Source organism: Phoenix dactylifera, chromosome 2 (genome assembly GCF_009389715.1).
Source record: "Phoenix dactylifera cultivar Barhee BC4 chromosome 2, palm_55x_up_171113_PBpolish2nd_filt_p, whole genome shotgun sequence".
Classification (NCBI taxonomy): Eukaryota; Viridiplantae; Streptophyta; class Magnoliopsida; order Arecales; family Arecaceae; genus Phoenix; species Phoenix dactylifera.
Genome location: NC_052393.1, coordinates 18,549,679 through 18,682,272, shown reverse-complemented (window position 1 = coordinate 18,682,272; position 132,594 = coordinate 18,549,679). Strand labels below are relative to the sequence as shown.

Below are 132,594 nucleotides of genomic sequence, written 5' to 3'. Positions count from 1 at the left end.
ATATGTTGCTGGAAATTGGACCCGGAGGGGACCGGTCAGCCGAGAAGGAAGAGCTCCGGCGAACACTGGCGGGCGGCGATCCGTCGGCGGGCAGCGTCCTCTAGAAAACCTGCAAAAAGCCGGTGACCGGAGTTTCCAGCGCCGACCATCCGATGCCTAAGTTAGAGGGGGGCAGACGTATATGAGGAGAAATAATGTGTGTCCAGAGTTCTTGCCTTCCAGCCCCCTCTAAGGTGGAGGGGTTCTCCTTTTATAGAGGGGCGCTGGGTTACCTGTGATGTGATGGGGCGAGGTTGCCGTACGACTGAGCACGTCACATAAATTGGTGCACGATCAAATGAATTAATGCCTTGTCGTAGGGGATGAGGTCGGAATCAGGGAGTTGTCACGGCCGACTGGATGCAGCTGAGCTGATTTGCCGTGGAGGACTGGAGATCCGTAGATAACAGGCGCCACACGCATTAATTGTTGAGTAAGCCGGAGATACGCATTGATTGTGGAGTAAGCCGGAGGTACGCATTAATTGTGGAGTAAGCCGGAGATCTGCAGAGGCCATGCACATTAAATGCTAGGGGTGGTGGCAGGGTATAGTCTCTGATCGGGCTACAGAAGGATGTGACCGCGATAGGTGAGTGGCGAGGTCGGACTTCCGAGGTGGCGAGCTCTAAGGTCGGGCACCTGGTCGGGCGCCAGGTCGAGCGCCCCTAATCACATGTCTCGTGATGTGCTCACGTGCTGTGGGGTGACATGTATTACCCCAACACTACCCCCCGACTTTCGAGTTCGAGCTGCTTGCAAACTCGGACGCGGGAAGTAGTTGTCTTTATTGCTGTGGTGGGGGCCAGGGGGACTTTAAATTATTCCGACGCTTCGTGTGTTTCAGGGCGCTTTTAATGAGAGGAGATGGGGCGACGCCTTTTCGTCCTCTGAGATCGCTTCGTGAGGCGGGCTCAGATGGGGCCCCGAAATCCGACGGGGCACTGCCTCGATTGCTTATTCGAGGCTTCAACCTAAAATAAATATGCTGTTTCGGTTTTCGGGGCCGACACGTGGCGCAATCCGAACGGGAGGCGGGGTCCGACCCTGCCTATCCGGGCCGTCGAAAGGTCTATATAAACCCCTTGACCTGGCCCTAAAAAGGTCTTGCTTGGCTGCTTCCCTTTCTTCCTCCGCTTCTATCCTCCTGTTCGTCTTTCTCAGTCGTAACCGAGCCTTCCGGCGGCGCCTTAAGGCGATTTCCCCCCGTAGGTCATCTCCCTTCTTTAGTTAGGGGTGTCATCCTTTCTTTTTTCTTTGTTTCCCTTTGTCCTTTGCTTCTCCTTCTCTTTTTCCTGCAAATGGGTTCTGGTCCGAATGAAGTCGGATCTAGTCTGTCAGAGGAGGAACTGGAGCTGGTTCACTCCCGGTTTTTTTTTCCGGCCCGGATTTCATCTCGAACCCGCGGGGCTGGAGGACCGGGTAACGCGACCGCTTCCAGGTCGGATCGGGGTGTATGTCAAGATACTCTGGGCCGGCCTGCGGTTCCCCCTTCACGAGTTTGTGAACGACTTGCTGGTGGAGTATCAACTCGTCCCAGTACAGCTCGCTCCGAACTCGTGGAGGACCATAGTCGGATTTTTGTCTCTTTGCCTTGTGCATGGGATCCCGGCTTTGGTAAGCATTTTCCGCTGGTGTTTTTTATTGAAAACCAATCCGGCGGATGGAGAGTGGTTATACTTTGCCTTCCGCGGCGGTATGTCCCTCTTCCGAGGTGCCTCTTCCTCTATTCATGAATGGAAGGGGAGATTTTTCTTTCTTGCATCCGAGGTGTCGTGGGGATTTGACCCGAGGTGGGGGCATTTCCGACTGAAAGCCCTTAACAGGCTCTCCGAGCTCACGGCGGACGAGCAGAGGGTTGTCGACGCCCTGCGGGGTCTCGGGAAGGATATCAACTTGGCCGACCTTCTAAGCGAGGAGGCCTTGGTGAACGTCGGCCTGAGCTCGGCGCACCCCGAGGGTAAGAATGGTCATATTGCTTCGTTTTTTGTTTTATTTGTTTCTTTCTCCTCTTACTTAGAGTTTTTCTCTTTTTCTTGTTTCAAATATCCCACACATGTCGACCAGCAACGCATCTCTTTTCTTTCGGCTGAAGCGGAGGTCAGCCGAGGTCGGCGGGGCTCTTCCCGAGCCCCGAAAGAGAGTGAAGACGGCCTCCATTTCCGCCCCTGCCGGGATGAGGGGTTCCGGGGCCGGAACGTCGTCGGCCGCCCGGGAGAAGGCCCCAACGGCCGAGCGTGCGAGCTCAGCTTCTGGAGGGGCATCCGAATCGGCACCTTCGGCCTGCCCCGCTTCCGTTGCTCAACGGGCAGGCCGGACTGTTGTCCGTTTACGGAGATCGGGGCCCGAGCCGAGTAGGGGTCCCGGGGTTCCGAGTGCATCTCGGCCTACCACCGTGAGTTCGGACGGGCCCAGTTCGTCGGGGGCCAGGGGACGTCCCGGGAAAGGACCTGCCGACCTGAAATCCCCGATTCGCGAGGGCAGCTTGGCCCTTGAAGACGCTGATGTTGCGCGCGCGGTTTTTCGCCGCGCAATGCTCCCGACCGACCGGGCCAAGGCCAAGTTCGAGGCCCTCGGGCTTGAGGAGATCATCGACCAAACATACCGTAATGCCGTTCAAGTAGGTTACTTTTTCGCTTTGCTTTCGACCATCAGCATTTCCTTTATCCTTACTTATCGTCGTTTTCCTTGCAGCATTTTCATGAAATCGATACTCTGGTGTTCATCGCCTCGGGATACCAGAATGAATCTCGACGATTCCAGAAACAGCTGGAGTCGGCCGAGAAGAGGCTCGCGGAGTCGGAGGCCATGTTGGTCGAGGCCCTCGCGCGGAGGGAGGCCGCCGAGGCCGGGCGGCTTGCAATCGTCAGCGAGCTCGAGGAAGAGAGAGCCGCCCACTCCTTGACGAGGTCCAAGCTTCGCGCCGCCGAGGCGCGACTCGCGGAGTCCCGCTCCGAAGCCGCGGGATACAAGTACGAAGGCGGAGTTCTCCGCCTGAAGATCGAGCAGCTCGAGGCTCGAAAAAAGAGGGCGCTCGAGCAAGTCCAAAATGCCGTGGAGCTCTTCAAGGGGTCGGAGGAGTTCCGCGACATGCTGGAGGAGGAGACCGTGGATGGGTTCCTTCGGGGCTTTGAAAACTTTCGGTGGCAGATAGCGCGGTTCTGCCCTCAGCTTGATATTTCGGGGATTCGGCCAAGATCGAAGCTCGGCGATGAGGGGGAGTCCGATCTGCCCTCGCCGCTCGAGGAGGAAGAGGAGGTCGAGGTCGAGGCCGCCGACGCAGAGGTCGGGGGAGAAGCCGTCGGGGCGAGCAAGTGGTTCGGGCGACTCCCGCAGAGGGGACTTCCGAAGTTGCCGACGGAGCTGTACCTGCTCCTGCAGAGGAAGGTCCCGAGCCAATCCCTGCCGAGGTCTCCCAGGTGATCATCGCGGATGATCTCGGCGCTGGCGAGGCCGGAGCTCCCTAGGAGTTGTTTTTCTTTCTCCCTTTTGTTGTGAGCGAGGTCGGTTCCCAAATTTGTTGTACGGCCGACCTCAATTTTTTACTTCGGCCTTCGGGCTTTTGTTAATGAAAAAACGTCTTTTGCAAATTTGTGCTTGCTTTTCTTTCTTTCTTTCGCGCAATAAGTGAACTTTTACTTTGATCGCTCGAGTTGAACTCTTCCCGGTGAATTTTTCTAAGCGTCGAGCTCAGCTGAGCTCTCAGACTTAGGCTTCATAGGCTTAGGTGTAGAGCACACTCGCTAAGGTATCAAGCTTAGCTCTGATAAGGACGACGTTTTAGGCGCCGGGCTCAAATCCTAGAAAAATTCACTAAGTCCTTGAGCTCGGCTGGGTTCGTAGGCTTAAGTTCCGTGGACTTAAGTTTCAACCGCGCTAGCCAAGTCAAATTCCCGTCGGCAATTTTCTCTAAGTCTTCGAACTCGGCTAAGTGCGTAGGCTTTGGTTGCATAGGCCTAGACCTAAATCGCGTTCGCTAAGTGAGGCTCCAAGCTCCGACTTTAGAGAAATCCTCTGAGTTTTCAAGCTTGGATTTGAATCTTGCCAAGCCCTCGAGCTTGGCCGAGGCATTGTTTCCGGTCCTCGGATCCTAAAGAGGTTTCGTCGGGCCTTTAAATTTATCTCCTGGACAATTTAGCCAAGTCTTCGAGTTCGGCTCCCCAGATGTTGGCTCACAAAAGGTTTTGGGGTCGCTCTCCGGGGAGATCATAGACCGAAATTGCGTTGCCGGTGAGACCTTCGCGGTAGTTGGCCTCGGGCTCGGCCGAAGTACCAACGAGTAGAGTCGGAATTTTATGGTGAGTGCCTCGGCACTTTCGAGCTCGACCAAAGTATCAAGGGCCGAGGTCGTCACCGCCGATTAGCGATGGAAAAGGCATGCCCGGGGCAGAGGAGACCCTGGCTCATGGTTGATTCGGAGAAACATCCCGACCTTGGTCGGGGGAAATCCTCCTGCACCGTTGGGGTTGGGCGCCCCATGCCGAGGTGGGCGGCTTTGCTCTTTGGCCAGCTTTTGAGGGCGCTCTTTTGCTTGGGGTCCGCTTCAGGGACGCCGGCATATTGGAAGACATAGCTGTCGTTGGAGATCTGTGTAGATGCTGCACTGCTGTCGCTCTCGAACGTTTCGGAGGGCCGCAAAGGTACTATCCCATCTTTCCGCGGTTGAGGGAGCTTGAGCTCACTGTCGACTTATCGGGGCATCTCGACCTTAGTCGAGGAGGCGCTACGGGGGGCCGTGAAGGTACTATTCCGTTGTCGATATCGAGCGCCACGGAGGGCCGTGAAGGTACTACCCCATCTTTTCGAGGTCGAGGGGTCTGGGTACGCACTATCGACACTCGGGGCATCCCGAACTTAGTCGGAAAGGCGCTATGGGGGACCGCGAAGGTACTACCCCGTTGTCGATGTCGAGCGCCACGAAGGGCCGCAAAGGTACTACCCCGTCTTTTCGAGATCGAGGGAGCTTGGGCTCACCGTCAACTTATCGGGGCATCTCGACCTTAGTCGAGGAATCGTGCGCAAGGTCGAGGGGTCTGGGAATGCACTGTCGACCTGCGACGCTTTCCGAGGTCGAGGGGTCTGGGTACGCACTATCGACACTCGGGACATCCCGAACTTAGTCGGAAAGGCGCTATGGGGGGCGCGAAGGTACTACCCCATTGTCGATGTCGAGCTCCACGGAGGGCCTCGAAGGTACTATCCCATCTTTTCGAGGTCGAGGGAGCTTGGGCTCACTGTCGACTTATCGGGGCATCTCGACCTTAGTCAAGGAATCGTGCACAAGGTCGAGGGGTCTGGGAACGCACTGTCGACCTGCGACGCTTTTCGAGGTCGAGGGGTCTGGGTACGCACTATCGACACTCGGGGCATCCCGAACTTAGTCGGGAAGGCGCTATGGGGGGCCGCGAAGGTACTACCCCATTGTCGATGTCGAGCGCCACGAAGGGCCGCGAAGGTACTACCCCATCTTTTCGAGATCGAGGGAGCTTGGGCTCACCGTCGACTTATCGGGGCATCTCGACCTTAGTCGAGGAATCGTGCGCAAGGTCGAGGGGTCTGAGAACGCACTGTCGACCTGCGACGCTTTCCGAGGTCGAGGGGTCTGGGTACGCACTATCGACACTCGGGACATCCCGAACTTAGTCGGAAAGGCGCTATAGGGGGCGCGAAGGTACTACCCCGTTGTCGATGTCGAGCTCCACGGAGGGCCGCGAAGGTACTATCCCGTCTTCCCGAGGTCGAGAGAGCTTGGGCTCACTGTCGACTTATCGGGGCATCTCGACCTTAGTCGAGGAATCGTGCGCAAGGTCGAGAAGTCTGGGAACGCACTGTCGACCTGCGACGCTTTTCGAGGTCGAGGGGTCTGGGTATGCACTATCGACACGGAGCATTTCGAACTTAGTCGGGGAGGCGCTACGGGGGGCCGCAAAGGTACTACCCGTTGTCGATGTCGAGCGCCACGGAGGGCCGTGAAGGTTCTACCCCGTCTTTCTGAGGTCGAGGGAGCTTGGGCTCACTGTCGATTTATCGGGGCATCTCGACCTTAGTCGAGGAATCGTGTGCAAGGTCGAGGGGTCTGAAAACGCACTGTCGACCTGCGACGCTTTCCGAGGTCGAGGGGTCTGGGTACACACTATCGACACTCAGGGCATCCCGAACTTAGTCGGGGTCTTTGAGGAAGATCGAGACCGAGCTCGATGTCGGTGTGGCGGGGCGTTCCAGGTTTGATTGGGGCATCTGAACTTGGTCGGGCATCCGAGCTAAGTCGGGCATCCGAGCTTGGCCGGGTAGTCTGAAGATCACAAATATTCTGACATCAGGAGAAACATAACATGATTAAGAGGGAACTGTAGATGAGTTATTATAAGGAGAAGACGAGACTCGTGTTTCCGATCACCAAGGACCCCTTAGGGTTTCACTGGTAATACATCCAGAGATTTTCGGAATTTCAGCTTCGTGGGATAAGGATCCCTTCAAGGGACTCCAGCTTGTATGCTCCGGGTCGCTGGACTCGTGCAATCCGGTAAGGTCCTTCCCAAATTGGAGCTAGCTTCCCTTGCTCGGCTGGCTGAGAAGCTTCAGCTCTTCTAAGGACAAGATCCCCTACTTTGAAAAGATTGGCCTTAACTCTGGAGTTGTAGTAGCGAGCCGTCTTTTGCTGGTATCTCGCCATACGGACTCGGGCGATTTTTCTTGCCTCTTCGACGAGGTCCAAGTTGTTTCTAAGCCAAGAAGAGTTGGAGTCAGCATTGTAATGCTCCACCCTCAGGGAGGGGAGGCCGATCTCTAAAGGGATAACGGCCTCTGTCCCATACGCCAGGTTGAAGGGGGTTCCGCCAGTGGGTAGTCGAAATGTAGTTCGGCAGGCCCAAAGAATATTATATAAGTCCTCGACCCATTGCCCCCTGGATTGGTCGAGCCTGGCCTTGAGTTCCTGCAAGATAGTACGGTTCGTTACCTTGGTTTTTCCATTTGTTTGTGGATGGGCGACCGAGTAAAGCGGTGGTCGATGCCGAGCTCGGAGCAAAATTTTCTGAACCGGACATTGTCGAATTGACGGCCATTGTCAGATATGAGAATGCAGGGGAGTCCAAATCTACAGATTATTGACTTTCAGACAAAATTCCGCATCTTTTGCTCGGTGATCCGGGCCACCAGCTCGGCCTCGACCCATTTGGTGAAATAGTCAATGGAGACAACCAGAAACTTCCTCTGCCCGGTTGCAAGGGGAAATGGCCCCAGAATATCAATTTCCCACTGGGCAAATTGCCAGGAGGCACTAATCGAAGTTAGCGGGGCCGAGGGTCGGCGTTGAACGTTGGCGTTCCGCTGGCACCGGTCGCATCTCCGGACGAAGTCCGTTGCGTCCTTCTGAAGTGTGGGCCAGTAGTATCCCTGGAGAAGAATTTTGTGGGCTAGTGCTCGGCCTCCCAAATGATTTCCACAGATTTCTTTGTGAACCTCTTGCATGGCATAATCTGCCTCTAATGGGCGAAGACATCTGAGAAGGGAAGAGGTAAAGAACCTGCGGTAGAGTTTGCCTTCGTACAATACGTACCGAGAGGCGAGACGCCTGATTCGGCGAGACTTGAGTTCATCGTCGGGGAGGACTTCATTTTGCAGATAACCGACGAGCCCGTCCATCCAGCTCGGCTCGATTTCGACGCAGAGAGTCGGCTCGGGCTCCTCCGTACTAGGCATTTGGAGATACTCGAGCATTGTTGCTTTGGGGGGTTCGCTCATGCGGGAGGTCGCCAGTTTTGACAGTTGGTCGGCCCTCAGGTTCTCCGACCTTGAAATATGTTGAATGTTGAAGGAGCTCAAAGTGGAAGTGAGATCTCGCACTTTCTGGAGATATTTCTGCATGTGGGCTCTCTGGCTTCAAAGTCTCCCAGGATCTGGCTCACAACTAGTTGGGAGTCGCTAAAGACCTTTAGGTCCTTCACCTTTAGCTCCTTTGCCAGTTTGAGCCCGACGATGAGTACCTCATATTCCACCATATTGTTAAAGGCGGGAAATTCGAGGCGCAAAGCTTGTTCCTCAACTACTTCGTCTGGGCTGGTAAGGATGAGGCCTGCTCCACTACTCCTCGAGTTCGAGGAGCCATCAACATGTAGAGTCCATGACTGCCCCGGGATCTCCTCCGCTGGTGCAGATGTGGGCTCAGGCTTGTCCGGTATAGTGCACTCGATAATGAAGTCTGCGAGTGCCTGGGCCTTAATCGCTGGCCTCGGTCGGTACTCGAGGTCAAACTCCCCGAGCTCGACTGCCCACTTCGTGATTCTTCCAGCACGATCCGACCTTTGCAAGATTTGCTTCATAGGCTGGTCGGTCAGTATGACCACTGTGTGGGCTTGAAAATAGGGTCGGAGTCTCCGAGCTGAGATGACCAAGACGAAAATGGTTTTCTCCAGTTTTGAGTATTGGGTCTCAGCATCCCACAGGACCCGGTTGGTGTAGTACACTGGTCTTTGAAGCTTGTCCTCTTCTCGGACCAGGACCGAGCTCACTGCAACCGGAAAGACGGCCAAATACAAGTAGAGGAGCTCACCCTGCTGGGATTTTGTAAGAAGTAGAGGGGAAGCGAGGAGATGCCTGAGGTCTTCGAAAGCCTGCTCGCATTCCTCCGTCCACAAGAAATTCTTCGGCCACTTGAGGACTGCGAAGAAGGGGAGGCATCTCTCGGTGGACCTAGAAACGAATCTCCCCAGGGCTGCAACCCGGCTAGTGAGCCGCTGTACCTCCTTGACCGTTCTTGGCGGCGCCATCTCTTGTAGTGCTCGGATCTTCTCGGGATTCGCTTCGATTCCGCATTGGGTGACTATGAAGCCAAGGAACTTTTTCGAGGTGACTCTGAATGCACACTTAGCAGAGTTGAGCTTCATCCGATATTTTCTCAGTTTGGAGAATGTTTCATTGAAGTCGGCCACATGGTCCTCCGCCATCCGGCTCTTCACCAGCATGTCGTCCACATAGACCTCCATATTTTGGCCTATTTGATTTTTAAAGATTTGGCTGACTAGCCTTTGATAAATCACCCCAGCATTTTTCAAGCCAAAAGCCATCACTTTGTAGCAATAGGTGCCCCCGTCGGTGATGAAAGCTGTCTTCTCCTCATCTTCAGGCGCCATCCGGATTTGGTTATACCCCGAGAAGGCATCCATGAATGTCAGCAGCTGATATCCCGAGGTGGAGTCTACGAGCTGGTCGATGCTGGAAAGTGAAAAGCTGTCTTTTGGACAGGCTTTGTTCAGGTCAGTGTAGTCCATGCACATACGCCATTTTCCGTCGGCTTTCTTGACGAGGACCACATTGGCGAGCCAGTCTGGGTAGGATATCTTCCGGATGAAGCCGGCCTTGAGGAGCTTGTCTACTTTTTCGGCCGCTGCTCGCTGTCGCTCTGGGGCAGAGCCTCGCTTCTTCTGCCGCACGGGCTTACAGGTTGGTTTCACTTGGAGCCGGTGAACCATGATCTTGGGATCTATTCCCGGCATGTTGGCGGACGACCAGGCGAAGACGTCCATGTTGGCTCGCAGGAACTCGATTAGGCGTCCTCTTTCGTGGGCACCCAGGCCGGATCCGACCTGCACGGTTAACTCAGGGCAATTTTCCTGTAAGGAAATCTGGGTAAGAAGCTCATCAGGCTCTACCCGCTTTTTTCGTGGGCCATCCCGTGCTTCCAAAGTTTCGATGGAGAGCGTCTGGTCTGTTGTCGAAGTTGACGCCTCGGCTGGTCGCTCCTCTTGGTTTGGCGCCTTGGTCGGTCGCCTCATTTTGTGGGTAGCCATGTAGCACCGCTTTGCTACCGATTGGTCCCCACGAACTTCACCTACTCCTCGGTTGGTGGGGAATCGCATGAGCAGGTGGCAAGTCGAGACCACGGCTCGGAGAGTGTTGAGCTCTGGTCGTCCAAGGATGGCATTGTAGGCCGAGGGCAGACGGACCATGAGAAAATCCATCCTTACGGTGCTTTCTCGAGGGGGGGAGGCCGACTGTGACTAGGAGACCGATCTCGCCATCGATCGGGACTGAGTCTCCGGTAAATCCAACCAGGGGAGCATTCATTCTCTGGAGTTGGCCTTCTGTCATCCCCATCTTTTGATAGGCGTCATAATACAAAACATTCGTCAAACTTCCATTATCTACCAAAACACGCTTTACATCAAATTTATTTACAATCATGGAGATGACCACAGCGTCATCATGAGGAGTCTCAACTCCTTTCAAGTCCTCGTCCGAGAACGAGATGGCTCCAGAGGTGCGCAGGCGCTTTGGGGGAATCCTTTCCTCGGCAGGTCCTCCGGCCGAGGTTCCACCTCCAATGGTGTTGATGGTGCCGGCAATGGGTCTATTGGCATTTGGACCTTCGGATTGCGCGGCGTTCTCTGCTGGCCTCCTTTCCTCGCGCCGATTCCGCACAAATCGGTTGAGTACTCCGCGGCGGATGAGCGCCTCGATCTCATCCTAGAGCTGGAAGCAATTCTCCGTGTCATGGCCGTGGTCTTGGTGGAAGCGACAGTACTTCCTAGGATTGCGCCAAGCTCCGGGGTCCCTCATCGGGGGTGGAGGCCGAAAATAATCCCGGCCCTGAATCTCCATCAGTATCTCTGTCCGGAGAGCATTGAGGGGAGTGTGATTCTCATACCTCCCCGAGAGTACTCGTGGCTGAGTCGGAGATCTCGGTCTGGGCAGGGACCTTGGTCGGGGCTGCCCCCGGGGCCGAGGTGGACTCCTCAGCCGGGGCAGGTTCTTGTTCCGGTGAAGAGATTGGCTTTTAGGATGACTGCGCTCCTCGCGGCGTCTCTTCTGCTTCTTGGAGGTCTGCTCGATCGCACTCCGCCTGGAAGCAATGGCCTCTTCGGCCTTCGCATACTTCCAAGCTCGGACAAGCATCTCCGTGAAGTTGGCGGCAAAGCTCTTCTTGATGGAGAAGAGGAACCTATAGGACCGAGCCCCAGTCTTTAGTGCCGATATGGCTACTGACTGGTCGAGCTCACGGACCTCCCAGGTTGCGACGGTGAAACGGTCGAGATAGTCTTTGAGAGACTCTCCCTCCCTTTGTTTGATGTCGAGGAGGGAGTCTGAAGTCCGCCGCTGACGTCGGCTGGCAGCAAAGTTGGTGGTGAACTGCCTGCTGAGCTGCTCGAAAGAAGATACTGTACTGGGCTTTAGCCCGAAAAACTAGAGTCGAGCCGCTCCCCGAAGCATTGCTGGGAAGGCCTTGCAGAGCATAGCCTCCGAGGACTCTTGCAATGCCATGAGGGCTCCGTAACTCTCCAGATGGTCGAAGGGGTCGATCGTGTCATTATAGGGCTCCACCTGGGGCATTTTAAACCTTGATGGGACCGGCTCATCCTCGATCTGGTGGGAGAAGGGGGACTTAGTCGTAAATTCGAAGTCACCCTCACATCTCGCCTTCATGCTGTGGAGCGCCTCAATCTGGCGCTCGAGTCTCTCGACCTTCTTGTCGAGCTCTCCGCTCCGGGGGTCCACCACGGTAGTTTGCTCTGGCGCAAGTCATCCCGGGACTGACTCGGCTTCCGATGGCTGTGGGCCGTTACCCAGGCCTCTCGCTAAGGGTTCCCTCCGGGGGGACGCTTGGGCTGAACCCTAGCAGCAGCATCGCTCCTCATTATTGGCCTGTGAAGAGCCATAGAGGTTTTGGCCCTGAGGTGCCGATCCGTTTGGAGGAGGCACTGGCAGGGCCTGGGCCTGTAGAAGCGGCGCCGGTGGGGCTCCCTCACGTTGCAAACCTTGGACGGCCGTGGCCAAGGCTTGGATTTACTGCACTAGGATGTCAAACTGTTCCGGCTGAACTTGGAGGGCTGGACCAGCCGAAGGTGGCGAATTCTAGACGGAGTGTCTCGGACTTGGTGGGAGATGCTGGGAGGCGTTACAGGCCCCCTTGCTTCTCAACTTCATGGTCGCGACTCGGTCCCCTCCTTCTAGCGCCAACTGTTGCTGAAAATTGGATCCGGGGGCGGCCGGTCATCCGAGAAGGAGGAGCTCCGGCGAACACTGGCGGGCGGCGATCCGTCGGCGGGTGGCATCCTCTGGGGAACCTGCAAAAAGCCGGTGGTCGGGGTTTCCGGTGCCGGCCCTCCGATGCCTAAGTCAGAGGGGGGGCAGACGTATATGAGGAGAAATAATGTGTGTCCAGAGTTCTTGCCTTCTAGCCCCCTCTAAGGTGGAGGGGTTCTCCTTTTATAGAGGGGCGCTGGGTTACCTGTGATGTGATAGGGCGAGGTTGCCGTACGACTGAGTACATCGCATGAATTGGTGCACAATCAAGTGAATTAATGCCTTGCCGTAGGGGATGAGGTTGGAATCAGGGAGTTGCCACGGCCGACTGGATGCAGCTGAGCTGGTTTGCCGTGGAGGACTGGAGATCCGTAGATAACAGGCGCCACACGCGTTAATTGTTGAGCAAGCCGGAGATACACATTGATTGTGGAGTAAGCCGGAGGTACGCATTAATTGTGGAGTAAGCCGGAGATCTGCAGAGGCCACGCACATTAAATGCTAGGGGCGGTGGCAGGGTATGGTCTCTGATCGGGCTACAGAAGGATGTGACCGCGGTAGGTGAGTGGCGAGGTCGGACTCCCGAGGTGGCGAGCTCTGAGGTCGGGCACCTAGTCAGGCGCCAGGTCGGGCGCATCCGAGGTCGAGAGTTCCGAAGTCGGGCGCCCCTAATCACATGTCTCGTGATGTGCTCACGTGCTGTGGGGCAACCTGTATTACCTCAACAATTTATATATATATATATATATATATGACAGGTAGATTGGGCAACCTAAACTGCATCTTGACCTATTTCATTTTTTTTGTTAATATATAATAGACTTAATTTGCCAAATTAACAATTCAATACTTTCAAGAATAAAATAATAGTGATTATAGAGGTCACCTTTAGTCATTATAATGGTAACTCTTAAAAATGGCACAAGATTACAGTGGTACTAGCTCAAGTTGTTTTCATCAAGATATAATTTCGGCATTTTGCGAGATAACATTATTATTTTCATTAGTGCACATGTATTATGAACTTAAAAATTATTTTAACCTAATAAATAGTAAAAATTATGATGAAGGATTTTCTATTAGGATGACAGGCTGGACGATTTTTGTGACAAAAACGGATGATTGTCTGTGTCTATGATTTCAGCAAGTTTATGATAGGTGGCAATTAGAGATAGACAAGAATATTGCTAAAACAAAGAACCATGTCATGATAGCCTATGCTTGTTGCTTGATTTAAGTACTTCGAGCTTTCAACCTATACCTTCTTTAATCGAGAAGGTATTTAATTAGTAGTTACGGATAATTATAAAGAAACTCCCATGCCTGAGAAAGGTAATGAATCGAATGAAGGCTTGAGATCTAATTCAATGCTTGATGGGGGGGCAAAATAGATCGTCCTGCTTAGGATAAGGGATCATCCCATTCCAGCCGGGTAGACTTCAGAATCGACCAGGTGAGACCTCAATCCTGCTAAGAGCCAGTCCGATCTCGGACTTCGCCGAAGGCTCAGCCGATCTCGGCCGATTCTCTCCGCTGCTACTGATGAGAGCACAAAAGTGCGACCCACATGTCACCTAAATTAGTATTATTGCTAACCGATAATGATAAATTCACTGGATTAATATTATATTTGGGTTTGGCACATATCTTCATAAATTAGAAATAAAATGCACATTGAGTTCAAATTTGACTAAAGAAGGATCCCTTCCCAGATCCGACCCGGTTGAAGATCGAGTCGGGTCCGAGTCAGGTTCAGGTCCGAATCGGGTCCATTTTATTTGTGCTTTTGGAAAAGAATTTTTGGGCAAATCTAATTTGGTCATATCATAACTATGAGGTCGGGTGACCCATGACTTGAAACTTGCAATTGACCTCCAGTCAGAACAGGTGACCCGTGATCCAAATCCCAGCAGCCCAAGAGTCCACTGGCGTCCATTTTCAGCATCCCATCTCCCATCCGTATCCATCTTCCACGGCGCATCCAAGCCATGAATGCCTCTCCCGTGATCCAAGCCGCCCGCGTCCGCATCTTCAACGCCATCATCTCCGCGTTCCCACCGCGTGCCAGCCACCGTGCCAGCAGTGCCCAAATCCCAGCTCGCTCGTCTCCCTCCTTCCGTGTCCAAGATCCCGCGATGCATCAAGACGTGCGCCCATTCCGGATTCCCAGCGAGCCCGTGATCCTTCCTTCCGCATCAGGCCGCCATCTTCAAGCATCCCACGGCACCCTCCAAAGATCCCGCGTCCGTGAAGGAAGATCCCAGCGCCTCCTTCCTTCCGCATCATCCTTCCTCTTCCGCGTGCAATCCCGGGCGATTCACCTCCCAGCAAGGAAGATCCCAGCATCAGCAGCACCCGAAGAAGGAAGCCAAGTCCCCACCTTCCGCTTCAGCTCCCAGCTCTTCCGTGATCCCGTCGATCCCGCTCCAATCCGGCACCCAAAGAAGGGAAGATCAGCGATCCAACGCGTCTCCTTCCTTCCGTTTTTTCTTCCTCTTCCGCGTGCAATCCCGTGATCGGCTCCTCCCAGCAGCCCCTCATGCCATTTCTTCCACTCGTCTGCGTTCATCAAGGAAGACGGCATCCTCCCTGCAGTCCGTGATCAACGTACGCCGAGATCCCAAGCGCCCATTCCATGTGGCTGATCTCTAGTGGGGACCTATAAAAAGGAGGGGAAGAGGAGAAGGAAGAGAGCTCGGTGGGAGGTGGAGGCCAAGAGAGGAGTCGGCTGGGTGTTGAGAAGAAGAAACAGAGCAAGTGCTCTGTTCTTGGGAAGAAGAAGAACATAAAAAAATTATTTTATGTTGGAAGTCCACCGTGGGAGTGGGAGAGAAAGAGAAGTGATTTTTTTTCTTTGTTTTCTTTTCTTTATTTTATTTGCAAAATAGGGGAGTATTAGGCCTCTAATCTCCACTTTTATTTGTAATCAGTTTTCTTTTTATGAAATCCATCAATTTTCTTTTATGCAATCTATGTTCTAAGTTTCAGTTTAATTCCTGCAATTTATTTTATTTGTACTGAAAATCTTATTTAAATATTTTTCTTTGCTGCTTGACCGCTACTCTGCATTACATTCTCAATTACAAAGTTTTCTTTCTTTTCTTTGTTTATTTTTCGAATAGAAAATATATTCTCTAATAGACTAGAGAATCATTCCACATCCCCGAAGTAATATTTTTCTTTTATTATTCAAAAATCGATTTCAAAACCGAGTGAACGTTCTAATTTTTATGCAACTCCAATCGCCTCCCTGTGGATCGATCTCTTACAACCGCTATTTTTCGAGTAGGAAAGGTAAGAGTAAAATTAAATTTAAACTTTGTTTGTCGGTTCTAACAACGATCTGTTTAGCATATTTTTAGTTAGACAGGAAAGGACGAACAAAATTTTGATCACCCCCCAACTAGCTTATTGCTAGTCTCTAGCAATTTAGTGCGAAAATGATAAAATAAGAGTGCAAAAGTGTAATTTATTATATAAATATCCTAAGATAAATACTCACTTTCGTAGAGCATTACGATTGCACTTAGCACGTGCAACAAGCCTTTAAACCCCTAGGTTACCCTAGTGGACGAGTGTTGTCTCGTGAGGGTTTGCAGTGAAGTTACCCACAAACTTCAATCCCAAAATAAAATTTGATTTGTGAAATGAAAGTCTTATTTCAAGTACATAACTGATAAGAATTTCAAAAGCACACAAGGTTTTAATTACTAAGTAGCCCAATTTCTAGGTTAGTATGCAATTTAAGTTGAAGTTATTAAGTTTTCCGTTAGGAAGTTGTAAGACTTATTTATACTTGAGTGCTCAGTGAAGTTTGGACCATGCACAAGCTAAGGTTTTGGATCTCCAAAATATCGCTAATTAGTAGTTTCCAAGAATTGGTCGGACAAGACCTATTTGCTGATTCAAAATCATCTTTTCTGCAGGATTTCGAGAGCTGTGGATGTTTACTTTAATACCTCATGGGCTTTATCTGTAATATTCTAGTTTACTCGAATTTTTACAACGACGGCTTTCACACTATTGTCTTTCTTAAGGTCAGTATACATTTTTTTTTTCATTTTTTTTTGTTTTGTTTTTTTTTTTTGCATTAAAGAGAAATGATAATGTATATATTGTGCACTTTTACTCCTGTGATGATTCTTCCATGTAGCGAGCAATTAGTCGACAATTCTCACACCAGTTGGCATGAGGTGTCGGGCATCAAGACTCCCCTACGGACCTATGCTCGGGTTCCTCATCACAAGCCCGCTGACCTTTGACAATAGGTAGCCCTTTTCGATGTACCTGACTAAATCCACCATTTTTTTTTTTGGATCAGAAAAAGATGGTTCATCAGGATTCGAGGTTGCTACCATATTCTCAACACAATGTCGAACCTATACCTTAGAAAATGCAGGCCAGATGTGTTGTGAAATTCAAAGCACTAATTAGCTTACAACTCACTAAAAGGAACTTAATAAAAAGAACTCACTTTGCACTACTTCCAACGAGTCATTGGGCTCTTAGATTTTATATACCTTGTGTGTTGTATATTTTTTTTTTTCAAAAATTTTAACTAAAACTTTTTTTTATATAAAATTTCAAATGCGTAAAAATACCCCCAAACCTAAATCTAACATTGTCCTCAATGTTAAAGAAAATTTAAAGCAGTAAGAGGACAGAGGAGAGGTTACCTGATATGGGTGGGTAAATTGAAAATTGGGGCAAAATCCCCCAAACCTGCATGTTAGTAATATATTGATGATGATTTTTTTTTTATATATATATAAAAGAAACTTACATGTTGGGTTGCCTCCCAAATAGCGCTAAGTTTTATGTCTTCAGCCAGACAATTCCGATTTACTCATAATAGATAGGGTCGGTCAGAAGTGTCTCCTCGACTTCTGGACTCAGATACTCAAGGTATGGTTTTAAACGATGTCCATTGACTTGAAAGGACCTACCATCCTTGGTATTGCATATTACTACTGCACCATGTGGGTGCACTTTCTCTACTGTGTATGGGCCAGTCCAGCGAGATTTAAGTTTTCCAGGGAATAGATGTAATCGAGAATCATATAGAAGGACTTTTTGTCCTTGGTGAAATTCCTTACGAATGATCATTTTATCATGCATGATCTTCATGCGATCTTTGTACTTTTTGGCACACTCGTAAGCATCGTTTCTAATTTCTTCAAACTCATCGAGTTGAAGCTTCCTATGTTCTCCTGCTTTGTAAAGATCGAAATTTAAATGTTTAATTGCCCAATAGGCCTTGTGTTCTAACTCGACAGGTAAATGGCAAGCCTTGCCATAGACAGTTCTATATGGAGACATTCCAATTGGTGTTTTGTAAGCCGTCCGATATGCCCACAGTGCATCTGTTAGCCTAAGAGACCAATCCTTTCGAGATGTATGAACAGTTTTTTCAAGGATGGTCTTGATCTCCCGATTGGAAATTTCGACTTGTCCACTTGTTTGTGGATGATATGGTGTACTGACCTTGTGATTAATGTTGTACTTTCTCATAAGGGCTTTAAAGATTTTATTACAAAAATGTTTCCCCCCATCACTAATGATAGCACGAGGGGTGCCAAAACGAGCAAAGATAGATTTTTTAAGGAACTTGATCACCACTTTGTGATCATTGGTCTTACACGCGATAGCCTCAATCTATTTTGATACATAGTCAACTGCCACAAGAATGTACTGATGCCCAAACGACAAAGGAAAAGGACCCATAAAATCAATACCCCAAACATCGAAAATTTCTATAATTAAGATAGGGTTCAGGGGCATCTCATTCTTTCTCGAAAGTTTTCCTAATCGTTGACATCGATCGCAAGATTTACAATAGTCATGCGCATCTCGAAAAAGTGTGGGCCAATAAAATCCGCACTGCAAAACTTTTGCAGCAGTTTTCTTCCCACTAAAATGACCACCACAAGCATGGTCATGACAAAAGAAAAGGACATTCCTTTGATCGTGTTCAGGGATGCATCGTCTGATGATTTGATCAGGACAGTATTTGAACAAGTATGGTTCATCCCAAAAATACCATTTTACACGAGCTAGGAAGCGGAATTTCTCTTGTTTGGTCCATGAACAGGGCATTCGTTCAGTAACTAGATAGTTGACTACATCAGCACACCATGGAACATTGGTATGGGAAATCATCATTAGTTGTTCATCAGGGAAGGTCTCAGACACAGGCATGGATTCTCCGGATGATTCGACAATTAATCTGGACAAGTGGTCAGCTACAACATTTTCAGATCCCTTTTTATCTCGTATTTCAAGATCAAATTCTTGAAGCAATAGGATCCAACGAATGAGTCTTGCCTTGGCATCCTTTTTTGTGAGAAGGTACTTAAGGGCGGCATGATCAGAATAAATAAGGACCTTGGATCCTATCAGATAGGGACGAAATTTGTCAAGAGCAAAGACAACAGCCAACAACTCTTTTTCAGTTGTAGAATAGTTAAGTTGGGCATCATTCAGAGTTTTGCTCGCATAATGAATCACGTGGGGAAGCTTCCCCACTCGCTGACCTAGGACGGCACCTATTGCATAATCAGATGCATCACACATGATTTCAAATGGCAGATTCCAATCAGGGGACCTTATGATGGGTGCTGAGGTTAGTTCAGACTTTAATCTTTCGAAAGCAGTTATACAAATTGGCGAAAAATTAAAAATAGCATCTTTCGCCAACAGATCGCATAAGGGTTTTGACAATTTACTGAAATCCTTAATAAAGCAGCGGTAAAAACCCGCATGCCCTAGAAAGGATCTGACTTCCCTAACAGTTTTGGAAGGTGGTAACTTGGCAATTAATTCTACTTTGGCTTTATCCACCTCGATTCCCCTTTGTGACACAATGTGTCCCAAAACAATACCTGATTGGACCATAAAATAACATTTTTCCCAGTTAAGAACTAAATTTTTCTCTTTACATCGTTCTACAACAAGGGTCAAGTGATGGAGACATTCATTAAAATTAGATCCGAATACAGAAAAGTCATCCATAAAAACTTCTAAAAATTTCTCCACCATGTCGGAGAAAATGCTCATCATACACCGTTGGAATGTAGCCGGTGCATTGCATAACCCAAAAGGCATGCGACGATAGGCAAAAGTGCCATAAGGATAGGTGAATGTGGTTTTCTCTTGATCCTCACGTGCAATTGGAACTTGGTTATATCCAGAATAACCATCAAGAAAACAGTAATGAGAGTGGCCAGCTAGACGTTCTAACATTTGGTCAATGAAGGGTAGTGGGAAGTGGTCTTTCCTAGTCATGGCTTTCAGCTTTCTGTAGTCGATGCACACTCGCCATCCAGTTTGGATTCGAGTTGGGACTAACTCATTTTGGTCATTCTTGATCACAGTAATTCCAGATTTCTTGGGTACAACTTGAACTGGGCTCACCCACTAGCTATCAGAAATAGGGTATATAATCCCTGCATCTAAGAGTTTAATGATTTCAGCTAGAACTACATCTTTCATGACTGGGTTAAGTCGCCTTTGTGGTTCTCTAGAGGTTTTTGCATCCTCTTCTAGATGAATTTTATGTTGGACCACAGAAGGGCTAATCTCCTTAATATCAGCTATAGACCAGCCGATCGCTTCTTGATTTTTCTGAAGGATATTTAACAACTTCTCTTCCTGTTCTTCAGTTAAATTTGATGCAATAATAACAGGTAAGGTGTTGTTGTCCCCTAGAAATGCATATTTTAGGTTTTCAGGCAGATCTTTAAGTTCAAGCTGGGGAGGTTTGACACTTGAAGGTACTAGCTGGGATTCAAGTATAGGTAATGATTCAAATTTAGTCGCCCATCTGCTAGTATCCATTACAGGAATGGAATCTAGTAATGCATTAACCTCCTGATTCGACTCTCCTTCCTCACAATCTTGACTGAATTGGGCCAAACATCTTTCTAGTGGATCAGAATAACTTGACTCCTCGAAGGACTTGCTAATTATGTTTTCAATCATGTGAATTTCTTCTAAATCGTCCATCTCAGATGGTTGATTACTACTGTGAAAGACATTGAGTTGGACGGTCAAGTTTCCAAATGCTAAGGTCATTATCCCATTTCGACAACTGATCACAGCATTTGAAGTGGCCAAAAATGGTCTACCAAGGATTACCGGGATGTGACTTCCTGGGTTTTTCACTGGTTCAGTTTCGAGGACTACAAAATCCACAGGGTAGTAAAACTCATTTACCTTTACAATTACATCCTCTACAATTTCCTTAGGATACTTCACAGTCCTATCTGCTAATGACAAAGTGATGTTTGTGGGTTTTAATTCCCCCAAACCTAGTTCGGTGTAGACAGAATAGGGTAATAGGTTCACACTTGCTCCTAAGTCTAATAGGGCTCTCCGAATGATGGTTTCTCCTATTTTAATTTCAACAGTGGGGCAACCAGGGTCCTTGTATTTTGGGGCAATCTGCTGTTGAATAAGAGATGAGGCTTGTGCAACCATCACAGCTTGCCTAGGAATACTGGTTCTTCTTTTCACCGTGGTTAAGTCTTTTAAGAATTTTGTATAGGAGGGGATTTGTCTGATGGCATCTAGGAAGGGTAAATTTATTTGAACATTTTTAAAGACTTCCATGATTTCATCGTACTGAGATTTTTTCTTTAAGTCTTGTAGTCTACTAGGAAAGGGAGCCTTAGGTGTGTAAGTCTCTATTGGTTTCTCCTCTATTCCTTGTGTTCCCTGTTCTTGTGCCTTTTTTTGGGTGGGGTTTGGTTCATGTTTTTCTTCTTTTTCTTGCACAGGAAGTTGGACTTTGTTATCCACTTGTTTGCCAGATTGTAAAGTGGTAATTGCCTGGACTTCATGGTTAGGGTTTCCATTAGAATCAATATGAAATTGGCCTCTCGGCCCTTGATTCTGTTGCCTACTAGGGTTAGGCACTGGCTGACTGGGCAATTCACCTTTCTTCCTATCCCCTAGAGAGTTGGCTATTTGGCTCAGACTAACCTCAAGTTTTGCAATCGCTTGCGCATGGAATTGGTTAGTATGGGTTTGAGCCATGTTGGTCTGTTGTTGTTGTTGGATGAAGTCTTGTTGCTGCTTCATCATGTTAGCCATCATGGCTTCCAATGATGTAGTTTGCTGAGGGATAGGGGCACTATAAGTAGGGATAGGTGGAGCCAATGATTGGTTTATTTGTGATGGACCTATCTTGGAAAAATTCTTCTGAAAATCTGGTGGACCACCTTGATGCTGAATAGGTTCATTTTGCTTGTATGAGAAATTTGGATGGAACCTATTATCAGGGTGGTAGACTGGGCTGAATGAATTGGGAGTGGGCTTCTTGAAGGCACTATATGAGTTTAGAGCATTTGCCTGCTCAGCCTTAATGTTGGATAAACTAGGACAGCACTCCACTAGATGCTCAGAACTATTACACAAGATACATAAACTATGTGACTCGTGATCCACTTTCATGATGGGATTTAACTCTTTATATGAACTCGAGCTAGTGGAAACAGTGAAAGCATCAAACTTTTTGCTTAAGTTGTTCATTCCAGTCACCAGATTGGACATGACATTTTTGAGTTCTGGGTCTGCTTTCATTTCATAATTACCTGGTTTTCTAGATCCGAACTCATCTCTATTTACTTCCTCACCATAGCTACTCCAATTTTGGGCGTTCTCGGCTAAGTCAACAAGAAATTCATAGGCTTGATCTGGGGTTTGGTCCATGAACCTACCCTTGTGCATGGACTCAATCATGTTTCTATGTGCCGGAGGTAGTCCTTTGTAAAAGAAATGTACTAGGTCAGCCTTGTCAAGCCCATGGTGGGGGCACTTGACCAAAAGATCATGGAATCTTTCCCATAGTTGGGAAAATTCCTCCTCAGATTTTCCTCTAAAAGTTCTGATTGCATCCTTAATTTTTTCAGTTTTTACCATGGGATAGAACTTAGCCATGAACTTCTTAGATAGTTGTTCCCATGATGTGATGGAATTTGAAGCTAGGGAATACAGCCATGCAGCAGCACGATCCTCTAAAGTCATGGAAAATAACCTTAATTTAATACCCTCTTCATCTAAATTTTGATTTCTAAACGTTTGACAGATTGTCAAAAATTTGTTTAGATGAATGTAGGGTTGTTCACTCTCGAACCCATGAAACTTGGGTAACATGTTTATTGTTGCAGCCCGAATCTCGAATTGGGCTGCATTATTAATTGGTAATACTATGCAAGTAGGCGGGCTAGCGGATGCGGGTGCAAACAATTCATTTAGGGTTCTAATATGTTCACCCATTGTAGAGATCGACGGTTGGTTTACAGTTCGCAGGTTGTGATGAAAAGTTCTTTCAATCTCAGGATCAAATGGGGTTAACTTATCCCTTAATGACCTTCTACCATGCATACATTTTCCACAACTTAATTAGATTCGACTCCTACAATGAACAAAATCCTAAAAGAAGAGAAGGGCTAGACACAGATGACCACAACCAACACCACACAATAAATTGACCCTATTAGTCTTAGAACTAAGTGAGGTTTAGTAGCTTCTTAAATCTAGTTGCACAGAGATGTATCAGGTTAAAAAGTTCCTGAAATTCTCTCCTAGATTAGACAGCTCCTAATCTCCCTTTCAGATTGAGCTTACCAGTTAAGCAATCCAGTAATCAGTGACCAGGAAAGTCCCGGGGTGTGTGGTGGTGCCAGAAGGGATACACCGATACCACAATACCCGTAACAGTTCTCACTGTTGTAAAACTTTCCTAGACATCACCAATTACTAAATTCTCACTGGAGTGGCTTTCAGCCGCTTCTTTCCAAGAGCCTAATTGAGCTCGAAAACCCTAAGGCCAACGTCTAATTTGATTTTAATTTAATTTGGCTTAGGATAAGTATGCAAGGTGGTGATTTTTGGGCTAAGGACAGGTAATGACTTCCCGACCTTATCTTTTTAGTGGGTTTTGCCCTTAATTACTTTATGCAAATGCTTAATACTAAATGCAGCAAATAATCAATATATTTTTTAAAGTTTATGCAATGTCATTAGGTTGTATTGATTAAATGAGCAAGCAATTTTTTTATTTTTCTTATTTTTTTTTTAAATTTTATGTTGTTTTTTTTTAATATAGGAATAACTTGAATGTAAACTAAAACTAATCCTTATGCGTCAGTCAATCTCCGAATACCCGTTGAATAAGCTCTGGAGATTACTCCGTGAGGAGCCCCAATAGAGGTATGATCACCTCGGGGGATTGCACCCTATCAATTACTAGCAAAAATAATATTTTTTAAATTTAATTAATTTTTTATTTTTATTTTTTTATTTAAATTTCAAATTTCGAATCACAGAATTCGAATTTTGAATTTAAATTTTTGAATTCTTGAAATTTTTTTTAAAAATTTTTTTTTTAATTTTTTTTTACTTTCTTTTTTTAGAAAACTTTAATTACGAATTTCAAATTTCAGAATTTAATAACTACGAAATTACTAACTAAAATAATCAAAATAAGAAAAATTAATAAAAATAAAAACTTACTACCGGAGTGCGTTCACTCCGGGCATCCAAAATCCAATTTGATCTTCGTGATCGTTCTTGCTTCTCGATTTGCCTCTCCGGCAACGGCGCCAAAATTTTGTTCGTCCTTTTCTGTCTAACTAAAAATATGCTAAACAGATCATTGTTAGAACCGACAAACAAAGTTTAAATTTAATTTTACTCTTACCTTTCCTACTCGAAAAATAGTGGTTGTAAGAGATCGATCCACAGGGAGGCGATTGGAGTTGCATAAAAATTAGAACGTTCACTCGGTTTTGAAATCGATTTTTGAATAATAAAAGAAAAACATTACTTCGGGGATGTGGAATGATTCTCTAGTCTATTAGAGAATATATTTTCTATTCAAAAAATAAACAAAGAAAAGAAAGAAAACTTTGTAATTGAGAATGTAATGCAGAGTAGCGGTCAAGCAGCAAAGAAAAATATTTAAATAAGATTTTCAGTACAAATAAAATAAATTGCAGGAATTAAACTGAAACTTAGAACATAGATTGCATAAAAGAAAATTGATGGATTTCATAAAAAGAAAACTGATTACAAATAAAAGTGGAGATTAGAGGCCTAATACTCCCCTATTTTGCAAATAAAATAAAGAAAAGAAAACAAAGAAAAAAAATCACTTCTCTTTCTCTCCCACTCCCACGGTGGACTTCCAACATAAAATAATTTTTTTATGTTCTTCTTCTTCCCAAGAACAGAGCACTTGCTCTGTTTCTTCTTCTCAACACCCAGCCGACTCCTCTCTTGGCCTCCACCTCCCACCGAGCTCTCTTCCTTCTCCTCTTCCCCTCTTTTTTATAGGTCCCCACTAGAGATCAGCCGCATGGAATGGGCGCTTGGGATCTCGGCGTACGTTGATCACGGACTGCAGGGAGGATGCCGTCTTCCTTGATGAACGCAGACGGGTGGAAGAAATGGCATGAGGGGCTGCTGGGAGGAGCCGATCACGGGATTGCACGCGGAAGAGGAAGAAAAAACGGAAGGAAGGAGACGCGTTGGATCGCTGATCTTCCCTTCTTTGGGTGCCGGATTGGAGCGGGATCGACGGGATCACGGAAGAGCTGGGAGCTGAAGCGGAAGGTGGGGACTTGGCTTCCTTCTTCGGGTGCTGCTGATGCTGGGATCTTCCTTGCTGGGAGGTGAATCGCCCGGGATTGCACGCGGAAGAGGAAGGATGATGCGGAAGGAAGGAGGCGCTGGGATCTTCCTTCACGGACGCGGGATCTTTGGAGGGTGCCGTGGGATGCTTGAAGATGGCGGCCTGATGCGGAAGGAAGGATCACGGGCTCGCTGGGAATCCGGAATGGGCGCACGTCTTGATGCATCGCGGGATCTTGGACACGGAAGGAGGGAGACGAGCGAGCTGGGATTTGGGCGCTGCTGGCACGCGGTGGGAACGCGGAGATGATGGCGTTGAAGATGCGGACGCGGGCGGCTTGGATCACGGGAGAGGCATTCATGGCTTGGATGCGTCGTGGAAGATGGATACGGACGGGAGATGGGATGCTGAAAATGGACGCCAGTGGACTCTTGGGCTGCTGGGATTTGGATCACGGGTCACCTGTTTTGACTGGAGGTCAATTGCAAGTTTCAAGTCATGGGTCACCCGACCTCATGGTTATGATATGACCAAATTAGATTTGCCCAAAAATTCTTTTCCAAAAGCACAAATAAAATGGACCCGATACGGACCTGAACCTGACTCGGACCCGACTCGATCTTCAACCGGGTCGGATCTGGGAAGGGATCCTTCTTTAGTCAAATTTGAACTCAATGTGCATTTTATTTCTAATTTATGAAGATAAACCCAAATATAATATTAATTCAGTGAATTTATCATTATCGGTTAGCAATAATACTAATTTAGGTGACATGTGGGTCGCACTTTTGTGCTCTCATCAGCTACGACCTACAGCAACCTCTTTTGATGCTTATAATGACGTTCCGGGCCCGAGTTCGGGGCACCCTGCTGCATCGACTGCGAGCCAAAGAGCTCCTTCGTCCGCAGGACTATACAACGACGCGAACCGGCCAAGCTCGGGGCACCTTTATATTCGCCGACGCGCTCCTGCCGAGCTCGGAGCGCCCTTAGATTCGTCGACGCGCCCCGGCTAAGTCCGAGGCACCTTATATTTGCAGACATGCCCCGACCCGAGCTTGGGGCGCCCTTATACTCGACAATGCGCCCCGACCAGGCTTGAGGCGCCCTTGATATTCAACGACGTGCCTCGGCTAAGTTCGGGGCGCCCTATCCAACAACGTGCCCCGACCCTCAAGCTCGAGGCACCCTACCGAACAAATCTCAGAATCGAGCGCGCCCCGGCCAAACTTGAGGCACCCTTATATTCGCTGACGCGCCCCGACCGAGCTTGGAGCGCCCTTACATTTGCCGACGTGCCTCGGCCGAGTCCGGGGCATCTTTATATTCACCGAGACGCCTTGACCCGAGCTTGGGACACCCTTATACTCGACAACTCGCCCCGGCCGGGCTCGGGGCTCCCTTGATATTCGACGATGTGCCCCGGCCAAGTTCGGGGCGCCCTATTCGACAACGTGCCCCGACCCTCGAGCTTGGGGCATCCTACCGAGCAAACCTCAGAATTGGGGAGGCTAAGTCAATCTCACTAAACATATGTTGCGGCCTCCGAGCGAGCTCGACCTCAACGCCCACTGGGCTGACCTCGCCGAGTATATGATGCGACCTCTCATCGAGGTCAACCTCGCTCACGACCACGTCCACGTGCGTGCCCACGTCCGCATACGTGGTTGTACATTACAATTTCACCACGTCATGCTTTGCTTACTGGTCAACGACAACTAAGGATGATGCCATGCTGCCCCAACCATATCCCGCCACATCTATCAACGCCTTACCGTTCACAAGAATGGCCTACGCTGTGTGCCTCAAGCAAGCTCTAGCTGCGCGTTATCTGGTTAAAAGCCATCTCCTCCCATGATGAGAACTAGCTATACCTCTGCCACATGGGCACCTCTACGGAGACTATAAATAGTCCCATCAGGTAACGCCTAAAAAACTTTTGGACTAACTAAGATCCACTCTAATTTGAGCATCGGTGGGCCCTCACCAGAACCATCGGTGAGACTTTGTGCATGTATGCTGTCGCACGAAAAGTGGCTCGCCTTTCTCCGCTCCGGCCGGCAGCTCTCTCGACTCCCCTGGCGTGGTCACCCTTGGGCCAACATTGAACCACAACAATGCTCAATTACCATATTTTCAGGTCAAAATTCGTGAAAATAGTTCATGCACCCCTTTGCACCGGTGACAGGAAACTAAAAAAAAAATCCATAATTTGATTGATATGTCAAGGAGGAAGGCAGGAAAATAAAAACAAGCAAATAGAAAAAAAAAATCTCGCGGCTGTTGAATAACTATTTATCTAATTTGGAGAAATTCTTGATAAATTGTCAGTGTGGAAGCTCGGAATGTCCATTTGCAAGAAATTCTCGTTCGTGTAGGTGGCTAAGTAAGGCCCATTTGACGGAGCTTTTGGTTGGCTAAAAAACACTTTCTAACCTTCAAAAAGTACTTTTGGATGAAATAGAGGTGTTTGGTAAAAAAAATTGGAAAGTTAAAATAGAAAGTACTTTGTCAGAGAGCTAAAACAACTTCTTGGAAGAGCTCCAAAATGAAACTTCTTCAAAAAAATACTTTTAGCATGCACCGAAAAGTTGTTTTGATTTATTATTTTTTTTCTTTTTTGACAAAATACATATGATAAAATATTATAATTACAGAAAATGTTCTTTTATATTATAGAAATCTACAGAAGTCCTAACTCCCAACAAAAAAATTCAAAAAATTAGTTCTTAAAAATATTATATTAATAAAATATTAATAAATAATGATAATAATTATAATATTTTATACCTTTATTATTGTATTATACTATAAATATAATATTATATTACATTATGATGACCCAAGGATTGATTTAAAGATTGATTTTGATGATCACAAAACCTTGAAGTATAATTACTAATGTTTGTGTTGCAAGAAGAAAGATATTTATTTTGCTAGAAACATAACAAGTTGGAAGAACACAAGAAGGCCTCCAAAGCTCTCAAGAAAAGTTGGAAGAAAGCTACAATTTATTGGCCCAAGTCTCAAGTTCAAAGGATTCAAATTGGAGGAGCAAATTCAAAGGAAAATTCAAAAGAATAGTCTTCGAGTCGACTCCTGAGGAATTCGAGTCGACTCCGATGCTTGTCGAGTCAGCTCCAGAGTAGAACGAGTCGACTCCAGGGAGTAACAGACAGAAAGACAGAAAAGATATTTTGGACCCTGAGAGGCGAGTCGACTCCTAAAGAACTCGAGTCGACTCCAATAGCTGGCAAGTCAACTCCTAAGGAAAACAAGGCAAAAGTCAGAGAGCGATTTTCGACCCTGAGATTCGAGTCGACTCCTGTGGAACGCGAGTCGACTCCAATGGTTGGCAGGTCGACTCCAAAGAAAGCGTGAGTCGACTCTCAGTGGAACACAAGGAAAAAGTCAGAGAGCAGTTTTCGGACTCTGAGATCCGAGTCTACTCCCAGACAACTCGAGTCGACTCCAAGGCAGTGCTACACCAAAATGGCAGAAGGCTGTGTTTCGGAAACTGAGAGCCGAGTCGACTCCGGAACAGTTTGAGTCGACTCCAAGACCAGACAAGCCAAAAATACAGAGGATCAGTTTTCGGGCTCTGAGAGCCGAGTCGACTCCAAGAGAATCCGAGTCGACTCGAGGAAGAAAATCAGAAAGTATGTCCTCTGAATTCATGGGATGAGCCGACTTCGAAGATGCCAAGTCAGCTCCAGATGTTGGCGAGTCGACTCCGGGTTAAGACGAGTCGACTCCCAGTCGAGGATGCACAATAATTCAAATTTGGAACAGTGGCCGAGTCGTCTCCAGTAAAGCACGAGTCGACTCCTGCAACAGACGAGTCGACTCCTGATCGCGCGAGTCGACTCCGATCCCAACGGTAATATTGTCAGGAAGTGCAGACTATGTCCAACGGCTCTATTTTTGTCTCTAACGGCTATATTCTTGTTTTCACGCCATCTAAAGCTATAAAAACAAGAAGAGAGCTAGGGGAGAACTTATGGAAGTGGGAAAGAACATTTAGAGAAGAGATCTCAAAGAGATTACAAGAAAAATCTCCCATAAGCACAAAAGGGCCATCCAAAGTGAAATAGAGAGAAGAAGAGCATCCAAGTGAATCCCAAAGCTTCCCCTTCATCCGTGTGCTGCCTCGGTGATCCTCTACTTCGTGCCAAATCAGAAGAGGGTCAAGTAAAGAAGAAGCCGAGCTCCTTCATCTTCAAAACTCGGTTGAGGGCTTCTCTTTACACTATTTTGTTTATATTGTTATATTTGCTTGTTTAAGAAGCTTTGATTTGTTTTAAACTTTGTTTTTAATATCTTGTAACTTGATTCAATCAAGGGATTGAATCAAGGGGTTAAGGTTTGTTGGTGAGCCAAAGGGAAAACCAACGGTGAGAGGTTTGTTGGTGAGTCTAGGTTGAAACCAACGGTGTAAGGGTTTGATTGTGATCCCGGAAAAACAATCGGGGTGGTTCTAGTCGGTGAGCCTGGGAAAACCGACCGAGTTCGTTGTGCGCTCGTAAAACAACAAGTTGGGTTGTGAGCTTGTAAAACAACTGGCTGTAATCTGTAGGATTATAGTGAAATTCCCAAGAGGTCTTGGGGAGTGGATGTAGGTGCTGGGGTGCACCGAACCACTATATGTTTGTTGTGTTTGTAATGCCTCTTGTCATTGTCTAACTAACACACTTACTTACTTAGATAGATTGCTTGCTTAACTGTTATCCGCGCATCCTTTAGTTGCAAGCATATTCAATCAAGTCACATTCTATACATCAAACTGTTGCTAAGTTTGACTTTCACTGTGCATCCATACAACTTAGCATAATTAATCAAAAACTTTCAGAAGTAGGTTAAAAGTTTTAAAAGACCCAATTCACCCCCCTCTTGGGTTGTATCTACTGGGCAACAAGTGGTATCAGAGCAGGTGCTCAAATATTATTTGTAGTCTTAACCGACTAGAGCCAAAGATCATGACAACTCAAATTGATAGTTTTCTAGGAGAAGGACAATCAATTGATACACCTCCACTATTTAATGGCATAAACTATACACATTGGAAAATACGCATGCGCATTTTTATTCAATCACAAAACTATTATTTATGGAAAATTATAATAAATGACCTTCACACACTCTCTCAAACTATTAATGAAAAGGACTTAGCACAATTGAATGCTAATGCTATGAACATATTATATTGTGCTATTCAAGAAACGAAGTTTAATGAAATTTCTGCATGCTTATCTGCTAAGGAGATCTGGGATACTTTAGAAAATATTTATGATAAATCTCAGATTAGCTCACATGTGCTTCAATTGCCTACTAACAATGAGATTGCAGAAAAAGGTGTTGAATCTCCCACCTCAGTCGAGTCGACTCCAAGTATTCCAGAGTCGACCCTCAAGTTAACCGAGTCGACTCCAATAAGGACCGAGTCGACTCCGAGGCAAATCAGCTTCCTAAAGATAAAGAAGAAGAGGAAGCAAGAAAGAAAGAAAGAGATAAAAAGGAAGAAAGTCTTGACCAAGGAAGAGTCAAGCAAGGAAATAAAAGCTAGGAGCAACAATAATGATATTAGCTCCAAGGAACTACAAGAAGTAACTAACTTGTGCTTTATGGCACAAGAAGACAAGGTAAAAACTGAATCTTCTCTTACATCAAATATTTTTCAAGAAGAATTCTCTAATGATGAATTATTAAATGCTTTTCATGATTTGTATGGTGAATGTAGAAAATTAGCTGTGAAGAATAAAAATCTTAAGAATCTAAATTTGAAAATTTCAAAAGAAAGAAATTCTAATGATGAAATACAAGATAAACTAAATTCTGAAAATGAAATCTTAAGGTCAAATTCAGAACAATTGATTCAGAAAAATCAGAATTTAATTAAAGAAAATCAAAACTTAAGTAAAGAAATCAATCAATTAAGATCTTTTATTAACAAATTCACTGTAAGTTCAGAAAGATTAAAAATGATGTTCGAAAGCCAACATGCTGATTTTGATAAATCAAAATTTAGCTTGACTCCTTCACTTAGTCATAAATCTCTAGGAAAAAAGGTTATCAATTCACCAAGCAAACCATTAAATAAGATAACTTATTTCAAAAATGAAAAGAATGGGCATAACAACTTTACCTATCGTTCTAACACAATTAAATCAAATGGTAAAGTTATTACTATCAAACAGATTTGGATTCCAAAAGGAACCATATGTCCTAACTCTCAAGGACCCAAGCAAGCTTGGGTACCCAAAATGAAAATATGAGGATGTAGACATAGATGTGCCAAGATACCCATGAAACAAATAGATTCATACAAATGGGTATTCTAGACACATTGAAACTTAAAATATACTTATGAAAAGTAATTTTAAATAATAATAATAATGAAATCAGTAATCCTTGCATCTCATCATTATTTTTGTTTTAGTATTTGATTAAAGTATGAATTGCATGTGTTGATCAATTTTGTGATATAGAAAATATTTTTGGAAATATAATCAAATCACTTCATTTTATAGGATACTTTACTCACCATTGGATAAAGTTGCTAAATGATTAATCATTATTAAGATTAATTCTATGAATTCTCTATATGCTTGATTGAGAGTTTTTATCCATGGCATTATTGTTTATTGATCATAGATATGATAATATGTACTTGGTATGCTTTTGAATATATGCACTATGAATACCAAGATTAAAGAAACCATCCTTGGCACATAGAATCAACTCATGCTAGTATGTACTTAATCTCAAAAGACCTTGCCATAGGCTTACTTAGATTATCTACTTAAAGGTCAAAGTTTTGCTATGCATGCTAACTAAGGAAACAAACAAAAATCATTTCTAAATCTAAAGATGTTGTTTCCATCTCTAAGTTTTCAAAAGCTTACATTGGATTTGTTCTTGGAAAATAAAACTGAAGTATTTTTCTGTATTTACTAAATCTTGTAAAAGCATTTCAAATGAAAAAGGTTTCCAAACTGTGAAGATCATGGCACAGTGTTGAAAACCAAAATCCTGATTAAGGTTATACAGAAAATAATATTAAATTCAATTATTTCAGCTCCAAGGACATCATAAGTAAAATAGGGTTAATAGAATTCTTGAAGAAATGAAAAAGACAATTATGTATGATAGTCATCTACTTAAATAATTTTTAAAAGACTATCATCACTGCTTGTCATACATATGATTTCTATTAGATCTATTTTTGATGAAAATTTTGATCTTCTGAAAAATGAAAAATGAACCATTGCATATCTTTCATATTTTTCAGTCGTACATGTTATGCTTGATATGCTCTTATGAAAATAATACCAAATCTGATAGAGATATGTCTATCCTTGGATATCATTCATCAAGCAATGCATATAGAATATTCAATGAAAAGTTTTTAGTTGCAAAAATATCAAGTCATTTTATTCTTTATGAGACTAATGATTTATTATCAAGATACTAAAATTAAATTATGTATGTATATGGTTAATATTTTACATATAACAATCTGAAAACTTGTTAATAATTATAACCAAATTAAGTTTTTCAGAAATGCACTTAATGAAGAAAAACTGATGACTACTAAAAGACTAAATCAAGAAAAGATGAAATAGATCTTGATAAGATTCTTGCATGACTAGAAGTAAAGATCACCATTATCATTCGTTTGCTTCATGAGCTTTATATTCTGTCAAATGAATGTGTAGAATTCACTCCTATGTGGTTATTTCATTAAAAAGGAGATCTATGTAAAATAACCACCATATTTTAAAAAAAAAATTACACATTACATATATGATAAGGCAATGTGTGATTTGGAACAAGCATCAAAAGCATGATACAAAAGCTTAAGTAACCTTTTTGATAGAGAGTAATAGTGATAAATCTATGCATCAAAAAGAAGAACTTGTGATATCTTATTTGCTCAAAGTATGCATTGATGACATCATTTTTGGTTCTACTAATGAAGAGTTATATGAAGATTTTACTAAGCTCATGTAAGGTGAGTTTGAAATATGTATGATGAATGAATTAACATCTTCTCTCAAACTCCAAATTAAGATAAACAAGAAAGGGGATCTTCATTGACCAACGTTAGTCCACAAGAAAACTCTTATAGAAGATTGGCATGAAGAAGGTATATCTATGACCCCATCTTGTAGAATTTGAAAAGGATGAGCAAAGTAGATCTATTGTTTTAAAGCTGTATTGAAGCATGATAGAATAATTATTTTAGCATACAGCTAGTAGACCAGATTGTATGCTCATTATGTGATCTTGTGCAAGACTTCAATCTAACTTTAATGAATCATATTTTATTGATAACAAATAAATCATAATCAGAATTTTGATAGAAACAACTGTTTAAGATAAAGTTGATTAAAACTTAGCTAACATGTCTTATTAATAATTATCTTAAGCAAATAGAATCTAAACTAAATTGATTTTGGAAATAAGAAATTAATTTGACCTTGATAAATCTTTCTATTGACTCACATGCTTATCCTTGAACTATCTTGGTTAATGAAACTATCTCTTTAGTTCAAGTGATATGTACTTACTTATATTTAGGCAATCTCTTGAGTATAGTGACTCAATAATCAACTATTGTCTTATCTTATATTGAGTCATCTAGTTAGAAATATGTTGGATGAATGGTTTGTATCTTAAAGAAACTAAAGACTTTCTTTCAAGAAAGAAAAGGAGTTTGTTAATAATGCAGAATTCTTGAGCAAGAAAATGAGTGATTTCAACTTGAAGGACACCTCCACATAAGATACAATAAACATTCACATGCAAACAACAGAGAGGATCTTCTTCAGCCAAAAGTTCACACATAAGAAATATAGTTTGGCTTGAAGAATATATATAATGAATAGGTAATTTTAGATACCTTTCTCACAAATTAATTGAGCAAAGTCAATAACTTAAATCTTATGATGGCATGATTAAATTCTTTAATTATTAATTTTTGATATCATGTCTATATGTGTATTGACTGACTTATACTTTTAGAAACTGTTTCATGGTTTGCCCAAACTAAATGATTTCTTAGCCTATATCATAACCATGAAATACACAAGTATATGCTTAAAATTTTGGATGTAAAATAACTTGTGAGAAGTTATGAATCCATGAGCATAATGAAAATGTTGTTTGCATGATATACATATATATGATACATAAGATTAATTCTTTATTCTGCTCTTTCATGTAAATTACTTGAGAATAACAAAAAGAGAGAGAGATAAAGAAAAGAAAATGGATATTATTCAAGAGAAGTAAAATCTAAGTAAAGGCAAATACTTCATCTTAAGGAAAAGCAAAACAAGCATAATATATTTGACTTGTGAAAGGGATAAAATCCATAATTAATTACACTTAAACAGGGAGAGTTTGAAGTAAATATTTTAACCTTTCTATATTGCTCATCATAGGGATGGTGCCAATGGGGAGGCTAGTGGTAGTACCCGGCACTATTTGACCCAACTATTCGGTGTAGGGCATATTAGGGACGGCACAAGAGGGAGGCTAGTGGTAGTACCTCGTGCCCCTTCCCAACTCCACCGGATAGGGAGCAAATAGAGTATAGAGCATAAGAAAGTTATAAATGAAAGACAAAGTAAATGAAAGTATATAAGAAGAATCAAGTCAAATTTTTTAATCACTTGAAAACACACTTTAAGGATGAAATTAGTGCAAAATTATATTTAAATAGGAGGAGTTTATTTGAAAAGAATTGATTTTGATCCTTAACATTCTTACTCTTAATATTCTAATGCATGACTTAACACATAATATATTTTGCATATGGCATGATGCTTTAAATTATGGATTCTCAATATTTTGTAATGCTTCATGCTTGGACAATTTGACTGATTGTTTGAAATACTACATAAAATTTTTGTTTGGTAAGAAAATTCAGATTTGTCATTCACAATCATCGTTAAAATGTGAAAGTTGAAATGAGAAGAGAAAGATATCTCTATTTAGGCAAAATGAATTGATCTTGATCTATCTTTCTACTTGCCTAACTTTGATACATAATATCCTAATACTTGTTAAAATATCCTCCATTTTGTATCGAAACTCAATACTAAATACAAAGATTCTGAAAGTGCTCTAATGTTATTGAAATATGTGTTTTCAATCTTAGTAATTTAAGATGAGCTACAAAGTAGAAGATACATATCTCAAATTTTGAGAGCCTTCTTGGAAATTCTTATAAAAATTCAGAATCTGATTTTGTATAAAAGCTTAAACTCAATATGATTTCTAAATAAAATCTTAATTTAAGAAAAACAGAATTAATTTTGATGCCTTGGTTGATTGCTCCGATACGCATCCGAAACATATCATTACTTATCTTTAGAGTGTACCAATATTGGTCCAAATGATGTGTCTTTCGATGATCTTAATTGTAAACAAATATTTTTAAATATATGATTTTATTTTGATATTAAAAAAAAAAATTTATTGGGCTTCATGTATACATTGCTGAAAAACTGTGATTAAGAAATTGAGTTCTATAAATATATATATTTCAATGATCATCTATATGTTTTTCTCTCCTACATTATTAAAGACAGAATAGAGTGAATGATCTTAAAGCAAGAAATATTTCAGCTCACTCGAATGATTCTAAAAGAAAGAAAATGTAAATGCCTTTGAAAGAAACTGAGCTTCAAATGAATCATTTTCTGATTAATATTTCTATACATTTTTCTCTAAGATTAGGAGAAAGCATAACTTGTTCTTAAAGGATTAGAAAGAGTGATTACTATAAATTTTGAATAATTCTAGATCACTCTACATTCTTGATATCATTACAGAGTGATTACTGAGTTTCAGGTTTATTCACGTTTAACATTAAAATCTGAAATTCAACAAAAGAAAAGAATGATTAAAGAAGTATGCATCTTTCGAGGGGGAGCTTTAGATATCTTATCCTAAAGTTACTTCAATTTGAAGCATACCTTGATTTTTATGGATTGATTTTGATGAACCTCCTTATATTGCAAGACATGCTTTAATTACCTTGAGATGAGTTCTATAAAGGTTATCTTATCTCAAACCTTGAGTCTTATGAAAATAAGCTGAAACTTATAGAAAATATATTTTTGAGATTGACAATTTTATTGAACATTATCTTCAAATTCTAAACTCTTAAATGGAATGATCAATTGAGGGGGAGAAAGAAAATTTCAGAAGGAGAGGTTTTATGGAACTTAATCGCATAAATCTATAACTAAAGGAGAGAGGAAGAATACTAAATGAAAAGTGATCTTAATGCTCTCCAATATTTATCATCTGAAATTTAAATCTGAAAATTTTTACGATACACCTTGAGGCTTGTTATTTGGTTAGTATATCCTATGCATCAATCATGAACCAAATTATAATTCAAATAGTTGATCTTAAGAGCCTCTAACTTAATAAAAAAGGGGGAGAATAATGTGTTGAATTTTCTTGAGTATCTCATAGAAAATCTATTTTGGAATTCACTAATGAGTCCTAATTGGCTTGCTCTTTAGAACTTCAATTTTGTGCCAATTCATATCTCTATATATATATCAAATTGTGCTTATTTTCTAAAAGAATAAAAGAAAGTTTGTAAAAGAGCTCTAAGATGTATCAAAAACTGCATATTTTGGTACTTGTGCCCCAATGCTCTTATGATCATAAAAGAACTTTGAAGTCATTAAAAATTAATGATCCAACATGATGATATGTCTTTCAAGTATATAAGTTTTGATCTTTTACTCTGAAAATTAATTAAATTGCTCTCATGTTGATAAAATACTTAATAGATTGGGCAAAAGATCTTAAATGAACAAGCTTTCATACTTATTATTGAAGAGAGGTTAGATTTCCGTTCGTGTTTTCCTTGAATATCATTTGTGGTACTTCTTGAATTAACTTAAGAAAGATTCCACCTACACTTAATTAGAAAACTATCTGTGGTATCAAATTAGAAAACTTCTTGAAATCACATTCGATGTGTTTTGCTCTGAAATTATCTTAATTGGCTCTGATCTATACTCATTAATCTGATTCTAATATTATTGCCTTGAGTTATATGATTCATATATGATTCATATATGATTAATCTTATTTGAGTATTCTGATCTTTGTGCTTAATGTTTCACTATCTTTTTGATGTTGTCAAAAAGGGGGAGAAATATCTAAGTATATGCTCATAATGCTTTGTATTTTGTATTGAATACAAATCAGCTTAAATTGAAATATGTTGATTGTGTTAAGCTGATTAAATCTAAAGCATTATCATGAAGTATGTTCTTAAATATATATGTTTTTACTTCATGCAACTTAGCTATGCATTACTTCTAGAACACAATATATCTTATATTGCATATACTCGAAGTTTTGTCATCATCAAAAAGGGGGAGACTGATGACCCAAGGATTGATTTAAAGATTGATTTTGATGATCACAAAACCTTGAAGTATAATTACTAATGTTTGTGTTGCAAGAAGAAAGATATTTATTTTGCTAGAAACATAACAAGTTGGAAGAACACAAGAAGGCCTCCAAAGCTCTCAAGAAAAGTTGGAAGAAAGCTACAATTTATTGGCCCAAGTCTCAAGTTCAAAGGATTCAAATTGGAGGAGCAAATTCAAAGGAAAATTCAAAAGAATAGTCTTCGAGTCGACTCCTGAGGAATTCGAGTCGACTCCGATGCTTGTCGAGTCAGCTCCAGAGTAGAACGAGTCGACTCCAGGGAGTAACAGACAGAAAGACAGAAAAGATATTTTGGACCCTGAGAGGCGAGTCGACTCCTAAAGAACTCGAGTCGACTCCAATAGCTGGCAAGTCAACTCCTAAGGAAAACAAGGCAAAAGTCAGAGAGCGATTTTCGACCCTGAGATTCGAGTCGACTCCTGTGGAACGCGAGTCGACTCCAATGGTTGGCAGGTCGACTCCAAAGAAAGCGTGAGTCGACTCTCAGTGGAACACAAGGAAAAAGTCAGAGAGCAGTTTTCGGACTCTGAGATCCGAGTCGACTCCCAGACAACTCGAGTCGACTCCAAGGCAGCGCTACACCAAAATGGCAGAAGGCTGTGTTTCGGAAACTGAGAGCCGAGTCGACTCCGGAACAGTTTGAGTCGACTCCAAGACCAGACAAGCCAAAAATACAGAGGATCAGTTTTCGGGCTCTGAGAGCCGAGTCGACTCCAAGAGAATCCGAGTCGACTCGAGGAAGAAAATCAGAAAGTATGTCCTCTGAATTCATGGGATGAGCCGACTTCGAAGATGCCAAGTCAGCTCCAGATGTTGGCGAGTCGACTCCGGGTTAAGACGAGTCGACTCTCAGTCGAGGATGCACAATAATTCAAATTTAGAACAGTGGCCGAGTCGTCTCCAGTAAAGCACGAGTCGACTCCTGCAACAGACGAGTCGACTCCTGATCGCGCGAGTCGACTCCGATCCCAACGGTAATATTGTCAGGAAGTGCAGACTATATCCAACGGCTCTATTTTTGTCTCTAACGGCTATATTCTTGTTTCCACGCCATCTAAAACTATAAAAACAAGAAGAGAGCTAGGGGAGAACTTATGGAAGTGGGAAAGAACATTTAGAGAAGAGATCTCAAAGAGATTACAAGGGAAATCTCCCATAAGCACAAAAGGGCCATCCAAAGTGAAATAGAGAGAAGAAGAGCATCCAAGTGAATTCCAAAGCTTCCTCTTCATCCGTGTGCTGCCTCGGTGATCCTCTACTTCGTGCCAAATCAGAAGAGGGTCAAGTAAAGAAGAAGCCGAGCTCCTTCATCTTCAAAACTCGGTTGAGGGCTTCTCTTTACACTATTTTGTTTATATTGTTATATTTGCTTGTTTAAGAAGCTTTGATTTGTTTTAAACTTTGTTTTTAATATCTTGTAACTTGATTCAATCAAGGAATTGAATCAAGGGGTTAAGGTTTGTTGGTGAGCCAAAGGGAAAACCAACGGTGAGAGGTTTGTTGGTGAGCCTAGGTTGAAACCAACGGTGTAAGGGTTTGATTGTGATCCCGGAAAAACAATCGGGGTGGTTCTAGTCGGTGAGCCTGGAAAAACCGACCGAGTTCGTTGTGCGCTCGTAAAACAACAAGTTGGGTTGTGAGCTTGTAAAACAACCGGCTGTAATCTGTAGGATTATAGTGAAATTTCCAAGAGGTCTTGGGGAGTGGATGTAGGTGCTGGGGTGCACCGAACCACTATATGTTTGTTGTGTTTGTAATGCCTCTTGTCATTGTCTAACTAACACACTTACTTACTTAGATAGATTGCTTGCTTAACTGTTATCCGCGCATCCTTTAGTTGCAAGCATATTCAATCAAGTCACATTCTATACATCAAACTGTTGCTAAGTTTGACTTTCACTGTGCATCCATACAACTTAGCATAATTAATCAAAAACTTTCAGAAGTAGGTTAAAAGTTTTAAAAGACCCAATTCACCCCCCCTCTTGGGTTGTATCTACTGGGCAACACATTATATCATAATACATTGATATGTTATTGTTGCTGGTGGTCCAAACCGAGAACGATTGGCACAGCGGTGTGAACGGGGTTCCCTTTGAGTTGCTTTGGTTGCGCTCCGCCCTCCGCCGTGAAACCTGCAAGCAAGCCTCGCACCACCACCGGGGTAGTGGGGGCCCTCCGACGATCAAGTCAGAGGAGATTGAAGGAGAAGGAGAAGGTAGCAGGTGAGATGATACTCTGGAAGATATATCTTACCCTCCCCCTTCCCCCCCAGCCTCATATATATCAGGCTGGGGGGTTTTTCCGGGGATTCGTCATCGTGTGGCACGATGGGGCTGCCACTGACATGGCCGTTACAGGGCGTCGTGGGGCAGCGCTGGGTACAGCCATGGCAGGGCATAGTGGAGCTCCGCTTTGTACGGCTGTTACAGGAGATCGTGGGGCAGCGCCGGATACGGCCGTTGCAGGGAGTAGTGGAGCAGGGGGCCGCGGCGTGCCTCAGAGGAACAGTCTGTTGTTGTCGAGAGATTGCCGACTCGGGGTCGGATTGCTGGATCAAGGGGCAGCCGACTCGGGGTCGGGCTGCGAAGCCGAAGATATCCGACCCGAGGTCGGATTGCTGGATCAAGGGGCAGCCGACTCGGGGTCTGGCTGCGGAGCTGAAGATATTCGACTCGAGGTCGGATTGCTGGATCAAGGGGCAGCCGTAGTCTTCCTGGGCGCGCGTGCCGGTCACGTGGGGCATGGTGGCTAAGTTCCCCCGTAACAGTAGCCCCCCACTCCCGAGCCTGGAACCAGGAGGGGAACGGGTGAAGGGAGTGATGCTTCGAGATTGCCGACATCCCTCGGAAAGGCGCGCGCGCTCCGAGCTTCCCGCCTTCTTTATGGCGTATGGCAGTTGTCGCTGATCTGGCGGTCTGCGGATTTCGGCGGACATCCTTCCTTAATGGCGTCGATTCGCCTTTGGGGCGCGAACAAACTTTCGGCAGCCAGGCGTCCTCTGGCGTCACCGAGGCGTCACCTGCCTTTCCGCCTATTTAACCGGGGGCCCTCCCCCGTCCGCCTTTCTCTTCACAGGCATCTTCAAGTTTCTCCCTTGTGCCGCTGCCGTTGCCGCCGAACTGTTCGTTCGCTCCTCCTTTGACGCTCTCGGAGCCGTTCTTCCTTCCTTTTCGGTGAGTTGCCCCACTCTTCAATTTAGGGCTCTCCGTACTTTCTCCTTTCGTGTTAGTGTACTCCAGTCGTTCCGGTGCCTTCCCCCCTCTTGACCCCGTCCTGACCGTAGGTTCACTGGCCATTAGGGATGGACGAAGTAAGGGCGGACCGCATTCGGTCGGAGCTGGTCCCTGAAGACCTAGATAGGTTCGTGGCCCGGTACCACCTTCCCGAAGCCTGCAACATTACGCTCCCGGGGCCTGAGGAGAGGATGTCCCATCCTCCTCCAGGGAAGGTCGCCATCAATGAGGACATCCTTCGGGCTGGGTTCCGCTTTCCCCCCTCGGACTTAGTCGTGCAGGTGCTTCGGGGTTTAAGAATGGCGCCGACGCAACTGGTGCCGAACTCATGGCGTACCCTGACGGCCTTTCAGGTCCTCTGCCGCATGCACGAGGTTTCCGCCACCCTGAACGTCTTTTGGGAATGCTACGGCCTGAGCGGCCACCCTCGGGACAGAGGGTGGTGGTGCTTTGCGGCGCGGCGAGGGTGCGGCCTCGTCAAGGATGCTCCTTCCTCCATTCACGGCTGGAAGGAGCGTTTCTTTTTCATTGACGTAGATCCCTCTTGGGGAATCGGGGCAACCTGGGAGACGCCGATGAAGTCCCCGATCGGCTTATCGAGGTTGTCGAGGGAGGAGTCCGATGGCGTTGCCGTCTTGAGGGGGCTGGTTGTCGAGGGCCGGCTTCCCCGGGTGGCCCGCCTTATTTCCGAGGATGCCTTGGTGAACGTCGGTCTGAGCTCGGTCCCCGCCGACCGTGAGCCCGCCACCACTTCTTTTTTAGCTCTTTTCTCCTCTTTCGTTTCTTCTTTCCATCAGTTTCTCAGTCTCCGACCATCTCGTCCTTTTTGCAGAAATCGACGACGTCATGCGGTCGGACAAGGCGACGGCTGTCAGTAGGGCGTCCCTATTGGAAGCGGTCCGGAGGAAGAAACGGACTCCTCCGAGCGGGGTCCCACCGGCGAAGAAGTCCCGCCAGGAGGCGACTCCGACGCCGACAGACGGGTCCGGACCCACCGGTCAGGGGGACGCCGCGGGCTTGGACCAACAGTTGACGCCGTATCAGCCCTCCGGTGATGAGACTACCGCTTTTCCGGAGGCGTCACCCGGGCGCGCCCGAGACGGCCGGGTCGGACGCGATCGGTCCCCAGCCCGGCCTTCGACTCGGTCGGCTTCGGATGATACGAGAAGGAGCGCGCCGAGGCCCCGGCCGAGCGGGACCCTGTCGATTTCTGGAGCGGCCCCCGCCCCGAGCACGGTCGGCACGACTCTCCCCCAAGCAATGGGTAAGGGTAAGGCCGCAGAACCACCGTCCGGCTCCGGGGCGAAGTCGGGGTCAGCCTTCACTTTCGCCGGCGCCCGAAACCTCATCGAGACGGTGCTGCTGGAGAGTGACCGTAGGCGGGTCCGGCAGATGGGGATCCCTGACGTCGGAGCTGCCAGCTGCGTCTGTCTCATGTCGGTGAGTATTCTTCTGGCCGCTTTCGTCATTTATAGGCTCTATTGATCCCCGCCTGACGCCCTCATTTTTCCTATCTCTTAGCTCGCCCAGTACATGATCCGTCTGGAGGAGAGCCACGAGGAACAGGCGAGGCTTCTGGCGAGGGCCGAGAGCCGACTGAAAGCTGTAGAGGAGGGAGGCCAGGCTGCGGCGGGGAGGACGACCAGGGACCTCGAGACGAGGCTCCAGGTGGCCGAAGAGCGGGTACTCGGCTTCGCCGCCCTCGAGAGGCAACTGTTGGAGACTCAGGAGCAACTCAAGGTTGCCTCGGGTCTCGAAGGCGAGATCAGGAAGGCGGAGGAGCGGGCCGAAGAGCAGTCCCGGAAGGCTGCCGACTTCCGGGAGAGGTGGGAGAAGGCCCGGCAGTCAGCCGACAACGCCCGCAATCGAGCCCGATCTCTTGAAGCCAAGCTGGCCGAATTGGAATCGGCCTTGGAGGAGTCCCGCGCGAGCAACCAGGAGCTTCATTCGTGCCTGGAGGAGGCTGAGGCTGCTCGCGTTGCTGCCGAGGCGAAGCACATGGAGGCTCGGGCCGATCTGCTGAGGGTCTCCTCCGAGGCGGACGACCGGATTGTGGCGAAGGTCATGGAGGCGAAAGCTCAGATTACGGAGCGAGCGGAGGCGGCGCTGGCCGAGAAGAGCGCGGAAATCGGGCGTCAGGCGGTACAGGCCTATCGTCAGTCCGCCGAGTTCATCCGTGACATGTCGGACGCGGGGTCCGACTCCTTTGTCTTAGGCTTCGATGAAGGCCTGGCGAGGGTGTCCGCTAGATACCCCGAAATTGACCTGAGTGGGGTCTCCCTCCTCGACTCCCCTTCGATGCCATTGCCTGCTGATTCTCCAACTGTCTCCCTACCCCTTGCGGGTGTGCTCGCCGTTCCCGACCCAGGGGTTCCTCCAAGCTGACCCTCTGTATTTTTCTTTGTTCTTTTCTTTGTATGTTGGCATTTTGTCATGTTGTATGGGTCTCGGCCCTGACGCAACGAAAGTTAATGCAAACAAAGTGTTTCCTCATTTCAGTTTCGTCCTTCCTCTTTTTAACTCTTAGTTGCGTCTCGCCGACTCTTGACTCTTGAAGTTCCTCCGGCACTAGGCCAGGCATCCGAGGGTTAGGCCTCAGGAAATCCTTCCGGCGCTAGGCCAGGCATCCGAGGGTTAGGCCTCAGGAAATCCTTCCGGCGCTAGGCCAGGCATCCGAGGGTTAGGCCTCAGGAAATTCTTCCGGCGCTAGGCCAGGCATCCGAGGGTTAGGCCTTAGGAAATTCTTCCGGCGCTAGGCCAGGCATCCGAGGGTTAGGCCTCAGGAAATTCTTCCGGCGCTAGGCCAGGCATCCGAGGGTTAGGCCTCAGGAAATTCCGCTCATTGGTCGGCCAAGGCTGGCGCAAGCCGAGGCGACCGGTCGGGGCTTCAGGCTAGTCTGCTCCCGGGATGATCATCGGGTTAGCCTGGCATCCGAGGGCCGAGCCTCGGGGAATTCCGCTCGTTGGTCGGCCAAGGTTGGCGCAAGCCGAGGCGACCGGTCGGGGCTTCAGGCTAGTCTGCTCCCGGGATGATCATCGGGTTAGCCTGGCATCCGAGGACCGAGCCTCGGGGAATTCCGCTCGTTGGTCGGCCAAGGCTGGCGCAAGCCGAGGCGACCGGTCGGGGCTTCAGGATAGTCTGCTCCCGGGATGATCATCGGGTTAGCCTGGCATCCGAGGACCGAGCCTCGGAGAATTCCGCTCGTTGGTCGGCCAAGGCTGGCGCAAGCCGAGGCGACCGGTCGGGGCTTCAGGCTAGTCTGCTCCCGGGATGATCATCGGGTTAGCCTGGCATCCGAGGGCCGAGCCTCGGAAAATTCCGCTCGTTGGTCGGCCAAGGCTGGCGCAAGCCGAGGCGACCGGTCGGGGTTTCAGGCTAGTCTGCTCCCGGGATGATCATCGGGTTAGCCTGGCATCCGAGGGCCGAGCCTCGGGGAATTCCGCTCGTTGGTCGGCCAAAGCTGGCGCAAGCCGAGGCGACCGGTCAGGGCTTCAGGCTAGTCTGCTCCCGGGATGATCATCGGGTTAGCCTGGCATCCGAGGGCCGAGCCTCGGAAAATTCCGCTCGTTGGTCGGCCAAGGCTGGCGCAAGCCGAGGCGACCGGTCGGGGCTTCAGGCTAGTCTGCTCCCGGGATGATCATCGGGTTAGCCTGGCATCCGAGGGCCGAGCCTCGGGAAATTCCGCTCGTTGGCCACGCGCCTGTCGCTTGCCGCTCGACGGGATTTCTCCGTGGCCAGCTACGATCGTGTTTCTCCTATTCTCCAAGCGTCGCTTGGGGAACACCAGAAGGGTATTAAATGCTAATTGAGGCGTTACCTGGGAAATCGGATCGCCAGTTGCTGCTTGCAAGGAGTGTCAGTTAAGCGGCCGCGATACGCGCGCTCTTCGAGGCGGATGCGGCCTGGGCGCGAGCGGAGATACGTGGGCCGTGGGATACACACCGCCCGGAGTGTCCTGCATGAAGAATGCAATTAAGGAGAACGACGCTTAGGAGATCGTGGGAGGATACGCCTCGAGAGCTGGAACGGCTCCGGATTCGGTGCGCCCGCCTTTATTGGAGCCACCCGCATCGGAACGACCGGGGGGCCACAGTTTGGCTATAAATATAAGTGCAGGTGCGGTGGAGCCTCCCAAGCCGGAGCTATTCAGGTTGCCATGGATCGTGGACCTCCTCTCCGGCGTGTGGCTGGGAAACCCCTGCCGGAGGAACGGGAGGCGCGCCCCTCACGACTTCCGCCAACTAGCCGTTTCATCTGGGATCAACAAGGAGGTTCTCCCCGGCGGAACTCCGCTCTAGGCGTTTCATCCGGGATCACATCCCCCCTCCTTTCAGCCCCGCCTCCCGATTGAGCTCTGCGCCAGACGCTTCATCCGGGATCGCGCCTCCTCGCGCTCTCCTCCCTTGTATTCCTTCCCTCCCCTTCTCTTGGGGAGGGCTGGAATATCCTTTGGAGGTGGCGTTCCTCTAGGAGCAGTGTGAACTCCTCCTTCGTCCACTTCTTCTTCGTCCGCGCCGGCTCTTCGTCCTTTCCGTGAGGCGTCGATGACGCCTCCGGGGAGAAGCACCCACGCCCGGTGGGATTGCAGCTGCTTCGGGTGGAGAGTTCGGGGATCCCGGATCTTCAACTCTACGGAGTCTCCACCTCTTCCTTATTTTCTTTACTGCCCAATTCCTCCTCTGGAAATTCTTTGTAATCACACGAACACACCGTTGTAACCAGGAATTATTGAAATGAAAAGAATTGTACATTTTTCGAACTGTCTTCCTGGCTTTGTCGTTCTACTGGTAATACGCCCGCAGGTTAGCGGAATTCCAGCTCCTCGAAATTTCTCGACCATCTAGGGCCTCCAACTGGTAGGAGCCAGGTCGGTTTACCCAGCGAACCCTATACGGGCCTTCCCAATTTGGCGCCAGCTTCCCACCTTCCGCGGGTTGAGATGCTTTGGCTCGCCTTAGCACCAGATCTCCGATTCTGAAAAGTTTCGGTCGGACCTTGGAGTTATAATATCGGGCCACCCTCCGCTGATACATCGCCATCCGAACCTGCGCCATTTCTCTTGCTTCTTCCAAGAGGTCCAGGTTCCCTCGGAGTTGCTCCGAATTGGCCTCGGGTCGGTGCGCGGCCACCCGGGGCGAGGGGAGTCCGAGCTCCACGGGAACAACCGCTTCCGTGCCATAGGTTAGGCTGAAAGGTGTCTCCCCGGTAGGGGTCCGATGCGTGGTCCGATACGCCCAAAGGACATTCTCGAGTTCTTCGACCCAAGCTTGCCCCGTCCGACCGATTCGCGCCTTAATTCCTTGGAGGATTGTCCGATTTGTGACCTCGGCCTCACCATTGGTTTGGGGATGCAACACAGATGTGAACCGATGCTCGATCCCGAACTCCTCGCAGAAATCACGGAAATGCTTGTTGTCGAACTGTCGACCATTATCCGAGATGAGGACTCGGAGTACCCCAAATCGGACAATGATGTTTTTCTTCATGAACTTCCGGACTTGCGCCTCCGTGATAATGGCCAGCGGCTCTGCCTCCACCCACTTGGTGAAGTAGTCGATTGCAACAATCAAGAATTTCCGCTGGGCTGAAGCGACGGGGAACGGTCCGAGGATATCCATTCCCCACTGTGCGAAGGGCCAGGGTGCGGTGATTGGTGCCAAGGGGACAGAAGGGACTCTCTGGACGTTGGCGTGGCGCTGGCAGGCGTCGCATTTCCGTACATGATCCTTTGAGTCCTCCAACAAGGTAGGCCAATAATAGCCTTGCCTCATGATCTTGTGCGCCAAGGACCTAGCCCCCAAGTGCGATCCGCAAACGCCCTCGTGGACTTCGCCAAGGACGTAGGCCGCCTCCGAGGGGCGGAGGCACCTTAAGAGGGGGCGGTAAACGAGGTCCGATACAGCCTCCCTTCATAGAGTACGTAGTGGGCGGACTTCTTGACAAGTCGCCGAGCTTGATCTTCGTCTTCAGGGAGGATCCCTTCGGCGAGGTAGGCGACGAGCGGGTCCATCCAAGACGGCTCTGGATCAATCGCCATCACCGCTCCAGCCTCGCCGATGCTCGGGGCCTCCAGGGTCTCCAGGTAGATTGCCCTCGACAAGTTGTGCGCCTCTGCGCTCACCAAGCGGGACAACCTGTCGGCCCTAGCATTTTCGCTTCTGGGGACCTGCTGGATGTCGATACTGCCGAGATCGGGAATGAGTGCTTGCACCTTCCGGACGTAGTTCTGCATGGTCGGGCTCCAGGCCTCGAACTCCCCACGGACCTGCCCGACCACCAGCTGGGAGTCGGTGAAGACCTTCAAACGCCGGATGCCGAGCTCCCTGGTGAGTTTGAGTCCCGTGACTAGGGCCTCGTACTCCGCCTCGTTGTTGGTCACTGGAAATCCAAATCTCAAGGCATACTCGGCTATCACTCCATCAGGACTGGTAAGGACCAGCCCGGCTCCTCCACCCTCGGGGTTCGACGACCCATCGATGTGAAGCATCCAGGTCGGGAGGTCGAGGCTGGGCGTTTCCGGCGGTCTAGGTTCCGCCTCCTGCACCGTGCACTCAGCGAGGAAATCCGTGAGCACCTGGGCCTTGATGGCGGGTCGAGGCTGGTAGTGGATGTCGAACTCACCGAGTTCTATTGCCCACTTCACCAGCCGTCCCGCATTCCCGGGGTTGCTGAGGATCTGTCGTAGTGGTTGATCAGTTAAGAGGGTGATAGAATGGGCCTGGAAATAGGGGCGAAGTCTCCTGGTCGCGGTCAGCAGCGCGAAGGCGATCTTCTCAGCCTTCGTATACCGCGTCTCGGCATCCCGTAGGACCCGACTGATGTAGTACACGGGCTTCTGGAGCTTTGCCTCTTCCCGAACCAGCACCGCACTGACCGCGGTTGGGGAGACCGCCAGATAGAGGTAGAGCATCTCCCCTTCTTGCGGCTTGGACAGTAGGGGAGGAGACGCCAGGTATTCCTTGAGCTGGTCGAATGCTGCTTGACATTCGGCCGTCCAGAGGAAGTCTTTCGGGCGTTTTAACATCTTGAAGAATGGTTGGCAGCGTTCGGCCGATTTTGCCACAAATCGTCCAAGCGCGGCGACCCTTCCAGCGAGCTCCTGAACCTCCTTTACTTTGGTCGGAGGGGACATACCTTGGATGGCCTTGATTTTGTCCGGGTTGGCTTCGATACCCCGCTGGTTGACAATGAAACCGAGGAACCTCCCGGCCGAAGCGCCGAAGGCGCACTTCGCTGGGTTCAGCTTCATGCGAAACTTCCGCAAGGTGGTAAAAGTCTCCTCCAAATCCGCGATGTGCTGGTCTGCATGGCGACTCTTCACCAGCATATCGTCCACGTACACCTCCATGTTCCGGCCGATTTGCTCTTTGAAGATTTTGTTGACGAGGCGCTGGTAAGTGGCGCCAGCATTCTTCAGACCGAAGGGCATTACCTTGTAGCAGTACCGCCCCCGGTCTGTTATAAAGGCAGTTTTCTCCTCGTCCTGTGGGGCCATCATTATCTGGTTGTAACCGGAGAAGGCGTCCATGAAAGACAGCAGCTGATACCCGGAAGTCGCGTCGACCAGTTGGTCTATTCGCGGAAGCGGAAAGCTATCCTTAGGGCACGCCTTATTCAGGTCGGTATAGTCGACGCACATCCTCCACTTCCCGCTCGCCTTCCGGACAAGTACAACATTTGCCAGCCACTCGGGGTAGCTTACCTCCCTTATGAATCCTGCCTCCAAGAGCTTGTCTACCTCCTGGTCGACCACCCGGATCCGATCCGGGGCACAGTGTCTCTTCTTCTGCTTTATTGGTCGGTGGGTCGGGTCGACGTTGAGGGCGTGAGAAATGACCTCCGGGTCGATCCCAGGTACATCGGCCGCCGACCAGGCAAATACATCGATATTGGCTCGGAGGAATTCCACCAACCGGGCCCGAGCTCCCGGATCGAGATTGGCGCCGACCCGGACCGCCCGGTCGGGGCGGCCTTCCTCGAGGGGGACTTCGACCACACCCTCGGCCGGCTCCCCCTGCCGCAAGGCCACCTCGTCTCTGGCATCAAGGGACTCGACGCTTAGGGCTTCCACGGGCTTCTTCCCTTTGAGGGTTGCTAGAAAACATTGCCGTGCGGTCGGTTGGTCACCTCGGACCTCTCCGATCCCGACCGCCGTGGGGAACCGCATGAGCAAGTGGTACGTGGAGACCACCGCGCGAAGGGCGTTCAGCCCGGGTCGCCCGAGGATAGCGTTGTAGGCCGAGGGAACACGGACGACCAAGAACCCGAGTCGCACCGTGGCTTCTGCGGGTGCGACGCCCGCAGTCACAGGCAGCTCAACGACACCTTCCGCCGGGACAGCGTCACCGGTGAATCCTACGAGGGGGGTGGACATTTTGTACAACAGCTGTCTGGACAAGCTCATCTTTTGGAAGGCCTCGTAAAACAAAATATCAGCTGAGCTTCCACTATCCACAAGAACACGCCTTACATCATAGTTTGCCATAGTGAGGGAGATCACCATGGCGTCATCGTGGGGAGTTTGAACCCCCTTTACATCCTCATCAGAAAAGGTGATTACATTGCCGACCCTCTGCCTCTTTACAACGGCCGTCCCTGACGCTTCCGTCGAGCCCCCTGCGTTCCTCACGGGCCGAGAGCAGCCCCCAGTGATAGTGTGGATCACGCCCGCAACGGGTCGATTCTGCTCCCGAGGCCCCGGAGGAGCCGGGTCGGCCGGACGCGGGTCTGCGGGGGGACGTCGGTCGCTCACATATCGACCGAGACGCCCCCGACGGATAAGGGCCTCGATCTCGTCCCGAAGCTGGAAGCAGTCCTCTGTGTCGTGGCCGTGGTCTCGGTGGTACTCACAGTACGCCCGGGAGGGCCTCTTTCCAGGGATCCTTCGTATCTGTCTCGGGGCCGGGAGGTCCTCCCGCCCCTTGATCTCCATAAGGATCTGGGCCCGGGGAGTCAGGAGAGGGGTGTACCGGTTGAAACGTCGGGGCGGAGAACGAGGGCGTGGGGCGCCGTGGTTCTTCGCCGGCGACGGGCTTCTGCGCCGACGCTGGGGCGTCGGGCTCCTCCTCTGGCGTGCCTCTTTCCGCCTTTTCTTCCCAAGCTTTGGAGGGATCTCGGCAGCCTCCTTGCTCCGGTGGGCGGCCGCCTCCTCGGCGTCCGCATACTGGTTCGCCCGGGACAACAGCTCTGGGAAGCTCCGCGGCAGGCGTTTGTCCAGGGAGAAGGTGAGCCTGCCCTTCCGGAAGCCACGCTTCAGGGCTGAAAGAGCTACCTCCTGACTCAGGTTCCGGACCTCCAGCGTAGCCCTGTTGAAGCGGGTAAGATAATCCCGCAGGCTTTCTCCCTCGTTTTGCCGGACGTCAAAGAGGGAGTCGGAGACCAGTCGCCGCCGGCTACTGACGGTGAAATGAGTGATGAAGAGGCGAGTGAACTGGTCGAAAGACCGGATTGAGTCAGCCTCCAGCCCGGCGAACCACGCCCTCGCCGGGCCACGGAGGGTTGCCGGGAAGGCCTTGCAGAGAAGGGGATCTGATGCTCCGTGGAGGAGCATAAGGGTCCTGAAACTCTCGACGTGATCCCGCGGGTCTGCCGCCCCGTCATAGGGCTCGATCGCCGGCATTTTGAACCCCGGGGGATTCGGGGTCCGCAGGATCCTCGAGGCAAGCGCCGGCTGGGAGGAGATCTCTAAGTCGGCGAAGGGATCTTTGGAATGGCCCTTCAGGACCTGGAGTTGTCGGTGGAGATCGTCCACCCGCCGGTCCAGGGAGCGCGACCGGTGGGTGGGAAACAAGGAGCGGCGAGTGGGGGACCGACTGGAGCGCGGGTTCCTCGAGGACTGGGGGGTCTGGGAACGCGCCCGGGCCCGCCTCTCGTACCCCGCGCAGCTCCGATGGAAAGGTCCCGGCAGAATAGACCGTGCTCGAGAATCCTCCTCGCGCCGGCGCTCCTCCCCATGGGAGAGGAAGGAGCGCGGGTTGAGGAGGACAGGCGAACGCTCAGGCAGCAGCGGCTCCTGAGCCCGCTGCGGCGCCCGGGACATCGCACCCTGCAGATTCTACACCGCCTCCGCGAGGGTGCGAACCTGCTGGGTTAGCTGGTCGAACTGGGCGGCTTCGACCATCTGAATGGGCGGTGGGGCGGTGGAGTGTTGCTGAGAGCGTGTTGGAGATGCAGCGGCCTCCCGGCCAGTGGCCCGAGAGGGCCCGCGACCGGAAGCATTGGAAGCTCCACGACCACCTCGCCGTGCCATTACGATCGCTCTGAGATCCGTCCCTTCCTCTAGCGCCAACTATTGCTGGTGGTCCAAACCGAGAACGATTGGCACAGCGGTGTGAACGGGGTTCCCTTTGAGTTGCTTTGGTTGCGCTCCGCCCTCCGCCGTGAAACCTGCAAGCAAGCCTCGCACCACCACCGGGGTAGTGGGGGCCCTCCGACGATCAAGTCAGAGGAGATTGAAGGAGAAGGAGAAGGTAGCAGGTGAGATGATACTCTGGAAGATATATCTTACCCTCCCCCTTCCCCCCCAGCCTCATATATATCAGGCTGGGGGGTTTTTCCGGAGATTCGTCATCGTGTGGCACGATGGGGCTGCCACTGACATGGCCGTTACAGGGCGTCGTGGGGCAGCGCTGGGTACAGCCATGGCAGGGCATAGTGGAGCTCCGCTTTGTACGGCTGTTACAGGAGATCGTGGGGCAGCGCCGGATACGGCCGTTGCAGGGAGTAGTGGAGCAGGGGGCCGCGGCGTGCCTCAGAGGAACAGTCTGTTGTTGTCGAGAGATTGCCGACTCGGGGTCGGATTGCTGGATCAAGGGGCAGCCGACTCGGGGTCGGGCTGCGGAACCGAAGATATCCGACCCGAGGTCGGATTGCTGGATCAAGGGGCAGCCGACTCGGGGTCGGGCTGCAGAGCTGAAGATATTCGACTCGAGGTCGGATTGCTGGATCAAGGGGCAGCCGTAGTCTTCCTGGGCGCGCGTGCCGGTCACGTGGGGCATGGTGGCTAAGTTCCCCCGTAACAGTTATGTTATAATATCAAATTATGCTATATTATTATTCTATAGTATACAATATTATATTACTATATTATAATAATATTATGTTACATTACAGTAACATTATAATATATCATATATTTGTGTATTAATACATATTATATTTTATTATACTCTATTTCATAATACTATACAATATCCTTTATGGTTATTTTGTCATAACAAAAGTACTTTCTTAATTTGTTTACGAAATATATTTTAAAATTCTACGATACTTTAGAAATATAGTTACCAAATAGCAAATAGTTTTTATTAAAGCATCTACTTCAAAAAGCTTTACTTCTGAAAGCTCTATAACCAAAAGCTCTACCAAACGGGGCTTAATTAATGACTCACTATTGCCTCGGGCTCTAATAATCTTTAGTTTGTGACATGAATGTGGAATATTTGGTTTAGATAAAGAGTAGGGTGACACGCGGAGGTTAGTATCGATAGAAGTTGCCATATATACAAGACTCTAAATTAGAAAAAGTGTCACACGTGCGATAGTATAGTATTGGGGCTTTCAAAGAAGAAAGGCCACCTTGTTATTATATATATATATATATTTGGGTGCAACAGCGGCTTACACACTGCGGGTGTGAATGCGGCCAACAAAATCAGAAAATAAAATACTACGTAATGGCCCTGGAACAGATCCACTCTCGACCCAAATAAAACCACCAGAGTGGTGGACCGCATAGGAGGCACCCAGTCGGCCGCCTTGTTGGCCTCCCTGAACATGTGTGAAGCCTGGTGGGAATCGCACTCCTCCATCAACCTACGAATCTCAAGGATCAGCTGCCGATCCTCAGCAGTGCGTTCCCATCCCTGGATCCACTCAACCACTGTGGCCGAATCACCCTCAAGAATAATACGGTCTGCACCTAGTATTCGCCCCGTATAGAAGATGCCCTCTTAGGTTGCTCTGAGCTCGGCACACACCACTGATGAGTCAAAAGCCTGCCGGCCTTCCATCGCAACTAATTTGGCATCGTGATCTCAGAGAGCGAACCCCACGCCACTGCATCTCCCCTCATCATCCACACTATCGTCCAAGTTCACCTTGAGAAAATCAGGGGTGGGGGCACCTAGGAGACGAGTATTGTCCTAGACTTTGTATGAGCAGAATGGGGGCTTCAGATGTCCCTAGCCAACTTAGGTGATACCTCTGTAATGCCGATGATCTTAGCCACCTGCATAAGGGCTCTAGCCGCTATTACCCTCGGGTGAGGACTAACTCCCTCGAAGACTCGGACATTCCTATACAGCCAACACTGGTAGGCCAGATAGGCAGCATGTGTCCGCCTCTCCTCAAACACAGATCCCCGTGCCAAGTCCTTCAGGAATTGTGGAAACTTCTTGATAGACAACCACCTCTGCCACTGATCTGGCTGGCCTGAAGTATAGCACCATATCTGTTTGGCCCGTGGGCAGTCTATAAAGGCGTGGAAAATGGTCTTCTCCACCTCCAAGCAAGTCACACAGTCTACAGGGACCCTCATACTCCACCTCCCCAACACAGCTCTACTGGGCAAGCATCCTCAGGCCACCTTCCAAATGAGTAAGGCGACCTAAGGATGAATGCGCAGCCTCCAGATCCATCTGCTCTCCATCTGTCGAGTCGAGGGACTCGGAACCAACCCGAGAGGTCTCGGGACCTCACAATCGGCGACCCAGACATGCTCCACACTCTCTTGTCAGCTGTCACTCTCTCAAGGATGGGCACAACTAGAATCCGCTCAGCCAGCTGCTTTTCGAACATGCGCCCAACGAGATTCATGTCCCACCTCCACTCTTCTCTGACGATGAGCTCGCATACCCTCCGACCCTCCAGCCATATGTGATCGACCATGGTAGGCCAATCCTGTAGTGTGCCCTCAGCTAATAATCTATCCTCCAGAATTCTGACTGTCTGGCCATCCCCGATCTCCCATCTAGTCTTCGGTAATACCCTCGGGACATGCGCACAAATCTCTCGCCATGTGAAAGATGCTCCTCGTCCAGCGTGCATGGCATCCTGAGCTACTGGGTCACCATACTTCGTCCTCATCAGGGCACCCCATAAACTCGCTGACTCCAAAAAAATCTGGCTGCCAACCTAATCGATAGTATCTCCCTGCGCTCGATCAAAGAGCGAAGACCCAAACCACCCTAGCTCGTCGGTGACAGATGGTTCCCAAGCCATAAGGTGGACACCCCCTCCTGCCACCCTGTCACCCCCAGATGAAATTGTTGAATAGCCTCTCCAAACCTCGTAGGGTTGCAAGTGGGACCATTGTATTAGAAAGCAAGTAGATGGGGATGGAACTTAGGATTGACCGAACCAGGGTAACTCTGCCCATCATCGATAGCGCACCCACCTGCTAGCTCTCCAGCCTATGTCTGATGCTCTGCTCCATGCTCGTACACTCCCCCTTGCGCAGTTGGCGTCCCGTGATCGGGACCCCGAGGTACTTGAGGGTCTCCTCCTGCTCACTAATTCCCAGGATGCTCATGACAGACGCCTTCACCCCAGGCTCAATCTTCGGGCTAAAGCAGATGGTTGTCTTGGACAAGTTGACCTACTGACTAGATATCCAATAGTATACCCCTAGGATCCTTCTAATGGATGCTGCCGATCTCCTCGTTGCACGAGCCAATAATATACAATCATCTGCAAATAAGAGGTGTGAGAGCGGGGTCGTCCCTTGCGTTGGGCTGTAGGCCTCCATCTTCTGCATCGTCGTCGCTTGCTGCAGCAATCGGGACAGAGTGTCTACACATATGATGAACAAAAGGGGTGATAAGAGACAACCCTGTCAGAGTCCCACCGATGACTCGAAGAAGCGAGACGGCGAGCCATTGATTAGTAGAGCAAAGGATGGTGTCAGAATGCAACCTTGTATTCATCTGATCTACTGTGGATGGAAGCCAAATCCCTCCAGGCAGCGCACCATGAAGTCCCACCTCATCCTGTCATAAGTTCGCTCGATGTCAAGTTTAACACCCATCAAGCACCTACGCTTGGGTGCCCTCTGAAGATCAGACATAAACTCGTGGGTGATGAGGACGTTATCAGAGATGGAACGTCCTCCTATGAAGGCCCCCTACTCGGGATAGATCAATCTGGATAGAATACCCCTCAACCTCTAGACTAAGATCTTTGCCATAACTTTATATAAAGAAGTGCATAAGCTGATCGACCTGTAGTGGCTCGACTCTACTGGATTCTGTTTCTTCGGAATCAGAGTGATGAACGTCCGTCTCCACTCCTCTGACATCGATGCCGATCCAAAAAACTACTGGACCGCCTCTATCACCTCCTGCCGAACAATGTGCCAATACTGTCAGAAGAAGACCGAGGAGAAGCCATCCGGACCTGGGGCTTTATCCTCACCCAGGGACCATAGAGCCTCCTGAACCTCAACATCTGACATCGAGCTAACTAGAGTTGCATTCTCTTCCTCTGATACCTGCCTCTCTAGATCTGGTCCATTGGCCCTGCCATCCACACCCCCTGTCTCGGTCCACCTGGCTCGGAAGAACAGCTCTAAGGTTCGCTTGACTACCTCCTGATCCTCTGAGACCTGTCCACCACTATCTCTGATCCTGCACACCCAGTTCCACTGTCTCCGGATAATAATCGACTGGTGGAAAAATTTTATGCTCCAATCGCCCTCCCTGATCCACTGGACCCTGGATTTCTGCCTACAGAATATCTCCTACTGGCTAAAGAATGATGAGTAGCTAGTAACCCCTTGAGCCGCCCCTGCTCTGCCTCTGACAGACTGCCCCCACTGTCCTCTAATGCCTGCACTGCATACATACCCCATGCCCTCGAGATGGCATGCCTAGCACGTTGCAAACTGACTCTCGATAACTGAGTCTCAAGCAAAACACAAATCTCAGGCTCATGCAGACTCACAAGTCTGCGGGAGGCCGGCCGGAATGATGGTTTTCCGGCTCCTCGGTAGTTCCACAATAAGATCTTCATTGATGGGATTGGGTTTGGACAGCCCAGGCTGCACTCCTCAGGTCTAGCCGCCCTCCTGCCAACACTAGTCACCCCCATCTCCTCATGTTTAGCCTTCTCTAACACCTTTTTAAGTTCTTGGACCATTGCTTCATAAGCCGGCCACAAGATGGCCCTGCAGCATTGAGGCCCACTCCATTAAGGTCCACATAGCCCAACTCACCCACATCACCCTCGAGTCCACCCGACCTTGGCACGGAACCGTGCCCTCGTGCCCAAGTATCTCGTGCCCGGCTCGGATAAGGTCCAACTTCATCTGGGTGTTGGTGCCTGGCCGTCTCCTCCCTGTTCGGCGCCCTTCCTTGGGCGGCTGCCACCCGCAGGCGGTAGTTCCGACATGGTTGCCCTGTCACGTGCTGGCGCTCTTCACCGTATGTTGGAGTCTACCGAGGCCCTCTGTCTGCCGGCGCCGCCTCCTCCACCGTCGCCGGCATGGCTGTCCGCTTGGAGAGACCCCCCGACGACCGACGACAGGCTCCGGCTTCCGAATCGGCGCCGGTCGCCGGCTTGTGGCACCGTGGTCGCAGGTGAGTCAGACTGCTTTGCAAGTGCCTGGGTCAACTCATGGTCCCTTGGCCCGTTGGCCTCACGTCTCCTCGTTGGGCTCCTGGCCCGTTTCACTGGGCCTGACCCACTTCTCAAGCCTGCTAGAGCCGGGCCCTCCTTGCCATCGCGGGCCCCCAAGTTTGGTCTCGGACACCATTTGGCCGAGTGTGACCTGGCGTCCCCTCAGGCCGAGTCACAAGCTCTTCCACTACGAGCACCGGTTGGCTGGCACCGTTGGTCTTCTCCGGCGAGGTGCGCCGAGCTAACTTCTTGGTCTTCTGCTAGCCCTCAGACTCCGGTGAAGACTCGGACGCCGATGGCCTCTCCTTGGTTGGACTTGGTGCCGAGTCAGTGACGACTGGCCCCCAGGTCGACTCGGTAGGGATCCCGGTCGTCTTCTTCGTCTGTGCCCCAACCCTAGCGCCGCTGCCCCGTTGCATCCAAGCACGAGTTGTAGCCATCCACGGGCCAAAAGGCATTGGCCCCTGCCCCTCTGGTCCGCTTGTCGCCTGCATCTTTGAGTCTCCACCTGGCTCGTCGGCAACTACCAGATCCATCTTCTTTTTCGGTCCATGGAACCGGCATTCGCTCGTTGCGTGCCCGATGCGGGTGCAGAGGAAACAAAGACTTGGCAGGTCTTTGTAGGAGAATGCCTGCCAAAATCTCTTCAGCCTTCCCTGAACAAAAGAACCAAGTACCAAGGGTTTATCGGCATTGACCTCCACCCGCACCCAGGCGTACCCGATCCGCCGCCGCTCGTTGGAGATGCCATCGAGCTCCACCGGCCGCTTCGCCGCCGCCACGATCTCGAAGATCGCTCCCCTATCCCGGTATTCCAAGGGGAGACCTGGTAGCCGGACCCAGACCATTGTCTGGCTCACGGTCTAGGTTCTCGGGGTGAAATCAGCCTGCCACTCTCCCATTGCCAGGAGTTGGCCTGCCACCACCCATGGGCCAGTCGCTAGCACCATTGCCAGCACCATCGCCCGCTCCTCTTCGGTCCCGAACCGGATCGTCATGAGGCCCTCCGCCATTGGGAGGACATCCATCGGGTGCTGGAGTTTGACCCGGCCTCTGATCTCCCGAGCCACCAGTTCCGCCGGAAGCCGCCTCCCCAAACTCCTAACGATCACCGCCTTCTCCTCCCATTCCGACCTCGTCTCCTCCTGTCGTTCCGTCGACACCATTGCCACCCGTGGGAAGCAACGTTCAAGCGCCGCCAGTTCCACCTCGGAGATCTGGTGGGGGGGGCATCTCCGGTCTTCGCTCGGCCCCTTGAGCCACCTCGGACCACAATGGGGGCTCGGTCTACCCCGGCGTCCGTCCAACCTGTCGGCTCGAGATCCCTCCACCTGTTTCATTGCTACTGGGGGCTGCCATGGGCACCCACCCGGTGTTTGATGAAAGTACCGCTCGCTCTCCACCCTGCCCTGCGAGGATGTTATTATATTTTTATTTGGAAGAATTTTATTGACCTCTGTGACGCATGGTTGGTAAGCTGACTTTGTGTCCAACTCTTCAACATCACGGGGACGTAGGTTTAAAAATACCTCTCTTTTTAAAAAGATGCTAATAGAAATCCAATGTTCTATTGGTTCCCTTAAAAATATATACGATTTTACATATCACTGTCACGTTAATTTTATATTTTGATGCAACCTTGGGGCCTAGTTTATGCGGTTGATACTGTCTTGAGATCCCAGCAAGGAAATTTAGAGCACCCAAAGAATTCCTTATTTAATTAAGAAGAAGAAAAGGAGGATAATGGACTTTAACAAATTCATGCAGACCCTAGTAATTAGGTGAGTTTGGATTGTTCTAGAAAAATCATATACAGAGCAAGGCTCATTTGTTACTTTAATAGAAATTTGTGATATTTCCTGATTGGAGGAATTTTCTATGACAAAATCTCACTCATCATATTAACACAGGTTAATAAATTGAAATTTCCTACAATAAATTGGACACAAGGCTTAGCTAATTTGGTTCTTCTTTTTTTTTTTGCATAGGAAAATCTTAGATAGCACACATTTACTTGTTGTATAGCTAATAACAATTTGTACTGATGATAGGAAATAAGTGGAAATTTTTTATAATAAATTGTAATAATTTTCTATAACCAATATCAGTATTAGTGGGGATCAGCAAAATTATGACCCTATTTTATAAAAAAAGTGCAACTCTATTTAATAAATTAATAAATTAAGTTGAAAAAGATAATAACCGTCTAGGCGGCTGTTTGTGGCGGCTAGAAAAATTGTGAGGATGAGGGTGGTTGGAGGATGGACATCTGGTGCTTTGTGATATTCGTAGGCTGACGGAAGATTGCGACGCCTTTTAGGACGTTCATATGTATTTAAAGACGAACAAAGCTGCAGATTGGATCATTTTTTTTTGTTGCTTAACACTCTGAAAAGATTTTCTAGACTAGCTGCCCCTCCATCTCTACGCTATCTTCTTTTTTTCGACTGTGTTGGCTGTAGTCACGTTTGAGCTGTGTGAGCATGCATTGTTAAAAAACCAAAAAAAAAAAATGTGACTCTACTTTTGTAAAGCGACATAACTCTATTTAATAAATTATTATGTTCATTTAAAAAATCACAGCCATTCATTCAGCCTATCATGTGGCTTCCAATCACCGAGCTCTAGTTTCATGCTTTTACCTTAACAAAATCACTCGCGAGACCGCTTAACTTAGATGCCGAGCAACCGCAGCATGTGCACAGGATAACTGAAGCTCACGCTAGCCAAAGGGGCCTTATTGTGCGCTGGAGACCCCTTTTGCTCTCGTTCTCTCTCCCTCTCTCTCCCCCCGGTAAAATTTTCTCATGTCCAACTCCCCAGCGACAATCCGGATGCCAGTAACCCTAGAGCTCCCTGGGTTTCGAACCAAAACCCTAATTTTCTCCCCGTAGCTTCGTCAATCTCCGTCTCAGTTGCGAACTTTGCAGCTAATCAGCCGCGAGATCTCGAACCTAGGGTTTGTGGGAGCGATGGAGGGCTTCATGTTTTCGACGCCTATGATCATTTCTCCAGGTTCGTTTTAATCTCAATCTTCTTGATTCTCGATAAGTTTCTTGCGTTGCCTCTTTTCTTGGCGGGACGTTAGAAATGATTAAGTGCCTGTCATTTGACTTTTTTGGGTCTGTAGTATCAGTTCTTTGTATAGTTCCAATAACTCTTTGTTTGATTGATGGATAAAGTTTTAGGGAGGAACTGAGGATATTAGATTAGAAAAGTAGCCATCCTTTGGTCTTATGCCCCTCTTAGAAAGAAAATTTGGAATAGCATCTATTTATATTTTTATTTTTTTATATCTTAATGAAAAGCTCGTTTTATCTGAAATTTGTCTTCTTATGGATATCCAAAGTGAAAAGCTTGCGGCAAAAAAAGAGCAGAGGTTGTTGGAACTTCTAGGTTAATTCATCACGTTAGATGTTTGTCTTGGAAGAATGTCTATGCTGCTACAATGCATCCAAAGCATTGCAAAGATGTATAACTAGCCTGCTTTCTTCAAAAGTTAATTTTTTATTTTGGTTTAGTTGCTTTTGTTTAGTGCATTTGTCAATTCTATTAATAAGATTGGGAAGAAGTTTGTTATTGCTTTTGGTGGTTGAGTTAATTTTGCGCTTCTTATGTAAAATCGAAAAGTTTGCTTTCATTTTTATGATTTAGTTTGTGACTAAGATTAAACTAAAAACTTGAAATGGAGTTGCATTGCGATTTTGGGGAAGAAAAAAAGAAACTGTCATCTTGCTTTACTTATTATACGAAAAACACATGAGCAAGGAACCATGTACGTCAATGCATATATATACACATACCCACTTGGCACTTCAGCATTTGTTTAACAATGTGCAATTTATGAGTGACCTCTTTTTCCCCCCCCCCCCATGTTAAATTAGCATTTAGCAAGTAGTTTAGTATAGGGAAAATTGGTAAAACTGGGTTACCTTAGCAAAGCCCTAATCTGGGTAACCTCAGGCAATGTATGTAGCCTCTTGCCCAAGGCAACTTATTACAAAGCCATTCCATTAATTTTTTGCTAACTTCTGCATTTTGATATGTAACATGACATTCTGGCATGTCTCGATGCATGAACGATTTATATGTTTCGAGAGTATTTTTTGACAATTGATCATCCATTCAAAACTAAGAACTGGTTATAGAAATAATAAGTTATTCTTGTTGTCTTAGTTTATTGATAATAAAGATCCTTTAAGGTATTGGGCCTTTTGGTTCAGGGAATATGCTGGAGGCTGCTTGAATCCAGGATTTTGACCGACAGACCTTTTGGGACTTTTGGTTCAGGGAGTATGCTGAATAAATTGAAATAAGACCTGTTATTTCTCTTTATCATGCCAAATGCCCATTTCCTCTATGGATTAAAGGATTTGCTAGAGGGCCAAAAGCAGGGTATTGGAAAAGTACTTTCTACTTACTTATTCCACCTAACTTGGATAAAACTATTTATTAGAATTGGTAGAGTGAATTGTCTTTTGCTTTATCCTTCCATCTTTGCCTCAATTTGTTCGACCAATTGACATAACCAGGGTTAAACTATTCTGAACCAAACATGGCTTTATGGCTTCTAGATCAAAATTAAAGTTTAAAATCTTATAACTTAATTTGATATTTATGTCCAGTCCAATATTCCTAACTCCTTTATCAGCATTCATTTGTCAATTATAGTGAAAAAGGTTTAAAATATATGCATGTGTTATGCATGTGTTTCTGTTTTTTTTGCATCATTTTTGTCCATGCATATGTGTATGCTTCGGTTTCTATGAAGTGTCTATTTTGGTCATCTATGGCTTATCTACCATACAAACAGTTCCCAGCCCAAGCGACTACCTGTAAGAAAGGTGTTGAAAAAAAGGTGTCCAAAGCCAATAAAAGTGAACTCTTTGCGTACCCCTATGAATCCAAGCAATTTTTCTTACATTACTGTCATTTTAGAAACACAATTAAATAGGTCGTGAAGTTTAACACCTGATCTTGTTAATGGTAGTCAACCATATGACATGATGGAGCCTTAAGACTAAATAAATAAAGTTTTAATAGATGAGGATGCGAGCAGAAAAGGATCTTCTTTTGAAAGTTGCTGACTAAGCATAGAAACAGTATTTTGTTGTATGTCTTCAAATTGATGGTTTTATAGTATTGACAAGCAAGTTTATGGTTCAAGTCTCGAGTTTCCAAGTGGCTTTGGAGATTTGATGGGAAATGGGAGGACAGTTTAAAACTATTTGAAGGGTATTTATGTTTTTGGGGATAAAATGTTCAGGGATATAAATCTGTCATGGTGGGACTTGAATTATAGGTATGGTTGAAAATTTGGGCTTGGATATAGTGTTTCTAAAATTTTTCTCCCATTACATGGAGGTTGACTTAGGGATACTGGAGGCACTGTTGATGAATCTTCTGAGTTTTCACAAGGATATGTGCCATGGGAAATACCTTCAGATGAGGCTTGGATCCCAAAACTGGGAAGCACGATGATGTTCTCTGAAAAGAATTATATATGAAGAAGGTTCCGGGGACCAGAAATACTGTTATTTGTGAAAGTGGGAGCCCAAAAAACCATTTACTTATGCATTTCTCTGCGGAGATGAAAATTTTGGAGTGATTGCTTTTGATAATGCATCCAATCGAGTTAGTCTTTACTTCCTTAATTTTACCATGGCTGAGAGGTATGATTGAGATTTTGAGAGAGAAGATAAGAAATTGATCACAAGGTAGATGGTTTAGGGCATTTGGGTGGAAAGCATACTCAATTTTTTTAACAATTTTTTTTTATTCAAGATTTAATAAATGGTGGCCACAGAATTTGGATGTTCCTAATTAAATACTCAATGGATATTCCTGATTAAATAAAAGAGTACATTGAACCTGTCTAAAATCTGATTTCTCTGATGCCAAATATTCCAAATCGCCTTAATTAGTATTGTCATGAGGGCCTAATATACAAGGGGAAGGCCTCTCCACATTCATTGACATACTCTCCAGATTGTATCATACTAAATTTTTTTCTAAATTGAAAAGCCAATTGTGATATGGCTGTCCCTCTTGCCATTTGTTTACATGAAGCAAGCAGGATTAAGAACTTTTTGTGGCCCAGATTTCTGCATTTATCTACAAATGATGCCTATCTATGCGATTTATGTGTGGATGCAGAATAGTAATGGAGTTATGTTTCATGTTATATTAAGGTGTTGCTGCTATATGAAACATGTAAATCATGTATACAGATATATAATCTACCATAGATGCATGCAGGGTTTAAATCTCGGTACTGGGGCTCATCGCAATCTGATGTCAGCTTGTCACAACCCCAGGACAGTCTTGAAAGCAAGAACAAATAGGGAAAAAAGTAAAAGAAACAAAAACAAATAAAAAATTGGCACTCGGGATGCTAGGCTATTTCAAGTGTCAAAACACAGCAGTTTTGGTCAGTCCTAGCTAGGATAGAGTAGGGCAACCTATTTTGGAGAAACCTAGGTGTTGGATGCATCCTAGGACCTGGTATCTGTCCAGCTTATTATGGCTAGTATGGATCAAGATGGATCTGGTTCTCAATTCTTGGATATGTGAATATATGCCTATATGTCTATATACATACATACATACGTACATACATACATTATATCTCTACCAACCTACCTATATGTATGCATGCATGCATGCATCTACGTATGAATATATCTATATAATATTGTAGTTTTCCCTAGACATTCCAAATTGTGGATTGTTTTCATGGGTCAGACACTTGGACACTTAGAAACTTCGTAACACTTCTTGACATTTTATATCATCAAATCACAATGATATCATCATTACATGTCCAGTTTTGGCTCTTATATGCGAAATTTATCAAGACTAACATGAAAAATAACAATCATTTTATCAGAGTTTGTGAATTCAAGGAGAATAGGTATAGCCTCTTATTTATTATATGCATAAATCAATGCATATTTATACGTAGAAATATAAGATACAGACAATATCCCCATTACCGAGTTTTGGAAGATTTCTGTGTCGGATTCTAACAGGCAATTGCATACTTGATACCTGTCATTTGTCCCTGTAACATTGCATATATGTATCTGCTATGTATATTAAAACATCCTTCCACTAAAAGAATGCATGTTATTTTATCGACGATCCCTTCTAATCATGTTTTCTCTACAATAAATATCTTAGTGTAGGAAAATGTTGTTTGATTGGGAATAAAATAAGTATTCCTTTGAACTTCATATTGGCCTTTGGGATGCATTTCTTAGATACTATATTCTTAGTGGGGCATCCAACTCCCGTGCTTGTGCCATAGGAACAGCCTGTTTAGATTAAAATCTGGCTTTACAAAAGCTGTTTGAAGAGAACACCTGTTATGAGATGGTGTTCAAGATTTTTGGGTGCTAACAGTTTGCTAAGAAAAAGGAATAAAGAAGGAAAAATTCTTTGATATCAAGGGCATGTGAACATGGGAATGTTGGTAGTCTTATCCTTAGGATATCTCCTAACACGTCACAATCATTTTGTTACTTTCTTTATGAAAAGTTTTTATAATTCATTTCCTTTTTAGTTTATTTTCTACAATTACAACATAAACCTGCCTTTCGCCTGGATTTGGATTGGCACTTCTGGTGACCCTTATTTGTAAATAGTGTGATCTATGTTAATACTTCTGTAATTTCACTTTAAATATCTGTTGTATTTGGCTGCATATGAAATCACATATGTGATGGGTATCATGGCGGAATGAAAATCAGAACAATTCTAATCATCACATGATCAGGTCATATGTTGGCTTCAACTTTTTAAGAAGGCAGATATTGAGTATGTTCTAGGTTTCAGTCAGAGGAGTTAAAAAAAAAAAAAAAAGAAAGCAGGCATTGAAAGTTCAGAAATAGGATAATAAGGTTTTCTTCTGCTATCTCATTGAACGAAGGTGCCGAATTTTGCCTCCAAGCTTTTCTTTTTGGATAGACTGCAAATATAAAAGTAATAAAGCCAAGGATGGTCGTTGCTCAATATGGCTTTATTTTCCAATGTGACAACCATATTGACTCTAGAACTTCCTTGATCTGTCTTGTGGAAAACAGCTTTCAATCATTCCTGACATAAACATTTGGAAACTCTTTACATAAATTATAAGGAAGCTCTGATTTAATAGAAGAAAGCAATCAATCAGTTGTCCCGAGGGTCTGCATGCAAGCATGTACAGATAAAACATTCTGATGAGAACTATAAGAATCCAAAATCAACAGCTGTGCAGTCAATTCTTCTCTATATTAGAAAACTGACCATTAAATCCGTTTAGTGACTATAGTTATCAAAATACTAGCTTCTCCCAAAATAGTCTGGAAAAATCACACAAAAAACCCTGAACTATTTGGGGGTTTTCAATTTCCTCCTGAACTTTAATTTAGTGCAAAACTTTTAAATTCATTCAATTTGGACCCTGGCTATGAATTTTGTTTGGGTGCTGTGACGGAATTATCACATGATGTCACATGAGGCATCATCCTCTTCTGCAATATAAGTTGGTCACATGATATTATGTGACAATTCCATCACGTCAACCAGATGGAATTCATAGCCAAGGTCTGAATTGAACGAATTTAAAACTTCGATGACCTGGTTGCACTAAATTAAAGTTCAGGTGGAAATTGAAAACCCCCAAATAGTTCAGGATTTTTGTGTGATTATTCCAAATAGTTTTGATTCCGCTTCCAATTTCAGAAGTTCGGTGCATGCTTCCAAAATATAAAGCTGTTGATCATATCTTCTAAAGTAAGCATTTCTTGCTTCCACTTCTTAGTCACATTGTTTTCTGAACTTATTTTCATGCTAGTAACGACTAGATACATGCAAAAACAGAGAACTGTGTTAAGTCAGACTTGTAACCACATCCGGCCTACAATCCTGTAAAATTTTAGTGGGCAACTTCGAGACATATTTATACTGGAATGAAAAAAAATACTCATATCTGTAATGATATTTAAAATGGTTAGGTTGGAGTAGCCTTTAGTTTGCCCATCCTTGGCATCTTAAATTTGTTTGGAGCAACTTCTTTAGTTTCCTGAGTTTGACTAGTTCAGGATTTTTGTGTGATTATTCCAAATAGTTTTGATTCCGCTTCCAATTTCAGAAATTCGGGGCATGCTTCCAAAATATAAAGCTGTTGATCATATCTTCTAAAGTAAGCATTTCTTGCTTCCACTTCTTAGTCACATTGTTTTCTGAACTTATTTTCATCCTAGTAACGACTAGATACATGCAAAAACAGAGAACTGTGTTAAGTCAGACTTCTAACCACATCTAGCTTACAATCCTGAAAAATTAGTGGGCAACTTCGAGACATATTTATACTGGAATGAAAAAAATACTTATATCTGTAATGATATTTAAAATGGTTAGGTTGGAGTAGCGTTTAGTTTGCCCATCCTTGGCATCTTAAATTTGTTTGGAGCAACTTCTTTAGTTTCCTGAGTTTGACTAGTATGGTAGTTTTCAGTCAAGCATGAAATAGATATGATATTGGGTTGTGGATGAACAACGCGTGATGTAAATTGTATTTCTATATTTATGGAATGTATTATCGGTTCCTCTTATGCTATAACTGGTCCATGCTATGAAACTTTAGCACTTCATGTCTTCTATCTTCTATCTCTCTTATAAGTATATATCGGCATACGTCTTCTTAATAATTTACTTCATGCAATTGTATGTTAACTCTACTTTTCAATGTACTATATCATCAAGGTTTCTAAGGTAATCAGGATACGCAGGTGGCTAAGGGATTGCATAATGCTTAGGTTTTGGGTAGGTTTTGAATGCAGGTGCCTTGGGAGGTTGTGGTAAAAAACACTTTAAAAACAATTAAAATTTATAAATATGAAAGAACTAGAAAATTATAAGGAAATTAAAAGAGAATGAACAAACTAGAAAGGGCACATACATAGAATTGAGGACCTATGTTAGTGTAGGATGTCTCATTAATTAATAAATTACATACTTCTCTAAGGGATGCTCAATGATTCTTGTAGGTTAGTGCAACAAGCAACTTCACCAAATGACAGTTAACCAAATGCAAAGCTAGGAATAAACTAGTCAAGAACTAATGAATCTGGTAGGTTATAAATGAAGTATCTGGGCACCGATGCGAAAGACATAGAGAATCATAATCCACTTGTATGACCCTCCTTGGCCAGTTAGGCATCAGCAAGTTGCTTGGGCACATTCTAGGTGACTGGCTCTTGTATTGGTGCCCCCTAGGTGGTTAGTGATGTAGCCATGACGCTCATTTGGAGGCTATAAAAGGAATGGGAAAGCAACTGATTTGGTTCTGATGTAGGGAATAACATCTCTGTTTTAATATTCAGAACTTTCAGAGAAATATGTTCGTTAGAATTGAAATTCTATCACTGTAATTCAGAAATTTAAGGTAGAAGAGAAGTGAGGAGAAAAGAAAAACAATAGGTGGAGAAGAAAGAAAAGAGAAAGAAGACCTGCAACCATTTTAATTCTTAAAATAAAAATTTCACAGAATCGCTTTTTCCCAGCTGCTTAAATGTCCCTTTTAATAGCCTTGCTGGTCAAATTTCCTAGCCCTGTTAGGGCTTTTTAAAAAGGAAATAGATTAATTGTAAAGAACAAGTTAGGACCATATTTGACTCCTGCAATAATTCATAAACCTAATCTCAGCCAACTAAATCCCAGAAAGATATGAACTTACCACAACCCAATTTGAAATAGGATGAAACAGAAAATAAAACCCTAAAAATTGAAAATAAATCCTATCGTCTAGGTTCTCTTATTCCCAATTACCCCAGTGGGGAACTACTCAATTGGCGTTGTTCGAGTTTGACGATTTTCGAAACAAACGGAATGGCTTTTGCCCATCAGATGGCATTGAGACTTTTTTTGAAAAACACGATCGCCTGCCAGTGGAAGGCTTTCTGCTTTCAGTCATCTATGAGACAGATGAGAGAGTGGGAAAATGCGGTGTCATGACTTTTTCCTTGAAAGGTCATCGAGAAATGAAAAAAAGTGCTTCTTCAGGAGCCCCGCCCCTAGGTTCGTTTGTCGTTGGGGATTCATTGCTCGTTCTGCGGTTATCAGTACCTAAGGTTAGCTGGTCACCTTTTAAAGTTGTGATCATCCACTATTTTCTGTTGTTGCTTGGTTAAACACTACAAAATTAGCAGTCACAAGTTAAAGAAGTAAGTTATCTTGATTCTGTAGATTGCCTTTATAACAGTTACATGTTTTATAAACCATATAATAAACCTGTCCATGTTATATATGCCCTCTACCATAATAAATCTCTGTGTGTGTGTGTGTGTGAGAGAGAGAGAGAGAGAGAGACAGAGAGAGAGAGAGAGTATGCACACATGTGCGAGCATGAGTTATAAGCCCATAATGAACAGATAAGGTACGGCAACATTTGTTTAACAATGTGGTATTAATTCACCATGTGATAATGCTATTCTATTGTTACATTGATTTTGTTTTTTTTATTAATATAGGGCAATGAATGTGTTTAATAATTATGCTTTTTTGGAGAAGTGTCAGTATCACATGAATTTAGGCAACTTATTTTTTTTCAAAAGAAAAAAGACCACATATTGCTATCGTGTAGTGTCACACTCAAAATTTTCTTTTAATAGCAGTGACTATTAAATGATTTGTGATGGGATGTTAAACATGAGGAAGGAAAAGTAGCTTCCAGTTTTTTCTTGCATCTTTTCTAGCTTATTTTTCCATATGCAAAAGAAAATTTTAGAAAAGTTTCCTTCTGCTCATAAGAACCTGAGGATGTTGAGGATAATATTGCACAAACGGTATATTAAAATAAAGTAGTAGTAGGGAAAATAAAAATATCTCATATTTATATCCCTCGAATCTGAGATTTGGCAATGAATCATTAGGTAAGAATGTGAGAGATTACAGACATACAATATTGTATAAACAAGGATTTGAGAATAAGTATAGCACAATCTCCAAGTTAAGGATTTTTTTTTAAAGGAAAGGGAATAAACTGTATATATTGCTTTATTTTTCCTGGTACTGTTTACATAGTGCTGCAATATAACTTGTTGACAGACTGACATGGTAATAGTGTGTGCGTGTTGCTTTGTACTGTACAGCAATCACTGAACACTATTAGGTGTTTATTTGTTTACTTTCTAAAGAGATATTTATATATTATATATATTTATATATTGTCGTATTCAAAGACATTTTTTGTTCTATCATTTCTAAAAGAGTCGATCAACTAGGTGGATATGTAAGAGATATTTTTTTGTTTCTCATTACTTATACACAAGGTTTGCTGAACCGGCCCGTACCGGCCGGCCGGTTCAGCACATACTGTATCGGTATCGACTCCCACCAGTACGGTACAACCACATAAAGCGGTTCAGGGCTGGAACCGAGCGGGGAAGAAGAAAGAAGAGGAAGAAGAAGAGGAAGAAGAAGAGAAAGAGAAAAAAGAAGAGAAGAGGAAAAGAAGAAGAAGACGGTTCGACGTACCTCCGGCCAACCCCCTCCTGAGCACCCTGACGCACGCGCGGCCCTTTCGACGGTTCCTTCCTTGCTCGCGGGAGAAGGGGGGAAAGAGAGGAGAAGAGAGGAGAGAGGGGAAGAAAGAAGAGGAGGAGAGGGGAAGAATAAGGGAAGGAAAAAAAGAAAAGAAAAAAAATATATTTTCGTTTGCGGGGCAACGCGCCCGCGAGCGGGGATCGCTTGTCCCGCGCGTGATTCCATGCGCAGGAGTCTTGATCCCACGCGATTCCCAGCGCTCACACGGTTTTCCCTCGCCTGCACGCGGGGACCCGTGCAAGGCAGCGAGCCCACGCGGGACCGTGTGGGGCAATTAATGCCACGGAGTGGCACTAAAACGTAGATGCGCGCGCGTCGACTTTTTTTTTTTGGTTGTTCCGGTTCGTCACCGGTCCCAACCGGTACCGAACCAACATTGGAGCCCACTGGTACACCGGTTCAATCGGCTCGGTAGATACTGCTTATACATGTATAAAAAAATTATTGTGATATTTCACTTCATAAAGCATATTCAAAACGATCATTTTCTATATATCGCAGTGGACAATCCATTGTTTATAATTGAAAAAGAAGTCGCTAGAGTTTTTTCAAAGCTGTATAAGTCTTTTCATTTTCCTGCTAGTGTTTACCTAGTACTGCAATGCATGCTTGGTCTGGTTGGTTTCAGTATGATTTTGGCCTTTTCTGTGGGGTTTTAATTTACAGACCAGTGATGACTTTTAACTTCAACTAATTTCTGGATATGCAGTTTCATTTTGGGGTCATTTCTTTATTACTTGAGGAAAACTTTGATGACTGGTGTTGTATTTCAGTCATTATGCTGCTTATTTTTGAGTTAAAAAGAGGGTTGCTAACTCTTGAGTGATTGATTTGGCATCAGTGAAGCCAAGGTTTTAAATACTGTGACAAGGCCATTTGAGTTTTTCTAGAGAAGGGGCTGCCCTATGTGCTCATACTTGGGACCATGGTCTGCCGTACCGGTCCGTACCGGCCGGTACGGGCCGGTACGTACCGGTCCGTACCGGCCGGTACGGGCCGGTACGTACCGGTCCGGCCTGGGACCGGTACCGGATCAGCGTAAAATCTGGTATCGGTAATTTATTGTTGAAGGACCGGTACGCCACCGGTACGGACCGGTACGCCACCGGTACGGACCGGTACGCCACCGGTACGGACCGGTTCGGACTGGTACGGACCGGTACGCCACCGGTACGGGACCGATTTTGTACCGGTCCGGGCCGCCACCGGTACGCCGACCGGTACCGGTACGGCGGACCTTGCTTGGGACTATGAATTTCCCATCCTGTCCTAGTACATTTCTCGACTCACCCCATCTTGTCACTAGGATGGTGGCCCTTGTCGTCCCGCCAATCTTGAGAGAAACATTTCCATTATATTAGAATTGGGTTTTTTTTGACTTTGTCGAGACATTGGAAGCATTTGGTTGTTAGGTTTCAAAAAAAAAAAAGAAGAGAATATCTACTTGTTCTTTTCAATTTTAATGGATTTTTAGGGGTTTTAAGAGATATTTTGAGGGTGAAAAGAAGAAAGGGGTCTGTGGACTAGATCAAGGCCCCTGGAGAGTGGATTACCTAGATATTGAATTGGATTTGGGAGATCTGAGTTCAAATATTGTAAACATTGAATGACATTTATCTAATTGTTTTCGTTGTGACATATATTTTGGTGCATGATATTATTGTAATCATCTTATCAAGTTCATATTTGTAGCAAGTCACTTTATGTTTGTTCTTTAATATTTTACTTGCCTTGGTATTTGTATTACCAAAACCGCATGTCAAAAGATTGCAAAAAGGACAATGTACTCAAGACTTACTCGATATATGTTTTGTTGATTTCTTTTTAAAAAAATTTCCCTTCTATTTTTCATTCAGTTTTCCAAATTCTCTTCTGATTTTTTTTTGACCAAAATTCTAAAACCTGAATTGAAATTCCCAAAACTCAACGGCTTCTACCAAAGCTGAGTCTTTAAACCGTGGTCATGGGTTATCAATATGTGCTGTACGTTTCATGTCTCTATGCCTGGCAACAAATGCTTGACATGCCTAGCAAAGTATCAATAAGTGATGGGGACCTTTTAATTATGATATTGGTTTATATCATTTTATTTAGTTTTCTGCACTTAATATTTCGTATCAAAGTACTTGTACAACCATAATTGGTCAACTTTTTATAGTTAAAGAGGTGTCTGATACATGAACCATAAAATTTCTTGATTCTTCTGAGTTTTTTATTGGCAATTTTAGATATCTTACTGTGACTTCTATGTGTTTATGCATTTATAAATGATAGTTCTGAGGTAAAATTTATTTTCTTCTAAATTTCAATTTATCATATGCTTTATTGTAAGATTTTGTATACTGAAATATTAACTTTTGTTATAATTGTCAATAGTTATCAGTTTTTAGCTGACCGCATAATTATAGTTCTCTTTGATTCTGTTGCTTTTATATCATCAAAATCTTTTTTAAATAACTATATTATCAGAAAATTTCTACTTGCTGTCTAATTATTAAATGTCTTGTGCCAGTTGATGTGGAACCTCGTATCGGTGATGTAGAGGATATGATAGACAATTCTGTTGCAAGAGATTTGTTTGAGCCAATACTAGAACCTTATGAAGGCATGGAGTTTGATTCTGAAGAGGCTGCCAAGGCATTCTATATTGCATATGCCACTCAGATGGGATTTAAAGCACGTGTCAGCTCATTCATCCGTTCAAAGCGTGACAAAACAATCATCTCACGGCAACTTGTATGTTCGAGAGAGGGTTTTCGTTCAACAAAAGATGCAAATAATGAAGGCAGGACTAAACGACCTCGCATGATAACTAGAGTGGGTTGTAGAGCTATGATTATGGTAAAGAAGCAAAGCTCAGGAAAATGGGTTGTATCGAAGTTCGAAAAGATCCATAATCATGTACTTGGCACACAAGGTAAAGTGGTGATGTTGGATTATGATCCTTATGTGCGTGAGAATGATGAAGTGATAGAAAATCCAAGTGGAAATGAAACTAATGCCCATGGTGGGTTTGTGGGTAATGCTAATGAAATAGTGGTTGTTCCACCTGAAGGGGATCCTCATCTTGAACCATGTGTAGGTATGGAGTTTGAATCGGAGCAGGAGGCTCAAGTATTCTACAAAGAATATGCTAGGCGGGTAGGATTTAGAGCACGTGTTAGCTCGTACTATCGATCAAAACGTGATAACTCAATTATTTCTCGGTTAATTGTCTGTTCAAAAGAAGGCTTTCGTGCAAAGAAAGATGAGAGTGCTGAAGAAAGACTTCAGCGGCCTAGAGCTGTTACAAGGGTTGGCTGCAAGGCAATGATTATGGTGAAAAAGCGAGATTCTGGAAAATGGATTGTTTCAAAGTTGGTAAAACACCATAATCATGCTCTGGCTCCAAGAACAGCATTAGATGACGAATGCTCTGAGGCTGAGGATGATGAGATGGTCAAAATTGAGAGGGTCTTAGTCGCACATGAAGGAGAAGCAATAACAGAACCATATGAAGGTATGGAATTTGAGTCTGAAGAGGCTGCAAAGTTATTTTATTTTGCATACTCTAGGCGTGTTGGCTTTAATATGCGTGTGAGTACATACTATCGCTCAAAGCGTGACAAGTCAATCATATCTCGGCTATTTGTGTGCTCCAAAGAAGGATTCTATGTGAAGAAAGATGTAGGTAGTGATGGTAAGATTAAAAGGCCTCGAGAAGCCACAAGGGTAGGTTGCAAAGCGATGCTCATGGTAAAGAAGAACAATTGTGGGAAATGGATTGTTTCAAAATTTGAAAAAGATCATAATCACTCACTGGGGTCTCTAAGGAAATTACGCAAATTGCAGAAACGAAAGCATTCTTCTGGTAATTCAAAGAAAAAAAACCAGATTGAACTGAACCATGCTGATCGGGAATCTCCAACGCTACGGTACAACAATTTGTGTCGTGAAGCCATGAAATATGCAGAAGCTGGAGCAGCATCTCCTGATGTTTACAATGTGGCTATGCGTGCTTTACAAGAGGCTGTTAAAAAGGTTGCAGCTATTAAAAGGAACTCTGGAGTAGTTCCCAGACTTGGAACAGATGTCTGTGGAGGTAATCTAGAGGACAATAATAACCAGTATTGCGAGGTTGAAAGTTCTGTGCATCTTAATCAACAATCCAGAACAAGAACACATACTTCAAATTCTCCATCCAAGGCAAGTTATGAGAGGCCTTCTCGGAAGTTGAGATTGTGCAATGCTTGCAAGCTGCCTAGTGATCATACCAGTCGGAGTTGTCCAACAAAGCAGGTTTATGTTGAAACTGTTGGGAACGTTGCTTTGGTTGAACTTTTAAAGAATTTCAAAACTGCTTACCATTAACTTCATTCTTATTGTTAAGAGCTTCCTGATTGATGTATTTCTTGTTTTGTTTTTTTCAAAATCACAGCAGGTGAGTATAGTTCCTAATGAAGCAATAAATGCAATTTCCGATGAACCGATTAATGAGCTGATGCAGCAGCATGACTTACAGTGATTCAGCATGTACAGCAGATGGTACACCTGTAAATGTAATGTCAACTATAGCTATATCATCTTCATACATGTGTATATTAAGTTGGCTATTCATCTGAACAATGTATCAAATGCTTTTGCAGGTAAATTAATGGTAGTGCAGCTTATGTCAATGAAAGCTAATATGGCAGCCTACTATTGGTCTTTGTATTGTTTCACACAGAGATCAATTGATCAAGCTTGTGGGCTATTGCGGTTAGTTTTGCACTGTGAGCATCTTCACTAATGTATAAAGGTAAACACAGTTAATTTTGTCACTTTCAATCTATATAACATTCCATTTTTTTCCTGTTAAGGTCAGCTACCATCATGTTGAAATCTAGTCTTGTCTATATTCATGTGATAAAAGAGTTTACATCTCGAAGGCATCCAGTTATACCAGAAATCACAAATTTGTGAAGGAACAATCAAATGAATATATCCTTTTAGAAGCCCTTCATGAAGGTCTTGTAGTAGTTTGAACTTAGATGAGGTCCTAGGTAGATGATGCTTATTTTATAATTTTATTGTTATTTATCAAACACCATTTTTAGCATGAGCTATCCATATTGTTTTTGTATTATTGGTATTTCAGTGTTTCAATCACCATGATACATTTTGCTTCTTTTTCTCCGTGTAACATTGCATTTCAGACCTTATTCAGCTTTGCATAAGAGCTTTGAAAAATACCAGACCAACTTCATGACGGATTGAAGCACCTGCATTGTTTTTTCTGCTTGCCATCATATTCACTGAGTGTTTGACAATCTGATTGTTATTGATTACTTGACAGATGCTGGAATTTAATGAATCTTATATTCAAATTCAGGGTCTAATTTCTGAAGGCTTTTGGTGTTGGAAATTGTTTTTTTCGGGACCGAACAAACAAGATCATTTAACAATGAAACATCTGTTATTTTTTGTTTTAGTTTTTTTCACGTACTTCCCTAATCACTTTGAACTGGCTGCCTTGTCTCTACTTGTCAGACCTCAGCTTTCTATCCTTAAATTGCTTTTTGGCACTGCATCGTGTCCATTTTCTTAAAGGATTTTGGATTCAGCTCTTCTGATTTTTCAAATAGTTTTTTGTGCTTTTTCCACCCAAATCAAAATCAAATCAACCAGGCTCATTCTTTTGGGGTTTTTTTATAATCCTGAGTTTGTTCACCTGAGTTTGATGTATCAGACTTTGCTTCACCTTAATTTGGCATGTTGGACTTCTTTTGCCCCTTCATTTTATTTGATCTGTATCATTTACACATTGCATGAGGTCTTGTTCTTGGCTTTTAGATGATTGTTAGTGGTTGAGTAGTTTTGGCCTATCCTTGATTCCTTTGAACAGAATATACCTCCATGGTTGCATTGCTTCAACTGCTATAGTACATTGCTGTTCTTTGATGTTTAAACAAGATTCATCATGGCATCGCCAGCGTGCGTCCCCTTGCCAGCTGATTCCTTGCTCTCTTTGCTTGGGCCCCTATTGTATGCTAATGCTAATATAATTGGTGATGCTACAGATGATTGCACACTGGTGGTTACCATATCATCCTCAGATGTTCATTTTGCATTGTAGAAGACCAATTAACTCTTGTTTTCTTTTTTCTTTTTTCATGTGGTGCGGAGTAGAATGCCACATCACAACTTTTACACTTTCGAAGACCTTGATGAAATATTATTCTGGATACTCGTTTTCGTCTGATTATGGCGACTAAAATGTTGTCTAGATTGCAAGCAATCTAATGTTCTTTATTGATAACTTCACCAGGATGACCTTAATCTGCAACATATCTTCCACATCAGCCAATTATTTACAAACTCCCACATCATGAAATGCTTGTTTCACAGCAATACTTTCTTTAATCCATCATTAATTTGAGATTAAAAGGTTGTTAGTATCTACACACTACCGTCTTCACTGTGTTGAGTGGGAATCGTACACTATTGTAACAATGGAGCACTGGTGGCTGATGTATGGTAGACCCTGCAAATTCAGAATGTAACTTTGGGTTGTGATTTACACGTTAGAGCACATACTGGACAGCTATGCTAGAACTGGATAACCAAAATCTAATAAAATATTTATGATGATACTGAAAAGCATCCATTTTGTGGCCACTCCATGCATTGGCAATAGCATTCAAAATGTTTAATTTCTGGCCTTCAAAATTTTAAATATTCTAAATCATGATTATACCTGTCCTAAAAGGAGGAGGCTCTGGCTTTGTGTTGGCTGGTTCACTCCCAAGCACTCGAACCTCAGTAATTTCTATAGGGTGTGGCAGTGTGCCACCCCACCTTTCTCACTCTCTAACAGGTGAAGTGCATGCACACACGCTTATACACACATGCGCACAAAACAAAAAAGAAAAAAAAGAAATGAGAATTATAGGTGTGGACAGTTAGGTTTTGGTCCGTGCATTTAACATTTGATGGTACAGATCCTATTGGTAGGATTATTGCTCAACTCTGGTAGGATCAATGGATCATTGTATTGAAAAGCAAAAATGGAAAATACATGCTGGGCTATATAGCAGAATCACTAACCTATGCATTAAAACAAATATTAACGAGAATTCAGCAGGTCTAAAAAAGGAAAAGGAACCTCTAGAATGAGCACTCAATGCAGTGTTAGGAAAACCTTGTAATCATTTGACTTTTTTGGCTTAAAAGCATTTTATATATAGATGTTCTATGGTACAGGATCTTAGTTAAGATCCAACTGTCAGTTCTTTAGTCTAGATCATGACTAAGAGTGCACATTGTGATCAACAACGAGAGTTGTATTTGTTGTAATTGTTATAGATCATTACACCAGGGAAAAATGTCTTTCAAAATTCGTTTTAAATGTCTATTGCTATTCTCTTTTATTATTATTTTTTTTCCTGATACAATTTCAGTTGCAATAGGTACCATTTTAAATGTTCGGATTTTCTTCTCTGGTGCAGGCTGCCAATAAAATGTAGTACAGGGAGAAGACCTTGGAAGTATGGTACTCCAGAAGTCTAGGTTTAGGTTTTAATGAGCCTGTAGATGTTGTTAACCCCAGCGGGTTCTGTAAGATGTATGTCACTTGGAAAATGGCACCGGAAGCAAAGGAAAAATGTGAATGGTAGGTCTGCTTTCTTGGGCTTTGCCCTTATTTCCTTGAACTGGAGATTAGGGTTGGTCATGTTTAAGTGCATGTTGCAGACAGGCAAGTAGCTTATTCGGTGATGCAGTGTACTTGGAGTAGAGTTATACATTCATCCACCATGTCAGCCAAAATTGTGCTGTTTCAGTTCTTATGGTTGCAAAAAACAAATCAGATAGCTATTGATGTATATGATGTGAGCCTCCTAGACTTCGCTGGCATGACTGGTGATGTATATGTTTCATCCGCCTTATAGATTTCAAGATGACATCTTTGTACTTCAGGGTTTTCGAGTGGTGGTGAGTTTGAGGGCTTCTGCACTGGTGGTTCTCTTCTCAAATTCTCTCCGCCGCTAGTGAATCTTCCTCTGTTTGTCTCCGTATATGGATGTAGGCAGCAAATGGAAGTGTGTAAATCTCTATATTATTCTGTCTCTGCTTTACCGTCTTTAGATTTCTCTCTCTTTGCAGAACAAGCATCAATATTATAAGCATTGCGTGGAAGTCTCTTATCACCCGTTGTACTCTACAGGTCCATTTTTAAGCGATGCTGCACAAATGGTCTTCTCAGAAGTTTCGAAAGAGGCAGTATTTAATCAGAAATAAGTTGAAATTTCATCCTTTAAGATAAACTGAAGTTTATATTACTGGCTTCGAGCTTTCATGGCAAAATAGAGGCCATGAAAAGAAAAAAAAAAAAAAGGAAAAGAAAAAGCTCCAGTATCCAATAACAGCATCAACAATGATAGAAGAGATTATAGTGCCTGAAGCGACAGTCATTGTGCCGAAGTTATTATTTAAATTTTTTAATTCTAGATAAGTATTCAATATTTATCTAGCAAGTAATCGATGTGGTACTAAACATATGATTGCAAGGATATTTACATATTTTTTTCGTTTGAGTTATGATGTATTCATCATTGTTAAGAATTCAAATTTTTTCAAATCTAATCATAAGCATTATAATTGGTTCGTGGTTGATCCCAATAGATCTGTGCTGTAATGTCTCCTAGTTTAGATTATGGGTTGGATCTGCTATAATACCATTTGTAACAATTCAAGGTTTCATCCAAAAACGTTAGTCCGAAAATATTATTTGAGTTTTTTGTTTCTGTATAAATATTCAAGATTAATCCAGCAAGTAACTGGTGTGGAACAAAACAAATGCTCATACGAGTCTTCACATACGTAACTACAAGACGGATGATAGTGGTATTTCTTGAGATAATGAGGTACCTTTGTTTTTCTGTAATTAAAATTTTAGCGTTCCACCTATCAAAGCAGGCAAAGACTGCAAGACTCCTCATTTCGAGACAGGTTGCCGTCAGCAGCATGTGAGAACAGGAAAAGGCCTTTCTTACGATAAACAGATCTAAATATTTTAGCGAAATAAATGATCGATATAAGCGATCATCGCTCGGTTCAAAATTATTGGTGCTTCTTTTCTCTCTCTCTAAACAAAAGAGTGGTGGAAGCACAGCATGGACTTTCATTAAAATATGCTAGGCTGTGAACGACCAAAGATGCGGCCTCATATCAAATTCGAAGGAGGACCGATATTAAACAGCGAGAAGGAATTGGAAGTTTGGTACTTCAAATACTAGCATTTTGTTTTTTTTTTCTGAAAACAAAGAATCTAGGATTTAGGTTTTTCATTTGCTTGTAGATACCATGAAACCAGAGAGAACTTTATTTGTCACCATTCAACAGGCATTAAGAGAAAGGAAAAATGTTTAACTAATCGTCGACTGACTCCAAAAATTTGAGTTTCAACAACATATATTAAACCTAACAAAAAGACGTAACACAATGAGTCCACCCTCTCGTCTTTGGTCTTTATTTCCTTGAATAGAGATGAAAGGTAGGATGCTGTTTGGGATCCCTTCAATAAGTTCGTGTATTTTGAATCTTTAATCAGTATATGTTCAGTATAGGTTTTGTTTTAAGTTAAAAGTTTACAACTGATGGTTATGTAGATCATAAAATGTGTCAATGGTGTCTTTAGATCATCTGTTAACTGCCTAAGGAAAAATTTCTTGACAAGGGACCTTGCAATAAAAACTTTCGATCTTATTCTATCTTATAAACTAGCAAACAGCATACAGTATATGCATTCTTGACATCCCCATACTATACGTTTATATAGAACATGCCTCCTCCAAATGTTAAGAGCCCTCCTTATTTTATAAATTCCAGCAGACAACTATCAATCCAATGAACCCAATTTCTCCATTTTGGTTTACATTTAATACTGGTCATGACATCATTTCTACCATAACCACCTAAGATTTTTTTAAAAAAATAAATATTTTATAGCATTTGTTATCTTATTGCTAAGAAATCACCCATATACCCTCTCTAACTGTGCACCTCCCCATAGTTAATATTCTCAATAGGATCTCACTGAAGACGGGAAACAACTTTCATTTCTTACCAAAATTTAACCATCCTTGCCATTAATTTGTCCGATGCGATCAAATTTCTGTATTCCCCTTCTTGTTATTTTAAGAAAACCATTACCTTCTGTCAAACCAAGCTATCTAGACCATCATATATTGCACATTTTATGTTTCTTCAGCAACACAACACCATTCAAATCCATCTTGTTTTTTTGTCACCCAAAAACTTTACAATAATGTTCTCTAATGTTTCGCATCTCAACCATTAATGTTAATTATATTCATTAGTCTCATGCCCTTGGGGTGCTCAGAAGATCAGTTACTTGTTCGGTAAACATGAGTATATTAACACTTTATTTCAGTACAACTCCAAGACTCCCAAGAAGCCATCTTTTGTCTAGCAGACTCCACCACCTTGTTCTTTGGCATCTTCGCCATCCCTTCTCTTTTCAATCAAAATGTGCACATAATAGCCACTATTATCAATTGATGAAACTCCCTTTTGATACAAATCAATATCACACTTTTGCATCATATCTGCTCACAGTTCCTATAGGTTCAATATTTACAGAACCTGGAACTCAGTTTCGAAAAGCCAAAGGGATCTAGAACTAGTTTTTGAAGTATTACAGGCACTTACATAAAATGGATGAGTTTAACATAAAAATTAACAAATCCAATACATAGCTATTTAAGCGGAATTTACAATTTTCCAGCATCAAAACCAACACAGCAAACAGCTTCACAAGTTCATGTAATTGCAGAAGCAATCAAGTTTCAATGATTTTAAAGAGAAAAATTAGTTCATTAGGTCACAGGTCAAAATTCCAAAAATATACAAACATGATAAGTAATAATGTTGTAAGAAGAATGAATGTTACAAAGTTTTTGTAATGTCATATTTTCAGGAATTGCCTACAATGCATAATATTGGGAACCATTAGGTTTGCAAATGGAGCAGACCAAAATGAGAGAGAGAGAGAGAGAGAGAGAGAGAGCTTGAAATGGAAGGAAAATCTTTAAATAAAACAGATCAGTATGGTGAAATTCTCCCTGTTGGCATTTTTCTCTCTACTTGACCTATTCTTTGGGGTGGCCAGATTACATGGGTCACCCTCCCTTGAACTAGACCCAAAGGAATCTGCAACAGAAGCAAACATTAGTCGAACCCTAGTTACTTGTTACTTATTGAGGATCAGTATTCATGCTCGTTGCAACTCTTTTTAATGGCAACAAAATTTCATTGCTTTATCTGATATATGACACAGATTACGTGAAACATGTCAAAGGGTATTAAAGTGTTTCAGCTTTTCTAATTTGGTGCTCTACATGTCCTTGTGATGCTTGCATATTGCAGGTTGTCCCTGCTTTGTTTCTCATGCTAGTTTCAAAGTTACCAAGCCTGATAGGATGATACTCTTACAAAGATATTTGGCATTTCCTTTGTTCTGTCATTGTTACAAGATGATATTAACAAAGCCACCTATGTTGTCAGTACTTCAAATCCATTATCTTTTGCAAAGAAATATACATGCAAGGTGTCATTAACAAATTTGTCAAATAGCAGCAAGTAGAAACACACACTAAAAAGGTAATCTTATTTCACGCGAACTTGTACTGTATTGCAGAGATTGCCCAATACTTTGTGTTTTATAAACCGCATATTCAACCACATAACTTGAAAAACAACTTCAGCCACTTGATCTTTTAAGGCTATGTCAACAACTTGAACCACATAACTTGGAACATAACGAAAGAACGGTTGAGAAAGTACAATTAGATAGGATATGTGCATGGTACTTCAAGCACACAACTTGGAACACAAAGAAAGAAGGGTTGAGAAAGTACAATTGGATAGGATATGTGCATAGGACTTCAAGCACGAAACAAAATGTCATTAGCAGGATGGCAGTGTATGAGCAATGCATGCCTTGCATGCCATAAAAAGGCATGAGTACAGGCTGGCAATAAACAGAATGTATGAGGTTGGGTTCAGTAAGCATGCATAGGCTAACCTGCATAAGCACACAACATGGGTGCAAATCATGTACAGGTGCATAGACCAGCAGACATGCATGATACCAGCACATTGGCACAGACATGCAAGGATGCATGTGCATTAGTGCAAATGACAGGCTTAGTGGGGGCAAATCGGCCATGACAGAAAATCCTAAACAACAAAACTTGGCAAAAAAATAAATGTGAGTTCACTCATATAGTGGAATGTATGGCCTCTTAAATTTTGCTAAATCATGTCTAATACAAGTTGCAGCCCTTTTCTCAAAACAGTGGACCAGTCCAAAATGATATCAGCCCTGATAAAACTATTCCTTCTTTAGATCTCAACCAGGCATGATATATAGGCTAGCATCTTGAAGCCCGAAATTAGTTTCTTCATGCAAACAAGGGTGCAAGAACTTACTCAGGTATTCCAGTCACAAAGAGGGCCACAAGGATCATCTATGACCATCTGGCCTCTCTCTCTCTCTCTCTCTCTCTCTCTCTCTGTGTGTGTGTGACACCCCCCGAGAAAAAAAAAAAATCCTCCTCTCTAATTTTCTTCTCTTCTCATTAATAACATGCATGAAACATGTTTAACAGAATGAAGACCTTATTTTACTAACTTTTTGCTTCAAAAAGGCAGAAAACTAATCCAAATCACACAGACAGATTTAGCATGACAGACACTTATATATAGATATATCCAGACCCACAAGGGTCGAGGAATGCATGCAAAGGTAAAATTCATGAAAAGAGCATTGAGCCTTTGTACATACATGGACATGATGGACTTATATGTATTTGGTTTCATATTAAATAATTTGAATGTAGACTTCTATGTAAAGGTGTCTTCAGAGGTTTTTTCCATTATCAATGAAGGTTTCTCTTCTAATTATTGTTTCTGTATCCATTGTTTCACCAAGAATCGCTAGTTCAGTTCAACCTCAATTCCATGTTATAAAGCCATTTGGCAACACAGCAGTTGTGTCTGAAAATTGTGCGATCACTGGACTAGCCATGATTTTAGAGGTCAGGTATGGGCATAAGAACCACCTGCAACAGCTATCATCTTTGACAATTTCTCAAAATCCCAATCCGCATAATCTTTTTGTTATTTAATTTGCACATGCGGACCCTTTCATCAGAGCACCAGAAACTACTCCCAAGCAAGCATATGCACTATTTGACTTAAACAGGGCCAAATGATATGCAATTATGAGAACTTACAGGGCCAAAAGATCTTGAGTCCAAACTAGAAGCTGGATTGTCACCTTCAACCCAGCAATGCCCTTCTGGGATCTGCAGTATCTCAGATGACTCTGGAACCTGGATCCAGTCACCAGGTAAAGCAATTAATCTCTTAACAAACAACTGCTTCTGGTTAGTTGGAGTCCTGCATATCATCAAACATGAGTCAGAGAACAGTTGCATACAGGTGCTAAGTCCATTGCAACAAACAACATCATATAGACAAACTTGTAGGCCTTCATCTTGTATTTTAAAGATTGGGCACGTTTTTCTAGGTATACGCTAACCTAAGATAAATACTACATGACAGAGCCATATTTGGCAACTTACCGGAAAATTATCACATCCCCATGCGAGAACTTATACTTTTGCAGGCAGAATCTTTCAACTAATATAACATCGCCTGTAATCAAGCTACTAGTCAGCATATATAGATAAGACATAATATTCAACACAGGACACCAGCTAATATATTTCTAACCAAACTAATTTTGATTAATTAGATTTAAAAATAAGTTACCTTTCAAAGAACCAGGAAAGCTAGTAGAACTCCCTGTAAATGTAGGATGCATAGAACTGCCCCTTACAGGAGAGGCTGTCACATATCTGTCTGAAATGGTGACACCAATTAGTGCACCTGTTAGAGTCTTCTTTGTGAGAAGCCACAAAGAATTCCCTGTTCCCATATCCAAATGTCTGTTTAGAAATACATGCGATGAGAAAATATGGCATTAACACAAAGTTAAACTTTACAATGGTGGGGGTTGAGAAAGTTTTGAACTCACTAGGCAGATCAGTATAGCACAGTTTTTATCAGTGGAAACCTGCATGCACTTGCACAGGATGCAAAAAGTTATATAAATTAATAAGTTGAAAAAAAGAGATGGAGAGAGGGAGAGAGAGGAAGCAGAGTTAGAATTAGGAAAAATTTTAAAAATTCATTGCTCCCACAAAATAAGAGCTTTCAGTTTGTATACTTCAAATTTTGAAGAACCAAGGTACAAGTATAAACAGGTTACTGTACTGAAAAAAGAGATAACAATCAACTAAAAATTGGACCAACAATTATATGCACAACGATGTAACATTATAAATTCTAGTTTACTTCAGAAATCTTACTATGAAGCATTTCAAGTAGGGTGTGGGGGGCTCTTCTTACAGAAAAGCACAAGGAATATACAGTATACTGGAATTCTTTGCAACTCTTCATGCACAGATTTGCAATGGAGGATTTTCACACAACATTAGAACAAACTATAAGGCATTCTTAATTGTAAAACCATAACACCATATTCTCACTAGCCCCGAACTTAAATCATGATTTTAATCAACACCTAAAAAGGCAAGCAGGACAAAGACTAATTGCTGTCATTCTTGTAATTTCTGATATGCCAAGAATTGATTGCAGCTCTACGAATATGTTCCTACGGGAGCAACACTTAGTTCCACAACACTTTTTAGCAAGGTCTGACGAACCGGCCCGTACCGGCCGGTTCGGACCGATCCGGCTTGTAACCGGTACGCCGGAGCAATGAAAACCGGTATGGATCAGTTCTGTGCCAGAGACGAAGAAGATGAAGAGAAGGAGAGAGAGAGCGCGGAGAAGAGAAGGAGGGAGGAGACCTATAGCCGCCATCGGAGAGCCGCGGAGGCCGGGGGGGGGCCCTCGGGGGCGCGGCGGAGGCCGAGGCCGCAGCCGTGGCTTTTTAATTTTTGAATTTTAAGTGAAGTCGGCAACGAATTTGCCGACTTCACTTAAAATTTTCAAATTAAAAAGCTGCGGCCACGCCCCCGCAGGTTTCGCCGCCTCCCCTCAGCCTCCGCCGCCCCTCCACGGCTCTCCGATGGCGGCCACAGGTCTCCTCCCTCTTTCTCTTCCTTGCACTCTCTCTTGTTCTCTTCTTCTTCCCCAGCTCCGGCGGAGAAGAGTTGGCTGGTTCGTACCGGTCCGGTAGGCGACCGGTACGGCGAACCTTGCTTTTTAGGTTATTAAGATCCAACAATAATTACAAAGAAAGAATCAGAATGTGAATTTATAGATCAACCAAGTTTCCAAAGAAGCATCGAGGGCCATAAAGCAGCCTTGGGGTGGCAAGTCCTGATATTATACAGGCATGGAAAGCCAAAAAGCCATGCCCATAACCCTTTTCCCTAAGAGTCCAAGGGCAAAAAAAAACCACCAAACCATTCATTAATAAATTAATGTACATACAAAGACACAGTATCTATATGATTACTGGGCGGCAATACCATTTCCGGTCAACAATGGTCCTGATTCATTAATCTAAATATGCTGATATCAGAAAAAGAGATTGCCCTCCCTATTTTTGTATATGCCCCCACAAAGAGAGGTATTTTCTCTTAGCAATTCTTCTGACTGATAAAATCTCATAACCAGTTACACCACCACAAATGGGCATTTCTACTAGAGGCACTGATTCTTCCATTGAGCAGACACCCCAATCCTAGAGAGAATCCTTGATCCCAATTTCTAATCCGCTCCATACTCTACCAAAGATCCCCCCACTCCCCCCCCTTCCTTCTTTCAGAGCATTGCCATATCCAACCCGCATTAGCTGTTTCATTATGAGCTTAAATTTGTCCTAGCATCTTTAACTTATCAAATATCTTCAGGTCCAACTACAAGGAGGCTAATCTCCAAACACTTTCCCAATCCGTGGGCTTATTTAATCCAACTCCATTAGGATTTCCAGGTCCATCCAAGAGGATCCTAATTTGTAGGCTTATTTAATCAAACTTGATTAGGATTTCCAGGTTCATCCAAGAGGAGCTCATGCACTAGGCCTTTATCAGCATCTTCCACCACTTCCTTCAAGAGCCAATAAGAAACAATGGTCCAAGGACATCATGTGGGGAAGGACCTCAACCATGAGCCTAGCTGGCCCAACCTAAAGTTTGCGCCAATGAAGCTAACCACCTGTACGATCGGATGCTTCACATGAGCAGCAATATCAAGATCTCCCATCCTTGTAGAGCAATGGATTTTCCATAAGAACACAAGTTTGTGATTTCAAGACAGGTATTGCTAGAGAGGTTAGTGCTTTCGACCTTTACGTGTTGAAGTAGAAGTGAATCAATGAACCAATAACACATCAAGGCTGCATTTTGTTCAGAGATAAATGTGGTGAGGTAACAGTATCTGAAATCGATATATACAGACTACGATGGATCCTTTAGGATTGAGCCTTCTGTAAATACAGTTAGTAATCTCCTAGCCTTCCTTTTGATAGGTGTTCAAGCTTGAAGTTCCAATAGGTTTTTGCACCATGATAGGAGAACCATTTGCCTCCTTGAGAATGCAAAGATTAGATGAATTGCACATTTCAATGCTACACCCCTAAGTTTATTATGAGCCAACTCCCCCCCGACCCGCCACACACACACACACAAAAAAAAAAACAATACTCTTTCTGCAATACAACTTGACGAAGCCTTAATTTCAAACTAGTTGGGGTTGGCTATATGAATCATTATCTTCCATTCCGCTTTGTTTAGGGCCACACTTTCAGGCAGATGTACAGATAAATTTCCTCCAATGTATATATAAGTAGTAACATTTTCTCCAATACATATATAAATTATAAAATTTTCTGTTTAAATATTTGAGAAATTCCCTCCTGATAGAATTGGAACAATTGATGTAGGTTATAGCATAGGTTTATCAAAATGGAAGTATTTCAGTGTTTCAATCAATGCATTAAGGAGTTCTTTGGTCATTGCTTACCTAAATTTTATCAAAACATTTTTGGGGCGCAAACTTATTTAATATGTCACAGTCAAGGCATAACAAAATCAAGAAAGAAAGAGGAAGACACTTAAAAAGAGGGTAATGTTAATTTTAATACATGACTACAGACTTTTCTAAGTATGTTTCCAATATGTTCTTTGTACTACCCCTCAAAAGAATAACATTTGTCATCAATGTGTAGCATTCTTCAGCTGATTGTTACTCTCAATGGTGAAGATGTTATTAATTTTAAGCCCACAACGGGCTATTTATATCAAGGAACCGGCCCGTATCGGCCGGTTCAGCCCGTACCAAATCGGTCCGGTTCGGTTTTAAAAAAAGGGTACCGGCCCGTATCGGCTAAGCCAAATTTTTTTGGGCTTTTGAATGCGTGAACCAGGCCGAACCAGTAGTATCGGTTCGGTATCGGTTCGAACCGGTCCGAGCCGATACCGAACCGATCAGGTGGCTGACCGGTACACCTACCAATATCAGTTTGGCGATCCTTGATTTACATGCAGGTATGGAAAAAATAGCAGAATCAATTTTTTATTTGAATAGAAGGGGATAATAAATTTCTGCAATCACAAAAGAGAATGAACTCTTTGAACCTAAAAAGACATTTGCAATAACATCCTAGATCCAATTGAGTTGATACTCCATTAATCTGTATCTTGTACCATAATGTAATATGCCCAATATGCTTCATAGTGCATCCCTCGCCGCACACGCCTCACTGAACATTCTTCTCAGCATCCAAAAGTAGGAGATGACAAATATAGATACCCATATAGATTTTTTTGTCCATGGTTCCACGACATACTGAGGTTGAAGGAAAACGAGAAGACAATGAGAAGAGGAATAAAACAAATATGGGCTCTTACCTATTGTTCTACAAGTGGAGGAGCAAAGGAAGAAAAGGAGAGGGATAAGAAAGAACACGAGCATCCTTTCCAGCCATGGGAAGGATTTTGGAAGGGATCACATGACTGCAAAAGGTTCAAAAGAGATCTATATTTGATAAATGGAAACCTAATTCCGAGAGAAATGACAACCCCTAGATATCTCATAACACCTAAGATTTTTTTTTTTACAAAAAAAGGGGGGATTTATTTTTTTTACCAAGCATGCAAAATAATAAAACACAAAGAAGGTAAGTTTTGTTGCTATTTTAATACAAACAACCGCAACATGCACAAAAAAAAGCAATGCATTTCTTTCCAATGTTGATAAAAAAAATCTCAAATTCTCCATATCACTAGTATGTGCGTGTGTGTTGGTAGAGAGGTAACAGGAGTGAGCTGAGTGTGTGTGTGTGTGAAAGAGAGAGAGAGGGAGAGAGAGAGAGAGAGAGAGTTGTCTTACCCAATACTGGAAATCCTTATCCCAAACATTTGGGTTAACTTTAATGTATTATGGTGCGATCCATCAAAGTTTTAGATTGTTCTACCCTGGGCTATCAAGCTTGATGCCAACCCACCAAACTAGAGCCAACATTCCTATCTAGTGCAGCATAAGGCAGGAGAAAGGCATACCATAAAATATAGAAAGGCAGATTACAAGTAGGAAATTTATTTCATTGATTATGCAGTTCTAGGTCATGCAAACAAAAGCTGCTCTCAAAAGTAATTCGGAAATTGGAAAAGTCTAGCAAATAGGAAACAAGGCACGACTTGATTTATTGGTTAGGCATTAATATATACATCAAACTGATACCCTATGACATCTAACACCCTTTTTTTTGAGAAAATAAGTTTCATGAATCCATGTTCGATAAAAATCTACCAACTACATCAACTTCCGGGGATTCTGGTCAGCGCATTGCACAGAATGTCAATTTGCAATAAACAAATGCATGCCTCCAGATATGCACATGAATCAAGTAACTTACCTGTCATATGCATGTCACAAATGCATCTTAGGTTTTTACATAGAATGGCTTTCTAGGTTACTGGTCCTTCATACCTTACGTTTAAACTACATACTAATAACAAATAGGATATTAACCAAAAGAGGAGAAACAGATACTGGCATCCCAATCTCCCTTCCTCACCCTCGCTCTCCCTTTACCCAGGGACCAAGGGAAGCCGGAATCCCACTCCTTTTCTATCTCATCTCCACGCCCAAGAACAAAATAACTAGCAGCAACCCTTCACGCATGAGACAATCTAAACAAAACCTTGCAGCAAAATATATTTTTACACAACTACTTGCATTTGCATCATGCAAACGATAACCCCCTTTTTTTCCTTCTCTCTGGCCAAAATATTGCAACGATGATGGAACAAATTGAAGCGAAGATGCCACGGCAACAGAAAAATCCTATAACATCGTGATTTTCTTTATTTTTTGAAACAAAATGCTCGCTTTTGCTGCTGCGAAGAAAAAAACAGAGAGAGGAAACGGTGGAGAGGAGGAAAGAAGGGAAGGGGGAGGTAAAGAAGAGGGGAAAAAAATTTGAACTTACGGAAGGCCGCTCGATGCCTCCGTTGCCAACGGCGAGCGGCCGCCGGTCCACCCTTCTTGCTTCAATCTCTCGTATCGTCCCCTTTTTCTCTTCTTCTTAGGGCCGCCTGGCTGGACAGAAGACCGTGGAGTCCGGACTTTCTCTCCGGTTTGCCGTTTCCGTCCAATCTTGTCCGGCTAAATCCCTAACGTGTGCACAAGAAGGCAGCAAATCAAGGGCCACGAACACCAAGACTGTATCCAAAGACGAAAACGCACTGTTAAAGACTGACCGTTGATCCATTAGATTCGTAGGTTGATAGAAGAGTGTAACTCTTAGGCCCTGTTTGGGAAGCTGTTGGAAGTAGAGCTATCTGAAGTAGAGCTGTTATAAAAAGCTATTTGTTGTTTGGTAACTATATTTTTAAAGTGCTGTAGCACTTTAACATATGTTTGGTAAACAAACTGAGAAAGTACTTTTATATGACAAAATTACCATAAAGGATATTGCATAGTATTATACAATAGAGCATGATAAAACATAACATATATTAATACATAATATACGATATAGTATAATATTACTGTAATATAAAATATTATTATTATAATATAGTAATATGATATTGCATAGCATAATGGTAATATAATTATTAGAGTAAATTAATTTTCTATTATATAACATAATATTAAATTATTTAATATAACATATTAATGTATTATGATATAATGTAATATATATTATATTTATAGTATAATACAATAATAAAGATATAAAATATTATAATTATTAGTATTAATTAATTTCTCATAATATAACATAATATTAAATTATTTAAAATAACATATTAATGTATTATGATATAAGGTAATATAATACAATATGTATAGTATAATACAATAATAAAAGTATAAAATAATATATTATTAGTATAAATTAATTTCTCATAATATAACATAATATTAAATTATTTAACATTACATATTAATGTATTATGATATAATGTAATATAATAATATATCTATAGTATAATACAACAATAAATAAGCATTTATCTGTTTAATAGATTATCTCTTTATTTAACTATTTGCAATGGCGACAAATTCACTATACTTATCAATATCATAAGGATCAAATTATTTGCCACTCACTCATTATTTTTCTTTTTATTTATTTATTTATTTATACGTTCATTCGTATATATATTTTTATTTATGCATTTATTTAATTATTATTTTATCCATTGAAATGTATTTATTTATTATCTTATTTATTTATTCATTCATTCATTCATTTATATAAATATTTATTTATTTATTTATTTATTTATTCTTTTCTTTTCTTTTCTTTTCTTTTATTTTCTTTTCTTCTTTTTTTTCCTTTTCTTTTTTTCTTCTCTTCTTCTCCTTCCTTCCTTTGCCCCCTTCTCCGTTCTTCTCCTCCCGCGCGGCCGGCTGCACCGGAAGGGGGCCAGGCCGCAGCGGCCGCGGGAGGGGGCCGGGCCGTGGCCGGCGGCAGTCTCGGTGGCCGACGGCGCCGGAGGGGGTGCGGCACTACGGCGGCGGGGGAGAAGGAGGGGGTGCGGTGGCGGGGGAGAGGGAGGGGGTGCGGCATTGCAGCGGCGGGGGAGAGGGAGGGGATGCGGCGGCGGGGGAGAGGGAGGCACTGCAACGGCGCCGTGGGAGAGGGAGGGGGTGCGGCGGCGGCGGCGGCGGGGGAGAGGGAGGCACAGCAGCGGCGGCGGCGGCGGTGCGGGGGGAGGGGGGGTGCGGGTGGGTTGGGAGGTGGGTTGGGAGAGGAACAGGCAGGCGGGGGGGGGGGGGGGGTGCGGGTGGGTTGGGAGGTGGGTTGGGAGAGGAACAGGAGGGGAGAGGAACAGGCGGTGAGACGGTTTTGGGGGAGGAATTTTTTTTTAAATGGGGGTATTTTGGTTAAAAATATAGCTTTCCGAAAAAGCTGAAACAACTTCATCCCAAAAGCTCCAAATTGGAGCTTCCTCCCAAAAGCTGTTTTCAGCTTCCCGCAAAAGCTGAAACAGCTTTTTAAAAAATTTATCAAACACAGTTTTTCATCTAAAAGTACTTTTGGAGGGCCAGAAAGTGCTTTCTGGCCCTCCAAAAGCTCCCCCAAACAGGGCCTTATTAGGCTTCACATATGTTTAGGAAAGCCAACGAAACAGCCGACTAAGTGGTCTCCTATGTGGTCCACCACTCCGGTGGTTTGATTGCGATTACAATTAGCCCTCCACGATGAGGTTGGTTATTAAATTTTTTTTACATAAATATTCTTCAAAATATTAAATTTTGCATAAATATTTTTTTGAAATTAATATTAATATGTATACTCTCGTAAAAAAACTTATTTTATTATTCTATCTTTTTTATTTTTATTTTTGCAAATGTACCTACACTATTTAATGCCGTTAAAAAAATTAACAGTTTCAAATTAAAATAACTAAAATATTCTTAATGGGTAAATATGTAAAAGTAATATTTATAAGAAAATCATGATAGAGGATAACAAAGTAATTTTAAAATTTTATTTTTATTTTTAATTAAAATAAATATGGTTTTTATTAACTGTATTAGAAGAATTGTTGTGTTAGGGGCATTTATGCAAAAACAGTATTTTATAAGAGTACAAAAATAAATATAAATTTTAAGTGGATATTCACGCAAATTCAAATTTTTAGAAGAATATTTATGCAAAAAAATCTATTAAAAAGAAAATAGCAATAGATGTTAAATAAATAAATAAATAAAAATTGTTATCCCCACCACCTTCATTCCTACTTAGATTTATGGAATTAATAACTTGTGTAAATCACCAACTTCCTTGTAGAACTGGTGCTCTAATCAGGTAATCAAGCAATGTGGTGAAACGCTTTTTTTAAAGTAAAATATAATTATCTGTTGCAAAGAGAATAATAAGTGGAAAATAGCTTGCATTTTTTGTGGGTCTCACTCTTCGAATGAGAGAATTATTTTTACAATGGGAAAAGAGGGATAGAATTAATTTATGTTTCGATTGAGGAGGAAAAGAGAATGGTGAGTTAAGCGCATATCCTTGAAATATAGGGATTACAATATAATTATTTTTTTTCTTATGCTATAAAAGCTAAGATTTATGCTTTTTCTTTGTATAGTATACCGACTATTGTAGAATCTAGAAGAAGTTAGATATATATAGATTTACCTCTGTCGACCTACGGATGATAATTAAGCAATCTTATCATTGCATCAAGCTTATCCTTACCTGCATACGGTGCATGTAGACATAAAAAATTGTAAATAATGAAAATAAGAAAAAAAGTATGTTAAGTTATTAGAGGTCAACATTATATGATACTAAATATTTTGTCTATGGTTAATTCAAAATCATGAATGATTTTACATGCTTGCTTTATTTTGTTTATTTGTATTGTATTGCTTTATCCTTCGAGAAGCTATACATTAAATAATATGTAGAAAGCTCGCACAAATAGGATTGTACAATCTTCATTTCAAATTTGCATAAAAAATTTGTTGGCGCATGAAGAACAATTTGACCACTGTGGACACAACTTTTGCTTGCAAATCGAGTATAAATCTAATAATGCCAAGCTACATGATTATGGTTCAATAACCGAATCAAGGTTGAGCTAACAAATCTAGGTACTGAACTAGGTCAGGTTAGACTCGAGCCAGCATGTTAACATCCAATGCAATAAAATGGCGAGGCTTGTTAATAAATAAATTTTGGAGTTCGAAAAAAAGTAAAGAGACCATAATAATCAATCATGATAAACAAAGAAAGATAATCAAAATATCAACAGGAAAAAAGACTTATAATTTATATAATGATGAATCAATCAAGAAATTCTGGTTTTATATGAGTTTTCATATAAAAATTATCAGATGAATTTGAAATTGCAATTAATTTCTAACTGGCTTCCACCAATAACTAATAAAGAAATTCAACCTTTTCCTTTTTATTTGTCTTTCCTCTTCAAATTTGGTTCGAAGCATACAAAGCTACTTGAAGAAACAAGATCAGACTCCAAGGGATTGGCTTACATTTTCTATTGTTTCTGGAGACCATATATGTTGTTAGCAAAAAAGGTTTCATGCTCTATCAAGGGCCATTATCCCTAATTTACTTCTCAACCAAATCACATTAATAGAATAAAATAGAATCTATAGTTTTAGAATAGGCAGGGGGCTGCTAGCTGTTTGCACAAATCTCTCTCTGTTAAAGCTGAGCTTTTATCAGTTACAACAGCATCATTATCCTTCAACAAATACTCCTCCTTCGTTCACATATATTTCACTAAATAAAATCACAATTATTTATAAAATACTTGTTAATTTATATATTTATCTAGATTAAGTTATTTTCTTCACTTTTATTTGTTAGAATTATAACTATCTTTTCTTCTTCTTCTTTTTTTGGGTGCAAAATAAGAGGGGGGAGAGGAAACCTCACCCGGGTAACAGTCCCACTGGATCTTCCTTCCACTAAAGAATGTTCGATGCAGGCCGCAAGTTTTTGCGTATCCTCTCCGACCTGTGAGCTTCCCCACGTGTGAGTACGTCATCAGTTGCGCTCCCACCGAAAGCATCCAGGCGTCGGATATTCGGTATCCGAATTTAATCGATGCTTGCATGTTTTGAACTTGGACTACTCCAGCAAAAATAAAGTTTCGTTCCATCTATACTGCATCCGTGCGTCGGATATTCGGTCTTCTAATTTAATCAATGCATGTTTTGAATTTAGACCACTCCGGTGAAAATAAAGTTTCCTTCCATCTGTACTGCCATCTTGGTGACTATAACCATCCTTCAAAATCATAACTATGTATAAGTCTCTCTCTCTCTCTCATCAAGTCCTACCATGAACTAGGGCAATGGATAACGACAAAAATTCTTACACGCCACGACCTAAACGGCTAAACCCGAGACACGGCCAACCGCCTACAGCCGGTTTCCCAAGGAGACCAGCGGCTAAACCCGAGGCACCGGCAACCGCCTACAGCCGGTCTTCCAAGGACACCTCCGGTTGGGGTGCGTTCCGGATCTATCCGGTATTAAACTTCCTTCCGGTTCGGTGTTACTTGCCCAGATTCCTTCGTCTGGGGCCTCGAAAATTCTCCAATCTCTTGACCTCTTATAGATTTACGCGCGAAGATCTATCTTTAAAGGTAATAATATCCTCTTCTCGAATTTATTGGGTTGGTTTGATGATTGTATTTGTCTGAGTAGTTCTTTTCCCCAATTTTTCGTTCATGGAACCGTTAACGCTGTGATTTTTTAATCATAATTTGCGATTATTCTTCTTAGCTGTGCTTCCAAATTATCCGTGGATTATATGCGGATCTATTAGGGTTAATTTGGTTGTATTATTTTTTATTTTATTTTTTTGATTCTGGTTACTCGATCTTATATGGTTGGATGCATAGGTTCCGATTTGTTTCCATTGATTCATGCGAGTTTCCGTTGATGGAACAAGTGCGTTTATGTAATAGGAGGTGGATCACCTTTTTGGAATTTGAATCTATAAGAAATTGAGGTTCTTTTGCATGACCCCTTTTTATAATTATGGATGGTTGAACGTGTACGGAGGAAGAAAGGTATCATCTTTTTTTCGTGTAAATAGTTTAAAATTTCATTAGGTTATTAATTGGATGGAATGAAAGGATTTGGTTAAGCTTTGGTAATTATTTGATGGTGTGAATGAGTTACTAAACATAAAATGAGTTAAACGAAAAGTGACCTTCATTTGCTGTTTTATTCGGCTCTTCTTAGTATGATTTATAAACAACATTCATTAGGATTACTAAATTATGATTTAGTTAATCTAACTTTTGATGTATTTGGATATAGATGCAACTGTTTTTTTGATGCACTCCCTTGTCAACTCAGACGGTAAAGTATCATTTGATGCTAACTCTAGAGAGCAAGATATCATTTGAGAGGGGGACTGCCTGATGTTTTAGGCTGTCGGGAAGTTTATCTATTGAGAAGCATGTGATTCTTAAATAATTAATACTGTCTTTTAATTTCTCTATTGAGTTTTTGGATGCATAGAAATGAGAATGGAGTTTCAGTGGTGAGGAACAGTTTGTGAATATGCTTTTTGTTGATATGTCTGATAGTGCTTGATGGTTGAAGTTTCCCCCTTATTGGTTGAAGGTGTGTTTCAGTACATCTCTCTGCGTATTTTTTTTCCTGTTGGATTCTGAAAATATAATGATTATCTTTGTTAGGGTCTCTATATTTTAAAAATATTTGCTGACTATATGTATGTTTTCTTATTGATTTTATAAAATACCTCCTGGTGCATTTTGATTGACATGAGTACAATCCCTGAAGGGTTTTTATTTTTAATATGATTGAATTGGTCTACCATCTGGGCAAATTCAGAAAGACACATTTTTGTGTTGTTACCATCTTTACCTGTCTCTTTTCATCAGTTCAATATTTATTAATATATCTAGCAAAATTAGTATTGTGTTTAGCTGTATCTTATTGAACTTGTGATGTTCGTCTAGTTAGGTTTTGGGAAATGGCTGATGATGAGAAAGAGAGAGAGGGCACACCCTCCCGTGGGGCTGAATGGGAAGTTGTGTCTCTAACTGCATCTACTTATGCTGCTGCACCTGGTCCAAAAGGATTTTTTGAACCAGCTGATGAGAATAAAGACAAGGAGTTCAACAAAAATGAAAGCGAATCTTCTGGTGCGTTATTTATGTCTGATCACTTTGTTTTTCCACCAAACGAGCACGAGAATCTACCAATAGAACCTGAATTCAGTGAAATTCATTGTGAAGCAGAGGGTCAGAAGGGGAGCCTTGCTGAGGATGATAATGAACCAAAGCAAATGTATGAAGAAAATGTGCGGAGTAAATCTGATGATATCCCACATGGAATTCAGTATGGTATGGAGTATGAAGAGGGCAAGGGATTGCAAGAGCTGAATTTGGTTCAGGAAGAGCAGGGTATGTATGTGGATCCTGAATTTAGTTCTTTTCATTCTGAAACAGGCAGAAGTGACTTATTGCCTCATGCTGAGAGCACAGAGTTCTATGAACATTCTCCCCAAAATCTAGAATCTCCTCCGGAGTATGCAAAGAAGAATGAAGAGAATAGATCAGATGAAGATGAATATGGCCCTCCTTCTGAAGCTTGGTGGAAAAGGCATGCAGCATCTTTGTATCATCATGTGAAGGAGGCTAACACATTTTGGTCTGTCTGTGTGGCTGCTGCTTTAATGGGGCTTGTAATTCTTGGGCAGCAGTGGCAGCGTGAAAAATGGCAGCTTCATCAACTTAAATGGCGGTTTAGCATCAATGATGAGGTAAGCCAACATTCTTGCCAAGAATATGACAAGAATAGTACTATAAGTGAAATTTTAAGGATAGCATCAATGATGAGGTAAACTTATGAAGATACTCTACAACAACTGGCAGTTGTTATTGTTGAAGTAAGTATTATAATAATGTTTCACTCTCTTAGTATATTAATGATTGATGACAAGCTCCTGGAAAATACTATTCCTGTGCACAGTTTATTGCATGCTCCAGTTTACATGTTGACGTGGTAGTATGTGATCAGGGGCGGCTCAATACATTCCGGGGCCTAAGGCGAATCCAATGAACGAGGCCTTTTTTTTTAATAATAATTTTTTTTAATAAATATAAAATACTTAAAAAAATATGAAAATAGATAGCTATCAAGTACACTATTTTAACAAAGATACATGAATCTAACAAAGATAGACAAGAAGCCGTTTCAATTTAATATAATTCTTGAATGGAAGCACATAAAAGTAATTACTTTAAATGAAGGGCCATGAAACTGATTAAATAACTGAGATAATGCTTGGCAATACTGTTTACCATGTCAAGCAAGAGCCGAATAGGAAAAGGTCATCCCATGGCACTTCATGGTCAAGGTAAAGAAAAGAATTTGTCCATAAAGGAACCTCTCTATAAGAGAAAGTAGGGTCATTATGGAAAATTCACTCCATCTAATTAATAAAAGTCCCGTCCCACCATCTCCCCTTCGAGTACCCAAGCAACAACTGCAACATCACAGCACAGCAGCCATTCAACCCCCTCCCTCCTTTTCTCTCTCTACCACCCAAGAGGGGAGAAGAAACCGAGAGGAGAAAACTAAAAGAATCTCCACCCTCCAAGAAATCCATCTCGAATCCCCCTATCTTTCTTCCGGATGGCCCAGCTGGATCAGGAGTAATGTGAGGGAAGGAAAACCAAGACCAAAACCAAAAAAGAGAAGGGATGAATGATAAGAGTGACTTCAGGCATCTATCAAGCCAACCAAATCCCTCCTCTCTCTCTCTCTCTCCCCCCACCCAAAACAAAACTACTATCCCCAACATCCCAAATTGCCCCTCTGCAGGCCAGGAAACTCTCCACCTCCCTTCCATCAAGGGGGAAGACTCGTAGCCAGCTCCTGATCCCGTTTTATATGGGGCCTTTGCTTCCTTTTGGTCAGCCTCCCGGGGGCCTTCCATTGGCCCGGAGCCTTAGGCGACCGCCTCGGTCGCCTAGGGCTCGGGCCGGCCCTGTATGTGATTGGAAGTGGTTTCGAATTTAAGGAATGCTTCCAATCAAGAGCCACCATGTCAGCACAAAGTGGGATTATGCTAAACTCACTAGTCGCTCAGTATGGTGTAAGGTCCTAACAGTAGACCGGTTAGCTCTACATGACCTATTTATGTTGGCCTAGTGCAAAAATTCCTTACAAGAATGCATTGTATTGTAAATTAAGTGCCAAACTTTTTGCCCACATGCTTTGATTTTACCATTGCTTATCCTCTTCTTTCCTCGTATTAGTGCTTGGTTATTGCCTATACTCTCTGCACTTGATAATATTTACACTGAAGGTGTATTTTGGTCTTTGATTTTGTTTTAGATTCCTGTGAATTTACTTTTCATTTTGCTGTCTTTTCATGTCTTCTGATCTCATGCATTATTCGTTCTTTAATATCTTTCTCTTTTTACTGTTGAGTTTTTTGTGCATCTTGATTATAAATAAACTTAGGATCTAAAAGTGCATGAAGTACTATATTGTTCAATCTTACTACACAACGATAGCCGTGCTATATTTGTGGGTTTGTAACTCTCTTGATTTGGATCTGCCTTCTTCTTTCTTGCGACTTTGGAGGAAAGTGGCCACTTTTTTTTTTTTTTAACTTTTCAATTATGCAATCTTTATTTTTGCAATTTTGTTTTTAGTTATTGCAAGCTCCTACTTGGATTAGCACCTAGTTGTTTGCATTTGTCTGTTTGGCATGTGATACTTTTAATAGCCTCTCATTTCTGAATCCTTGACTGCTAGGTTCTTATCCTAACTTCAAAGTATTGTTTTGGTAACCATAATCTGTTGTGCCGGTACCGGGCACCATACCAGTTGTCCGGTGGCACGAGTCGTTATGGGCCTGCGCCATGTCGTACTGGGCCTGTATCGACGCAGGAGAGGGCGAACGTAGACCGTGGGAGAGAGAAAGAGAGAGAGAGAGAAAGGGGAGAGAAGGAGGCCAGCTTTGGTGCAGGAGGCAGAGGTTGCGACTGGGTCTCCTGTTTCGTTCAAAACAGGGGTCTAGCCGCTCAATTTTTTTCGATTTTTAAGTAAAGTTGGCAAGTCTTGCGAAATTATTTAGCAGTAGGATCCCTGTTTCGAACGAAACAAGGGACCTGGCCGTAGCCTCCGCCTCCTGCATCAGCGTCGGCCCTCCGGCCCTCTGTTGGCCCTCCGCCGGCCTCCCTCCATCTTCTTCTCCCTTTCTCCCTTGCCTGCTTTCTCTTTTCTTATGTTTTCTTCTCCCCCTCCGGCGACGGCGTCTCGATTTCTTTGCTGGAACCATCCTGGTTCGCTGCCAGTACTGCTCGGGACGCCTCGAACAGGGCAGTTAGGGACGGTTTTGCCGATCGTGCTTGCAACAATTGGTGTGATAATTTGTGTTTGACATGTGAAATGTTAATTGAAGCATTACATGTACACTTATAACTGAGACTTGGGTTTCTAGTCTTGCCACAGATCTATTTATGTTTCATGCTTTCCAACATGTTTAGTCTTGTTTGCCATTTGTGTTCTAAGTGAATCTGCTTACAGTGTGAAGCCCAGAGGGAAAAAATGTTTGTTTATAATTATCCACCACCCCATCTCATAAGATATTTCAACCATGTTGATGAACCTTTTTCTCTTTTGATGAGATCTCAGCTGTCTGTTATGATCAATTAGTCCATTCTTCAATGAGATGGCACAATAATAATCCCAACTATATTCTTTCACATTACATGGCCAGTTGCCACACTGACATTCACCTAATCCTTTATCAGATAGCCAGGTGTGCACTGGGCATGCCCTTTATTGGCATCAATGATGAAAGTGGCATTCTAATTGTAATCAATGTCACAAGATATTGTGCTCGGAACTTTTTCTTCTTTATTTGGAATTATTAAAAGTCCCTCGGTATATTATTGATGTCTCGATTGAGTTTAGGCAGCCTCTCGTGATCCTATCCAAACATTGATTATTTCAGTTCCTTTATCATGTTAAATGTTATCTTCTGAGTGAGAATTCACTGTCCACCCTTAGCTCTGAACTGATGTCACTTTGATTGAGCAAGACTGTTGTATTACTTGCAAAAAATTGGATCATAGGCCAATCTTTCCTGGACTATATTTCATCTGTAGTAGTATGCGTTTATTATTTGGAGAATTATAACTGTCAGAGATGAGGCATCTTTTATTTCTTGTCTTTCAAATACTCTTCTATGATAATAATATTAAATGAAATAGTTTGACTAATATCTATGATGCAACATTGTAATCCATGCAAGAAATCACGGGCCATGTACTTGGGTGGTGGGCCCTTGCGGGCAGAATCTCAGTCACGGTAGAGATATTTGAGGGGTTTTAGGGTTGTGCACCATCATGGCGTTGTTTTTTATTTTTTTCTTCTGTCAAGTTGCATTTCGAGCCAGTTGTAATGGCACTTAATAGATATCTCCTTGCATGGTGGACAAGTGAATGCGATATCTCTTTTTATTTGGAACCTTGAAGTTATGAGGAGCGTCTAATTTAGACAACCATGTAGATGAGAATATATCACCTGGGTTCTTCAAAACTGTTCTGAATTTCTATGGATGGTGTGCACCAAATTTCATCAGGTCACATGATCTTCTTTCTGGGGCCTATACAACAAAAAAATAGCAGTTTAGATGTTCCCTATATCATGAAAAATTTTGGGGATACTTCAAAACTGTTCTGAATTTCTATGGATGGTGTGCACCAAATTTCATCAGGTCGCATGACCTTCTATCTGGGGCCTATACAACAAAAAATAGCAGTTTAGTTGTTCCCTATAGCATGAAAAAGTTTGGGTATGGATGACAATCTGCTGCTTCCAATTCGTGTCGTTTTAGGTCAGTTTGACGCTGCTGCTGTACATGGTTCTCTGTTTTTGGTATTTTGCTCACTGACTATTCGATTGCACTTGACAGAAGGTGATCAAGATGCTGGGACCGCTAGGTCGATTCAAAGATGTTCTGGTAGGAGGTCACCGGCGGAGCATCCGTGATGGTGCTGCATCAGCCACCCTTTGAATTGCTAATCATGATGATGAAAAGCATGTAGTATTTGTAAAAGATGGACTTTTTTTTTCCAGGAAGCCTGGGAATTCAATTTATGTTTCTGACACTAAGGGGACACCACAGTTTTACTTTATTATGGTTATCTCTTTTGTACATTGTTTGTGTCAATTTTCCTGATTTCATGCTTATTTTCATGGATATGTGTGGCTCTAGCTTTGTGAATTGAGCTAATTTGGTAGATCCTTCAGATGGCTTGGCTGCATACAACGTCAGTCGGAAGTATATTCAGTAGATATGGGACATGTTGTTCTGTCGGTAGATAATGAGAATATATTTCCCATCATCAAATCCTTGTCTGTAAATATATTTTACTTTATAATGCGATCTCTGTAAACTGCTGGCTCTCCGGTTTTCCTTCACAATCCTAGTCTCTCTTCTCCAAGTGCATTTCCTTATGTGGCATCAAAAGCACTTGCATTGAATTCATCTAGGTGCCCTAGCATCTTAGATGGAAAACTATACTCGTTGGCAGTGCATGTTCTTACTTTTTATTTTATTATTATTTTTTTGCTAGACCGGGTGATTTATATAACACGTGTACGGATGCACCCAATAAAATTAGAAAACAAAATATCATGGAGCTCCCGAGGCAGTTTTCCATCTCCTGCCTATAGGGTACTACTGGCATGGTTAGCCACATACGTGGCCACCAAATCCGTAGCTCCGTTGGTTTTTCTAAACATATGCTTCGTCTGGATCACTCCTCCGTTCCTCATCATCATCCAGATATCGAGAATCAAGGGATGGTCAGCAGCACCGACCCCTCGGACCCCTCTGGATTTAGCTGATGACCGTAGTCGAGTCACCCTCCAAAATGACTGAACTAGCTAAGAGCATACGCTGAGCATGTCGAAGATCCGCATAGGCAACTCTTAGCTTCGTCTGGCCCTGGAGCCTTTGCATGTTCTTATTCGCATCACCAAAAATAATGGTAAACGCTGGAATTTTGAAATTGAGTGAATATGATCCGATCGAGGAGAAGAAATTTTTTTTTCTATCTATTCAACTTCAATCACTCAAAAGAAATTTAGAAGAAGATAGAAGTATTACGAAAGTAAGACTGAAAATTAATCTAAAATCAAGATACATCACCTCTTTTTATAATGGCGAGAGAGGTTGTCCATGCACAATTTAAGTCAGATTCTTCTTCTTAGTTTTAATGGAACTTTATTTTCTAAAATAGACATGACTAGCAGAAACAAACTCGAATAAGCTAAAATTCTTCAGGAGGTAAATCCCAACTTTTATATCTATTTTGCATTGTTCTACCTGATTATTCTTGGATTGAGAGATACAACCGGTCAAATCTTACTAGAAAAAAAATCTTTTGGTTGGACCATTTGATTCAAGCCCTAAACAGTGGAGTTTCGACCTGATCACTAGCGCTACTGCCTCCTAAAGGGTAAAGTTGCTGGATTTAAAAAAAGATCATTTCAACCGGACGTTGTATAACCAAGTTACGATCTCTAAAAAATTGGCTTGCGACTCAGCTTCTCGATACGACGGATCTTGCTCCTGGACTCTATTTAGTTCTATCATAGTGGCCAAAGTGATCCACATTGATTTAAGAATCTTTTGGATCAAAATAAAAAAAATTGATAGAGATTCCAATTTGTTTCACCATAATATTATAGGATTATTGATGCATTATATTGAATCTATGAGGACCAAATGCTTAGGTGGTGGTGTAAAGGAAGGAAGAAGAGACAATAATGAAGCTTGGGAAGTCAGGCTGTCAGAGGGGCCGTGGGGTAGCTGAGGCCGGTTATTGTGTTGCCGGACTTCCCCCACTTGAATTTATATAGGAATATATTTAAGGGAGTTCTCCAAGGATGATGTATTGGGTGATCCTGTTTTCTGATGAAATATGAGAGTCAAATTACATAACAAACGACATACGTTACGACTGTCACAACGACATTAGGTTTAACTTTGACCTTCACAATATCTTTTCATATTTTTGGTGAATGACTTTCACATTATTCATGTGTGGAAACAATAAAAAATAATAAAAGGACAAGAATACAACTCCAATGCCTAACCTCGATAAAATCAATGTAAAGTGTTGAGAGTTTTTTAATACGTGCAGCATGGCATGCATCAAACTTAACCAAAGAGATAATAGAGTTTTAGGTTAATTCTATCATTATATAAAAAAATATTAGTTGGACTAGATCGATCGCATATATTAGAATAAAATGAATTCATTTAATAATTTCACCATAGGATGAAGTAAATCCATCTAAGATGATTTCAATGTAAGTCTCCGATAGACCAGGTTCATCTAATAATTTCTTCCAATATACCGATGAGAACATGAAACGTTTTTCCCTAATGCAATTAAATTCCCATCACCTAGGTCTGTATCATCGAATCCTTCGTTGAACTCTCACTGTATTGTGATTGCCATCCTTCCATGATCTTCCTAAGCATCAGTTGTTTTTCCCCCTTCCACATGATCTACATTTTTTCCCCCTCTTGCTTCTCCCCCCATATCTCGTACAGAAATCCATGGCTTTCTGTGGGACTTACGACAGACGCTTTCCGAGTAATAAACACGGCAAGGGAACTCCATTGTTACTATCTAAAATAAATAAATAAATAAACAGAGTAGAATTTTAAGATGGAGTACAAATCCAGAATTTATATTGCAATAGTAGAGCTGTATGTATATATAATTATTTGTTACTTTTATGGTCTACAAATTTATATTTAATTTTATTTTTTCACGTTTCTTTTCAAATGGTTGAGTATGGTCAGCTCGACCTTAATAGAGAATGCATAGACCAAGATATACTGCACCGGTCTGAATCAGATGGTACAGAGCATATCGTATTATACCGGTTCGGTACCGGTATCCAGTACGGATGATGTACCGATATTCAGTATGGCAAAAAAATCTCATATCGTATTGTACTGATACTAAACTAGTATGACACTGGTATGGGGTGCTGTCTTATATAAATGGGAGAAGGCTGTTTGATTATAATTATCAAAATTTGATATCTAATGTGAGCTTAAAATTTGGTTTATGATCAATGCACTAGCTCATCTTGTTCCTGGCTTGACTTGTTGAAGCATCTCAAAGTGTTACGAGGCCAGAGTATCACTATTAAGTATTCTAGCCGTTTAACCAATTTTTTGGTCTAATTTCTTGGGGTAGAATCTACAAAAGTAGAGACTTTAAGCCTTCAGCCAACTGAACATAGAGCTCAATAATCTAATTAGAAATATCCACACTGATTTGTATCATCCATGGTCCTATAGATGATATCTCAGAAACTTTACTGCAATAAATTACCTATGTGAATTAAACATGCGAAAAATTGAGATCATAAGGAGACAGGATCTTTAATCTTTGAAGGTCCCAATTGGTATGGACTTATTTGAGATGCGCTAGTCAAATCCGAGTCCTTGTCTCAAACCTTTGCGTTCACCCTGTCCATTTCTAAATTATTCAATAGCACTCTTTGATTATAAGAAGTTTACTCAGGAGTACATTTAGTTATATATTGAAGTCATATCCATAAGGACTATACGGATATGTATTTAGTCCCACATCAGTTATTCGCTGGAAAAATTTTAAATATTTATATAAAAATAAAAAACTCAAAAAATATTTTTTTCGGCTAGCTTTTTTTTAGACATGGTCCCCAAACCATGAAGTCCACGCCTACGAGAAGCCCAAAACATAACAAGAAGCCCAATAGGCAGAAACTCTGGCCCAATCTTAAATTTCTAACTCAACAATGGGCTACATGTGTCTTTCTTAACATTCTTTCTCCGCCTCCTTAGAACTGATTTTTAATTTCTAAATGATTTTATTACGGCTCTCAAGTGACTCTGTCCTAACTTGTTAGCCTTTTCAGACTCAGCTCATGAGCATCAAACTTAAGCTTATTAACTACATTTATGCCATTACGAGCTCCTTTTATTGTTATATATGCATGTATATATGTTTTCTCTAAATGCAAGAAGACAGGGATCCATAAATTTAATGATTACCTTGTAATGTTCTTTACATTAGCGACCTTTCTGCAGACCTCTATGAGCAGCCACCTTGAAGCCTGCTAACGTATAAGGTGGCTTTTCCTCTGTATTTCTTTGGAAAAAAAAATTTGTCTTTAAGAGAGGCTATTGTCACTAATGATAGGGGAACCTATCAGCCTTTTTGGGAAAAGTTCGTCCCGGGTTCACCCGTAAAGTGAGTGAGAAGATCCTCCCCAAGACGAATCGCCGGACTATAAGCCCCGATTGCACTGACTTGCGATCTTCGGATTGATGAACTGGTCGTCCCCCTCCTTCCCCCGCCGCCTTCCGACCCGCGGGAGTATACAATGAAAACTTCCGGACACTCATGCCCGATCGTGAGACTGCCTTTTCTATAAAAAAAGTGGATGACATGATTAATTTTTATGACTTTCCTTATTTACCCAAATTAGAAATTCTGGGCCAGACCCGGGGCCTCTAAAACCAAATCTTACCTACATTGGATGCACCAGCGCGGCCGTGCATCGCAATAATTACCGAGATGCATGTTTATAGGCCAAATATCGAGACTAGCGCAAGATAAATGGGACCTATAGGATTGTGCCTCGATGATTGGCGAGGTGCACTGCCACGTGGTGTGCATGGTGCAGAATATAATTTCTTCTAAAAAGCCGGCTGCACTGGAACAAGTGCCAAGTATATATGTTCTTAGTAACATCAGCCTAATTATTGGCTCTCTGCAACGAAAAATACAATTGTAACTACAAAACTAACAAACTCTAAGAAAAATCATCTTATTTATTGGTTCCTTTTTAGATTTACTGATACTTCAACCTTAACATTGCCTAAGCTGATGGATGCTTGTGTGTAGTAGGAGTGCATGGATGTGGGATGGTTGAGATAGACACTTAAATGCAGTCATGCATGCATGTTGGAAGTAGGCTTCAGCCTTTTCGCCCAAATAATTAGAAGCAGGCTTGATCGTTAGTATTACAGTCTACGTTTTCCAACACTTTTTTGAGTGTTGGCATTAAATATGGCATTTGTGAGCAACGGATTGTCCTCAGATTAGAAAGAGAAAAAGAAAACACTTTGGCAAATTTGTGAGCCTGCTGGCTGCTGACCGCCGGGAATTGCCGACCGGCCGCAGCTTTGATGACAAGTTGAGCTCGGCCCAAACATTTACATGGTCTGGTAAGCTTGCAGCAGCCCAAACTCACCGTAGAGAGAAACAAAAGTTCATCCAAACCAAGCTTCTGATAGATCGATATTGTGACATGAAGATTGAACAATATATATGTACTATTTTAATGCTAACATAGGAGAATCAATTGAAGATTATTTGTATTTGAGAGGCAAAGGAGCTGCCAAATTTATTGAGGATGCACCATCCGAGAATTAAATCCAAAATGTATTGTAGGTAAACAGCCGGTAGAACCACTAAGGAAAAGAAATTCACAAATATGAGTCCATGCATTGATTTCATTTTGGTCATAACTATCTCTCGGATCATTCTAACAATAAAAAATAGTTCTCTACGGATATCTACGTATCTCCAGCTCTCTTGCCAGCTCAACTTGTCGATCAAACGATGATACATATCCTGCAAAATCAACAATCAATCAAATCTTCGAACGACCAGTATAATAACAACATAAGACCGTTAAGGTATGACGCAATCTTGACGCACAAGAAAAACCATAACCAGCCAGATTGGTGGATAAGAAAAGAGCTTAGTTGCTCATCCATAAATCTTGAGATCTTAATCATGCAGATCGACATCCTTTCTTCTATAAATATCAGGCATAGAGACTCTCTGGATATGAGAAAATGCTTATGCCATACTTCAATTCTACCATTTCTTTCTCATCTCTCTTATTTCTTTTCGAAATTCTACCCAACTTAAATATCGAAGGATTCCCAGATAGTTTTTTCAGTTGCAGATCAAGTTCTGTATGGTGTGATGTTTTTCCATTCGAACCGAGTAAGAGCAGTATTATTCATCGGCTGGTCAATCCGGTTCAGATTTCGAGCAGTAATAACATATATAGATATATACCGTCAGCAACCATGATGGTATATATACCGGGTTATAATTTCTCTGACGCAAACCTGAGTGTCTGCACAGCTCTGGGCTGTGATAAAACCTTTAAGCAGAGCGTAGTACTCCTCGAGAGCTTTAAGGAGGCGGGTCCAAAGGCCAGACCCAGACTTTATGGGAGATGAGAGAGCAGTTCATTCTCTTTCCCCTTGCTCTCTCTGTTGAATTCAATTAAATATTTTAAAATTTGAAAACCGCATTCCAAACATAGCAAGCCGCAGCAAACCAAATATTTAACTTAGTCAACAGCCAAATGACAAGCATCCGCGCACAAGAAAGAGAGCAAACATAAAAATATTCTCAAAGGAAGCAAGCCAAGACAAGTATTATGCATCCACGTGCAAGAGCTAACATGGAAAGACCCTCCAAAGAAGGAACAAAGTATGGAAGGCCAAGATGCAACAAGCTGCAGGATCAAAAGAGCACAAGAAAATACGTCATCAATCCGTGGAAGGAGAGTGTGCTTCTTTTGACGCGCCTGAGCCTATATAAAGAGCTCTAGGGAACATTTCAAATACAATGAAAAATTCCTCTTCTCCCTCTTGTTCTTATTCTCTTCTCCACATAATTTCAATTATTTTTCTAAGTTGCTTTTGAGCTATCTGCAAGCGTGAATGTCCTCTTCTTTCTTCCCTGGAGGCGCACTGATGGGGAAGACGTTGTTCTATACTGAATCGTCGTATCTCTAGAAATTGTGCCAGCGGATCCGTGCATTAAGGGCATAAACTTTTTTACAATAGCGCGTCAGCGTGCTTTGATCCACATAGCATCTTCTTTTATTTATTTATTTTATTATTTTATTTTCAAGTAAATAATTTACTTATTTATTTTTTTATTTACTATTTATGAATATTAGAAATATTCAATTATTGATTTATCACTTATAATTGTGCATCTAGGCTAACACTCTCTAGGCCTCGAACACACGGGCTGATGCTCTGGAGTCCGCGCTTACAACTAAATGGGGGTGTTCTGGCTCTTGGAATATGAGAAAACGACGAGGCCTGACAGGGAATTCCACCGTTCTTCTGGCTCAAAATCAGTGACGCTGAGAACAGCATTGGAAGTTATACCCACCAAAAAAACGAAAAAAAACAGCATCTAAATCTGCATGGGAGCCACAGATTAGGAGCACCTAGCCTCTTACCATGCTTGGAACGTGAGGAAGAAATATTTGTCATCAATATCTCATCAGGAACTTAGGATAAGGTTTGGTGGAATTCTCTTTTGGTCGATATAATTCAGACAGAAACTAGCTCTTGGGAGATGATGTGTGGTCTCTAACATCCCTTCTTATACAAATAAGAAACCACAAATCATGGTTACTCTATATATCATGCACCGGTGAATAGAGTAGTTCCAGCGAACGAGGCTCTTATCTCTATATATGGAGAAGTTATTTCTATATTTCAAACCAATGACATCTAGGTCTCAGTAGAGCAACCTAAATATTGCGCCAATATCTGCCCTTTTAAGCTAAATATTAGTTGATGTAATATTATCAATCATTTATTGTAGTTAGTCGATCTTTTTTTTTATATAAATATTTTGGATGTAAACAATATTATAATTTCCCTTATATCCTCTTAAGAAACATGCCAAGTTCTCTTTCTGTCTTAAAACATGACAATTATTTTATCGTTAATAGTAGCATTTGGTTATATCTGTCTAGCTTTGTTTTTGTATCCAAATCTATTTGGGTATGGATAAAAAATTGAGTATATAACTAATATTCATATATGTTAAGAAAATAAATATGAATACGATAGACCACTATCCGATCTATATCCGAATATCTAATTCTTCTGTAAAGCTATTTAATTTTATATAGCACTCATGAATTTTTTAAAAAAATAAATAACCATATTAATATATTATTAATTTGATTTACCTTCTATTTAGTAATACCTTTAATTTTGTGGCCATCAAGTTTCATCATCTGACTAATATTCATATTTATATCTATACTTTCACTTTTCGATTTATATCCATATTTATTTAAATAAATATGAATATAATTTTTTTTGCATCTGACTAATATCTATATTCTATCTGTTTCATCAAACAAAAAAGAATGTGAATATGAATATACTGACATCCGATCTAGTTTTAGCCCATATATATATATATATATATATAACCTAAAATTGCTAGGTACACTATTGACACTCATTTCGAGCCACAATGAAATGTATAGCGGGTCAAGTCTCAGACATATTAAATTTAAACGACCAAGATAGAGATCTAGTGGATAAAAGAATCGCAACACAAGTATATAATGAAATGAAAGCCTAATTCAAGCAAAGCTGTGCCTTAGCTTACAAGGTTAAGCACATACTAAACAGTGGCTAGATGGTTCAATATCATGTTAGACTCCTTGAGGGACATGTGGTAGCTCCTAATTTGTTGTCATAAGTTTTCAGTTGCCAAATTTTATTAAAATATACAGATTAGAAGTGATACGTGTTTGCTTTGTACTAGGCTATTTAATCTCCTAGTATAAGAAGGCAAGAAGATTTTTTTTTTTTTTTTTGTCGTGTTCTAATCAATCAATGGCCAAGTCTCGGAACTTTGCTACCTGCTAATGAGACAAGGAAAGAGATGATGCACATTTTGGACTTGCATCCAGGTACCATTTCATTTTCGTGATTACGTTTACAAGTAGCTAGGAGGCAAACTCCTTAATTCATTTAATAACAAGCATGTGGCCGCACCTCCACAGCTGCCACCAACACTAACAACAACAACAATAACAACAACAACAACAATAATGATAGAATTGTTTTGATTCGATTAAACAAATAATCCACCACATACGTGTTGTTTTGAAGCACCCTCAAGATAGGAATATTAATGCGCATTGTCATCACTTTTTCCTTAATCTATGAGCTGTGTTACAATGTTTTTCCATGATTTTGATTAGAAAACAGCTAAAAAACGTAATTGCCGGTGCCTTCAGGTATGGGTTTAGTGGCACGCAACTTCGCTAGATTTGGTGGAGCAAGACTTCCGTCGGAGTATCAAGTGGAAAGAAAAATTTTGTTTTCAGTAATGTCAATTGCCTTTTTGGAGGTTAGCTGATTAATAATTTGGATGAGAAGAGCAAATGCCATTAGCCTATCAAAGTGGGGTAAGCATGTCTCAATCTATCCGATTTCGTATTTGTTATAGTCTTAACTCCACGACTTTTTAGTCCCGGCTGTGGATTGGAGGCTTCATCATGCTTCGCTCACTTGCCGTCACGACCACCCAAGTTATTTTTTTGTTGTTTACCTGAAAGCGGGCCAGATAACATTCTTTCGGATCTATTTTTTATCCTTATCTATCTAGATATAAATAAAAATTTGAGCATCCAGCTAATATTTTTATCCATATCCTTATCCTTGTTGCTGAAACAATGGATATGGATAGATTATTTTTCAATTTGTATTCAAATATCTGATTCTATTTATAATTCTATTTAATTTTATATAGCATTTATAATTTTTTTTAAAAAATAAATGGTTATATAAATATATTATTAGCTTGATTTATCTTTCACTTAGTAATACTTTTAATTCTTTAAATATTGACAACAATAATATTATTAGATATTTGATATAAATTGTAGAGATAACATCATATTTGACAACATTAATATTATCAAATATGGCCATTATTTCACTGAAACTTTTCATTATATTTCATGCATAGCTGCCGATAACTGATTGGCATTTTCGATTGAAAATCTTATTAAAAATTTTAAAAAAACAACAATGTTTCATTTTAGTAAAGAAGGAAGAATCTCAATGTATACGTCAGTCATTTCAATGATATAATGATTGATAATGCATTCAATGTTGTAGATAAGTATGGATTTTGTTGTCAACGTTTCTTTGGAAGGTAGTTTGAAGCAAAACCTTTCGGGGCTGTAATAACAGTTAAAGTCTAGAATTATGTTATCTGTTGCCATTGAAATCCGGCTTGAGCTCTGCACCGGACTAAATCGGTGGCGGTGAGAGATTGGTAGGTTGCTTATTCAGAGCGGCAAGGTTGACCCTGGCTTGCTGCTGGTCTCCAAGCTAAGGTGGAAAAACTTGATGTCAGTAGTTAGGCTCGGATGGAGGCCTTTTTTTTTTTTTTGGTAAAACGGTCATGTTAATCTAGCGTGAATATAACCAACAAAGTCAATATACAATACATAGCATAAAAATGGGGGTACAATCTCAAACCATATCCATGATACCTCTTCGAAATGATGGGCAGCAAAGGAAACAACCCAATCAGTCATCTTATTCGCCTTTCGATACACATGAGCAATCTGAAACAAGTCACAGTCTCTCACTATCCATCGTATATCGCTAAGAAGAGGATGGTTGTCTACATATTGCTCAGCATGCTGAATCCAATCGATGACCATTGCGGAATCTCCTTCCAGGATGATCTCATTAGCCCCTATAACGCTCCTCGCATAGGTGATGTCCTCTCATGCCGCCCTAAGCCCTGCTCCTATGACTGTCGTGCCGCTGATATATCGCCCTTCTGCAGCAATCAGTCTGGAATTGTGATCCCGGATCACAAATCCTGTCCCTCCTCTGTCTCCTCCAGCTAGCACACTACCATCAAAGTTCGCCTTATGGTGACCTGGGGTTGGGGGTTTCCAAGTGACAAAAGTGACTCTGGGCGCTGTGATAGCGATGTGGGAACTCTAGGTGTCCCTAGTCCCTCTAAGTGAAGACTCCCTGATAAAGTAGATGAACTCGGCTGCATGTCGGACGGCTCTGTCCACCGCAGCTCGTGGGTGTGCCCTCCTATCCTCAAAGATGCCAGCATTCCTGTCTAACCATATGTGGTAAGCCAGGTAGGCACAGGTAACGCCCCACTCCACCAACTTTGGTCTCCTCATGGATACCCTCAGAAAATGTAACAAATCCTCCGCTGAACCCCAATCTTGCGGCAAGGATGGTGCTGCAGTCCTCCATACCTATATAGCCCGAGGGCAGTAAAGAAGAGTATGAGTGATGGTCTCCTCCTCATCAGGGCAATCCTCACACATGGGAGTAGTCCTGACACTCCGCTTAGCCAATACGTTCCGAGTCGGGAGACATCCTCAGGCCACTTTCCATAAGAATAAGGCCACTCGGGGATGAACACACAACCTCCAGATCCACCCACCCTCCATCCGTCGGGTGGTCTCCCTCCCCATCAATGCCTGTAGATCCCTAGCACGCACCCTCGTCCTCCCTGTTGGAGTCCAAACCAACCTATCCACTACCTCCCCACGAGGGATCGGAAGCTCCAGAACCCTCTCGGCAAGCTGCTCTCCAAACACATCCCTGATTAGCACCTCGTTCCATCTGCCAACACTAATCAGCTTGTTGACCTTGCACCCCGACAGCCTCACCAAATCCACCATCATCGGCATCAAGGTCCGTCATACCAGTACCAATCGGTGTACCGGTGGTAGCCCGGACCGGTCCCATACCGGTCCGTACCGGTCCTATACCGATTCTCCAATGATAAGCTACTGGTACCGGATTCCATGTTGATCCGGTACCGGTCCTAGGCCGGACTGGTACGTACCAGCCTGTACCGGCCGGTACGGCAGACCATAGTCGGCATCTTCCCTAATGGCTGCTCAGTCACCCAAACATCCTCTAATACATCAATCGATCGCCCATCTCCAATCATCCATCTGATCTCTGGGAGCACCATCGGTGCGTATGCGTAAATCTCCCAGACTCAACTTGAAATAGTGAAAATACAGAAGTCTGCTTGCCAGAGTGTGTCCAAAAAGAGACCATCCGATGCCTAAGTCAAGCGTTGAATTTAGAAAACAATGGAGGTTTCGAGATTGTGGAAAGATAGCGTGGTAATGGAGTTGAGAGAACTTACTTGAGGATCCCTTGAGGTATAGTTTTTAGAAGCGAGGATCGACACTTGTTGCTGAGCAAATCAAGCATGACTAGTTTCTGTTTTAGTAACAACCTGCGTATCCTGCTCGGCATCATGCCCGCATATCTCAACTGTATGGATTTCTCATATATCGCGTACTTAAGAAAACTGCATGCGATCATGGTCCGACCCATCATCAAGTGAATGAGAGTTTGAAATTTGAATGACTCTACGCATGCATCTATGGACAACAACGTGATGAGTTTTTATTGGTGGGTCTGCCATATCAGCTATAGTTAGTTCTCAGGCGTATCAATTGCTATCTAATTAAATATAAAACCTCCCAATTAATTTAGTAAATTATTTTTTTATAAAAATTATAAAAATTCATAAATAACAATCCATACAGGGGCAGTCCATTCATAAATACCTGTAATCCCGTCCTTAAAATCTTGATGAACGGGAGATATTAATTACAACTATCAAAAACCTCTATTAGCACATGACAAATTTTTAACTTAAGATACATCTACGCCCTCGACATGATTCACAGACTGCAAATCTTGTTACCCAGATACATCTCCTGAATTATATAAAGAGCCTCAGTAACAATCCAACCAAAATTTAGGTGCTGTATTTACGATAGATGCTAAGCTGACATGCAACGTAAGTAGAGCAGCACTGCACCCACATGTAACCTGCTCTCAGAATTGCAAACACGACTCGTTCATTCATAAAATAGAGTCTCGGAGTGGTCCTCACATTGTTCATCAGTGCATTTAAAGTTCAGCAGCACATCGTACTATTCTTTTCCCCTCCTGAGAAAAACATCTCAAAGCTTTATACGCCCTGGTAATCTTAGTACAAGGTACGTTTGCTAAAACAGCACTCCATATAACCAGGGCACTGACGAGGGCCATGGTAATATTACGATGATTGCCGACAAAAGGAGAAGAACATGGACCCAGGGCCACGCCCCCCCTCCCCCCGACTGGTGCCACGCCCCGAGCCCGAGGCGCGGCAGACGCCGCATGCTCGCACGGCGGACCGCACAGGCGTACAGGCAACAGATTATATCAAAACAAATACAGATACTTAAAATTGACATAAATAATTAAAGTATTCAGAAGCAATCTTACAAAATTTCAAAGTAGCATATGCCAAAATAATTCAAATGTCCAAGCTAATCTAACTAGAATGCCAATAACTGAAGGAATCATTGAAAAATCTAACGCACTCCCCCAATCTCATACGATCAAGTCTTTGGATCTGAAAAATAGAGAAAACAAAATAATAAGCTACACTAGCCCAGTAAGCAACAAAATACCCCGGAGTGGGGTCAAAGCATATTAGATCAAAATACAAAATAATAACTAAAAATAAATCACAAATAAAATCATTTTTCTCTTCCAAAACTTATTATCATTTTTACAAAAACTCTGATATCATAATCTAAACATAATAGGCTATGGCCACGTAACCCAGTGGTATGGATTGCACAAGGTGTCAAATCCACTATTTTTATCCACCGATGGCAGCCGGTGTTCACAAAAGTGCCAAATCCATTATATTTATCCACCGATGGCAGTCGGTGTTGCACACAAGTGTCAAATTCACTATATTTATCCACCGATGACAGCCGGTGTCCAGAAACCACTATTCTAATCACCGGTGGCGCGGTGTCGAAACTGGTTCCTCATAGATTACAAGTCGACAGGTCCAACGTATAATCCCATTAGCGGGGCCAGAACAGAATAGAACAGATCATAGCCATGCTGAGAATACATATATATAGAAACAGATTTCATAAATTACCTAGTCATAGTTTACGGATTTCAGAGCATATAACGTAATTTTCAAATGAAATTTAACATGCCAGACTCATTTTACCAAATACAAAATATATTTCAAAATTTAATCCACTAATAATTATTTTATCAAATAATTTAGAAAAATGCATATTGAAGCATTAAGTTGCTTATCTCTTTTTGCTTTAAATCCCACTTCAGGCCAACATGTCAGATACACCTGTTTAATTAATTTATTTGTTAATTTCAGAGCTAAGCAAAACTAAAATCAATATTATTGGACATGGCCCAACAGGGCCCAAAGTTGGCCCATGATGGGCATGGCCCGATAGGGCCCACATCGAACACGGCCCAATGGGCCCACATAGATCCGGCCCAATAGGGCCCCCAAAGTTGTCCTCTAGATGGATTATTCATGCAACACTACCAGAAAACACGCGTATAGTGACGGAAAATTAGTGACGGCCCATTATCAGTCACTATTTGTGACGGATTAGTGACAAACAGATATTTGGTCACCGTGGCGTAAACTTAGTGACAGATTAGTGACCGACCGGTCACAAAATACGCGGGTAGGATGGGCGCCAAAACTTAGTGACCACTGTAGTGACGGAATAGCTGTCACAAAACTGGTAACCGAAATTGCAACGAGACAGTGACAAATTCACCCGTCACAAAAATTGCAACCCAAATGTTTATAAATTTTTAAAAGATTATTTTTGATAGTGACGGATTAGTGACAGAAATTTTCGTCACTAAATTTAATTTCTAATTCCAAAAATATTAAAAATAATATTTTTGAGCAATTATAAATAAAAAAAGATAAAAGATAAAAGGAGGAAATCTAAGTGCCGCGCTTAATTTCTAATCCCCCCCCGACCCGCCCGCCCGCCCGCCCGCCCGACGCCAACACCAAAATTCTAATCCCCCTAAACCCTAGCCCCTGCAGCCGCCCCTCAACCCCCCCACACCACACCCACACCCCCCCCCCTCCGGGCGATCCCTAACCCCTTCTCCTCCCCCCAACCCAAATCCAACAAATCCCTAACCGGAAGGCTGTCCACGGCAGGGATGACCGTCCGGATTTCCTAACCCCTTCTCCTCCTCCCTACGCCGACGAGAGCTACCTGATCTTCTTCGAGTCTCCTCGAATACAGATTCTTGCTTTGAGAGCTCACGTCCGAGGCCAGCATCGCGGGATTTCGTTCTGTATCTCTCATGAAATGCTCAAGATCGGGGCGGTCTTTCTGATAAGATCTATTCGCCTCGGATTTTTGATGAAATGCTTGTGATATTGCTTGAGGTACCCGTGCTTGTCCCTTTGTTACTATTTTTATATTTTTTTCTGGGTGATTTCGGTGTCTGGTTCATATAAAATGGTGGAACATAAGCTTAATTTATTGGGATTTTTTTTTCTTGTGATGTGATTTGTGGATATACAGCAAAGATTTGGATGATTCTGTGCTTTTTGATGTAATGGGGTAATTTTTTGGTTGAAGAAAAAGGTCTCCGCCGCTTCCAGGAGGCTGCAATTTGTGGATATACAGTAGAGATATTTGTTTAGCGCTATAGTTCATACTTCTAGGGTTTTCTGCCCTCATGATTCGTTCTTTATTTGTTTGTTTTTCTTTTGATTTTGTGCACAGGTGTTGATTCCGATACCAAAACCTACTGGTTTCACTGGTGCCGATCCTTACAAGATGTAAGTCTAATTAAATGTTCGTGTTTTTCTTAATTTGTCTAACATGTCATTTGAATATGCTTCTCTTTAGTCAATTTACTGTATCTGTGTAAGAATTGATGGCTGTATGATTTTCTCTCTTTATAATTGATTCTAAACATTTCATTGCTTTGTTGGAAAAATAATCTCAGCACAAGATAGATAAGCCCTGAATCATGTAAAACATATATCTAACAGCATCATGTACATCAATGAAACTTAATTTCTTTTTCTTCCAGATAGGCTACATTTGGGTATTTAAAGTTATTTACATAGGAGCTAGACTCTCTTCTATGAAATAAAATATATTGATTCTGCTGATTCATTTAGCTATAAATTTCCCTCACAGGCAAATTCAATCTTTGTTATTGATCTTCTTACTGGTATACAGATGTACTCATTTTAATTTAATTTTTAGATCTTCCAGAAGTTTGCTAAATTATATAACAATGCCTTTGAGAAAATCAAGATCAAGTGCTGTTGAGAAAGCCTTGTCTCCTGAAGAACAGCAAGCAAAGGTAAACATACTCATTTTAACCAACTAAATGCTTCTATTTATGCCTCTTAAGTTTTATGCATGACATCTTCATTCCGAATTTTGGTTATCACTTGAAGCATCTTATAGTGTTCACTTGAAAAGCATCTTATAGTTTTCACTTGAAGAGCATCTTAAGCTCCTTCATTTTTCTGAGAAAGCATGTTAAGATCTTTATGGAATATTATGTCTCACAACATTGTTAAGGGGTTCCTGTTGTATCATGCTTATCATATATAGGTAATGTTGATGCCTTTTCCAAGCAGATAAATGAAGTTCGAAGGATGATTGGTCCATTGTCGGAAGCACTGCCAGACTTTTGTTCAGATGCTTCAATATCAAGGTACCTCCGGTCAAGAAACTGGAATGCAGAAAAGGCAAGTAAAATGCTGAAAGAGACTGTGAAATGGAGATTGAAATACAAGCCAGAAGCCATTCGCTGGGTATGGGTGGAGTTCTTTATGTTCTTGAAGAACTGTAGTTTAACACAAGTTGGTCACTGACCAATCAAATTATTTCTGAATTTTAACTCCTCACAAATCTAAGAAGAGGCTAGATTTATTAAAACATTAAATCAAAAAGACACAATGACCATTTGCCCACATTTGGCAAGAGCGAAACAAAAATTGACAGAACGCAAAGATTAAGTGATCTACCTCCTTCATTTAGTTTATTAGTGTGCCATCATTCAACTGTACGAAGGAAGAATCTGCATCAAATTTTTATATCTTCAAAGCCCTTATTTTGAAAGAAAGTGCAGATAAGTTGCTATTTATCAACTGCATAGAATTTTTAGAGTCCACTCATTCTTGATATTTTGGTAAAGCCTACATGATTATAAGTTTGTTTGTAGCTTTCTGTTTCCTGATGTAATTTCTTGTTGACTACTAGGAAGATGTTGCCCATGAAGCTGCTACTGGAAAGATTTACCGGGCTGACTACTTTGACAAATATGGAAGATCTGTTCTTGTTATGAGGCCTGGATTTCAGGTGGGAGGGAAATATAAGAGAAAATTGTGAATATTTAATAGATTTCTTCATCATCTGACTCTCAGATTTCTGCATGACATGAAAGCCATATTGTGACTTTTTGCTTTTAATTTTGTATACGTGGTGGTTTTCTCCTTGAAAAAAGAATGAATGAAAAAACAAAGCCGTGTGGGCCACGTTCATTAGCGTTTCATCGTTCGAGTGTTACTTTATAATTGTACCAGTAGGTTGTGGTGATAATTTTCAGAAACAAAAGTTCTGAACTGGTGGACCAAAATTTTTCCTGTGTCTTTCATTTTTGGGATTATAGGTCTTGCTTGCATGTTATGTTTCAACAAGAAGGAACATGTCAGAGATAACGACCTTTTATATATTACTGTCTTAGGGATTGGGAACCATTTAGTGAGATTATCAGGCTTGTAATTGTTGGTTCTTTTGTTTTGTTTTGTTTTTTCCAGTTCCAGTTATGTAATTTCAACCTACTTATATTAATTCAAAAGGTTTCACTGTTTTTGTCTTCCCATCTTCTTTTTTTTCTGGTGCTGCAGAAGGAAGGGAAGCTCTCGTCAACTGAGTCTATAGTGAGGAAGGCAGAGGATGTGGTGAGCAGCATGCTGGCCAAGGGTTTTGTCCTGAGCAAGGATGCCCTCAAGAGAGCAATCCTAGGATAGGTCTTTGCATTCCTAGGAGGAATAAAATCTCTGTTATGACATACTTTTTGTACTTTGATTTTGATGGATTTAGGACATGTTGATGCCTATTTTGAATGACATGTTAAAAATTTTTTGCGTAATGTTGAATGCCTTTACTATTATTATTATTATTATTATTATTATTATGAGCCAATCAATGTACCAAATGTACCAGGTTATTGGAATGCGATCAGTGACTAAATTTGGTTACTGAATTGTTTACCAAGTATTGTGACGAGCAGCCATAAATTTAGTGATAGAATTTTGGTTACTAAAAATTGATTCTGCTCAATGAGTTGTGACAAATTAGTGACGGTAACCTTGTCACTAGATCAGTGACGGAATTAATAACAAATTTAGTGACAAAATTTGTGACCATGTCTGTGATGACTAAATTTGTCACTGAAGGTTGTGACAGATTTGTGACCAAATTTGTGACCGAATTCTGTGACAAAATCAGTGACCAAGTTACCTTCGTCACTAACTCAATGACTGGTTAGTGACGGAAAATACATAATTTTTTAAATATTTAATTTTTGGATTTGTAATGGTTTAGTGACGGTGATTCTGTCACGGAGTTTCGTGACAGGAATCGGCGCCGTCATTGAGAATTTAGTGACGCGTGTTTTTGTAACCAATTCAGTGACGGAAGCTCCGGTCACAAATTCCGTATTAGTGACCGGAAACATGGTATAGTGACGGGAATTTCCGTCACTATACGCGTGTTTTTTGGTAGTGCAATAAAATTTATTGCAGGGATTAATACTTAATTACGGGGTACTGTTCTATAATAGAACTTGAGTGAAGGGACTAAATAATATATTTGAGGACCTTTACGTAATAAATCTTTCTTATAGGGATCAAACATAAATTACATTGCGGCCGGCGGCCGTTGCGGTGGCCGGGGTCGAGAATCAACCGAGAACAGTCTCGGTTCATGGGGCCAAAACAAAGGGAGGAAAGCATGCTTGATTCGACTAGATCAAAGAGAAATAAGGGAAGAGGGCTTACCGGCAGTTACGATCGGGGAGGGCTCGATCCGGCAGCTAGCAACAGCGGTGGCGCTTGGAACTAAGGGGATGGGTCATAGAATAGGAGAAGGCCGCGAAGGGGATTCGGACGGCGCTCGGCCGGGAGAGCACGCCGGTCACCAGGCAAAGGAGGAGGAAGGAAGGAAGGAAGAGGAGAAGATGGAGGAGAGGGAGGAGGGCTTGAAGGTGGTTTTAGGAGGAAGAGGAAGGGGGTTTTTATCACCCCCTTGTAATAGCTCTCCGCCGCGTGAATCGCGGCGGCCGAGTGAAATCCGCAGCCGTGGATTGGCTGGAGGGGGGTGCCACGGGATGCCCGCGACGCCTTCGCCTCGGTGGCACTCGAAGGAGTTGGAGAGGATCGCAATCCTCTATTCCCGCTCTTCCCAAAAGAGGACGTGGATGAAGTCGGCTGGGGCTGCTGACTTCAGCCCGTATTTCACAACCGGGATGGGGTCAGACCACCCCCTCCCTGACCCGAGACATTTAGGAGATAAGCAGTAATAGGGTGGCCTTTCAGGCCAAACATATATATAGAGAGGCAAATGAAGTTACGGACTAGGTTGCTGCTTACGCGGCCAATCACGCAAAAGGTACGCTATGGGCGACTGAGGGAGAATTGCCTAGGGCACTCCGAAATATTTTGTTTTCTAATTTTATTGGGTGTGTTTGTATCCGAGTGATATAAACTGTCCGCTTAAGCAAACAAAAAAAAAAAAGAAAAAAAAAGAACATGTAATTGTGGGTTCGACAAACCTGTGGTCATGGCTTGTGCTGGCATTAGGTGAGGCTGCGTTAAAACATAAAAATTTGTGGCAAAGCATGGCACATGATGCTTCTAAATTGTTAAGCAAATATTGGGCATGGAGGATCGCTCATATGTGTTGTATGTAGTCAAATATGATTTTAGAAAAATGTGATTTTATTAAAAATTTAGTTTGATCCTTAGGATTGAAACCATGTTATCCAGGTTTGGAGGGAGACTCCGTAACAATTATTAGATAGCTTTTAGATTCACCGCCTGATAAAATTAGATTTTATTCCCGTCTACGGAATTGCTAGCGATTGATGCGTACATTATTTTTTATTAAAGTTTTCTGCATCTACAGAAAAGCTAATAGTATAGTTGACTGAATGACATTTTATATACCCAATCATATTGAAACTATGTTATGGCATTCCATGTCAATCCTTGTTAGTTTATTGTATACCATGGTTTAAAGTAACTTTGACCGTGGAGAATCTGTGGTCAATTTTTCATCTAAAATGGATGCGAGGTTCGTCCAATTAATGTCCATTAATTAAGTACTTCCTTCTATCGTGTTCGTGGCAACAAATTTATCAATCAAAATCGATCCAAATAATGGTTGGTAGGCCCAGGTTATTTCCATGGAAATGCCTACTAAATCCTTTGAAGGTTGGCAATGTCGTTATGTTTTGCTAGCTTGGGGGATTCTTCTTCCCTCCTCCTACAATATTGTAGTCCACTGGAATGTTGGTGGGCTCAAAGTATAGATAAAACCATGATCTTAAATGAAATGGGGATGCACATGAGGTTGATATTCTCTTAAAGTGAAAGACAAATCCAGGGTATGTGAACCTTCCCCACTCTCATCCACATCCATAACAAGTAACGACAGTGCGTCATTTTCATGTTCAATTTTTTTCATATTAATTTTTCCACATGTATCTATCATATTATTAGTTTATTAAAATATTATTTTGATTTGAATATATCAATGGCATACTACTATGAGTCATTACATGTCACTATAGGCAGCAACAACTTTACTAAAGGTATTCGGAAGAGGGTTCCATCTATTTTGGAGTTTATTGATCAGAGATCAGCATATTAATTCAAAAAATTAATTTTATAGATTACGCAATCTACACATCATATGCTTTTAAGAAGATGATTTCTCTCTTATTGTACTACAATATCTAATATTATTAATTTATTAATATATTATTTTGACTCGAATGTATCAATGGCATACAACTGAGTCATTACATGTCACTATAGGCAGCCAACAACTTTACTAGAGATATTCGGAAGAGGGTTACATCTATTTTGGAGTTTGTTGATCAGAGATCACTATATTAATTCAAAAAATTAATTTTATAGATTACGCAATCTACACATCATATGCTTTTAAGAAGATGATTTCTCTCTTATTGTACTACAATATCTAATATTACTAATTTATTAAAATATTTTTTGATTCGAATGTATCAATGGCATAATACTATGAGTCATTACATGTCACTATAGGCAGCCAACAACTTTACTAGAGGTATTCGGAAGAGGGCTACATCTATTTTGGAGCTTATTGATCAGAGATCAGCAGATTAATTCAAAAAATTAATTTATAGATTACGCAATCACATATCATATGCTTTTAAGAAGATGATTTCTCTCTTATTGTACTACAATATCTAATATTATTAATTTATTAAAATATTATTTTGATTTGAATGTATCAATGGCATACTACTATGAGTCATTACATGTCACTATAGGCAGCCAACAACTTTACTAGAGGTATTCAGAAGAGGGCTACATCTATTTTGGAGCTTATTGATCAGAGATCAGCAGATCAATTCAAAAAATTAATTTATAGATTACGCAATCTACCCATCATATGCTTTTAATAAGATGATTTCTCTCTTATTGTACTACAATATCTAATATAATTCTACAACATAAAACAAAAATGTGCCTGTTCATGTATGTTAGTAATAAAAATGCTTCTCAATTATTGGCTCGACAAACAATATCTTTGCATAGGAAAGATATCATAATTTTTTCTTTTGGTCTATTGTTTACCACTAGATATGGCTAATGAGAACCGTTATAAGTTATAACAACTAAAAAACAACTAAAAAACAATTTTTTTTAGTTATTATGAAAAATAAAAATTTTCAAAGTGGCTCCATTATTTTAGAATGTTGTTATTTTTAAAAAACTTAAGGAGCCCAGCATCAGCCGCACAGCTGTACTTGATCCAATGTGGACACCACCCACGTTCGCAGTTTAATAGCTACAGCGCCGTCCATGGTGCGCAGGGGCAGTCGTCCGGATGGACATTGATTATCTGACACGTGTCTCTGGCCGTGTATCCTTATCACCTCATCGACGTGGCCACCGTGCAGGCCGGGGTTTTGGCAACCGGCCAAATCCATTCCTCAAGTGGGGAGGGAAGAGCCACGTGGTTGCGAACAAAGTTGCAAGCAGTTTGGAAGAGTATATCCTATATGAGGTAGGTACTTAGTGTCGAGCGAATGTACCTCGAGGATGATTCATCTGTGGTGATCGATTGGATTCGGAGGGTGGATCGGTATGGGGATGGTCATCCCCTCATCCGGGAGTCTCGTAGGACGACTCAGATGTTGGCTGACTTTTATGTGGTACATGTGTTCAGGAAGGCGAATTGGGCAGCAGACTGTGTCGCCTCCTTCGTCGCCAGGTATTTCGGAGATTTTCTTGGGACGTCTGTATCAAACGTTCCTCCACTTTTGTACTTTTTACTTTCCTGTGATTTGGATGGTTGTACTCACGTTCGATCTATATGAGATGAGTAGCCGCTTTTACCCAAAAAAAAAGGGCCACGTAGTGTAGTGTCGCAGTGGAGCCTGCCTGGGTACAGACTGCAGAGCTCAATTATATTATCTTTACAGGTAGATTTTTGATAATTCGGGATATCTGAGACTCCTCTTCACCTGTGAGCCCTTACTTCTGAATTTTCTCAAGATCAATTTCGATGAATCGGTACTAGATAGAGGAAGGAGAAAAGGCGTTGGTTTTATTATCAAGGATTCGGGTTCGAAGATGGTAGCAGCTGGTGGATGTCAGCTATCTGATACCTCGGTTCTCGGTGCTGAGTTGCAAGCTGCCTGGGCGGGCCTTCGCTATGCACGGCATACTCTGCAGGCTAGCTCGATCATAGTGGAGGATGACTCGTCCACAGTGATCGGATAGATTCAGGGTGGCTCGAGCGGCACAGGAGGGACCACCTCTTGACTAGAGACATTTGGGGTGGATTTACAGGCTAAGCATGTATTTAAGGAGGCCAACAGGGCTGCAGACTAGGTGGCTGCTTATGTAGCCTGCCATTCTGGTGGCACAATATGAACCCGGAAGGAGGAGCTACCTAGGGCCCTTCATGATATTTTGTTTGCTGATTTTATTGGATGTGTTCGTACCTGTGTAGTATGTCTTGCCTGCCTTAGCGCAAAAAAAAAAAAAGAAAAAAAAAAAAAAAAAGAAAGTCACCAAAGTGCATGTGGCAGGCCATGATACGTTAGCTTTGGATAATACGCTCCAACACTAGCTCCGGATCCACTCGCTTCTTTCTGCCGATGGGGAGGCAAGCTGGCTAAGTATTATTTGAGTGGATACTGTCATAATATCACCACAAAAACCAGGCCAAGAGGGACCAGTAAAATGATACCTTTAGTCGACCAAAATAAAGATGACTGTAACTGTGTGAATCTAGGTGGTCCTAGCAGACTAGATCCACCTACGCACATAGATACATATACATGCATTTTTTTGTTCTTTGTTTCATTATTTTGATGCAGCAAGCGTATTGTACATGGCTCTTAGTCAATTATAAATGACTAGTATCTTGCATGACCATAATAGTAGTGAGCATAGTATTTTATGAACTGTATCATGGGAGATTTTGGACATTATTTTCTTCTCGCTTCTAGTTGTATCAAGACTCTAATGGAGGTATAATTATGTCATTTTAGTTGCAAAAAGTCAAGCTACAGAGGATGATTTGGCTACAAAGGACCAATCCAACTGCACGTAGACACGTATGTTTGTATTTTTTCCCTTTGTTTCATGCAGTGAACCTATTGTAAAGGCCTCATGATTAATTAAATGTCGCACTGTATTCGGCATTTGCATAGTGATAATACAGTATAGTGCTTTACACAAAGAAATGTATTATGAGACTACATTTTGGAAGTTAATTATTTTTTTCTCTTCTTGTTGTATTGGGACTCTAAAAAGAGATATGATTTATGTCCTCTTAGTAGAAAAGAGGTCTAGATACAGAAGAAAATTTGGCTACGAAGGAGTAATCCAACTACATAGTCTCGGGCGGTAGGTAGTATCACATGACTCGACCATATCTATGGTTCATTTTAGTGCTACAATGTTCTTTGGTCATATCACAACATGATTAACTAAGATAGCTAAGCCACATTTGAATGAAGTAGACTGGACCAATGCATAGCTTGTTTGTCCTGAACTTGAGCCGCCATAAGATTTACTGCAAGTTCTGAATGCATTCTGATGAAGCCAGAGATTATTATGAGGGATACTTCCACTAGATAATAGTCTGATTTGCATTACCCAAGAGAAAAATGCAGTCATGGTGCATACATGCCACACAAATGGACCAGGGCAGCTATTTGAAAATTGATATACGTACCAACCATGGGGGAAGTATTTTGCTACTCAAAACCCTATGGTTTCTCATGGGTTCAAGCTAGGGATGAGCTTCAAGGCCATGAGGCACAACGAAATTGGGAGGGGCATGGTTTGGCCTGGTTCAAAGAAGTTTTGTGCCATTTGGCCTCAAGTAGAATGATTTGGCACTGTTAAGGCATAGTGCAGGCCTGATTTGAGCAGTTTCACATCATGCAAAATTGGTGCAGGCTCGATTTAAGCAGTTTGGCACAAATGGGCATGGTTCAGCTTAATTCAAGAGAGTGTGCAGTATAGTCCTGGTTGAGAAGCCTTTGTGCAATTGTTGATTATTATTGTTGAGAAACAGTAGTCTCATATCAGATAGGTTAAGAATTTTTGTGGTGCTTATATACTTTTGAGTCCATCCAACAATCTGAGTTTTTGGATAAGAATCCTTCTTGCCTATCGAGACCTCTACACTTTCCCCTTCTTCTTAATAATCTACGTGTCACTCCTTGTCGTGATACTCATACACTCCTAGGCCTATCCATCTAAAATCGTGAGTTTTTAGATATGATCTGAAAAATTATTATCAGGCTTGTAGTAGTTTGGTGAGATACGGACTAACCACTCTTCTCTAAAGTACCAACCTAATTGAGTTTTTTAAATACCATTTTATACATTGCATGGTAGCTCCATAGGTTCATAAAATATTATAGCAAAATCCCATTTTGACATTGATTATTAAATTTACATATATTATATATAAAATATTATATAGATATTTACGGCATAAATATGCTATCGAGTGCTTGCTTGTATAGTATCATGGAAAAAGGAACAAGAGATTCGACCGGACAAATTGTCCTATCTCTTACTTTGGTCCTTGATTAATAGAGCCCTAGTTTCGTAAGCTAGCTTGATTGGGTCATGAAAATTAGCCTATATTTGATCTTAAAAATATAAAATAAAGTAAAATAAAAAAAAATAAATCCATGGTATAACTTCATCCACAAAAAATTACTCCCACATCTCTCCATTCGATTTCTCAGTGACAATTGGACAGCCCAATTGATAATTGTGCTGAATGGATGATGGTGACGAATCCATCTCGAGGACAACCAATGCAGCATCAAGTGGCCTATTTTTTCTCCCTTTCCAACCGAACAAATGACAAAGCCTTCGTCATCTCGCGGTCCTATCCACTGAAGCCAACCTTCAGTCACTTTCCTAGAGAAAAAAAAAAAAACGAACAAAAAAGGCTTTCGGGATTAGGGCTGTTAATGAGCCGAGCTTCTCGGGCTCGGCTCGGTAAAAGGTCGGCTCGGGCTCGGCACGGTAGTCAAACGAGCCCGAGCCCGAGCCCAATATGAGGCTCGTTTACACTCGATTCCGAGCCCGAGCTCGAGCCCGAGCAGCTCACGAGCCCAAACGAACTCTAGTCTTCCACTGAAAAATCTTATTTCAGCAGCATAATTCATAAAAATCTAATCACATAGAGAAAAATAGCTTGTTATCGAGCCCGAGCCTGAGCTCGAGCCCGATTACGAGCCCGAGCTCGGGCTCGTTTTAGAGCTCGTAATTGAAACGAACTTTACGAGCTCAAGCCTGAGCCTTTGCTTTGCCAAGCAAGCCCGAGCTCGAGTCCAAAATAGAGCTCGTTACCGAGCCCGAGCCCAAGCCCGAGCCTGAGCTTCTGTGAAACGAGCCGAGCCGAGCTCTCCCAGGCTCGGGCTTGGCTCGGCTCGTTGACAGCCCTATCCGTGAAACCAACCTGTTTGGTTTTCAGGTTCCTCAGATGTGAAACAACTCAGAGAGGCGATAGGTCTAATACTAGGACTAAGTAATATGGAAAGAAGCAGAGAGATCAGAAAGAGCTAAATAGGTGGAGGATTTGGATAGAAGCATAAGGAGGAACGGTTTGGTGAAGTTAGTTTCCACTCATGGGTTTCAGCGGATCGAGGCAATGAGATATGGATATCTTCCATTGCGAAGAAGGTGCTTCCAATGAACATAATGCACAAGATGTTAAACCAAATGGGACCATTTGAGGCGATTCTGCTTTCATGCTTTCGGAAGCAGCCATTCTTTTGAGGGAGAGCTGGATTTGACCGTTGGGGTGCAAATCGTCTATCAAATCCTTTTCAAATTAGGATTGCTGATGGCGTCTCAGCATACCACAATGAAAAAAATCCAACTATGATAAAAGCTGAAGAAGAAAACAATGTGAAATAGTAGAAATGATAGAAGCTAATTATTTCATGTTTTTGAGTGAAAAAAGATGGTTGGCAATTTCTATGACATTAACATATTTTGAAGTCATTATATTTACTGAGGGCACTATGCAATAATTATCAGTCTGATTAGAAAACATCAATGACTGGCATGCATGCACGCGAATGCGATCTTTGTCACTGTTTAATGTCTGCTGGTACGTTAGGAGGCTTTCCTCTCTTCTTCAACTGTTTGTTGGGTGCAAATTTTTAGGATCGGCTTGTGTGGGTGGTTTAGTTTTCAATTCTAGGCTGCTGCAACTTTGGTGGTCCTTAAACCCTAAAGTCTAAACCGTAAACACTAAAACACTAAATTCTAAAACCCAAAACCCTAAATCCTAAAACTCTAAATCCCTAAATCATAAATCCTAAACCCTAAACCATAAATCCTAAATCCTAAATCCCAAAACCCTAAACCCTAAACCTTAAACAGAAATCCAAAAACTCCAAACCCCTAAACCCCTAACTCTAAACCCTAAACCCTAAAACCCCAAAACCCTAAACTCCTAAACCCTAAACCTAAAATTTCTAAACCCTAAACCCTAAACCCTAAACCTTAACCCCTGTTGTGGTTCAAATCTGGCCCGAGGGTGATCACGCTGGTTGAGCCGAGGGAGCCGTCGGTGTGGAGAGGGGAAGACGGGAACCACCTCCTGCATGACGGCCGCGGACCTGCACAAAGCCTCACCGGTTTTTCCGATGAGGGCCCTCCGACGATCAAGTTAGAGCAGGCAAATTTTGGATCAACCAAGAAAGAGTCCCCTAGGAATAGGGGTGGCAATCGGGTCGGGTCAGGCATAAACAGGTCGGGTTAAATACAGGTCGGGTCAGAAAACTATAAATCTGAACCCGACCTGTTTATTAAACGGGTCAGGAATTGCAAACATGAACCTGACCTGTTTATTAAACAGGTAACCCGACCCGACCCGTTTAACCAGTTTAATAAACAGATAACCTGTTTACCCAACCCGACCCGATCTGTTTAACATGTTTGCCCAACCTGATCCGTTTGACCTTTTTAGACCTGTTTAATCTGTCCAACCCAACCTGTTTAACCTGCCCAACCCGACCTGTTTAGACCTGTTTAGACCCGTTTAACCTGTTTAGACCTGTTTAACCTGTTTAACCCGTTTAACCTGTTTAGACCTGTTTAACCTGCCCAACAGTTAAACGGGTTAAACGGTTTAAACGGGTCAGACATCTAAAACCCGTATCCGACCCAATTAATAAACAGGTTAAACGGATCGACCTGTTTACGATCCGAACCTGTTTAGGCCAAACCCAAACCTGTTTATGGTGGGTCGAACACGGGTCGGGTTGGCGGGTCGGGTCATATTTTGCCACCCCTACCTAGGAATTACCTGATCGAGCTAAGTCTCCATGGAGTGGCCCGGATGTCGGAGGTACTGTCAGTCCCTATCATGAGGGGGTATGGCTCTGAACTGGATGGCGTGCAGCCCAGATGGGCAGGTGACGTGCGGTACAGTCCATTCTTAAGGACGGTAGGACGTTGACAGTCACAACAGGGCATGGCTGGAGTAGTCACGGTGCCGTCTGACTGCTGCTGGCCGGTTATGGAGGCATGACGTGGGTGTGGTGGAGTACGGCCACGTAGGTGGGCGTGGGCCTGCACATGGATGAGGTTGTTGGCGAGGCCGAGCTCGTTAAGTAGTCACGTCCGTCGTTTAGTGAGGCCGGCTTGGTGTAGGCTGGGAGGGCTCGGTTTCCTAGGTTCCGAGGTGTACTCGAGGGAGCGCTCCGAGCCCAAGGGTCGGAGCGTACGCTGTGCATTGCTGGGGTCGGCGTCTCGAACTTTGTCGGGACGGGTCAGCGTTTATTGGGAGGCACCCCGAGCTCGGTCGGGGGAGTCGGCGAATGTCCAGAGTTGGTGGAGTTCTGAGGACGAGCTGGCTCTGGGCCGAAGTGAAGGTTTAGTCATTCGTTGTTGGTATTTACTGGGCCGAAACTGGGTGGCCTTTTAGTTGTGGGCTGGACAATCCGTTTTTCCCTCTATCATTTGCCCCCCACTTCCGAGGTCGAGCTGTCTTGCCGCTCAAACGATGGAAGTAGTCGGACTCCTGATTGTCCAGTACTTTAATTTCATAAGAAGGGGCGCGTACTGGACTGGGTAGGCTTCGACGCACTTCTTGGTTGAGAGCTCGGTGCCGGATTCCTGGTGTCCAAGCTACTAGATTTGTTTTTGGGAGTAGAATTTGCCATGGGAATTTTCTGGGGTTTTACGTAGGTGTCTCTTTCTGGAAAGTGGTTGAATTAGGACGAGAAGGGTTTCGACCATTAATTCCCCATCCTCCGAAGCATTCCTTTCGGAGCATGAAGAGTCGACCATTAATGCTCCCTTCTCCGATGCGTCTCATCCGGTGGAAGGCGGGAGGTCAATCATCAATATTTTGAGCTTCGGAGCGTCCTTCATAATGATCCGCATTTAGTGAAGCGATTCGAAGTGATTTGTTGAGGCCGCCTTAGGGCTCGTTATATAGCGGATTCCGGACCGTATGATCAATTTAGGTCGCTTGATCGGAGCCGCTGCAGTGGCCTATATAAGGCCTAAAGAAGGGGTCGTAGGATCGTTACTTGACCTTCCTCCTGCCTTGGTCTACCTATCGTTGCCGGAGTGTTGGAATTCTCTTCTGAGCGTTCTTGGGAGTTCTCGACTAGCCTTCGCATCATCCATCGTTTTTCCCTTCCGGGGGTTGTTCCTCTTCTTTGCTCATCCATCTTTTTCGGCGAGTTTTCGGGTAAGCATGTTATCCTTTCTTTCGGTCGCTCGGAGAGTTTTTCGATTTTCTCCTCCTTTTTAGTTTCAGAACCTAGGCAATGGACTCGCCAACGAGGGCATCGATGTTCGATGCAGATCCATCGCAAATTCTGGCTTCCTCTGAGGGGGAAGAAGTCGGAATTGAGGTGGGCCCGAGCTCGTATGGAACCGGCTCGCTCATGACCGACGAGGATCTGGGCTCGGTTCGAGCCCGGTTTTTCATTCTTCCGGAGTTCATTCTTGAACTCCCAGACCTTGGGAGCCGAGTTACCAATCCCTCAAACGGTTGGGTCGGAGTGTATATAGATACACTCCAAGCAGGGCTGAGGTTTCCTCTTCATAGGTTCGTGGGCGAGCTTCTAACGACGTATGGCCCGGTGCCCGCGCAGCTTGCCCCGAACTCATGGAGATTAAACATCGGCTTCCTTGCTTTCTGCCTGGCGCACAACCTCCCTTCCTTGGTGAACGTCTTCAGGAGCTGGTTTATATTAAAAGGCAACCCTATAGATAAGGGGTGGTGGTACTTCTCCCTTCGAGGGGGTCGCAAGTTATTCGGAGGCCTGCCCACTTCCATCCATGGATGGAAGGATAGCTTTTTTTTACATTTCTTCCGAGCGGTCGTGGGGATTTAATCCGACCTGGAGCTTTCCGTTGGCCTCAGTAAATAATAGGCTCCTGCAGTTGTCGCAATCCAAGAAGAAAATCCTAGATAGTTTGCTTGGATTGAAAGAGACTCCTTGGCTTACCGACCTGCTCAACGAGGAGGCTTTGGTGAATCTTGGCCTGAGTCCGGCCTGTCCCGAGGGTAAGAGCAATTTGACTTTTTCTACTTTCCTTTTTACATCGAGGATACTGACAAGACTTTTTGTCTTTAGATATTGCAGGGATGATTTTCGACACCAAGACGCTGGTGGCCATCTGTAACAGGAAGAGGGCCGCCCCCGAAGGGTCCGTCTTAAGGGGAGGCCGAAAAAGGCGAGAGTCGCTTCTGGCCATGAGGTCAGGCAGGGAGGAGTTGTTGCTCCCGCCTTGGCCGGGCCCAGCCGGGGGCCCGTAGGAGAGGCCGAGGGACCCCAGTCGACTACTGGGGGGATCTTCCTGCCCAAGCGCTGGTCGCGCCAACCGACCAAGTCCCAGAGATTGCTGCCGCAACTCAACCTTCCGGGCTAGACTCTAAGCCGAGGTGTGGGCCTGGGACTTCGGTTCCTCCCACATTCTCGGCATGTGCCGAGGCCGTGATTCCCTCCAAGGCTCCAACTTTGGAGGGAATTGAGCCGATGATTCCCCAGTTCAGCGGGGAGTCATTGCGGTGCGTACCTGAGGGCGATTCGGTTCTCGAATCCGAAGAGGCCACCCGCGGACTCGTGCGCAGCATCATACTTCCGTGCGACCGTGCACTGATGGAGGGCGATCTTGGTGACCTTGTTGATCATGTCTATTCGGCGAGCATAATGGTAAGTGATGTTCATTCTTTCATCCCTTTTGTTTTGTGGGCGTTTAACTCTCATTGACACTTCCTTTTCTGTGCCAGTCTCTTCACCTGGTTGACGTGTTGATGTCCCACATGCTCGCCGATCGCGAGGAACTGAAGGTACTCCGATTGAGGACGGAGTGTGCCAAGCTCCAAAGTCAAAATGCTGAAGGCCGGGCGGCGTCTGCTGCGCAATGTCGGCAAAAAGCCAAGGGTCGAGTGGCAGCCGCTGAGCAGCAGCGGCACAAAGCCGAGGAGAAAGCTGCTGCCGCCGAACAACGACTTCGGAAGACCAAGAAGAAGGTACGCGCTTCCGAAGCCGTAAAGGATAAGGTTGCTCAGATCCAAGTCATGGAGGCTAAGCACTCCCGAGCCTGCTCTTTTTCAGCAAGCCATATTGCCGAGCTTGAAGTCGCTCTAGCCCGCCTTAGGAGTGAGGCGGAGAAGCGGAAGCTAAAGATCGGGAAGCTCGAGGGCCGGGTGGAATCGTCCGCCCACGAGGCTGTCGAGAAGTTCCGCCAGTCGGGGGAATATATTGCCAAACTGGCGGAAGGGGCTGCTGCCGTCATGATCCAAGATTTCGACAATTGTCGTTTCCAAGTTCAGCAGCTTTGCCCTGGGGTCAACCTCGGCGGCCTTGAACCGAACACGGACGGGGCCGCTAAGGAAGGAGAGGACGCCGCCAAACTTGCTGGCGAGATCGGGTCGAAGACTGCCTTCATAAGGGTCGATGGGATGGAATCATCAGTCATTCCCGAGGCCGACCCTGGAGTTAATTCCACCGCAGCGGGCGGGGATGGTGCTCCCGAAGTTGCAGCTGAGTTGGAGGCCGCGACTAATATTAGTGCGGAAGTTGTCTACGTCGATTGATTTTTATTTTTACTTTTGTAAGGTTGGCCGTTTAGGCCCTTTGTAACTCTTCCGGCCATGAGGTCGGGCACTCTTGTATTCGGCCTTCGGCCTTTTCTTGCAATAAAGTCCTCCTTTTCTTTTAGCAAGTGTTTTGAGTGCACTCTGTCTCGTGCCTGGATATTAAGATTCAAATTATGTGACCCAAACTAGGGCCCGTTTTGCACAGCAGGAGCTGTGCTTAGTACTTGGAGGAACTTCAAGTTTGGTATACCCCTAGGAACGAGCTTGCAGCTCTTCGTTTAATAGTGTGGGCTGTTCCAACTCTTGCCCGGGAGAGCGAAAGAAGCGATCGCAGATTGTCTCAAGGATAGAAGCCTGTCCAGGGGCTACTGTTAACTCAGGGGCATAGATTAGTTCCACCCGAACGTAGAAATTTGCTCGAAGGGCCGAAGCCACCTCAAGACTTAGAAATCCACCTGAGGGGTCGAAGCCACCTTGGGAATAATAAGTTCGGGGATAGACATCTACTCAAACATAGAAATTTGCTCGAGGGGCTGAAGCCACCTCGAGATTTAGAAACCCGCCCGAGGGGCCAAAGCCACCTCGGAAATAATTAGTTCGGGGATAGACATTCACCCGAACGTATAAATTTGCTCGAGGGGCTGAAGCCACCTCGAGACTTAGAAATCCATCCGAGGGGCCGAAGCCATCTCGAGAACAATAAGTTCGGAGATAAACATCCACCCGAATGTAGAAATTTGTTCGAGGGGCCGAAGCTACCTCGAGACTTAGAAATCCACATGAGGGGCCGAAGCCACATCGGGACTTAGAAATCCATCCGAGGGGCGAAGCCACCTCGGGAATAATAAGTTTGGGGATAGACGTCCACTTGAATGTAGAAATTTGCTCGAGGGACCGAAGCCACCTCGAGACTTAGAAATCCACCAGAGGGGCCAAAGCCACCTCGAAAATAATTAGTTCGGGGATAGACATCCATCCGAATGTAAAAATTTACTCGAAGGGCCGAAAGCCATCTCAAGACTTAGAAATCCACCTGAGGGACCGAAGCCACCTCAGGAATAATTAGTTCGGGGATAGACATCCATCCGAACATAGAAATTTGTTTGAGGGGCTGAAGCCACCTCGAGACTTAGAAATCCATCTGAGGGGCTGAATCCACCTTGGGAATAATTAGTTCGGGGATAGACATCCACCCGAACATAGAATTTTGCTCGAGGGGCCGAAGCCACCTCAAGACTTAGAAATTCGTCCAGGGGGCCGAAGCC

General features: G+C 43.2%; 4 protein-coding genes across 19 annotated transcripts; 3 read left to right on the top strand and 1 right to left on the bottom strand.

Moving 5' to 3' along the window:
• The first annotated feature begins 58,705 nt into the window (after window positions 1-58,705).
• On the top strand, window positions 58,706-76,728 carry LOC113463517. 5 transcript variants are annotated; one of them, XM_039123585.1, is made up of 6 exons: window positions 58,726-59,053; window positions 60,262-60,433; window positions 71,139-72,904; window positions 73,047-73,164; window positions 73,252-73,403; window positions 76,093-76,728. In XM_039123585.1, exons 2-4 carry the CDS (start codon window positions 60,376-60,378, stop codon window positions 73,128-73,130), a joined length of 1,908 nt encoding a protein of 635 aa, XP_038979513.1. In that variant the 5' UTR covers window positions 58,726-59,053; window positions 60,262-60,375; the 3' UTR covers window positions 73,131-73,164; window positions 73,252-73,403; window positions 76,093-76,728. The 5 variants fall into 5 exon arrangements, with proteins under 5 accessions (XP_038979514.1, XP_038979513.1, XP_038979512.1 ...); XM_039123584.1 differs by having other exon boundaries at window positions 58,730-59,053; window positions 73,044-73,164; XM_039123588.1 differs by lacking the exon at window positions 60,262-60,433 and adding an exon at window positions 65,172-65,222 and having other exon boundaries at window positions 58,731-59,053; window positions 73,044-73,164.
• Window positions 76,729-79,430: 2,702 nt separating this feature from the next.
• Window positions 79,431-88,368, bottom strand: LOC103721635 (mitochondrial inner membrane protease subunit 2). Of its 4 annotated transcripts, none has more exons than XM_039123589.1 (6): window positions 88,140-88,368; window positions 82,710-82,748; window positions 82,445-82,620; window positions 82,255-82,327; window positions 81,904-82,069; window positions 79,431-79,816 (listed from the first exon to the last, which is right to left on the bottom strand). In XM_039123589.1, exons 3-6 carry the CDS (start codon window positions 82,608-82,610, stop codon window positions 79,709-79,711), a joined length of 513 nt encoding a protein of 170 aa, XP_038979517.1. In that variant the 5' UTR covers window positions 82,611-82,620; window positions 82,710-82,748; window positions 88,140-88,368; the 3' UTR covers window positions 79,431-79,708. The 4 variants fall into 4 exon arrangements, with proteins under 4 accessions (XP_038979517.1, XP_038979519.1, XP_038979518.1 ...); XM_039123591.1 differs by having other exon boundaries at window positions 82,445-82,600; window positions 88,140-88,367; XM_039123590.1 differs by having other exon boundaries at window positions 82,710-82,757; window positions 88,140-88,356.
• A 4,781-nt stretch (window positions 88,369-93,149) lies between these two features.
• On the top strand, window positions 93,150-99,904 carry LOC103721633 (ATG8-interacting protein 1). Of its 9 annotated transcripts, none has more exons than XM_008811917.4 (5): window positions 93,150-93,297; window positions 94,652-94,833; window positions 94,930-95,034; window positions 95,140-95,453; window positions 99,627-99,904. In XM_008811917.4, the coding sequence occupies exons 2-5, from the start codon at window positions 94,662-94,664 to the stop codon at window positions 99,726-99,728; spliced, it is 693 nt and encodes a 230-aa protein (XP_008810139.2). In that variant the 5' UTR covers window positions 93,150-93,297; window positions 94,652-94,661; the 3' UTR covers window positions 99,729-99,904. The 9 variants fall into 9 exon arrangements, with proteins under 9 accessions (XP_008810139.2, XP_008810136.2, XP_008810133.2 ...); XM_008811914.4 differs by having other exon boundaries at window positions 94,930-95,094; window positions 95,176-95,453; XM_008811915.4 differs by having other exon boundaries at window positions 93,165-93,297; window positions 94,648-94,833; window positions 94,930-95,094; window positions 95,176-95,453.
• Window positions 99,905-115,184: 15,280 nt separating this feature from the next.
• On the top strand, window positions 115,185-117,465 carry LOC120109992 (phosphatidylinositol transfer protein 3-like). The gene is made up of 5 exons (XM_039123945.1): window positions 115,185-115,251; window positions 115,688-115,787; window positions 116,071-116,247; window positions 116,696-116,794; window positions 117,343-117,465. Exons 2-5 carry the CDS (start codon window positions 115,719-115,721, stop codon window positions 117,463-117,465), a joined length of 468 nt encoding a protein of 155 aa, XP_038979873.1. The 5' UTR covers window positions 115,185-115,251; window positions 115,688-115,718.
• The last annotated feature ends 15,129 nt before the right edge of the window (window positions 117,466-132,594 follow it).

Bases quoted from the DNA above. Each gene is read 5' to 3' on its own strand.
- LOC120109992 (XM_039123945.1), top strand. From the start codon at position 115,719: ATGCCTTTGAGAAAATCAAGATCAAGTGCTGTTGAGAAAGCCTTGTCT. The intron at 116,248-116,695 runs GTATGGGTGGAG...GTTGACTACTAG, and splicing joins AGCCAGAAGCCATTCGCTGG to GAAGATGTTGCCCATGAAGC. The intron at 116,795-117,342 runs GTGGGAGGGAAA...CTGGTGCTGCAG, and splicing joins TTATGAGGCCTGGATTTCAG to AAGGAAGGGAAGCTCTCGTC.
- LOC113463517 (XM_039123584.1), top strand. From the start codon at position 60,376: ATGCCAAATGCCCATTTCCTCTATGGATTAAAGGATTTGCTAGAGGGC. The intron at 60,434-71,138 runs GTATTGGAAAAG...GTCTTGTGCCAG, and splicing joins GCTAGAGGGCCAAAAGCAGG to TTGATGTGGAACCTCGTATC. The intron at 72,905-73,043 runs GTTTATGTTGAA...TCAAAATCACAG, and splicing joins GGAGTTGTCCAACAAAGCAG to CAGGTGAGTATAGTTCCTAA.
- LOC103721633 (XM_008811907.4), top strand. From the start codon at position 94,662: ATGGCTGATGATGAGAAAGAGAGAGAGGGCACACCCTCCCGTGGGGCT. The intron at 95,454-99,626 runs GTAAGCCAACAT...TGCACTTGACAG, and splicing joins GGTTTAGCATCAATGATGAG to AAGGTGATCAAGATGCTGGG.
- LOC103721635 (XM_039123589.1), bottom strand. From the start codon at position 82,610: ATGGGAACAGGGAATTCTTTGTGGCTTCTCACAAAGAAGACTCTAACA. The intron at 82,328-82,444 runs GTAACTTATTTT...GCTTGATTACAG, and splicing joins CTTTCCTGGTTCTTTGAAAG to GCGATGTTATATTAGTTGAA. The intron at 82,070-82,254 runs GTAAGTTGCCAA...GATGATATGCAG, and splicing joins GGGGATGTGATAATTTTCCG to GACTCCAACTAACCAGAAGC.